Raw genomic sequence first — 120,000 nt, forward strand, 5'->3', positions numbered from 1 at the left:
GATTCGCCATTGGCAGAAATTGCCTGAAGTGCCTTTTACAGTCAGAGAAAGAGAAGCAAAGGAGAGATCCCCCCCAGGGTCACTGAGTGTCCATAGATTCACCTCCAGCACATCCATGCCTCCGCAGCCACACAGAGTCCAGTCCAAACCATTGGGAACCCTGGGTTCCGGATCTGAACCTCCAATACCATTCAGCGCCCTCGGCACCCCCTTGCATCCTGGTTCCTATAACTGATACCCCTTCAGCCAGTTTCGAGCCAGACACCAGCAGTCCGCAGCCTGGTCCGAGTTCCTCGACTGGAGTCTCCAGCAGGCCCCAGCCTCTGTGGGTTCCTCGCCTCGAGTCACAGCAGCCCGCCTGCCTGTGTGGGTCCTTCAGGCGCAGAGCCTCTCACTGGTCCTCTGCCATAGTCACTGTCCCGTGGGCCATCTCCTCTGCTTCTCCTCGGCCAGGTAGGGCGCTCTCCTCATTTGCTGGTGCCCTGTGCCAGTCCTCCACTTCCCCTGGAGCCTGCACATCTCATGGCCGCTGCCAATCAGAGGATTGTAAATAAAACTACCGTCATCTCCTTTAATGGACCGTTTAAAGCCGAAGGCCGTTGAACTGGGCGGTTGGATCCTGCGGGAGCGCTGTGACTCCACTCCCCACTCTCCACGGGTCTGCACCAGTGGCAGCCTTGCTGTGACAACAGCTCCGCAGGGCTGCCGTTTTGCAGGAGAGATAGATTCTGCCTCTCATAATTATATAAACTTCTATCAGGTCTCCTCTCAGCCTCCGACGCTCCATAGAACCACAATCCTAGTTTGTCCTACCTCTCCTTGTGGCTGATACTCTCTAATCCAGGCAACATTTTGGTAACGAAACATTGAAAGGACTAACCGCTCCAACAACAAGCCACCTGACTCCATTCCCTGACGCACGGACAAATAGAGAGACTACCCCGATTTTTACAGCATCGTTATAAAAGTCCATTCCAAATACGTCCAGATGTTTGCCCAAGTTAGTTTATTTTCCACAGAATGCCTAGTTGCAGTGAGAAGGGTTCTTTTCGAACCGACTGGCAGGTTATGTCCAACCTTCGTACACCCATAGAAGGAACACAATTTTCATTATAGAGCTACAATGAAAAGGAAGATCAATTCATACCGAGCACAGGCATCTCAAGGGCACTGTTGTGGCTGTTCAACCAGGGGCCTGATGGCTGCAGGTAGGATCTGGCTTTAAGCCTGTTTTCACACTCTTGAGCTTTCGCCGGATCAAAGCACAATGCATAAAAGTGTTGAAGGAACTCAGCAGGTCCGTGGACAGCAATGCCAATTGATGTTCCGGGCCTGAGCCCTTCTATACAAATTTGACAGCAAAATTGCAGAGTTACGTTTTCACCAACTGCAACTATGGTTATTTATTTATCAATTTATCCTTTTATCTCGTGGCAAATTTAAATTAAAACCCTAACCCTAACCCTAACCCTGCCCACGAGACCCTGCCTCCCAAATACACCAATTAACCGACAAACTCCGTACATTTTGAGGAAACCGGAGCACCCGGCGAAAACTCACACAGACACTGGGAGAACATCCTTCCAGACAGCGCGGATTCAAACCCCAGACACTGGCGTTGGAACAGCGTTACCTCAACTGCTTTGCTAAGTGTGTTGTACTGGTGTATCTTGCGTACAAGATACAGACAGCGCCAGATTTTAACCCAGGTCACTGTAATAGAGTTGCGCTAACCACGACTCTAACCATCTTGTAATATTGTAATAACTTAGTTTATACTATAGTGGTTGGTGTATCTTACGTACCTGTGTGACTGCAGTAAGAATGTCAGTGCGTATGTACGGTGTACTGATGTATATGACAATAAACTGTCATCCACAGCTTTATATTACCTCCAAACCATCAGACCAGTTAACTAAACCTAAAATGGCCCTGCCATTGTGGCCTGCCATACGAAAAGGAGCAAATGTCTCAGAAACTCAATGGGGAAAATAGTAGCGACTGGGTCCTTATTTGTTGCCCAAAGTTTTCTTAATAACTGAGGAGGGAACTGTCCAATTCCAGGAACAACGACGGGCAGCACGGTTGGCGGACCGGTCAGCGCAACACCTTTCCAGTGCCGGCGATCGGGACTGGGGTTCAAATCCCGCGCTGTCTCTAAGGAGTTTGTATGGTCTCCTGTTGTCTGCTTGGTTTTCCTCCGGGGGCTCCAACTGTTCGAAACGTACCAGGGGTGTAGGTTAATGGGGTGAAAATTGGGCGGCACGGAGTCATGGGCCGAAATGGCCTGTTACCGTGCTGTATAACTAAGTTGTAAAAGTCTTTTACTTTATGGGAGTTGGCCCCAGTGGGAATATACAAGAAAACTGACAGAAAGCTATTAAGTACAGTACTTATTCCCAGATCCGGGAAGTATGATCAAAGACGTACACAGATCTCCTTTGTAAAGTGAAGCAAATGATCCATTCTATAACTTTCAGTGTGCAGTCCCACTTACTTTCTGCATGCTTATGTTACATGTAATTTGGCTGAATTGAATGATCAACGGCTCCTTTGGAATGGCTACAGTGTTGGTTGTACATGTTTCAGACAGTCCCAGACCCAATCCTCTGTCCATGGGCTGTAAAGAATGACAGCCATTTCCATTGTACCTTTCACAGCCTGAGAATGCCTGAAGCTAATGAAATCTGTTGTGGGAGATGTACATACGTGCCGTCGCATAGGACGACCCTGTATAGGACAACCCGGAATTTCCACCTAAAATGTTGGTTTTGAGTGGTACCCTTTGTATAAGACAACCACTTCCAACCCCCCCCCAATCTGGCACTTGCCGCTGAGCAGTGGATGCTGTTAAAAGCGAATCACAATAATTTAATAACATTGAAAGGTTTATATTTTATTTGGTTATTTTAAAATAAACCACTGTCAGCCCCTGTGACACACTGTTTAAAGCCTGCAAAGAGCCGACAGCGGTCGGACCGGGTGGATGGACCCAGTGGAGGAGTGCTGAGACTTCACAAATAACTAAGGGGACATGTGCAAGATTGAATCGGCAGGAAGATGGTGGCAGTTTTGAGACTTGGTCATCGAGAATGTTAGACCCCAATTTTTAAAGTAAAATTTTTAAAGTTTCATATCGTCCCACAGAACAGCATATATGGATGGGAGCGAGCTGGAGAGTTATGGAATGGGTGCAGATCAGTGGGACTAGCAGAATGATGTTTTGGCATAGACTAGAAGGGCTGAATGGCCTGTTTTATATATGGTAACAACAAATCTGAATGCATCAGGATTACAAAATTAGCAGTGATAATAATGTTTAACGAGAATTAAGTTTTGCAAAGTTCTCCTCTTCTCCATCAGTGTGCTGACCGGCTGTATCATGGTCTGATGTCGGGGATACCCCTGAGCGTAAAGCCCAGGCAAAACCCTCCCCACCACTGAGATCATCTACAGGGAACGCAGCTGTCAGAAAGCATCAGCAATCATCAAGGATCCACACCACCCAGCACACTCTGCTCTCGCTGCCGCCATCAAGAAAGAGGTCTAAGTACCACAAGACTCGCCCCACCAGGTTCAGGAACAGCTGTTCCCCCTCCACCATCAGACTCCTCAGCCACAAACTCAATCAGGGACTCATTTAAATGCTACACCAGAGGTTCTCAACCAACTTCTTCCCACTAACATCCCACTTTAAGTAATCCCCATGCCATAAATGCTCTGTGATTAGTAAGGGATTGTTTAAGGAGGGATGTGGGTGGGAAGAAAAAGTTTGAAAACCATTGTTTTAATCGTACCACATGGACTCGTTATGTGCACGGTTTCAGAACTCCAAAGGAAATAGGCCAATGACAATTTTTCTCAAGCAACATATTTTAGTAACAATTGGGTCTAGAGCAGTGATCCTCAACCTTCCCTTCCCACTCACATCCCACCTTAAGCAACCCCTTACTGATCACAGAGAATCGATGGCATAGGGATTACTTAAAGTGGGATGTGAGTGAAAAGAAAAAGGTTGACCTAAACTAACTGTGTCAGTCACTATCTATTTTTTGGAATATTTTATTTGTAATTTTCTGAACTTAACAGTAATGTTGATAACTGAGTTTAACTGCATCAATATTGATTACAATTTACAATTATAAATTCTACACAAGATTTTTTGTAGAGATCAAGCTTTTTCTGTCCCCTTCCCTTCACCACCCCCCCCCCCACCCATTCCATATTTAACACTTAACCAACCACAGTTACACACAACATTCAGGACGTTTCCAACAAAGCTACGAAACATATATCAGGGGTTTATGGGTTTGTCTCGTCATGGCGGCCAGTGGTCAGGCTGCTTTCCTTCTCCTGATTTTTCCTGGTTGGAATGGAATGCCAATTGAGGGGCAGACAGGGAAGGTAGGGTGGTGAGGCACAATGGTTCACACTATAACTGCTCCGATGGATATTATTACAAGTACATAGGTGCATTGTATAATTCGCTCCTCATCATCAAATGTCCTCGGGCTTCTGAGGATGTCGAGGCACTGGTACACTTCTTGGTCATTGCCTTGATGTGGATAGATCAGAACAGGTCACCTGAGATGTTGACACCTAGGATCTAAATGCCGTCTACTAGCTCCACCTCACACCGTTGAAGCAGATACGGGAGTCGATCACAGGAGCTTCTGTGTCCAAGTTACTGCTGAATTTCTTGCATTACAACACTGATACTCTTCCACAGTGGATATTGTGTCTTAGGATTACGTGAAGGGTGCTACAAGAACATGAGAAATAGGAGCAGGGGTCTGCCCTCCAGCCCGTCGAGCCGGCTCTGCCATTCAATGTGATCATGGCCGATCTGATGATCGGCTCATCTCCAGCCCCTTGCTTTTTTCCCACATCCCTTAATTCCCTTTCTATGTTAAAAGTCTACCCAACCACATCTTAAATACCTTCACTGAGGTCGCCTCTACTGCTTCAATGAGCAGTGAATTCCATAGTTTCACCACTCTCTGGGAAAAGCAGTTCCTCCTCATCTCTGTCCCAAATCTACTACCTCAAATCCTGAGACCATGTCCTGAATTCCTGTCTCCCCCCACCAATGGAAACAGCCTACCAACCTCTCATAATTTTATATGATTCTATTAGATCCCCTCTCATTCGTCTAAACTCCAGAGAGTACAGTCCCAGATGCCTCAGTCTCTCCTTATAAGCCAAGCCCCTCATCAGAAAGGTGACATTCTTTTATTAAATAGCAATTATACTGATCATTTGTCTATTATGGCTGAATTTCAATGGTGGGATGCAGTGCGGGAAATAAATGGTTCTTACATTAAATGTTGGGCAGTGTATATGGATTTTAGTTAGGCATTTGACAGGTAGACATTCAGGAAGTCATGAGGCATGGGATCCATGGAACCTTAGTTGTGTGGATTCAGAACTGGCTTGCCTGCAGAAAGCAGAGGGTATCCTGCCTGGTGGTCTATGCCTAGTGGAGTTCTGTAGGGATCTGTTCTGGGACCCTTGCTCATTGTGACTTTTATGAATGACCTACACAAAGAAGAGGAAGGATGCATCAGTAAGTTTGCAGACAACACAAAGGTTGGGGGAATTATGGATAGGATAGAATGTTATCGTAGGCTACAAGAGGATATAGACAGGATGCAGAGTTGGGTGGAGAAGTGGCAGATGGAGATCGATCCAGATAAGTGTGGTGATGCATTTAGGAGGGTCAAAATTGAAGGTGGAGTACGTGGTTAATGGCAGGATTCTTCACAGTATGGAAGAACAGTGGAACCTTTGTGTCCAAATCCATCGATCTCTCAAGGTTGCTGTGCTATAGATAAGAAGGCCTGTGGTATGCTGACCTTCATTGGTCAGGGAATTAAGTTCAAAAGCCGTGAGATAATGTTGCAGCTCTATAAAACTCTGGTTAGACCACACTTGGGATATTGAATTCACTTCTGGTCTCCTCCTTACAGGAAAAATGTGGACATTTTAGGGAAGGTGCAGGGTAGATTTACCAGGATGTTGCCTGCATTGGAGAATGTGTCACATGAAGGTAAAGGTTCCATTATTGGAATTTAGAATGTAATATAGATGAAATTCTTTAACTTTTGTCTACTTTAAGGCAGAGAGAGAGTCGCTACTTTGTCCAGCGCCCCTCACAGAAACCTACTGCACCTGGTGTTCCTACGTGGTCTCCCCTCCAAGTACTGATCAGGCCTGAGCCTGCTTAGCTTCCGAGATCAGACCATCTCAGGTGTACACAGGCTGTTAGGCTATGAATCAAGGTTAGGGCTAGGGCTTTTCTATTTGGAGAGAAGAAGGATGAGAGGTGTCTTAATAGAGGTCTATAAATGTTATGCGGGGCATAGGGTGGACACCTAGAACCTTTTTCACAGGGCAACAATAGCAAATACCAGTGCACATCAGTTTAAGGTGTAGGGAAGAAAGTTTAGGGGAGACATCAGGGGTAAGAGACTGGTGGGTGCCTGGAATGCATTGCCCAGGGGTGGTGGTGGAGGCTGGTACAAGAGGGACATTTAAAGACTCTTAGATACTCTTTGGATGCATGGAAAATAGAGGGTTATGGGTGTGAGGTCAGGAAGATTTAGTTTATTGAGTAGATTTATATAGGTTGACACAGCATTGTGGGCCAAAGGGCCTGTACTGTGCCATTATGTTCTATGTTCTAGATCATGGAGTCATTGGGAGATACAGCATGGAAATAGGCCTTTGGCCATTTCAGTATGAGATGATCATAAAGGAATAATTTTTACACTAGTCCGACTAAACCTATTTGATTTTCACACCAGATTCTACTGCTCACCTATACCCCAGGGGCAATTTCCCCCAGTCAATTATCCATCCTATCAGTGAGATGTGGGAGGAAACCAGAACAGTTTTGGTCACCATGCTACAGGAAAGATGTCCTCACTCTGGAGAGGGTGCAGAGAGCGTTTACGAGGATGTTGCCAGGACTCGGGGACCTGAGCTACAAGGAGAGGTTGAGCAGGCCAGGACCTTATTCCTTGGAGAGCAGGAGGGTGAGGGAAGATCTCACAGAGGTGGACAAAGTCATGAGGGGAATAGATCAGATGAACATAGAGAGTCTTTTGCCCAGAGTAGGGGGATCAGTAAGGCAGGAGGGGGGGTGCGGATGGAGTGGGGGGTGGGTGGTGGGGAGAGAGAGATTTAATAGGAACCTGAGGAGACTGTTTTACAGTGTGGTGGGTGTATGTAATGGGCTGCCTGAGGCAGGTACTGTTGCAACCTTTAAGAAACACTTCGACAGATTTATGGATAGGATGGGGTTAAAGGGATGGGGGCCAAAGGTAAGCAGGTGGGACTAGTGTGGATGGCATTTTTTGGTCAGTATGGGCAAATTGGGCCAAAGGGCGTGCTCCCACGCTGGGGGGACTCTATGTCTTACGACAAGACTTTATTACCTGGAGCATAGAAGAATGAGGGGAGACGATAAAGGTTTATAAAGTTATGATGGGTATGAAATAGAGGCTTTTTCCCACCAAGGGGAGGTGAGATACAAACCAGATACATGGGTTAAGGGAGAAAGGGGAGAATTTTAGGGAGAATTATTACAGAGAACTTCTTCACCCAGAGAGGATTGGAACAAGCCAGGATTTCAAGGTCTGAGTTACAGGGAAAGGTTGTGCAGACTGGGGCTTTTTTCTCTGGAGCGTAGAAGATTGAGAGGGGACTTGATAGAGGTGTTTAAGATTTTAAAAGGGACAGACAGAGTAAACGTGGATAGGCTTTTTCAATTAAGAGTGGGGGAGATTCAAACTAGAGGACATGGTTTAAGATTGAAGGGGGAAAATTATAAGGGGAACATGAGGGGAAATTTCTTTACGCAGAGGGTGGTGGGGATGTGGAATGAGCTTCCGGCAGACGTGGTCGAGGCGGGATCATTGGTTACATTTAAGGAAAGACTGGATCGTTACATGGATAGGAGGGGACTAGAGGGGTATGGACCGGGTGCTGGTCAGTGGGACTAGGAGGGTGGGGATTTGCTACGGCATGGACTAGTAGGGCCGAACTGGCCTGTTCTGTGCTGTAAGTGGTCATATGGTTATATGGTTAAGCCACCTGCTGAAGTGGTGAATGCGGGCTCAATTTTAACTTTTAAGAGAAATTTGGTCAGGTACATGGATGGGAGGAGTACGGAGGGATATGGACTGGGTGCAGATCAATGGGACTAGGTAGAATAATAGTTTGGTGGCAACTAGAAGGGCTGAAGGGTCTGCTTTCTGCACTCTAATGTTCTACGGTTCTAGGACCGTGGGGAACATATGGGGTCACTAGGAGGACATGCAGACTCGACACAGACAGTGGCAGTCTCTGGAACTGTGACGCAGAAGCTTTACAAGCTGTGCCCAAATCTGAATACATTCACTGATAAACATTCTGGGTGCTGATGTTGAGTCACGCTGGCATTAGCCTCCACTTAGTGCAGAGTGGGGCATTAATTTGCAGCTCCCTTGTTCTTAAGCCAAGCATCCACTTGCCAAGTGTTCCATTAAATGGAACTGTTCCTATCAGCTTCCGTGGCCATTGTCATGTCGTCATTTGAAAGAGGCAGAACATTCCTCCAATGTGCGTAGAAGCAGATGAAATATAACGCTCTAGAATTTCATGACTCCAGACACCAGGTAAAGTGGCAAGTGCGAAAGCAAAATCTGCACAACGCCAGTACCAGATGATGTCATCTCACACCAGGGATTGACGGCCTCGACCCCCAGTACAATCCCCAGCATCTGCAGATGCCTGTGTTGAGGTCAGGCAAGTGTGAAATGAGCGATTGCATTGCAGGCACTTCCTATTAAAGGTTGAACAGACCAAACACCAGGGAAAAACCCTTGCAAGTGTGAAAGCGTTCAGTGTCCCAGTCAAGTGTGAAAGGCCAAACCCCCATTCCTATCCCGGGACACTGAATGGCCGATTTACTGGGATGCAAGTGTGAAAGGAGCTAAAGATCTCTGTCCAGAACAGGTCATTTCAAGTTCTAGTTCAAGGTTATTGGTTATTGCACAAGTACCACCCGATAAAACAGTGTTTTCTGGTCCTTGTGCAAACACACATCCAGACACAACACATATACATACAAACGATACATACACAGCACATATATACATTTATAACAATAAATAAATATTGTTTCATAAATAATAGTGTCTCGGAGGTTTTGTACGAGCTGTTCATTCAGTCGTCAGCAGCCTCACTGCCTGTGGGAAGAAACTATTTACATAGGAACAGAGGAAGTAGGAACAGGAGTCGGCCAAAAATGGCCCATCGAGCCTGCTCCGCCATTCAATACGATCATGGCTGATCTCATTTATGACCTAACTCCACCTACCTGCCTTCTCCCCATATCCCCTAATTCCTCTATCATGTAAAAATTTATCTAACCGAATTTTAAATATCTTTAATGAGGCAGCCTCAACCACTTCCCTGGTTAGAGAATTCCAAACATTCACTACTCTCTGGGAAAAACTATTTTTCCTCATCTCTGTCCTAAATCTACTCCCCCGAATCTTGAGACTGAGTCCTCTCGTTTTAGTTTCCCCGGCCAGCTCAAAAAACCTTCCTACATCTATCTTATCCATACCCTTCATAATCCTATATGTTTCTATAAGATCTCCTCTCATTCTTCTGAACTCGAGCGAATACAATCCTAGACGATTTAATCTTTCATCATAAGTCGACCCCTTCATCCCAGGGATCAACCTAGTAAACCTCCTCTGGACCGTCTCCAAAGCCAGTGTATCCTTCCTCAAATATGGAGACCAGAACTGGACACAGTACTCCAGGTGCGGTCTCACCAGTACCTTATACAGTTGCAACATGACCTCCCTACTCCTGAATTCAATTCCTCTAGCGATGAAGGCCAACATTCCATTTGCCTTCTTAATAACCTGCTGCACCTGTAACCTAACTTTTTGCGATTCATGCACAAGCCCTCCCAAGTCCCTCTGCACAACAGCATGCTGTAGTTTTTCACCCTTTCAATAATATTCAGCTCTTTTATTTTTCTTGCCAAAGTGGATACCTCACACTGACTAACATTGTACTCCATCTGCCAGCCCTTTGCCCACTCATCCAGCTTAACTCTATCCCTCTGCAGACTCTCCACAACCTCATTACAATTTGCTCTTCCACTCAATTTGGTGTCATCTGCAAACTTGGCGACACCACATTTTGTCCCCTCCTCCAAGTCATCAATGTAAATGATGAACAGTTGTGGGCCTAACACCGACCCCTGCGGCACCCCACTTACCACTCTCTGCCAACCTGAAAAACAACCACTTCTCCCGACTCTCTGCCTCCTGTCAGACAACCAATTTTCAATCCAGGCCAATAGACTTCCCCGGACTCCACGTTCATGTAACTTACTGAGAAGTCTCTTGTGCGGCACCTTATCAAATGCTTTCTGGAAATCCAAATATACAACATCAACCTGTTCCCCTCTATCCACCGCACCCATTATATCCTCAAAGAATCCTAACAACTTTGTCAAACAAGATCTTCCCTTTCTAAAACCTTGCTGCGTCTGCCTGATTGAACCCTTACATTCCAAAAGTTTCACTATTTCATCTTTAATGACGGCTTCAAGCATTTTTCCAACTACAAACGTCAAGCTAATTGGCCGATAATTTCCAGTCTTCTGCCTGCATTCCTTCTTATAAAGTGGCGTGACATTTGCTGTCTTCCAGTCTGCAGGGAGCTGCCCAGAATCCAAGGAATTTTGGTCTATGACCACCAATGCATCAACTATAACTTCTGCCATTTCCTTCAGAACCCTTGGATGTATATCATCAGGACCAGGTGATTTGTCTGGCTTTAGTCCCATTAGTTTCTCCATCACTACTTCCTTTGTAACAACTATTTTATCAAGGCCCTCCGCAACATTCGCATCCTTAACTCTGCACTTGGGCATGCTGGACGTGTCTTCCACCGTGAAGACTGACACAAAATATTTGTTCAATGCCTCGGCCATTTCCTCATTTTTTGCTACCAGTTTTCCTTTCTCATCCTCCAAGGGTCCTATGTTAACTCTGGCCACCCTCTTCCGTTTTATATCTTTATTACATTTTTTGCTTTCTGTTTTTATATTTTGTGCCAATTGACTTTCATAATCCTTTTTCCCATTTCTTATTACCCGCTTTGTCACCCCTTGTTGTCTCTTAAAGTTATCCCAATCTTCCAGTTTCCCACTGCTCTTTGCAGCTTTGTACACCTGCGCCTTCAATTTTATGCTCTCCTTTATTTCCTTTGTTAACCACGGTTGATTTTTCCCTCCCTTGCTGCCCTTTTTCCTGGCCAGAATATATTTTTGTTGAGTATTACAAGATATTTCTTTGAAAATCTTCCACTGTTCCTCAACTGTTTCATCAATGAGCCTGTGCTCCCAGTCCACTCTGTCCAATTCCTCCCTCATCCTCTGGTAGTCACCCCTGTTTAAGCATAATATTTCTGTTTCTCAGCCTGGTGGTTCCAATTTTCCCAGACCTCTTCAAACGATGATCCCAGTAGATCACATCGACGGGGCCTGAGGGAGATCCCAGTGATCCTCTCTGCCACTCTCATGGTCCTGCGGATTGACCTCCCATCCAAAGCTTTCCAGCAACCGTACCACACTGTGAAGCAGCCGGCCAGGACGTGCTCGATAGAGCTCCTGTAGAAAGGTGACAGAATGGTTCAATGTGAGATTCCATTATAAATACTAGCAAGCTCCTAGAGACCCGCTAAAATATTGATGCACTCCCATGATCCTTGTAAATGCAGACTGAGTCATGAAAGTCTGCAGATGCTGTGATTGTAGTAAAAACACACAGAGATGCTGGAGGAACTCAGCCGGTCTCACAGCGTCCATAGAAGGTAAAGACCTATGACCGACGTTTCAGGCCTGAGCCCTTCTTCAAGGTATAAGCAAAGAATGGAAAGGAAGGCATCTATACCATGATAAGAGGAAAGGTGAGAATTGATAAAAGGGAGAGACAGAGAGAGAGAGAGACCTGGGGGAAAGGTGAAGGGTGGGAGCCAGATCAATGAAAACCAGAGAAATTGATGTTAATGCCATCCAGTTGGAGGGTGCCCAGACAGAAGATGGGGTGTTGTTCCTCTACTTTTAGGTGGCCTCAGTCTGGCAGTGCACGAAACCATGGACAGACATGTCAACAAGGGAATGGGACAGGGAATTGAAATGCGTTCCAGTAGGAGAGCCATTGCAATGGACAGAGCAGAGGTGCTCAATGAAGTGATCTCCTAGTCTGTGCCCAGCCTCTCTGATGGAGAGGAGACCACCAGATGCAAATACCACCTGGCTCTTGTGGACCCCATCAAAGACGGACACACTTCCCCTGGTATCTACCAGTGCACCCCTTGGGAGCATTTTGTCCAAACCCTGCAAAATCTATTTCCAGCTGCCTGAATGAAAATTCTTCTTGTAACAGAAAACATTTCTTGGTGACTTATTATAGCAATTTGATACACTGCTCTTTCAATGCAGGTTATTTGGCATCTGAATGGGAGACAGGGTTGAGAGAGCTTCCAGTCCTCTTCCTTACTTTTCAAAAACCCTGATAAGAAACCTTGAGTCTGCTTGAATTAATTATTCTGCTCTCGTGTCTAGGTCAGGCTGTGCTGCTGGGGTCGTTGGTGATAATTTCTAACTGCTGGCGGATGCTTGAGGAGTTAACCTTCGCGTTAAGAGCGCAGACTATTTCCTCATGACCGCCCTTCAAAGGAAGTTATCATCTCAACAGTGAAGTCGGTGTCTGCACTCGGTGGGAGTGATACCACGCTCAGGCTGACAGCCAGCGCACTATAATTAGACCTGTGCCACACCAAAGATTACTAAGGAATTCAAAGCTCACTCATGGTGGATGTGATAACCCTCGAGTGAGTACGGCCTGAATGCCTTATCCTGAGTCTCCTGCGTGTTGCAGCTCACAATGCCTGCTAATGGTCATGTTATCTTTGCACTTATTTTCATCTGGGCACGGGTAGGGAGACATAAGGAGCATTCATTCATCTCGGTTTGGGAAGGGGAAGGGGAAAGGGAAGGGGGGGGGGACAAAGGTGTAGCAGATGCTGATATAGTAAAACACCCATTCTCTGGAATTCAAGCAACCAGCAAAAAAACGGAAAATAAATAGGTTAAAAAAAAAACATTAATTCCAAAGAATTTTCTAAACTGAGCCCAAATTCTCAATCTATTTCTCACCAATTTGGAAAATGAAAATGGTAAAAAGGATCCTAAATTTAACAACATAGAGATTTTTTTAAAGTAAACTGCAATTCCATTTCTACCCAGGAAGGACAATTCACTGATTTATCCCAATGTAATCATAAAAGTAAATTGAGTTCCCTATAGTATAATCTAAAATCTGGGAGCGATAATCCTCCATTTAGTGTGGTCTTTTGAGGATGGGCTTTGTTTATACATGGATATTCCAGCGAGCTGAAAAAAGATTTGAGGATTAAAAATTGGTAACACTTGTAAAATGTAGATCAAATATTCAGTTTAATTGTATTAATACACCCCATCGTTGTAATAGATAAGGGAGACCCACCCAATAATGGTTGTTTAATCCTATCAAACAAACCCAGAAATTCTCTTTCAGTAAGTTTTTTAAATTTTTCGTAATTGTAATTCCTAAATATTGAAACTGTTCCTTCACTACTTTAAACGGAAAATTGGAATAGCCTTTCCAGGGTCAAAGTTCACTCTTATGTAAATTTAACTTATAACCTGAGAACTGACTGAATTTATCAAAAATGATGAATATGTTTGCTATAGAAATTTCAAGATTTGAAATTAAAAGCAATAAATCATTTGCATAAAATGAAACTTTGTGTTCAATTCCTCCTCTAATTATGCCATTAAATTCTCCACTCTGTGGAAGAGCAACAGCTAATGGTTCCAATACTATATGAGAAAGCAAAGGACTTAAAGGACAACCCTGCTGTGTTCCCCTATTGAGATTAAACATAGCCGATTGCTGCTAAATTAGAACAGGCCGATGCTTTGGGGCTTGAATATAACTTAAACCATTTAATAATAATGGACTAAAATTAAATTTACCCAATACAGCAAATAAATGCTCCCATTCAACTCAATCAAACACTTTTTCAGTATCTAATGAAAGGATGTGTTCAATCGATGGAGTAGAAGGCATATATAGAATATTCAGAAATTGATGTATATTATAATAAGAATAATGATTTTTAATAAAATCAGATTGGTCTGAGTCTATAATAGTTGGTAGAATGTTTTCTGATCTATGTGCTAAAATCTTTTTCCCTCCCTAGTCCAATTATAGATAACCATCTTTGTTGGATGCAGGTTTCAAGGAATAGCAATAGAAATGAAATTCAAAGTTTCAAGGATCTTTTTATTCAAAATAATTAAGCCTCTTTCAAACAATTATTAGCAATAATCTTTCCAATAGGCATTTTTTTTAGATATTTACAAATTGGGCATTTTGTTCAGTCCAAACTTTTGATTTTTCCACAAATTTCTAATTCAAAAACTCTTGATCTGTTTTTTAACAAACAATTTTATTTTCATGGTGGATTAATAGCATGTATTTATAATAATTTACTGGATTTAAATCCAATCCCAATGGCTGGGATTAAAAGAGAATAGACCCTTTCATGCCAAGTCTCCTCCTGGAGGCCGGCTGTAAGCATGGAGGGAAAAATATAAACTTACCTTTCATGGATCAGCCCTAAAAGGCTGCTCTTGTGTCGCATTCATGTTGAGCGGTGCCTCATAGCGCCGTCCGGAACTGGTGGGATGACCATTTCCCAGAACAGTTCCAACTGCATGGTAGGGAAGACGGCCATTGCTTGCCACATTTTGAGCCACTGACGAGCGGTCCAGAAAGCTGGAGCGGCCTGGTGAGGTGCCGGAGCGGCTGATGGCCATCAAAGCCCACACTGGCATCCATCCCCTGATGGTCCTCACCTTGTTGGCTCCCGCCGGCCCCGCCTCCGCCCTGACGGCCCCTGACCTGACGGCTCCTGCTGGCCGCCCCTGCTCTGAGGGGATCATGGAGGGGGAGGAGTGATTGGGTGGGGGAGAGGGCTGTCGGCATCATCGTGACATCATCAGCCCATCCCGAGCCAGCTGCTTTCAGCGGCTGTACACTCATGCCAGGAGGTAGAGTGCTGTGCTCTGCCAATGATCCTTCCCCGAGAAGAATTCATAGGGATAAGTCTCCCAACATAAGGGCGGAGAATCTCCGCCTTTACACTCTGGCTTTTTCACTGCATGAAAGGGCCTATTGGGAATGAGATTTGAACATAACATTTTCAGATGAAGATTGGTACTCAACTCTCAGCTTGGAGAATAATTCCTCATTTTGTGCCAGGCATTGCTTCTTACAATTTCAGGTGGTGCACAAAATTCCTATGTGTAATCTTAGAGTATCCCATTTTAATGCAGCAATATAAAATTTTTGAAGCCTCTCTGATTCTTGTATTCCGGGAATGCCCAAATTTAGGGAGGTTTTGCAAAGATTTTTCAAACTCTATCAGCAATTTTCAAGATTAGCCTGGAACTCTGTCCGTTAATTGCTCCGTTTGGTTTTCCTTGCAACTCAGATGGACCTTTATTGGCATCTCAGCAAAAAGTCTTAGCTTTTACGACATAGATGGCCATTTTATTGAAATGGAAAGGAGATTCATCCCCTCCTCTTGGTTATATACGATGTAACATCCTGTTAAGTTTAGAGAGAATCAGATATAATATTAGAGCAGATTTCTCTTGAAACTTGTAAAGTTCTCACAGGACACAGGGATTTTTGATCTTTGTCTGTCATTCTTCCTAAGAGTTTCCCCCCCACCCCAGCAAATCAAATGACAACATGATCTGAAACAATCTGTTTGAAAACAATGGCCTTACATGTAAATGGGACCTAGCACATGATCCAATTGGCATTGGTTTGCTTCTCCTGTCAGCGGCTCTGTGGATATAATGGAGAATACAGGGTGATCGCTGCTGCAGGTACTTTAGGACTCTGATGTGCACGGAAAAATGGGAACCACCACTACTCAGTGGATCGCAACCTTTGTGCCAGGCTTGAAGTCTTGATTTGAAAACGCTCTCGGATAATGGTGGTGCTGGCACATTGGGGTCAAAGGTGAACGTCAACACTGCTCTGAGATACAAGAAGCAGCCTGTTTTCCAAAATCTTGTCATGAACCTTTATTGCTGAGGTAAAAAAAAAGGAGAGAGAAATTTTCAATTTATGAAATTGTGGGGCCCATTCTTAGAAGTTATTGTACAAATCGAAGAATCAATAAGTATTATATTAATTCTTTGTCTGTTCTCCAGGGGTCACATCATTATTGATGGTTTTTTTTTCTTATTTAAAAAAAAAGTCACCTTGATTAGAGGGAGGGGATTCATTTAGTCCTTTAGTTTTCATTTTTTTCTCTTCCGTTTTTAAAATCTTTTATTATTTTAATATAACAGTTTAATAAATGAGTCTGACGTTATCTTTATTACTAGATTGAATTATTATAAGTAACTATTAATGTAGTTTGTCATATTTTATTTATTAGATATTTTCTTTACTAGATATTTTCCCTTCTGTATGTATTACTTGTCTACAATTGAATCTTGATGTAATTGTTGTTTTTTATGAATGCTTATATGTTAAACGCAATAAAAATAATCTTTAAATAAAGAAAATAAACAGGTAAAAAAAGACAAAGTTTAAAATTGGTTCCCCCTCTCTCCCCACCCCACCCCCACCCCAGCAGTTGACCAATCACGCAACCGGAAAATTCACTTATCCGGCATCTATCAATCCCTGTAGGTGCTGGATATCGGGGGTGGGGGGGGGGGGGGTTGGGGTTTACTGCATTTGACTTTCAGAAGTGGAGGAGGAGGTCATTCAACCCCTTAAGCCGGTTCTGCTGCTTGGTACGATCATAGTTGTTCCATAGAACACTACAGCACAGAAGCAGGCCCTTCAGCCCTTCTTGTCTGTGCTGAACTTTTATTCTGCCCAGTCCCACTGACCTACACCTGGACCATATCCCTCCATACCCTTCCTATCCATCCACCTGTCCAAATCTTGCTTAAATGTCAAAATCAAACCAGCATTCACCATTTCAGCTCGTTCCACACTCCCGCCACTCTCTTTAGTCCTCCTAATGTTTCCGTTTAAATATCTGACTTTTCACCCTTAAATCAGGCCCTATCATTCTTATTTGGCTGTGACTTTTCTCCCTGGGGTGTAGGAGATTCTAGTTCTTATCGTTCACAAGACAAAGAACTAGGCCCAATCAGGTCTGTTCCATAAATCTACACAAAGCTACTCTACACGAGTTCCAGTTTCTGGCCTTTTCCCCATATTCCTTGATGCCCTCACTAATGAGATACTTGTCTATTTCTTGTTTAAATACTCCCAGTGATCTGGCTTCCACTGCTGTATGCGGCAGTGAGTTCTACAGATCCATGACCCTCTGGCTAAAGAAGTTCCTCCTAATCTCTGTTTTATATGGATAACCTCTAATTTTCAGACTATGATCCCTTGTCCTCGATTTACCCAGTAAGGGAAACATCTTACCCGCATCCACCCTATCTAAACCTTTCAAAATACGCAAAGCTTCTATGAGATCTCCTCTCATTCTCCTACACTCCAATGAATACAACCCAAGAGCTGCCAAACGCTCCTTGTATGTTAGCCTCATCCATCCTCAGTGGAAAAAGCCTGCTTGCATTCACTCCATCCATACCTTTCATAATTTTGTAGACAAAATGTACCTGTCCCTCACTGTAGTTCAAGCCATCATCCCCCCATTCCCCCCCCCCCCATCCCCACCAGTTCTGTCCACATTTCCCACTGCCTTGGAAAATTAGGGGCTCATCCCACCCAGACCATCCTCTCCTCCCACCCCCCCACCCGCCACCATCGAGCTTGGAAACACGCACCTCCAACTTCAAGCGCAGTTCCCTCCTGCTGTCATCAGACTCTTGATTGGACCTCTCTTTAATTTAATTAGAGATACAGTGTGGGAATAGGCCCCTGTGGCCCATGAGCCTGCACCACCCAAATGCATCACATGACCAGAGGAAACTGCCCACGGATATGGACAGAAAATTCTGTATAGGTACATGAGTGGGAGGGGTATGCAGGTCAACGGGACTCGGCAGAATGATGGTTCAACGCAGACTAGATTGGCCTCCCAGAATCACAGTGTGGCTTTCGCGCAAACAGAGGAACTACTGACATGGTCTTTGCCCTCAGACAGCTCCAAGAAAAGTGCAGAGAACAAAACAAAGGACTCTATATCACCTTTGTTAACCTCACCAAAGCCTTTGACACCGTGAGCAGGAAAGGGCTTTGGCAAATACTAGAGTGCCTCGGATGCCCCCCCAGGTTCCTCAACATGGTTATCCAACTGCACGAAAACCAACAAGGTCAGGTCAGATACAGCAATTAGCTCTCTGAACCCTTCTCCACTGACAACAGCATGAAGCAAAGCTGCGTCCTCGCACCAACCCTCTTTACTATCTTCTTCAGCATGATGCTGAAACAAGCCGTGAAAGACATCCGGTACCGCACGGATGGCAGTCTCTTCAATCTGAGGCGCCTGCAAGCTCACACCAAGACACAAGAGAAACTTGTCCGTGAACTACTCTTTGCAGATGATGCCACTTTAATTGTCCATTCAGAGCCAGTTCTCCAGAGCATGACATCCTGTTTTGCAGAAACTGCCAAAATGTTTGGCCTGGAAGTCAGCCTGAAGAAAACTGAGGTCCTCCATCAGCCAGCTCCCCACCATGACTACCAGCCTCCCCCCCACCGCCACATCTCCATTGGGCACACAGAACTCAAAACGGTCAACCAGTTTACCAACCTCGGCTGCACCATTTCATCTGATGCAAGGATCGACAAAGAGATAGACAGCAGACTCGCCAAGGCAAATAGCGCCTTTGGAAGACTACACAAAAGAGTCTGGAAACACAACCACCTGAAGAAACACACAAAGATCAGCGTGTACAGAGCCATTGTCATACCCACGCTCCTGTTCGGCTCCGAATCATGGGTCCTCTACCGGCATCACCTACGGCTCCTAGAACGCTTCCATCAACGCTGTCTCCGCTCCATCCTCAACATTCATTGGAATGACTTCATCACCAACATCGAAGTACTCGAGCTGGCAGAGTCCGCAAGCATCGAATCCACGCTGCTGAAGACCCAACTGCGTTGGGTGGGTCAAGTCTCCAGAATGGAGGACCATTGCCTTCCCAAGATCGTGTTATATGGCGAGCTCTCCACTGGCCACTGAGACAGAGGTGCACCAAAGAAGAGGTACAAGGATTGTTTAAAGAAATCTCTTGGTGCCTGCCACATTGAACACTGCCAGTGGGCTGATATCACCTCCAACCGTGCATCTTGGCACCTCACAGTTCTGTGGGCAGCAACCTCCTTTGAAGAAGACCACAGAGCCCAGCTCACTGACAAAAGACAAAGGAGGAAAAACCCAACACCCAACCCCAACCAACCAATTTTCCCTTGCAACCGCTGCAACCGTGTCTGCCTGTCCCGCATTGGACTTGTCAGGCACCAACGACCCTGCAGCAGACGTGGACATTACCCCTCCATAAATCTTCGTCCGCGAAGCCAAGCCAAAGAAAGAAAGAAGAAAGAAGAAGATTGGCAGAAGCAACTATTTTTGTGCGGTGGTGTTTTATGATCTATGGTTATAACATGCAAACTCCTTACAGACAGTGCCAGCTTTGAACCCAGGTCACTGGCACCATAATGGCATAGCTAACCGTGCCACTTTTACATTCACCATGCCTACTTCACCTTTTTTTTTAACTTTCTATGTGACTTAACACATTTTAAATGTAGACATACAGCACAGTAACAGGCCCTTCCGGCCCGCGAGCCCATGCCACTCAATGACACCCAATTAACCTACAACTCCCGGAACGCTTTTGGATGGTGGGAGGAAATCAGAGCCCCCGGGGAAAACCCACGCAGATAAGGGGAGAATGTACAAACTCCTTCCAGACAGCCCAGTCCCGATGGCTGGCACTATAACATGCCACCCAAGTATCAACTTCCTCTACTTCCCTCTGACCCCTGACATCAAACCAAATCTGTACCCATAGGCCCATTTCTGTTTTCTGCCCATAGTGAGACATGTCCCCCTACTTCACTTCTAAAGTCATTACCCCTTCATATTTTGAAGAAGGGCCCAGGCCCAAAACATTGTTTATACATCGTTACCTCCTGTGGACGCCAGCCCAACCTGCCAAGTTCCTCAAACACTCTTGTATTTTTACCACATCTCTAATTTTCTTCAAAACACCCATTCTCAGCACGTGAAACCTTGGTCTGAAATCATGAAATATTTGTAATGTTTTTTTTAATGTAGTCGGTAGGAGAGAAGTACAGAAGAAACCAACTGAGCTTGACGGCTTCACAGGGAAGGGGGCCCATAAACTTTGAGCAGAGTCCGAAGGGGGCCCCAGCCAAAATAACATTGAGAATGGCTGATCTAGGAGCTCAGATGAGGCCACATTTAACACCTCATCAAATTTTAATTTAGAAGCAGCCACGCAAACACGGGGAGAGTGTGCAAACTCCTTACAGACAGCGCCAGATTCAAACCTGGGTTGCCGGCGCTGTAATAAGGTTGCGCTGACTGCAGACAACATCTCTGGCAGTAAACAAGAAAATCTGCGGATGGCGAAGGGCATGAAACGCTCATTGCTGCTTACCTCCTATGGATGCTACATGATCTGCTGAATTTTTCTGGCGTGATTGTGCACCACCCTGACCGGACAGCTCGCGTTCAATGTGGCACTGTGAGTTTAGATTCCATGTGACCCTCCCCCCCCCCAATGAACGAAAATGTTCCTATCTAAATCAATCTGGCAAGCTTCAATAAGAGAGGGAGCCCCAACTGATTTTCCCCTTTTCAAAAGCCCATTAGACATACTTATAAAATCATACATTGCTCAAGGAGGAGGGGAGATAAAGCTTTAAGAGAGTGAGAGAGAAGAATTTGTTTTCAATGTTAACACCTTTTCTGGCCTCAGGATATCCCAAAGTGGTTTGCAGCCAATAAAGTATTTTGGTGTGTATTCAGTGCTATATAACCCAGGATATGTGGCAGTCGATTTGTGTACAGCCAGTGTCACTGACAGCCATGTGATAATGGTTTCACAGATTAGTGTAAGTGGCAAATATTGGCCCAGGATACCAGAGAACTCCTTCACTTTTCCCCCAAGATTGTGCTATGGAACCTTTTTCAGACAGAACCTGCTTCAGTATTTTCACCCAAATACAGTGAGACCGCTCAACTGCTAAAACAACTCCCTGAGTTCGACTATTTATTTATATTTATTTTAATATATGACTATTGGTTCTGCGTATATGTCTTTATGTGTGCTATGTCTGTACGCGTGTTTACAGGGCCTTGTACCAAGGACCGGAGATCGCTGTTTCATCGGGTTGTACTGGGGTCAATCAGGTGATAAATGAACTTGATAACGGTGTCTCCAAAGGTGCAGAGAGGAACAACTGAGCAGCAGTGCCCAGACTTTCCCCCCTCCCCCACCAACCCCATCCTGACAACACTTTACAATTGAGAGTGTCCTGTCTGGCTGTGTCATGGGGTGTCATGGGATCCTCAAAGCATCGGGCCGGATGTCAATGCAGAGGATCATCGAAACAACTGAAAGGATCACTGGGGTCTCCCTTTCCTCCATTGACAGCATTCACCTGGAGCGCTGCTTAAATAAGGCTGAAAGAATCAATGAGGTCCCTTTCCATCCAGCGCACGGTATCTTTGACCCACAATCAGGTCCAGGAGGATCCTGCTGGCTGTGAGACTGATGAACGGTATCCTCCAACTGAGTAAGTAATCCCTAAATATTTATATTTGTTTTCAATTATATTTTGAGGGCTCTCTGTATTATGTACTGTGTGTGTATATGGGCATGTACTGTGATCCAGAGAAATGCAGTTTCATTGGGTTGTATATGTACAGTCAGATAATAATAAACTTGAGCTTTACTGGCAATGCCCCGTGTAGGCTGGGACATCTTCAACCATCTTAATGATAGGCTCAAGACCGAAATGATGGTCATGTATCTTTATCTTTGCCCGTTTGACCTGCTGAGTTTCTCCAGCATTGTGATTTTACTTCAACCACGGTGTCCGCAGACCATATAACCATATAACAATTACTGCACAGAAACAGGCCATTTGGGCCCTTCTAGTCTGCACCGAACAAAGTCCTCTCCTCTAGCCCCACCTATCTGCACCCTGCCCATAACCCTCCATTCCCCTCCCATCCATATACCCATTCAATTTTTCCTTCAAGGACAAAATGGACCCTGTCGCCACTACTTCTCCCGAAAGCTCATTCCACGCTCCCACCACTCTCTGAGTGAAGAAGTCCCCCCTCATGTTACTTCTAAACTTTTTCCCCTTAAATCTTAACTCATGACCTCTTGTTTCAATCTCTCCTACCCTCAAGGGAAAAAGCCGATCCACATCACCTCTAACTATACCCCTCATAATCTTAATGCCTCTATCAAATCCCCCTCTCAACCTTCTATGCTCCAGTTGCTTACGATATATATCAACGACTTAGATGTGGGAATAGATAGCAGTATCTCAAAATTTGCAGACGATACGAAGTTGGGTGGTAGGGTTAGCTGTGTGGAGGAAGCTAGGAGAGTGCAGGGTGATTTGGACAAATTAGGCGAGTGGGCCAAGATGTGGCAGATGCTGTTTAATGTGGATAAATGTGAGGTTATCCACTTTGGAGGTAAGAACAGGAAAGAGGATTATTATTTAAATGGTATCTGTTTAGGAAAAGGGGAGATGCAGCGAGACTTGGGTGTTGCTGTGCATCAATCGTTGAAAGTGGGCATGCAGGTGCGGCAGGCGGTGAGGAGGGCGAATGGTATGTTGGCGTTCATGGGGAGAGGATTTGAGTCCAGGAGTAGGGAGATCCTGCTGCAGCTGTACAGGGCCTTGGTGAGACCACATCTGGAGTACTGCGTGCAGTTTTGGGTGCTTTATCTGAGGAATGACATCCTTGCCTTGGAGGGGGTGCAGAGAAGGTGCACTAGGCTGATACAGGGGATGGAGGGACTCGCATATAAGCAAGGTTGGATAGACTAGGCTTGTATTCTCTGGAATTTAGAAGATTGAGGGGGGATCTTATAGAAACATAAAATTCTTAAGGGTTTAGACAGACTAGACACAGGAAGGTTGTTTCCAATGCTGGGAAAAACCAGAACCAGGGGCCAGAGTTTAAGGATAAGGGGGAAGTTTTTTAGGACTGAGATGAGGAAAAATTTCTTCCCTCAGAGAGTGGTAAATGTGTGGAATTCTTTGCCACAGGAAGTAGTTGAGGCCGGTTCCCTGTCAATATTTAAGGGTAGGTTAGATTTGGCCCTGGTTGCCAAGGGGATGAAGGGGTATGGGGAGAAGGCAGGAGCCAGGTACTGATCAGCCATGATCATATTGAATGGTGGTGTAGGCTTGAAGGGCCAAATGGCCTACTCCTGCACCTATTTTCTATGTTTCTATGACCTAATTTGCTCAATCTTTCTTTGTAATCTCGATGCTGAAACCCAGGTCACTCTCTCTACCTTGTTGATAGCCTTCCTATAATTCGGTGACCAGAACTGCACACATTTGGCATCTTCCATATTCAACCCCTGCCATTTTCTGATGAAATTGCCCCCCACCCCATGCCATCAAAACATCTGACAGCTCGAAGCAACAGCAAAATTAAGACAAAAATAAACGAGTTTTAAAAATTATGGTGAGTTGATGCTTGTCGGCAGTGTCAGAGCGGTTACAGCGCCAGCGACCTGGGTTCGAATCCTCCGCTGCCTGCAAGGAGTTTATACGTTCTCCCCATGACTCCAGTTTCCCCCCACCCTCCGAAACGTTCGGGGTTGGTAGGTTAATCGGGGGGGGGGGCGTAATTGGGCGGCATGGGTTTCATGGACTGGAAGAGCCTTTGACCATGCTATATAGTTAAAATAAAATTAAAATTAGAAGTTTAAAGTTAATAATTAGAGTATTAAGTTGAATCACCTTTGTGAGGTACTATCCTTCGATGATTATACCGATGAAGGAGTCAGGTCTTTGCTACCCATGGATGCTGCGTGACCTGCTGAGTTTCTCCAGCACGATTGTGTATTAACTACATGTTCAATGGAGATCAGGGAGAGATCTCAGTTGATGCTTTCTCTTTAACCAGAATCTATCAATCACATAATTGTGTGCTAAATTTCTTGACATAATACTGGTGACCTTTCCCGGGAATGTGAAAGGCGCTATATAAATTCATGCTTTTGTTTTCACATGGTAATTATCATTTTAATGGCTTGTGTACAAGCACAGAAAAGCTGGAGGGACTTAGCAGGTCTCGTTTACTGAGCTCAGCCATAGTGCGTGAGATGGTGCTTTGATGAGTCTAAAGCCCCTTTCACACTTGCACACCGGTAAATCAGGGCATGGCCTTTCACACTAGACAACTCTTCACTGGGACACTGAACCCTTTCTCTCTTGCACCCTGGTAAATCGGCCGTTCAGTGTCCCGGGATAGGAATGGGGGCTTGGCCTTTCACACTAGACAACTCTTAACTGGGACACTGAACCCTTTCACACTTGCACCCCGGTAAATCGGCCATTCAGTGTCCCGGGATAGGAATGGGGGCTTGGCCTTTCTCACTAGACATCACTTAACTGGGACACTGAACCCTTTCACACTTCCACGCCGGTAAATCGGCCGTTCAGTGTCCCGGGATAGGAATGGGGGATTGGCCTTTCACACTAGACAACTCTTAACTGGGACACTGAACCCTTTCACACTTGCAACCTGGTAAATCGGCCGTTCAGTGTCCCGGGATAGGAATGGGGGCTTGGCCTTTCACATTAGACAAGTCTTAACTGGGACACTGAACCCTTTCACACTTCCACCCCGGTAAATCAGTCGTTCAGTGTCCCGGGATAGGAATGGGGGCTTGGCCTTTCACACTAGACAACTCTTCACTGGGACACTGAACCCTTTCACACTTGCACCCCGGTAAATCGGCCGTTCAGTGTCCCGGGATAGGAATGGGGGCTTGGCCTTTCACACTAGACAACTCTTAACTGGGACACTGAATGCTTTCACACTTGCGCCCTGGTAAATCGGCCGTTCAGTGTCCTGGGATAGGAATGGGGGATTGGCCTTTCACACTAGACAATTCTTAACTGGGACACTGAACCCTTTCACACTTCCAGACCCGGTAAATCGGCCGTTCAGTGTCCCGGGATAGGAATGGGGGCTTGGCCTTTCACACTCTTTGGCTTGGCTTCGCGGACGAAGATTTATGGAGGGGGTAAAAAGTCCACGTCAGCTGCAGGCTCGTTTGTGGCTGACAAGTCCGATGCGGGACAGGCAGACACGATTGCAGCGGTTGCAAGGGAAAATTGGTTGGTTGGGGTTGGGTGTTGGGTTTTTCCTCCTTTGCCTTTTGTTCGTGAGGTGGGCTCTGCAGTCTTCTTCAAAGGAGGTTGCTGCCCGCCAAACTGTGAGGCGCCAAGATGCACGGTTTGAGGCGTTATCAGCCCACTGGCGGTGGTCAATGTGGCAGGCACCAAGAGATTTCTTTAGGCAGTCCTTGTACCTTTTCTTTGGTGCACCTCTGTCACGGTGGCCAGTGGAGAGCTCGCCATATAACAGGATCTTGGGAAGGCGATGGTCCTCAATTCTGGAGACGTGACCCATCCAGCGCAGCTGGATCTTCAGCAGCGTGGACTCGATGCTGTCGACCTCTGCCATCTCGAGTACTTCGACGTTAGGGGTGTAAGCGCTCCAATGGATGTTGAGGATGGAGCGGAGACAACGCTGGTGGAAGCGTTCTAGGAGCCGTAGGTGATGCCGGTAGATGACCCATGATTCGGAGCCGAACAGGAGTGTGGGTATGACAACGGCTCTGTATACGCTTATCTTTGTGAGGTTTTTCAGTTGGTTGTTTTTCCAGACTCTTTTGTGTAGTCTTCCAAAGGCGCTATTTGCCTTGGCGAGTCTGTTGTCTATCTCATTGTCGATCCTTGCATCTGATGAAATGGTGCAGCCGAGATAGGTAAACTGGTTGACCGTTTTGAGTTTTGTGTGCCCGATGGAGATGTGGGGGGGCTGGTAGTCATGTCATGGTGGGGAGCTGGCTGATGGAGGACCTCAGTTTTCTTCAGGCTGACTTCCAGGCCAAACATTTTGGCAGTTTCCGCAAAGCAGGACGTCAAGCGCTGAAGAGCTGGCTCTGAATGGGCAACTAAAGCGGCATCATCTGCAAAGAGTAGTTCACGGACAAGTTTCACACTAGACAACTCTTAACTGGGAGACTGAACCCTTTCACACTTGCACCCCGGTAAATCGGCCGTTCTGTGTCCCGGGATAGGAATGGGGGCTTGGCCTTTCACACTAGACAACACTTAACTGGGACACTGAACCCTTTCACACTTGCATTTGGTCTGTTCTACCTTTCATCAGAACTGGAATGTTGCTGCTCATTTCACACTTGCCTGATTTCAACGCAGACACCGGGGATTGTACTAGAGGTCGAGGCCAGAAATCTCCGCCGTGAGATGATGTCTTCTGACACCGGTGTTGAGCAGATTTTTCTTTCACACTTACTACTTTAAAGGTCGATTGGTGTTCTATTCCTGGGATCACTGGCAAGTGTGAAAGGGTCTAGAAATTAGTCTTTATCCCAAAGCAAGGATGAGGTAAAAACAGAGGGCACAGATTTAAGGAGAGGGGAAAGACCTAATGGGAGCTTTTTTTCCACACTGAGGGTCAGAGGTATATGGAACAAGCTGTCAGAGGAAATAGTAGAGGTAGGGGCAGTTGTAATTTTAGGAAATCTTTTAGACAGGGACATGGAAAGAAAAGGTTTAGAGAGATACGGGCCAAACTAATTTGGGTAAACAAGATTCTCTGTAGATGCTGGGGTCAAGTGTAGCACACAAACATGCAGGAGACACTCAGCAGGTCACATAGCAGAGGAAGTAAAAGGTAACCAATGTTTTTGGTCCTGGGCCCTTCGTCAGAAATCAAGAGAAGCATAAAAGGGTGGGGGGGAGCGGAAAGGAGCCATGGACCCAAAGAACACTACGGCACAGAAAACAGGCCATTTAGCCCCTCTAATCTGTGATGTCCATTATTCCACTAGTCCCATTGACCTGCTCCTGTTTCATAACCTTCCAGACTTCTCCCATTCATGTGTCTGTCCAATTTATTCTTAAAGCTTAAGACTGAGCCCTCATTTACCATGTCAGATGGCAGCTCATTCCACACCCCTTCCACTCTCTGTGTGAAGAACTTTCCCCTCATGTTCCCCCTGAACTTTTCCCCTTTCACCCTTAACCCATGTCCTCTGGTTTGTATCTCACCTACCCTCAGTGGAAAAAGCCGGTCTACATTTACTCTGTCAATCCCCCTCATAATTTTAAACACCTCGATCAAATCTCCCCTCATTCTTCTGTGCTCCAGGGAATAAAGCCCTAACCTGTTTAACCTTTCCCTGTAACTCAGGTCCTGAAGTTCGGGCAACTTCCTAGTAAATCTTCTGGATTTTTCCGTCTTATTGATATCTTTCCTATAGTTAGGTGACCAAATCTGCATGCAATCCTCCAAATGTGGCCTCGCCAATGTCTTATACAACTTTACCATAACATCCAAACTCCAATACTTTGATTTTTAAAGACCAATGGGCCCAAAGCTCTCTCTCCAACCTAGAAGGGTAGAAAAGATCAAAGCTGAGAAGGGGAAGAAACATAATGTTTACTATTTTTAGCATTCAACTTCAATCAAATAATCTACGACAGAAATTATGTAAAGAAACTCTGCAGTGGTGGAGACCTTTGGGAACCATAGATCGAAACATGATAAACGTACTGCAGATCATACCCCAAATTCCAAAAGGAGCTCAGAAACTCTCCCATGAAAATCATAGTTGTGGCCATTGGAAGGTTAAGCACCCCTGCCCCATGACACCATTTGCAGAAGCAGTCCTGACCACCACAACTATTTTTAGCTGCCTTGTCAATAACCTCATTTGCATCATAAATGAAGATGATCCCTGATCAGGAAGGGTTGTTACCCCTCCACCATCAGTTTCCTGACCAACAGACTTCCTTCGCAGTGGGGAGCGAGTCACACCCTCCCCCTCCCCCAAGACTTCTCCACCACCTAAAAGGTCCCATCAGGAATGCAATGGGAGTCCCAGTTTCTTTCCAATGGCTCTCAGAACTCTTGAAATTCCCCATCTTACCCTTAGTAAAAACCACAGCAGCAACCACAAAAAAGACAGTCTGAACTATTGTAAAGGCACTCATTTTTCTAAGGAAATTGTTAAGATTTATTTTCCATCTACATTTAAAACAAATTTTGACAGGATGGATATGGAGGGATGTAGTCTGGGTGCAGTTCAGTGGGACTAGACAGAATATCAGTCCAGCACAGACTAGAAGGGCTGAAGGGCCTATTTTGATGCTGCAGTGTTCAATGGTTCAATCTTGTGTATTTATTATCTCTCTCTCTCTCTCCATGTGGTAATTTAATGTATGCTGATATAGGTCTATTTTGCAAGACTACATTCTACCATGCGTATGACAATAAATTAGTTATCACTCCCATTCCCTTATTCACTTCTCTGGCTGGTGGGGAGATGGGGACATTGATGAGACATTTGGACAGGTGCCTGAACAGAGGGATGTGGATCACATGCAGGCAGATCAGGTTAGTTCAAATGGGCACAAAAGGACAGCATCGAAGGGCCTGGTCCTCGGCTTGGCTGTTCTATGTGCTCACCCTCTTACTCCTCACCTTAGCCCTGCGCGCTCCAGTTTTAATCCTGTGCCCTCCATAATGGAAGAGAAAATTCTCAATCTCCACCCTTTGCAAATCTTTGTATGCCCCCAGGATCCTCATCCCAGCTTCCCTCCTCTGCTCTGAGAAGAAATCCAGAAAGGAAAACACTTCCACTTAACTTAATTCCTCACTGACTGCAACACAGAAGGAGGCCACTGGTGTCGTTGGGATGATGTTGGCACCCACAGCAGTAGGCCCATCACTTCTGTGTTTCAGTGTCTACGTTATCCAACCTCCTCAGAGGAAAAAGGAATTTCTTATGTTGTATTCTTACTTAAGCGTTATAAGGAGAGACCATCTGGTTAATGTTGTTTCCTTTGGAAATAGTGGGAAGGTTTAATTGTGGTGGATAAAATTACGCATCGGTTACGCAGGGTAAACAGAAAGGACCAATTTTCACTTGTAACTGGGGGCCACCAATTTAAGTTAATTGGGGGAATGGTTTTCTGTACTGCCTGACTTTACGAGTGGGGAAAGTCTGGAACTCACTGCCTTATGCCACATTTTGAAAGTACATGAATGTAGCTGTAGATGGCCCCATGGATGGCGAGCAAGGTGGTAGACCAGCAGGTGGGGGTGGTTCTGTGGCTGAAGGACGCATACAGGTGGCGCCTTGCGGGTGAGGAACCCGTGCAGGCTGCCGGATGCTGGAGATTGGAGGTCAAAGGACTCACACCAGGCGAGGGCAGCTGGAGACTGGAGGTCAAAGGACTCGCACCAGGCGGCCAGCTGCTGGAGACTGGCTCGTGAGAGTCAGGTATCGGAACCAGGATTTGAGAGGATGCTGAGGGCAAGGAAGGGCTCCTGAAGGGGGCTGAAGGTTTCCTCGTCGTGTCGGAGATTTCGATCTGGAGCTCGGGTTGAACTGAACTAGAGTCGGTGCGGCTGCAGAGGCTGCGGGAGCGCTGGAGGCAAATCCACGGACACAGTGACTCTGGGGGGGTGGGGGGATCTCTCTTTTGCTTCTCTTTCTCTGATTGTAGGGTCACCGGGCGACACTAATGGCAATAGGCGATCTCGTGTAATATTACATTTCTGCTTTATGACTTGACAATAAATAGCATCTGATCTGATCAGAACAAGAGTTCGCTTAACCTTCGTAGGCTGGCGTGGATATGATGGGCCAAACGGCCTCTTGTGCTGCTCATTTCTGTGATCCCGACACTGTGAGAGTAACTTGAACTTTACTCAGAGGTATCTAATTACTCGTGGTAAGAAGACTGGGAATGAGTTTGAGGTGGATTTCTGAGTCCAAGACCCTGTCGGATTCAGAATACGACCAGAGGCTCAAATTCTGAAGCTTGCTTTGATGCGGAATAAAATTGAAAGATAAGTAATGTACATGAACCATCGAAAGAGGCAATTAAATCCTTTGATTTCATAAACATTCTTTGTGGGCCCCGGTACTATTATAGAGGCCAGATTGCTTGGATTGTGAGCTTAAACCATTTAAGGAAATGCAAAGAGAGTGACATTTAAAACTCAATAGCGAGGGCTTTGCTTTTTATTAATACTCCCAGAACTCCTGCTTAAAGCCTTTATAACTACGGTGCCAAAGAGAGTTAGATTAGATCTGGACTACAGTGTTCAGTTCGAGACACTACATCTTACAGAGGAGATATTGGGCTTGCAGGTACTGGGCCGATGGCACTGCCCACCTGGCTCCTTGGTGTAATGTTTTTCAAGTTTCTTACATTCCCATGTCGTAACCAGATCTAATATGACACACCATTGCATTTACTTTCCCGTAAGGCAGACAAAGGTTGATCATGAACAGAGGTTGCCTGCTACCCCAATTTTTGCTGATGGCGTATCACATGCTGAAACCGCGCATTATAGCCGGCTCAAGTTTTATGGTGATGCCCTCCCGCGGTGCCTTTGTGCAGAGCTGAGTCGGACATGCAACCCCTCATGTCCGGCTTCCGCAGCTGAAGGAGGTGGGGCAGGTGGTGTGGTACTGCTGCCCACCACAGTGACCTCAAACACATGCACCAGGAAGGGAATGTGGCCTATACTGGAAAATGGCGGCCAAAGAGCAGGTACAAGCGCGAGTGGAGTCTTGGGACTTGGGCAGATCTCCTGCGCAACGTAATCGCCTCTATTAATCATCTGGGGTTTTTTAAATTCGTGCTTCCAGGTCACGAGCTGACGGCGTCATCAGCCTTCCCTTTTGGAGCTGCTTTCAGCTGCATTCCTTTTACGGAGAAGGTAGAGCCACTTCACTCCACCTCTGAGTCTACACCCCCCAGGTGAATGGAGGATGGAGCGAGTTCAACCAGTAAATCCTCCTTCGGACCTTTTATGGAGGTAAGTGAAGCGATTTAAAGACAGAGAATCTGTCTTTACAATTGCTCTTTTTTCACTATAAAAGGGGTTATTGTCCATCTGAGGGGAGAGTAAATGTAATCTTGTGTAATATTACATCTGGTTATTACATGAGAATACGGTCAGAGAAAGAGAAGCAAAAGAGAGCCCCTTTAAAGTCACTGAATGTCCATGGATTCGCCTCCATCTTCTGCAGCCACACAGACTTCAATCCAAACCATCGGCAACCTGAGCTCCAGATACAAATCTCTGACCCAATCCTCCAGCACCTGAGTCCCTTTGAGAGCCTCTCCCACCATTGGCAACATGGTATCCCTTCAGCCAGTGTCGACACGGTCTCCAGCAGCCCGCAGCCCCGGTGCGAGTCCTTCGACCACAAGTCGCCGGCAGCCCTCAGCCTGCGCGGGTTTGTTGCCAACAGCCCTCTGCTGCTGAGCCCCTCATTGGTCTGTCGCCGTGGTCACCGTCTTGGAGGGTCATCTCCTCTGCCTCTCCTTCTCAAACACGGTTGGGTGGGAGGTGGTGGGGAGGGTCGTTCACTGCTCTGCGCCAGTCCTCTGCTTCCTCGGAGTCCGCAACCCCTCATGTCCGCTGCCAAACACGGGCACCGCCATCCTGGGCCCAGACCCCGCGGCTGCAGTGTTTTAAAATAAAACACTGTTGCCCTGTCAGGCTGTTAACAATCCAATTCACCAGTTACTGGGCATTCTGACCTATTCTGGTGCTTTGTTCAATTCTCGTCCATGTGTTTGACTCATTCTGTGGACACAGCTAACCTTTATCTACAACCTCCTCCCTCTCTACAGCCCAAACATGCCCTGATGTGTCACTGATGGAAACTAGGTGCAGGAGTAGGCCATTTGACCCTTCAAGCCTACACCGCCATTCATTTTGATCATGGCTGATCGTCTACTCAGTCCCCAGTACCTGCCTTCTCCCCACACCCCTGATCCCCTTGTCCACAAGGGCCAAATCTAACTCCCTCTTAAATATAGATAAAGAACTGGCATCAACTACTTCCTGTGGCAAGGAATTCCACTGATTCACCACTTTCTGAGAGAAAAACATTTTCTCATCTCAGTCCTAAAAGACTTCCCCCTTATCCTTAAACTCTAACCCCTGGTTCTGGTTTTCCCTAACATCAGGAACGACTTTCCTGCATCCAGCTTGTCCAGTCCCTTAAGAATTTCATGCGTTTCTATAAGATCCCCCTCAAACTTCTAAATTCCAGTGAGTATAAGCCTAGTCGATCCAGCCTTTCTTCATATGCAAGTCCTGACATCCCTGGTATCAATCTAGTGAACCTTCTCTGCACTCCCTCTATGGCCAGGATGTCTTTCCTCAGATAAGGAGACCAAAACTGTACACCTTTGTTGCCATACAAGTTACAAAGGTGGCTAAGAAGTCATATGGTACATTGGTCTTCATCAATCAGGAGGACTGAGTTCAAGAATCATGAGGTTATGTCATATCTCTATAAAACTCTGGTTAGACCACACCTCATACCAAGAAGGATGTAGATGCTTTGGAGAGGGTGCAGAGGAGATTTATTAGGAAGTTGCCTGGATTGGAGAACGTGTCATGTAAAGAAAAGTTAACAGAGCTAGGGCTTTTCCTTCTGGATTGACGAAGGATGAGAGGTGACTTTTTAGAGGTCTATAACTTTATGAGGGGGTAAGTTGGACAGCCTGGGGTAACCATAGCAAACACCAGAGCACCTCAGTGGAGGAAAGTTTAGGGGAGATGACAGAGGTACATTTTTTACATAGGGAATGGTAGGTGCCTGGGGCTGGTGGTGGAGACTGGTTCAAAAGGGAAATTGGCAATGGATGTAAGGAAAAATAGAAGTTTATGGGTGTGAGGGAGGGAAGGGTTGGATTGTTGTGGTGTACATGGGTCGGCACAACATCGTGGGCTGAAGGGCCTGTACTGTGCTGGAATGTTCTATTGTCTTAACACCAAGCTCTGGAATTCCCTTTTCAAAAGAACCCAAATAAACTCATCCTCAAACTCTGATGGCCAAGGGAGTGCACGAGCAACTCCACTTCCACAGAAACCTGAGGAATGTTATCTGAGCCCCTCAACAACTTCTACAGGGGCACCAATGAAAGCATCCAGTCAGGGGGCACCACTGGGTGGGACAGGAACTGCTCTGCCAACACTCCAAGAAACTGCAGAGGGTTGTGGACGTGGCTCAGACCATTACACATGCGCAACCCCTCACACACACACACACACACACACACACACAAGCACACACACTCACATTTGCACACTCACACACACTTGCACGCACACACACTCGCACACTCACACAAACACACCCACTCACTCACACACACACACAAGCTCACATTCACATACACACTCACCCACACACACACACCCCCTTGAAAAGCAGCCAGCATATTAAAAGATTAATTCCACCCCAGCCACAGTCTATTGACCCCTCTCCTTGTTATTCTGACTCACAGCAGTAAAATGGTACTGCCTTTGCTCTGCTCTAACTGATCTCTCTCTGCATTTTGTTCTACACATTCCTATCCCTGTTTAAATGTTGTACACATTATAATGATCCCACCTCCACCTCTTCCTCTGGCAGCTCACTCCAAACACCCGCACCCCCCCTCCCCCACCCCCAGTATGAAAAAGGTGCCCCTTTTAAATCTTAACACTGAGCCTTCTGACCTCCCTTGGGTCTTGGTCCAGCTAAGGTATGATTCTCAATCCTTATTCATGTGCTCAATCTCACTCCATGCCCAACACCCTACCCTACATCTACAACCTCCCAATGATGGGTACAATTACAACATTCAGAATACATTTAGGCAGGTCCATGGATAAGAAAGGTTTGGAGGGATGTAACCATATTCAGAAAAATGGATCTAGTTTGGATGGACAACCTGGTCAGCATGGAAGAATCGGGCCAAAAAGCCTGTTTCAGTGCTGTACAACTCTATTACTAAATTGATTGAGAAGTGGACTAAGTACTACCCCTGTTGAGAGGTTCTTGATCAGTGAGGGTGTCAAAGCTTCTGGGGAGAATGTGGTCACAAGGAAAACAATGAAAGCCACGATTTGAATGGGGAACAGACTCAATGGGTCAAATGACCTCATTGTGTTCCAAGGTCTTCCGGTCCCGTGATCTTCTGGTCCCAACAGGTTACATGGTTAATTACATTCTTAAAATAACACCTTCAACTGGTTTTATTATATAAGTAGTCAAGACAAAGAGTTGGTGGACTCTCCAGGGAGCACTCCTTCCCTGAGATTCCTCAAGCCCTCTCAATTCAAGATGAAACTTGTCATGACCACTAATTGGACAGAGACTAGGGACTTCCTCCCCTCGGATTCAGAACTGGCTGGTCCAAAGACGGGATTTGGAATTGGCTGAGGCACAGAAGGCAGAGGGTAGTCATGGGAGGATAATATTCTGGCTGGAGGGTTGTGATTGGTGGTGTTCTATAGGGATTAGTGTTGTATGTGGTATAAGACTGTAAGGTTTAGGAGCAGAAGTAGGTCATTTGGCCATTCTGGTCTAACCCACCATTGCAACATGAGCTGATTCATTCCCTCACTTAGACCCACTCCCCTGCCTTCTCCCCATAACCTTTGATACCCTGAATAGTGTTAGGTCTGCTTTGTTCATGAATGAGTGAGACAAACACCAGGCTGAGTCGAAATCAGGGTTCTTTGTTCTTTATTACCGGATTGTAACACTTGCGACCAACCATGTTAGTCGGAGAATGCATTCTGCCGTTATCAGCAAAATGGTGATTTTTTATACCCTTGGATATGTGCTTAGAACATCATCATATCATTACTTGTCCAATGACTAAAACTGTTGCTATCCTTTCCCTGCTAGCTTCCTGCCTCTCAATCCATCAATGTCTCTCTTATCTTGTAAGTACAAGGATGCATTCACATCTTGTTACAGCCCTGTACATTCCCATCTCATGATGTTTTACCTAACAGGAGTACAAGGACACCTCCCCTTCTTGTTACTGCCCTGTACAGGGTAACTCCCTACACATTCCCATCTCATGATGTTTTACCTTACAATAGTCAGATACCTATCAATCTCTGCCTTAAATACATCCAATGACCTGTCACCCACAGACACCTGTGGCAGGAAATTCCAGAGGTTCACCACTCTCTCGCTAACGAAATTCCTCCGCATCTCTGTTTTCAATGGGTGCCTTTCATTCCCAAAGGTGTGCCCTCTGGTCCTTGGCTGCTCTACCACAGGAAACAATTTTACCACATCTACTCTGTCCAGGACTTTCAAGATTCGAAATGTTTGTATGAGGTCTCCTCTCATTTTTCTGCACTCCAAGGAGTCCAGTCCAAGAACCGTTAAACATTCCTCATGTGCTAATCCCTTCATTCCAGGAATCATTCTTGTAAATTTCCTCTGAACCTTTTCCAATGCCAGCTCATCAGAATGTATGAGTGACCTGAATTAAAACAGAGGAGGGTGGGTTAGTAAGTTTGTAGATAACTGGAACAGAGAACAGCATTTGGAGCGGTCAAAGATTACAACAGGCTCAGTTACAAATATGGGCTGAGAAATTTATGTTCCCCTGATATTTGACCAGGAGATCAAATATCCACCTATTAGTGGGAGTCTTAAAAGCATTGATATGTAGTGATATCTGAGGAATCAGGTTCTTAGTTCCTTTACAATGGCCACTCATGTAGATATGGTGGTAAAGAAGGCATATGAAATGCTTGGCTTCATTGGGTGCAGCATTGAGTATAAAAACACAGCAAATACTAAAGGAACTCAGCAGATCTCATGGCATCCATAGGAAGTAGCGATATATAACCAGCGTTTTGGGCCTGAGCCCTAAGTCAAGGTATGAGTTTGTGGAATATTGGGTGCAATTCTGGTCACCGTAACAGGAAGGATGTGGAGGTTTCGGAAAAGGTTTTGAGGGCATGAATTATGGGGGAAGGTGTTCTCTGGAGTGTCAGAGGAAGATAGAAGTTTGTAATATTAGAAGGAGCATTATTGGTAGGGAAGCTGTAGGGGTCATGTGTTGAAGATGAGGGAAGGGGGAGTTTAAAGGAGATGTGTGGGGCAAGGTTTGGACACAAGGAGTGGTGGGTGACTGGAACGGGCTGCCAGGAATAATGATAGAAGCAGATACTATAGTAGCTGGGTGGTGTGGATGGACACATGAATTTGCAGGGAACAATGGGATCTTCTTGCTCAAGAAGAATAGTTTTAGATTAATTTGTTGATTAAACATTATTTCTTACAAATAATTCTGGACAGAAACTGAATGAGTTATAATATAGCAAGCCTTGGTCATAACATTGAGTAATATTTATCTAATGTGATAATAATTAAACCCGTATATAATCGGTGGATCTAAAAGCAGAAAAAAAAGAAAAAAACTAAAATTAAATCTAATCTATCCCCTCCCTCTAATCAACAAATATGGATGGATTTGAATTACATTTTTAATGATATGTGTTATGTATATGATATGATGCTTTCTTGCTATATTAGTAGACTTTGAGTTTAACATATTAATCCTACATGCAATAAAAATATCTTAAAGAGTTTAATTTGAACCTCATGTTCTGACCGGTTGCATCACAGTCTGGTACGGGGATGCCAAAACCCCTGAGTGTCAAGCCTTCCAAAAGATAGTGGACACAGCCCAGGACATTGCAGGCAAAACCCTCCCCACCATCGAGAACATCTATGGGGAACGCTGCCGTCGGAGAGCACCGTCAAGGATCCCCACCACCCAGCACACGCTCTGTTTTTGCTGCTGCCATCAGGAAAGAGGTGTAGGTGTCACCGGACTTGTACCACCAGGTTCAGGAAGAGCTGCTACCCCTCCACCATCAGATTCCTCAACGACAAACTCAATCAGGGACTCTTTTAAGGACTCTTTCTTTTGCACTTTTTTCTCTCTCTGTATTGCACAGTCAGTTTGTTTACATTTCTTTATTTGTTTAGATGTGTACGTTGTGTCATTTAGTTTTTGCAGTGTCAATAAGTGGTAATTCTGCCTCACAGGAAAAAGAATCTCAGGGCAGTATGTGAACTCTGACAATAAATCTGAAATCTGATGTTCGACACAGACACGTTGGCCAAAGACTTTGTTTCTGTGCTACGCTACACTGTGTGGGTCTGATGTTCAATGGCATCCATTGAAATGATGGGCATAAATGATCTGTTTATTCCTGGGATCTTGCTGTGTGCAGTTCTATTGCCTTTCTTCTGCATCAGTGACTAAACTTGCAACATACTGTACTGCGCCGTGACCTTCAACTGTTGTAAAATGAATCGGGTGTTCTGAAAGGCACCAGGCATGTTTTGGGGTCTGGTTTTACTTTAAGAGAGTTGCTAATATAAAAGTCCTATGAGAGTTTCCATGACACGAGCTCTATTTCCAGGGAGAAAGGGGAACAAGGGGGAGAAAAGGAACCAACAGAAATCCATGGGCTCCAGATTGTGGCATCTGCAGTCTGCCGGAGAAACCCAGCATCAGTGAATGGGGACTCCCCACACGCTCAGTCTTGTCAGAAAGTTCAGAGCCAAAATGTTTTTCACTCTTTCTCCTCACAGATGCTGCTCCACCTGCTGAGTTCCTCCAGCAGATTTTGTGTGGTTTCTTTTGCCGGAGGGGAATGAATCTTGCAAAGCGAGCCAGCAAGAAACTGAGAGAGAGAGAGAAGGATGGAAAGAGAAAAGGGCAGAGAGGCGGTGGGGGAAGGGGTGAGAGAGAAAAAGAGATGAAAAAAGATAGGGGAGAGAGGTGGAGGGAAAATGATAGAGAGAGAAAGAAAGAGAAAGGAGAGAGGGGAAGGGAGAGAGGGAGAAGGGGAGAGAAAGAGATGGAGAAGAGAGAGGGTAGAGATGGAGAGAGAGAGAAAATGAGAGATGGAGAGAAAGAACGAGGGAGTGAAAGAGATGTGGAGAGATGGAATGAAAAAAGTTAGAGATGGAGAGAGAGAAAAGGGAGAGAGAGGGGGTGAAAGAGGTGGAGAGTTGGAGAGAGGGATGAGGAAAGAAGGAGGGAGGGGGAGATGGAGAGGTTGCAAGGGAAATAGAGTATGAAGTGGAGAAAGAAAGAGATAGAAACAATGAGGAAGGGAGAGGTAGAGAGAGGGAAAGAGAACGAGATGGAGAGAGGACGGGAGAGAACTGAAGAGATAGAGAGAGGGGGAGGGGGGGAGTGACGGAGACCTTTCAGAATGCGGGAATGGGTCATCCCTGCCCTGACCGAGACATTTCTGAAGATTCCCGCAGCCTTTACCCATCTGAGGAGCAGACCCAGGACTTGGCATCTTTTTAAAAAAGAGAACACAATGTTTTGGAATGAGCTGCTGGGTCCAGTCTGAAGACTGGTGCCCCGTCTCCTACCTGCCCCAGCCCGGGGAAGCGAACTCCACCCAGAGTTTCTGGATGGTGGTTTTTTTTTAATAAAGCAATCAAAAGCGTGGGAGGCTATTCTTTTTAGCGCTAAATCAGGACGGCTTTGTTATGCTAATATGCCCTGACATCATCTAACTTCAAAGGAATTTGTGGAGCCGCTATAACCGGAATCTGGCACTAGAGAGAGAGAGAGAGAGAGAGAATCTGGTGGCAGCGCAGAGAGGGAGACGCAGAGAGCGCCTGTGGATTTTTTTTGCAAGAATCTTCATTTGATGGACCATCAAGGGTTAGACTGAACCCCTGCGCCTTTATGCACTGAGTTTACACTTCTGGAGGACGCCAAAGGTAGGACTGAGAGGAAAGGTTGAAAGTTGGCTGGAGTTTGCAAAGATTGACAGCGTTTAATTTCCTCCCGGGTGACCAAGTCCCCCCCCCCACCCCTTATGGCCCGACACCGACTCTTTCATCGGTCAGGTCTAATCCGGGTTGACAGCCCCTCAGTTTGCCCGAGGCTTCCCACCAGGCTGAAAGTCCACAGGGCGCTCGTCGGGGAACTGCCCGACGTTCTGATGAGAACCTGTCAGTGGAGATATCTCGGGCTCGGCTCCATTAGACTCGGATTAATAAAGGCAAGAGACTGAGACGGAAATGTGACTCGGGACCCTTGCGCGGCAGTTGCGAGCGAAGGGAAGGGGTGGGGGTGGTGCTGGTGGTGGTGGGGGGGGGGATCGCCCCGATGTCGAACGCGCGTCCAGACCTTCTGCGTCGAAGTGAAGTGTGAGGGACAATTATTCGCCCAGGTCCTCCCAGTCGAACGCGAAAGTCTCTGCAGACCCGGTGGTTAAAGTTCAAAACACACACTCAAGGCTGGAGAGACTCAGCGGGTCCGTGTCCTCTTCATAGCGAGTGTTAGAGACTCAGCGGGTCCGTGTCCTCTCCACAGCGAGTGTTAGAGACTCAGCGGGTCCGTGTCCTCTTCATAGCGAGTGTTAGAGACTCAGCGGGTCCGTGTCCTCTCCACAGCGAGTGTTAGAGACTCAGCGGGTCCGTGTCCTCTCCACAGCGAGTGTTAGAGACTCAGCGGGTCCGTGTCCTCTCCACAGCGAGTGTTAGAGACTCAGCGGGTCCGTGTCCTCTCCACAGCGAGTGTTAGAGACTCAGCGGGTCCGTGTCCTCTCCATAGCGAGTGTTAGAGACTCAGCGGGTCCGTGTCCTCTCCATAGCGAGTGTTAGAGACTCAGCGGGTCCGTGTCCTCTCCATAGCGAGTGTTAGAGACTCAGCGGGTCCGTGTCCTCTCCATAGCGAGTGTTAGAGACTCAGCGGGTCCGTGTCCTCTTCATAGCGAGTGTTAGAGACTCAGCGTGTCCGTGTCCTCTTCATAGCGAGTGTTAGAGACTCAGCGGGTCCGTGTCCTCTCCATAGCGAGTGTTAGAGACTCAGCGGGTCCGTGTCCTCTTCATAGCGAGTGTTAGAGACTCAGCGGGTCCGTGTCCTCTCCATAGCGAGTGTTAGAGACTCAGCGTGTCCGTGTCCTCTTCATAGCGAGTGTTAGAGACTCAGCGGGTCCGTGTCCTCTTCATAGCGAGTGTTAGAGACTCAGCGGGTCCGTGTCCTCTCCATAGCGAGTGTTAGAGACTCAGCGGGTCCGTGTCCTCTCCATAGCGAGTGTTAGAGACTCAGCGGGTCCGTGTCCTCTACATAGCGAGTGTTAGAGACTCAGCGGGTCCGTGTCCTCTCCATAGCGAGTGTTAGAGACTCAGCGGGTCCGTGTCCTCTCCACAGCGAGTGTTAGAGACTCAGCGGGTCCGTGTCCTCTCCACAGCGAGTGTTAGAGACTCAGCGGGTCCGTGTCCTCTACATAGCGAGTGTTAGAGACTCAGCGGGTCCGTGTCCTCTACATAGCGAGCGTTAGAGACTCAGCGGGTCCGTGTCCTCTCCACAGCGAGTGTTAGAGACTCAGCGGGTCCGTGTCCTCTACATAGCGAGTGTTAGAGACTCAGCGGGTCCGTGTCCTCTCCACAGCGAGTGTTAGAGACTCAGCGGGTCCGTGTCCTCTCCATAGCGAGTGTTACAGACTCAGCGGGTCCGTGTCCTCTCCACAGCGAGTGTTAGAGACTCAGCGGGTCCGTGTCCTCTACATAGCGAGTGTTAGAGACTCAGCGGGTCCGTGTCCTCTACATAGCGAGTGTTAGAGACTCAGCGGGTCCGTGTCCTCTCCAAAGCGAGTGTTAGAGACTCAGCGGGTCCGTGTCCTCTCCATAGCGAGTGTTACAGACTCAGCGGGTCCGTGTCCTCTCCACAGCGAGTGTTAGAGACTCAGCGGGTCCGTGTCCTCTACATAGCGAGTGTTACAGACTCAGCGGGTCCGTGTCCTCTCCACAGCGAGTGTTAGAGACTCAGCGGGTCCGTGTCCTCTCCATAGCGAGTGTTACAGACTCAGCGGGTCCGTGTCCTCTCCACAGCGAGTGTTAGAGACTCAGCGGGTCCGTGTCCTCTCCACAGCGAGTGTTAGAGACTCAGCGGGTCCGTGTCCTCTCCACAGCGAGTGTTAGAGACTCAGCGGATCCGTGTCCTCTCCACAGCGAGTGTTAGAGACTCAGCGGGTCCGTGTCCTCTCCACAGCGAGTGTTAGAGACTCAGCGGGTCCGTGTCCTCTCCACAGCGAGTGTTAGAGACTCAGCGGATCCGTGTCCTCTACATAGCGAGTTTTAGAGACTCAGCGGGTCCGTGTCCTCTACATAGCGAGTGTTAGAGACTCAGCGGGTCCGTGTCCTCTCCACAGCGAGTGTTAGAGACTCAGCGGGTCCGTGTCCTCTCCACAGCGAGTGTTAGAGACTCAGCGGGTCCGTGTCCTCTCCACAGCGAGTGTTAGAGACTCAGCGGGTCCGTGTCCTCTCCACAGCGAGTGTTAGAGACTCAGCGGGTCCGTGTCCTCTCCACAGCGAGTGTTAGAGACTCAGCGGGTCCGTGTCCTCTCCACAGCGAGTGTTAGAGACTCAGCGGATCCGTGTCCTCTACATAGCGAGTGTTAGAGACTCAGCGGGTCCGTGTCCTCTCCACAGCGAGTGTTAGAGACTCAGCGGATCCGTGTCCTCTACATAGCGAGTTTTAGAGACTCAGCGGGTCCGTGTCCTCTACATAGCGAGTGTTAGAGACTCAGCGGGTCCGTGTCCTCTACATAGCGAGTGTTAGAGACTCAGCGGGTCCGTGTCCTCTCCACAGCGAGTGTTAGAGACTCAGCGGGTCCGTGTCCTCTCCATAGCGAGTGTTAGAGACTCAGCGGGTCCGTGTCCTCTCCATAGCGAGTGTTAGAGACTCAGCGGGTCCGCGTCCTCTCCACAGCGAGTGTTAGAGACTCAGCGGGTCCGTGTCCTCTACATAGCGAGTGTTAGAGACTCAGCGGGTCCGTGTCCTCTACATAGCGAGTGTTAGAGACTCAGCGGGTCCGTGTCCTCTCCACAGCGAGTGTTAGAGACTCAGCGGGTCCGTGTCCTCTCCATAGCGAGTGTTAGAGACTCAGCGGGTCCGTGTCCTCTCCATAGCGAGTGTTAGAGACTCAGCGGGTCCGTGTCCTCTACATAGCGAGTGTTAGAGACTCAGCGGGTCCGTGTCCTCTCCACAGCGAGTGTTAGAGACTCAGCGGGTCCGTGTCCTCTCCACAGCGAGTGTTAGAGACTCAGCGGATCCGTGTCCTCTACATAGCGAGTTTTAGAGACTCAGCGGGTCCGTGTCCTCTCCACAGCGAGTGTTAGAGACTCAGCGGGTCCGTGTCCTCTCCATAGCGAGTGTTAGAGACTCAGCGGGTCCGTGTCCTCTCCACAGCGAGTGTTAGAGACTCAGCGGGTCCGTGTCCTCTCCATAGCGAGTGTTAGAGACTCAGCGGGTCCGTGTCCTCTCCACAGCGAGTGTTAGAGACTCAGCGGGTCCGTGTCCTCTCCATAGCGAGTGTTAGAGACTCAGCGGGTCCGTGTCCTCTCCACAGCGAGTGTTAGAGACTCAGCGGGTCCGTGTCCTCTCCACAGCGAGTGTTAGAGACTCAGCGGGTCCGTGTCCTCTCCACAGCGAGTGTTAGAGACTCAGCGGGTCCGTGTCCTCTACATAGCGAGTGTAAATGTTCCTGATGTCTCTTTATCTGATGGACACTGACTTGGAGCCGCTGACTCTCTCCAGGGCGGTGTTTTCTCTTCTCAAAGTTGCACCAAGTGTAACTAGGGCGGAAAATGTAGCAAGAGGAATATTAGAAGGCGGAGATCACACACTGACAGGACAAGTGGCAACTTTGAAACTGCGTGTCTGGAGCCGAGAGCCAACGCGGTAACTATCCGACGCCGATGTGCGTCCCAAGATAATGAAGGGGTCCCAAATAAGCCTCGTGGTGATGTTTTGTGGGGCCAGTGAATTGTGAGCGAGCAAAAGTTTCTAGGGAGCCGGCGTGGGTGGGGGGGACGGGGGGAGGAAGCAGCTGGAAGCCAGGCTGTTGGGGTAGGCAGGATGGGCTTCTGGTGCGGGGGGAGAGAGAGAGACTATTCCGGCCGGGAGCGGATTCTAAGCTCAGAACCTCTTGCAAATAGGGTTCCGCGCCCTGTCATCTCCAGTCCAGTTTAAGGAACTCCTGCAGATGCGAGGCATCCGAACTGAAACCCAACCGGACATTGCTGGAAGGTCCCGGGACCTTCTCGGCACTTTCTGCCCGAACTTTGCCATCGTTTCCCCCCTCCTGCATTTGAATGCGCCCGCATTGCCATGAAAGTGGAATCCGAATGCACTGTTCGTGGAGCGTGGCCCGAAATTGGTGTCTTGAGGCAGCGTCTCAGGTGCTGGAAAATACGTTTGACATGTCGTGCGAGAAGGTCTTGTTTGCACCGCTGGGTGTTGGTCTTCAGCTTCCTGCACCTCCTTCCTGATGGGAGCCCGTGAAGGAGGTGGTGGAGGGCCCTCCTTGAAACTGTCCAAGAGCCAAATCTGGGCAGGTCGCCTTGTACAGTGGAAGTCCGACTCCCAACTGGGAAGGATTGTATTCCCCTGGAGAATAGGAGGAAGTTCTTTGGGGCATGACAGCCTTATCTGCAGTATAGAGGCACCCAGATGTAGTTCAATGGAAGGTCGGGGCGCAGACGACCGGCTCTTGTAAGTTTTTCGTTTTACTTTAGGCTACCCTGGGTTTCTTTTTGGTTCCTTTAAGGGTCGGTGACTCTGTAGATTTTTGGTTCTTTTTGTTGAATGAATTGAAATAACCTTTTCCTTGTGGTATTAGGGAGGGAAGGGAGAGGGATAATGGACTCCGAGTGTAATATATCATTGTTGAGAGGGTTGTGCCTTGTTTTGGATTTGTGTGCGTCTTGGAAAATAAGAATTAGGGGGACATCAACCTGATTTCCTCTCCTTCTTGCACATTTTTACCCCCTAGGGCCCCAGATTCAACAAGGACAGGATTTCCCTTGTCCTTACCTATCAGCCTCTCAATTTCTGGGACCTACCTTGTGATCCTGCCTCCAGACACACAGGGACCACTCCCTCTGGGACTCCTTTGTGCCTTCCACCTTACCTACCCGTTGACCGGACCAGATGCTCCATTTGCGGCCACATCTCCTCCCTCACCACTATTCAGGGCCCCAAACAGTCCTTCCAAGGGAAGCACCTTATGAATCCGCAGGAATCATCTACTGCACCCGGATGGTGCTCCCTTTGTGGCCTTCTCTACATCGGAGGGATTGGATGCAGAGTGGGAGGTCACTTGGTTGAACACCTTCACTCTGTCTGCTGCAATAACAGGGACCTCCCAGTGGCGGACCATTTTAATTCCACACACAGTTCCCACACCGACATGTCTGTCCATGGTCTCATGCACAGCCAGACCGAGGCCACCTGCAAATTGGACTAACAATAGCTAATAGTCCATCTGGGCACTCTCCCTCCAGTTTCCAGTAAACCCCTCTCCCAAGACTCTCTCTTTCCCTCTTCCTCTGTGACCTTTCCTTTAGCTTCCCATCCCTTTCCCTCCCCACTCAGAGAGCTATCCCATCCCCCTCATCATTTCTCAGTTTTTTCTCTTCTGCCGTCCCACCCATATCCCCTTATGAGCTCTTATCTGTTAGCCTGTTCTCATCTCCTCTCCTGCCCCATCTTTTGACACAGATGCCTGTCTGCTTTTTGCTCACACCTCGACGAAGGGCACCGGACCAAAATGCTGGTTACCCTTTATTTCCTAGAGATGCTGCGTGACCTAGAGCAGGCCCTTCGGCCCTCAATGTTGTGTCGACCCATCTATTCCTTCCAAAAAAAGTACTAAACCCTCCCTACCCCGTAACCCTCTATTTTTCCTTTCATCCACGTGCCTGTTTAAGAACCTCTTAAATGCCCCTAATGCTTCAGCCTCCATCACCAACCCCGGCAAGGCATTCCAGTCACCCACAACTCTCTGTGTAAAAAACTTACCCCTGATGTCTCCCCTAAACTGCCCTCCCTTCACTTTGTACACATGCTCTCTGGGGTTTGCCACTCCTCCCCTGGGAAACAAACACTGGCCGTCCACCCTATCTATGCCTCTCATAATCTTGTAGACCTCTATCAAGTCTCCTCTCATCCTTCTACACTCCAGAGAGAAGTGTCCCAGCTCTGCTAACCTTGCCTCATAAGACTTATTTCCCAATCCAGGCAACATCCTGGTAAATCTCCTCTGCCCCCTCTCCAGAGCTTCCACGTCCTTCCTATAAGGAGGTGACCAGATTTTCCCCAGTACATTTGTGTATGGCGAGTCGAAGAAGGTGTTTGGCATGCTCACTTTCATTAGTACAAATGTTGGGGCCTCATCATTCAAGGTGTTGGTAAGACTCCACTTGGAGTTCTGGTCACCCAGCTATAAGGAAGGACATCAACCAGTTGGAAGAGGTGCAGAGGAGATTCATCAGGACGTTGCCAGGACTGGAATGCTTGAGTTATAGGGAGAGGGTAGATAGGCTGGGGCTTTATTCCCAATAACTGGAGGCTGAGGGAAGACATGAGGGGCAGGAATAAAGTGAATATTCACAGTCTTTTTCTCTGGGTAGACAATTCTGGAAATGGAGCGCTTAGATTATCTTTCTCCCTCTGATGGGCGTTGGATTGCTGAGTCCCTCCAGCGGATGGTTTGGAGCTGTTCCCTCACAATTCCAGGTTCCCGCCCGACCTTGGGTGCTCTCTCAGTGGAGTTTGCATAGTGTCATAGAATTGGACCGCATACGAAGAGTTCAAGTTGATTATCATCAAAGTATAACCCAAGATAATAGCGTTCTCTGGTCCTTGATGCAAAAACATGCAGACTCACATAGAGGCATAATGTACATACAGACAAATGATACATATGCGGGACAAATACACATATATAAAAATAAATGAATATCATTTAATAAATAGAATTTCGGGTGGTTGGGGTGAACAGTTCATTTAGTCATTCAGCATTCTCAATGCCTGTGGGAAGAAACTGTTTCTCAGCCTGGCTCTGACACCCCTGTATCTCTTTCTCAATGTGTGCTGGGTGGAAGAGGTCCTCAATGATTTTGCGCGCCCCTCTTCAGATTCCAGTAGATCTCGTCGATGGGGGTGGAGGTCTCCAGTGATCCTCTCTGCTGCTCTTATGGTCCTGTGGATTGACCTGCAATCCATTTCTCCACAGCAACAGTATCATCTCCCCCTTGAGACCCCGCTCCCCCGCCCTGAGCCGATGCTGACCATCAACTCTATCTACAAAAGTTACACCTGCTTGTGATTGACAGGTTCTTGACTAGTCAGGGTATCAAGGGTTATGGGGAGAAGGCTGGGGAGTGAGGCTGTATGGGAAAAAGGATCAGCTCATGGTAAAATGGCAGAGAAGACTTGATGGGCTGAATGGCCAACTTCTGTTCCCATATCTTGTGATATTGCCGCATCCCTCTAGGCCCTGTTCATTCAAATACCTGCCCAGATGCTTCTTACATGTTATTGCTCCTTCCTGCCTTCACCACCTTCTCTGGTAATTCATTCCAGATTACCACTACTCCAGATGGCTTCCAGATTACCATTACTCCAGATGACTTCCAGACCTCCCCCTTCTCGCCTTAAACATCTGCGCTTCAAATTATTAACATAACATAACATAACAATTACAGCACGGAAACAGGCCATTAGGCCCTTCTAGTCCGCACCGAACCAAACACCCCTTTCTAGTCCCACCTCCCTGCACAATGCCCATAACCCTCCATCTTCTTCTCATCCATATACCTCTCCAACCTTTTCTTAAATAATACAATTGACTCCCCCGCCACTATTTCTCCCGGAAGATCATTCCACACGGCTACCACTCTCTGAGTAAAGAAGTTCCCCCTCATGTTACCTCTAAACCTCTGCCCCTTAATTCTTAACTCATGTCCTCTTGTTTTAATCTTTCCTCCTCTTAACGGAAATAGTCTATCCATATCCATTCTGTCTATCCCTTTCATAATCTTAAATACTTCTATCAAATCCCCTCTCAACCTTCTACGCTCCAAAGAATAAAGACCCAATCTGTCCAATCTCTCCCTATACTCTAGATGCTTAAACCCAGGTAACATTCTGGTAAACCTTCTCTGCACTCTCTCCACTCTGTTTATATCCTTCCTATAATTAGGCGACCAGAACTGCACACAGAACTCCAAATTAGGCCGCACCAACGTCTTATACAATCTCAACATCACCTCCCAACTCCTATATTCCATGCAATGATTGATAAAGGCCAGCATACTAAAAGCCTTCTTCACCACCCTATTCACGTGAGTTTCTACCTTCAGGGAACGATGTACCGTTACTCCTAAATCTTTCTGCTCTTCTGTATTCATCAATGCTCTCCCATTTACCACATATGTCCTATTCTGATTCTTCTTACCAAAATGAAGCACCTCACACTTATCAGCATTAAATTCCATCTGCCATTTTTCAGCCCACTTTTCTAAGCAGCCCAAATCCCTCTGCAATCCTTGAAAACCTTCTTCATTATCCACTATTCCACCTGTCTTAGTATCGTCTGCATATTTACTAATCCAATTCACCACCCCATCATCTAGATCATTAATGTATATAACGAACAACAATGGGCCCAATACAGATCCTTGAGGCACACTACTGGTCACTGCCCTCCAACCTGACAATTTATCCACTACCACTCTCTGGCCTCTCCCTTTCAGCCAATGTTCAATCCATTTGACTATCTTAAAATTTATACCTAAAGACTGCACCTTCCTAACTAACCTTCCATGTGGTACCTTATCGAAGGCCTTACTGAAGTCCATATAGACAACATCCACTGCGCTACCCTCATCCACATTCCTAGTCACCTCTTCAAAAAATTCAATCAGATTGGTCAAACATGACCTTCCTCCCACAAATCCATGTTGAGTGCTCCTGATCAGACCCTGTCTATCCAGATGTTTATAAGTACTATCTCTAAGAATTTTCTCCATTAATTTACCTACCACAGACGTCAAACTTACAGGCCGATAGTTGCCAGGCTTCCTCCTTGAACCCTTTTTAAATAACGGAACCGCATGCGCAATGCGCCAATCCTCCGGCACTATCCCCATATCTAATGACATTTGGAAAATTACCGCCAGAGCCTCTATTTCCTCCTTCACTTCTCTCAATGTCCTGGGGAAGATCCCGTCCGGTCCCGGAGACTTATCCACCTTTATATTCTTCAAAAGCCTTAAAACTACACCTTTTGTAATCTCTATATTCCCCATATTTACCCAATTTGCTTTTTTTATCTCACATCTCCCAATATCCTTCTCCTTAGTGAATACCGAAGAAAAGAAACTGTTCAATATCTCCCCCATTTCTCTAGGCTCCACACACAGTTTTCCGCTCTGATTTTCTAAGGGACCAATTTTGTCTCTAGCTTTCCTCTTACCATTAACATATTTGTAGAACTCTTTTGGATTAGTTTTCACCCTGCTAGCCATAGTTTTCTCGTACCTTCTTTTAGCTTTCCTAATTCCTCTCTTAAGATTCCTCTTACATTCAATGTATCTTTCAAACATCTCCTTAACTCCATGCTTCTTATATCTAATGTACGCCTCCCTTTTTCTTCGAACCAAGTTTCCAATATTCCTTGAAAACCACGGCTCTCTCCAACCTTTTGCCCCTCCTTTTAACCTAACATGAACATAAAGCTTTTGCACTCTCAAAATCTGATCTTTAAAAGACTTCCATCTCTCTACTACATCCTGCCCATAAAACAAATTGTCCCAATGCACACCCTGCAAGTCCTTTCGCATCTCCTCAAATCTAGCTTTTCCCCAATCAAAAACCTCAATCCTTGGCCCTGATTTCTCTCTTTCCATAATGACATTGAAGCTGATGGCATTATGATCACTGGACCCGAAGTGCTCGCCAACACTAACCTCCGTCACTTGACCCATCCCATTTGCCAACAGTAGATCTAACACTGCTCCTTCTCTGGTCGGCACCTCTACATGTTGTTGTAAAAAACTATCTTGCACACATTTCACAAACTCTAACCCATCCAGTCCTTTCACAGAATGTGTTTCCCAATCTATATGTGGAAAATTAAAATCTCCCATAATTACAACCCTGTGCTTATCACAAATATCTACTATCTCCCTACAGATTTGCTCCTCTAGGTCTCGGTCCCCTCCGGGTGGTCTATAATACACCCCTACAAGTGTAACCTCTCCTTTCCTACTCCTCAGTTCCACCCAAATAGCCTCCGTCGATGTGCCCTCTAATCTATCCTTCCTAGGCACCGCTGTAATATTTTCCCTGACAAGCAATGCAACCCCACCTCCTCTTGCCCCTCCGACTCTGTCACACCTAAAACAACGAAACCCAAGGATATTCAGTTGCCAATCACATCCCTCCTGCAACCATGTCTCACTAATCGCTACCACATCATACTTCCAAGTATCAATCCACACCTTCAGCTCATCCACCTTTTTTACAATACTCCTGGCATTAAAATATATGAATTTCAGGGATTTCCCAATTTTTAATCCCTGTTTTCCCTCATCTTTAATAACAACATTATTTACTTTTCCTGCCAATTGCCCTTCATCTTCTTCCAGGGCATTTCCCTTCTCTATCACCTGCCCATCCATATTCAAATACTTACTACAAACTTTCATTGTTTGCATTCTAACCTTCTCCTTACTGCTCTGTACTATTTTGTTCCCTCCCCCCAACCATTCTAGTTTAAAGGATCCTGAGTAGCCCTAGCAAATACCTCTGCCAGGATTCTGGTCCCCCTGGGATTTAAGTGTAACCCGTCCTTACTGTACAGGTCACATCTCCCCCAAAAAAGGTCCCAGTTATCCAGAAACTTAAAACCCTGCCCCTTACTCCACCCCTTCAGCCACGTGTTAATCCTCCACCTCATTCTATTTCTATTCACACTGTCACGTGGCACAGGGAGTAATCAGAGATTACCCCCTTTGCGGTCCTTCTTTTTAACTCCCTACCTAACTGCCTGTACTCACTTTTTAGGACCTCTTCTCTATTTCTCCCTATGTCATTGGTACCTACATGTACCACGACCTCTGGCTCCTGTCCCTCCCACTTTAGGATATCCGGGACACGAGCAGCAACATCCCGGACCCTGGCACCAGGGAGGCAAACCACCATCCGGTTCTCCTTGCTGCGTCCACAGAATCCCCTATCCGTCCTCTTAACTATGGAGACTCCTACCACAATTGCCCTCCTCTTCCTTTCCCTCCCTTTCTGAGCTACAGGGGCCGACCTCGTGCCGGAGGCACAGCCACTGTCACTCCCCCCAACCTTGATGTCCCCCTCAACAGTGCTCAAAGAGGCGTACTTATTGCTGAGGGTTACATTCACAGGGCTCGTCTCTGGCACCTTACGTTCTTTTGTCCCTCTCCTAACAGTTACCCACCTTTCATCCTCCCGTGGCCCTGGCGTGACCTCCTGGCTGTAACTCCTGTCTATGACTACCTCTGTTTCCCTATCCAGCCTGAGGTCATCGAGCTGCAGCTCTAGTTCCCTAACACGGTCCCTGACAATCTGCAGCTCGACACACCTAGTGCAGATATGGACATCCGGGAGTCTGGAAGACTCCAGGACCTCCCACATCCGGCACTCCCGACAACACACAGCCTTAACACTCATCCCTTACCCCAATGAAGTAGTATTGAAGACTATCTTAGCTTTCTCTCCGCCTGCTTTCGCCGAAGCCTGATGAGCCAAAGCCTGGAAGTCCCACTCCTTCACTGAGCCTGATGAGCCAAAGCCTGGAAGTCCCACTCCTTTTTTACTTGGGTAAAAAAAAATTAAATTTAGGCCTACTGCACAGTAACGGACCATTTTGGCCCACGAGCCTGTGCCGTGCAATTACACCCGATTAACCTACTACCCCGGGGGTACATTTTGAACGGTGGAAGGAAACAGGAAAACCCACGCAGACATGGGGAGAACATACAAACACCTTACAGAGTAAGGTTCCGATCACCTGTGCTGTAAAGGCATTACACTAACCACTTCACCAACCGTACCACCCCTTTGGACATCCCCACATCGGGAAACAGATTCTGCTTATCTATCCTGTTTATGTCTCTATCACATCAGCCTCCTTCACTCCAGGGACAGCAATCCTTCTCATAACCCGAGACCACCAATGCAGCTGGTGAGTCTTTTCTGCGCTGGCCCAATCACGCCCCTGCTGCAATGTGGTGGCTGGAATTGCGCATAATGCTCCAAGTGTGGCGTGGTCATTGTGTTGGGCAACTCTTAACACGACATTCCAACTCAAAGCTTTTTGGTATCTCCCGCATCCCAAAGGCCAGCTGGTTGAGTGGTGTCACAACCTCAACCTTGCACTCAACGTCAGCCAAATCAATGAGCTGATTGTGGACCAGGAGGAAATCAGGAGAACATGAACCAGACCTCATCGAGGGGTCAGCAGTAGAGAGGGTCAAGAACTGCAAATTCCTGGGTGTCCACATCACTGAGGATCTGTCCTGCGGTCTGCATGTCGATGCAATCATGAAGAAAGCTCACCAGTGGCTATATTTCATGAGGAGTTTGAGGAGATTTGGAAGGTCACCAAAGACTCTTGCAAATTTCTACGGGTTCACCATGTAGAGCATTCTGGCTGGTTATAACCATATAACCACTTACAACACAGAACAGGCCAGTTCGGCCCTACTAGTCCATGTCGTAACAAATCCCCACCCTCCTAGTCCCACTGACCAGCACCCGGTCCATACCCCTCCAGTCCTCTCCTATCCATGTAACTATCCAGTCTTTCCTTAAATGTAACCAATGATCCCGCCTCGACCACGTGTGCCGGAAGCTCATTCCACATCCCCACCACCCTCTGCGTAAAGAAATTTCCCCTCATGTTCCCCTTACAATTTTCCCCCTTCAATCTTAAACCATGTCCTCTAGTTTGAATCTCCCCCTTTCTTAATTTAAAAAGCCTATCCACATTTACCCTGTCTGTCCCTGTTAAAATCTTAAACACCTCTATCAAGTCCCCCCTCAATCTTCTACGCTCCAGGGAAAAAAGCCCCAGTCTGCACAACCTTTCCCTGTAACTCAGACCCTGACATCCTGTCAACATTCTCGTGAACCTTCTCTGCACTCTCTCTATTTTGTTTCTATCTTTCCTATAATTTGGTGACCAAAACTGCACACAGTACTCCAAATTTGGCCTCACCAATGCCTTGTACAATTTCACATAACCTCCCTACTCTTGAATTCAATACTCCGATTTATGAAGGCCAACATTCCAAATGCCTTCTTCACCACACCATCTACCTGAGTATCAGCCTTGAAGGTACTATTTACCATAACTCCTAAATCCCTTTGTTGCTCTGCACTCCTCAATTGTCTACCATTCAATGTATATGACCTATTTGGATTTGCATCACTATCTGGTATGGAGGTGTCAATGGACAAATCTTCAGAGAGTTGTTAACTCAGCCAGCAACATCACGGGCACCAGGCTTCACTCCATCAAGGACATCTACCAGAGGTGATGTCTTAAGAAAGCAGCCTCTCTCCTCAAGGACCCCCACCACCCAGGCCCTGCCCTCTTCATGCTGCTACCAGCCTGAAGATGAACACCCAGCGGCACAAGGGCAGCTTCTTCCCCTCTGCCATCGGATTCCTGAACAGACAATGAACTTCCTCCTATTTTCCTGCACTATTTATTTATTTTTGAAATGTAATTTATAGCAAAGCAACAAATTTTGTGATGTGTTCATGACAATAAATTCTGATGGAGATTTTGAAGGTGTGTAGGTGTTGAAATTAAATCAGCCACTGTAAATTGTCAATTTTTACATTTAAGAAGAATTTGAACAGGTACGTGGATGGGAAAGGAAGGGAGGGCTATGGCACGGGCACAGGTCAGTGGGACTAGACAAAAAAAAATGGTTCGGCGCAGATTAGAAGGGCCGGAGGTGGAGGTGTGGGGTAGAGACTGGGGGAGTTGGTGGGAATGTGGGTGGGGGGGGGGGGGTGGGGCGAGGTATAAGAAGAGATTAATGTATATGGATGTTTGATGATTGGTGCAGACGCGGTGGTTCGAAGAGGCTCAGCGCAGAAGTCTTTACGACGGCCTGTGTTTCATTGAAATTGACACAGGATACAGTGAGAAGGGTTATTCCTTGAGCAGGTTGGTGCTAACTTTCTGTGCCAAGTCGAGAGCACAATTACAGAGTGTAGAGTTACAATCAATTAGCTCCAAGCAAGGGCAGCGTGATGGCACTATTGTGGGGTTCATTTAGGAGCCCGATGTGTGCGGGGATAAAGCTGCAAGTCCAGTGCCCTTTCACAACTGCACTGGGGTCAGCTATGTCTTCTAAAAGTGTTCTGACTGGAAACATTTAAACGCACAGAGACTGAGCTGGTCTCGCAGAGTCCATAGGAGGTAAAGTCATGTTACGTAATCCTGCTTTTAATCTCGCTCCAATGTGCTTAACGCGACCTTTCATGCTGGAGGCAGGAGGTCAGCTGTTGTACCTGGTGATTCCATTGTGGTCTCCTCTACATCGGACTGGGAGGTCACTTTGTTGAGCGTCTTAGCCACAGTAGCAGGGATCTCCCAGTGGCCACCCATTTCAATTCTCCATCCCACTCCCTTGCAGACATGTCTGTTCACGGTGTCATGTACTGCCAGACTGAGACCTCTCGCATATTGGAGGAACTGCACCTCATCTTCTATCTGGGCAGATGGTATTAACATGGACTTCTCCAGTTTCCATTAAAATCCCCCTCCTTCATCTTTCTCCCCCACCCTGTCTTCTTTTCTCTAGTTTTCTCTCTCTCTCTCTCTCTCTCTCTCTCTCTCTTTCCTTTACCCTCACAGTGCCAAAATCAATTCTCAGCTTTCCTCTTATCAGTTCCAAATAACATCTTTTGTTTATTGGTCTGGATCTCTCCCCTTCCCATTCTTTCCCCTTTCTCTCCCCAGTCTTAATTCAATCGCCTGCCTGCTTTTTGGTCACACTTGAAGAAGGCCTCAGGCCCGAAACGTCGGTCATACACCTTTACCTCTTATGGATGCTGCGAGACCGGCTGAGTTCCTCCAGCATCTCTGTGTATTTATACTATAATCGTGGCATCCGCAGCATACATGTGAAATTGACTGAAACTGGTCAAGATGAACTGCCTGAGATTTCCTTTAAAAATGTCTCCCTGTCTTGATTGTGAATCCAGCATCATTGCCTTGAGGAGCATAAGGCCCTTTCATGCCAGGCCTCTGCGTGGGGGCCGGCTCAGAGCGCGGAGGGAAAAATATAACCATATGACAATTACAGTACGGAAACAGGCCACCTCGGCCCCTTCTAGTCCGCATCCATTTAAGTGAAACTCCTCCAGCCCCACCTACCTGCTCCCTGTCCATAACCCTCCAATCCCTTCACATCCCTGCACTCATCCAACTTTCTCTTAAATGACAAAATTGACCCTGCTGCAACCACCTCTTGCGGAAGGTCATTCCACTCAGCCACCGCTCTCTGAGTGAAGAAGTTTCCCCTCATGTTACTTCTAAACTTTTGACCCCTAACCCTTAACTTATGACCTCTCATTCCAATCTCCCCTACCCTCAAGGGGAAGAGCCTATTCACATCTACTCTATCTATTCCCCTCATAATTTTAAATACCTCTATCAAATCCCCCCCTCAATCTTCTACGCTCCAATGAATAAAGACCCAGTCGACTCAATCATTCTTTGTATTCTAGATACTGCAATCCAGGCAACGTTGTAGTAAATCTTCTCTGCACCCTCTCTACCTTGTTGATATCCTTGCTATAATTTGGGAAGTTACCCTAAAAGGATGCTCCAATGCCGCATTCGTGTTGAGCGGTGCCTCGTGGCGCCCTACGGAACAGTTGGAGGCGGAGCGACTGGTGCCATAGTGCCGCCCGCCGAGTCCCGCTACTGTGTCTCAGGCTGACGACGTCACCGCGACGTCATCAGCCCGACCCAAGCCAGTTGCTTGCAGCGGTATTACATTCACACTAGCCGGGAGAGCACTGCAATCTGCCGCTGCTCCTTTCCCCGAGAGGGATGGCAGTCAGCTCCTTGGAGCCGGCCATGGCACATTCATGGAGGTAGGTGCCCCGGCGTAGTGTCGGCCTTTTTGCCTGCATGAAAGGGCCTATAAAAACATGGGAAATAGGAACAGGAGCCAACCATTTCTGAATCAGAATCAGGTTTATTGACATGAACGTGGGTCATGAAATTTGTTCATTACAGTTGCACAAATTACTATGGAAAATAGAATTTTACAGCACAGTACAGGCCTTTCGACCCTCGATGTTGTGCTGACCTATATATTCCTACAAAAAAAAACCGAAACCCTCCCTACCCTGTAACCCTCAATTTTTCTTTTATCCATGTGCCCGTCTAAGAGCCTCTTAAATATTTCAACTCCCCCGCCACCGCCCCGGCAAGGCATTCCAGGCAGCCACAACTCTGCGTGAAAACAAACATACCCCTGATGTCTCCTCTAAACTTCCCTCCCTTCATATGTCCTCTGCTGTTGCTATTCCTGCCCCGGTTAAAAGGCACTGGCTGTCCTAGGCCTTATCTATGCCTCTCAGAACCTTGCAGCCCTCTATTAAGTCTCCTCTTATTTTTCTCCGCTCCAGAGAGAAAAGTCCCAGCTCTGCTAATCTGGCCTCATGAGATAGTTCCCGATCCAGGCAACATCCTGGTCAATCTCCTCTGCACCCTCTCCATCGCTTCCACCTCCTTCCTATAATGAGGTGACCAGAACTACAAATTACATTTCCTTAAGTACACTTTAACAATAAATAATTAGTACAAAAGAAGAGAAAAAAGTGAGGCCTTCTCCGTTCAGAAATCTGATGGCGGAGGGGAAGGGGCTGTTTTTGTACTGTTGAGTGTGTGTCTTTGGGCTCCTGTACCTCCTTCTTGATGGTAGCAGTGAGAAAGGGGCATGGCCTGGGTGGTGGGGGTCTTTGAGGATAGAGGCTTCTTTCTCGAGAGTCGCTTAAGTATGTCCTTAATGGAGTGGTGAGTAATGGCCATGATGGCGCAGGGTGAGTTCACAACCCTCTGCAGCCTTTTCCTGTTCTATGCATTGGCATCTCCAGTGATCCAACCAGTCCCAATGCTCTCCATTGCACACCTGTATAAATTTGCAAGAGGCTTCAGTCAGTGACTGACTGGTTGAGCCTGCTCCGCCATCCATGGCTGATCTGGCCCTGGACTCAGCTCCATTTACCTGCCAGATCCCCATAACCCTCTGCGTCAAAAATCAATCTGTCTGTGTTGTGAATACATTTAGCGAGGCAGCCTCTACCGCTTCCTTGGGTGGAGCATTCACGGATTCACCTCGGTTTGGCAGAAGCAGTTCTTCCTTGTCTCCCAAACCTTGAGGCTATGTACCCCAGTTTCTAGTCTTACCTTCCTGTAGAAACAACCTCCCCTTTTTCAAATTTATTAATAAAGATTGAAAGACTGCAGAGAAGATTTACAAGGATGTTGCCGGGATTTGAGGAACTGAGTTACAGGGAAAAGTTTTAACAGGCTATTCCCTGGAGCGTAGAAGAATGAGGGGAGATTTGATGGATGTGCCAGCAGGCTTTTTCCATTGAGGTTAGGTGAGGTACAAACCAGAGGATGAGGGTTAAGGGCGAAAGGGAGAAGATTAGGGGAATTCCTTCAACAGAGAGTGGTGGGAGCTGCCAGCTGAATGTGGGCTCAATTTTAACATTTAAGAAGAATTTGGACAGGTGATGTGTATGGAAGGAGAGGGAATGGGTGCAGTGGCAGAATAATAATTTAGCACAGACGAGAAGGGCCTGCTTTCTGTGCTGTAATGCTCTATGGTTCTAGACGCTAGCCCCTAATTTCCAGACTCAGCCAGGTGAACCTTGTCTGCACTCCACTCCGACTGAAGTGAGCTCACAGGCGGCACAGATTCAGAGCTTGTTATAGAAGGGCTTTCAGCTTCCAGATGTGTCATAACAGCCGACTTTGCCACTGATTAATAACTTTGTAGATAATCTTATCAAACAAATGCCAAGTTCAGAATCACATCCGGTTTATTGTCATGGACAAAACTTGTTTTGTGAAAGCAGTTTGGCACAGAACAAGGTGCAAAATTACCGTAAAGACAAGTGCAAAAAAGAGAAAAAAAATGATAGGTTCATTCTCCGTCTAGAGATCCGATGGCAGAGGGGAAGAAGCTGTTTTTGTACCGCTGTGGGTTCATCTTCAGGTTCCTGTACCTCCTTCCCGATGGTAGCAGTAGGCCCTGTCAAATGGGGTTAGCTGGGCAATTTGCCCGGTTACCGCCCCAGTCACGCAGCAGTCAGAAAGGGTCCGACTCGGTCAATCCCGTCGAAACCCAACCGGGTCCCTGACTCACCTCAGAGGTCGTCAGGGAATCCAGTTAAACTTACCAAGGTGGCGCCCGCGGACGATTTGAACAGGAAAATGGCTGACCCGCTTATTCCAGCGACATCAGCACTTGCGTGCATGCATCACCGGGCAGCCAGCACCTGCACATCCGACGGTACTTCCCGTGAGTTCGCGACACGTCGTCGCGGGGGCGGGATCCCCCCCGCCGTTTAAAACCAGCACCTTTGTCCCAGTAATCGCACCCAGGGCCCAGGAGGGCTGTCCAGGTGCTGCAGTTTAAAAGGGGCCAATGAGAAGAGGGCATGGCCTGGGTGGTGAGGGTCCTTGAGGATAGTTTGATGATTCCTTCATTGCGTGGCCATGCATTTATGCTGGATAGAGGTCAGAACTCTGGGCCAAAGGGCCATACTCTACTTTTCCAGGTTCTTCAAAATCATTATCTCCACAGTGTACATGGCCTGAAAACGTCAGTAAAAGCCCAGAGGAACTGAATGTGAGGGACTGTGTAGGCCTCTTTCTGTGCCACACTACTGGTGATGTTAGCAACGCTTCGTACACAATTACATCAGAGTGAAATGTCTCCTTTCAAAGATGCATTATCAAACAAAAACTGGCATTAAGCCACATGGGCAGATCACCAAAACCTCCATCAAAGAGATAAGGAGGAAAGGCATTTTGTTTAAGGCCCATTAACCTCAAGAACTAATTACACGTAATGAATTACATTTGAAAATCATTATAAATAACTGACTTGAGGTAAATTGAATGTTGTTCAGATTAAACCTCCGAGTTAGGTCAGTTGGAGTACATGAGGTTCATCATAATCCTGTGTATTTCTGTATAAAATGGAAACACAGGATTTTACAGACTTAAATATTTACAGTAAAATCTGGAATTCAAGCAACCGGCAAAAAGAAAATCACAGGAAACAAAGAGGGTAAAAAATCCGAATGTTAAAAATCGGCACCCCCCCCCCCCCCACCTAGTGGCCACGTCATCAATCAAGCAACACGCGACCTCAAGCAACCGGCAAATTCACTTCCCCATGCTGTCTTTCTCTAAGCTGTGTGCATGTGGGGGCGCACACACGTTCTGCAGCCAGCTCACAAAGGGAATTAATGTGCGCTCAAAAGGTTAGTTACCTAAAATAACGGAGCAATTCCTAATTATACTTATTGAACATAATATCTTAGCTGGCAGTTTTTTGTGAACTAGTTAGTCGGTTAAACAACTAGTTAATCATACCTGTATGATATTAAAACATGGCAATACAGTTTTATTAGCCGTGAGAGATCGGCTGTACCAGAATGATCTTGAAACGATTTCAAGGCTACATTTGCACAAGCATTCAGTGCACACTGACTTTGGTCACAGAAAAAATAAATTTGTATAAGGTAAGATTTTTGCAGTTACTAAAAATCTCCGGGGGGGGCCAGTTTCAGTGACCATACGTTGCTCTTTTAGAGCAGTCCATTTGACCCTATCGCCCACTCTGCAAATTCTTCTTCAAATGCTGATCAGATTCTCCCTGTGAGTCCTCGGGCCCTCTCTCCCAACCCTCCTGTCCCAAATCACTGCCAGCCCCTGGGTAAGTGCGACTAATAGACCTTCCATTGCGAGTGGCTGAAATCTGCACTGCCTGTGAGCTCACTTCAGTGGGAGTGAGGAGCCAATGCAGCCTGGCAAAATGGCAGCGCTGTCTGGAGCGGAGAGCAAGGGGAGGAGACGCAGCGCTCCTCCGCAGGGTTCCACTGCCCTGATCAACTGCCGATGGCTTCGTGCAGGCTTTCCATGGACTGATAAAGGAGTCAACAGTGATTTCTTTTAAAATCCTGTGAGCTCGGAGGGTTGGGGGTGGGGGGGGGGGGTGTCTGGCATCTGTGATCAGCAGTCCCTGGGGAAGCAGAACAGTGGCCGAGGGCAGCAGAAAACGGGCAGCCCATCCCATATTTGAGAAGTAGCAGAGGATATGATCCAAGGGACGTGTGACTAGGCGGCAGACCAGTGAGGAGTCTGCGGCTGAAAGATGCTCGAGTATAGGAACCGGGATGTGAGAGGGAGCCGAGGGCACTGGAGGAAGTTCAGACCTGGAGCCGGGGCCGCCGACGGTTTGGACTGGAACCTGTGTGGCTGTGGAGGCTGCGGGAGCGCTGGAGATAAATCTGCGGTGTGGATTGTAGTGTGACAGAGCCAGCAATCTGGATTTGAATCGGGCGCTGTCTGTAAGGAGTTTGTACATTCTCCCTGTGTCCTGTGTGGGTTTCCTCCCACCCTCCAAAATGGGGTTAGTCGGTTAATTGGTCACATGGGTGTATTTGGGAAGTGTGGGCTGTAAATTAAAAATGTCAAAAAAATCAATTTCCTCCTATTTTCTTTGTGTTTTTCCCTTCTCAGATATTTATCCCTTTTTCTTTTCCATTTTATAGTTGAATCTTGTTTCACCACCCCTTTACTTTAATTCCTCGAATTCCCGATAGGAATAACTCACTGCTTAAAGGGATGATCATCTCTCCTCCTTCACATCTTGCAGCTGATCACTGTTTTATCCGTGGAAAACCCTCTGCGTTCTGAACGAGCTGTAAGTTAAGCAAGAAAGTCTGCAGATGTTGGGGTCGATCCAGTGCAGGGGAAAACTCAGCCAGTCTCACAACATCCATAGGAAGTAAAGGGTGACCAACGTTTTGAGCCTGGCTGATGGGAGCTATGTCACCCGCTGAGTTCCTCCAGCATGTTTGTGCAAGGCACTTGGCCCCAGCGTCTGCAGATTGTCTTGTTTAACACTCCATTTCACTGCCAAATCTTCTTCGAGGGCTGCCTGCCCTGAGAAGTTCTCCTCCTATCCTCAAAGGGAGTTCTCTCACTGCTCTCGCTCTGTTTTGGTCTCCTTATCTGAGGAAGGACATCCTCGCCATGGAGGGGGTGCAGAGAAGCTTCGCTAGACTGATACCAGGGATGGAAGGACTTGCACATGAAGTAAGGTTGGATAGACTAGACTTGTATTCTCTGGAATTTAGAAGATTGAGGGGGGATCTTATAGAAACATATAAAATTCTTAAAAGACTAGACGCAGGAAGGTTGTTTCCAATGCTGGGAAAAACCAGAACCAGGGGTCACAGTTTAAGGATAAGGGGGAAGTTTTTTAGGACTGAGATGAGGAAAAATTTCTTCTCTCAGAGAGTGGTAAATGTGTGGAATTCTTTGCCACAGGAAGTAGTTGAGGCCGGTTCCTCGTCAATATTTAAGAATAGGTTAGATTTGGCCCTTGTGGCTAAGGGCATCAGGGGGTATGAGGAGAAGGCAGGAACCGGGTAGTGATCAGCCATGATCATATTAAATGACGGTGTAGGCTTGAAGGGCCAAATGGCCTCCTCCTGTATCTATTTTCCTATGCTTCTATGTTACTGCAGTCTCAGAAGTCTGTTATCCCTGGGAGCACGCAGATAAACAAGCAACCTCTGTAAGACGATTATTTTTAATCTGAAAGAGATACAGCACAGAAATGGGCCTCTCGGCCCACAAAGTCTATGTGACTATCCCTTTAGATCTAAGATTTCAGGTTTATTGTCAGAGAACATCCACGATATTACATACAACACTGAGAATCTTTTTCCTGCTGGTGCGGCAGAATTCCCACTGATTGGTAGCGCAAACCAAAACTGTACAGCGAAACATGTAAATAAATAAAGAATGGTAAACAAATGTAAACAAACTGACTGCGCAATACAGAGAGAATAAAAAGAAAATCAATAAAATGCACAAGTAAGAGCCCTTAAATGAGTCTCTGATTGAGTTTGCAGTTGAGGAATCTGACGGTGGAGAGGTAGCGGCTGTTCCTGAACCTGGTGGCACTGACACCTCTTTCCTGATGACAGCAGCAAGGACACAGCTTGTGCTGGGTGGTGTGGGTCTTTGATGATCGCTGTTGTCCTCCGACGGCAGCGCTCCCTGCGGATGTACTCGATAGTAGGGAGGTTTTTGCCCAGGGGTGCAGTGCTCATTTCTCAGCTGCCAGAGCTCACTTAAAGCAAGGAGCGGTCCCACGAGATGCCGGAGCGGTGATCCGGTGACCTCCAGCAGCACTGCACCCCTGGTTCTGCCTGTGATGTCCACTATCTTTTGGAGGGCTTTACACTCAGGGCGTATTGCTGTCAATGGACTTACCTGGAATTGAAGGTGCTGCTCAAGTTTTAACGTGAACTCCTTGCTTTTATCATGGTTGGATGTGAATTAAGGAACCTGTTTCCGTCCTGTTAACAAGCCAATCCTTTCTTTTGCTAGCATTCTCCATTAAAATTCCCTTCCTCCAAGTGGTATGAATTTCTGATGGCAGCGTGACAAAGATCTCCAATAAACAAACCTTGACCTTTTCTCAAAAGGCAGAATACTTAGCACATTGTTAAATAAGGGAACAGTTTGGCTGATTGGACTATCTCCTATTATAAATTGCAGTTCGTTTAAAACTATTTAAATTCACATCAGTTCAACTCTCGCCAGGCAGGAATCGGCCTAATATTTTATCATATTCATCTCCATTACTCTTTAGAACAGCCTTATTTTTTTGGCTATGAAATCCTTAGGACTCTGCTCAAAGTTTATTGCCCCTGTGAAGCAATCAAGTTCAGTTCATTTCTTCAGAACCCACATTTATTGCCATGACGTGTGTCGCGAAAATTGTTTTGTGACAGCATTGCAGGTGCAAACCTGCCCTAAATCACATTTTTAAACATGTAAATTAGTACAAAAGAAGAGTGAGGCCATGCCTGTGGTTCATTGTCCATTCAGGCACCTGATGGCGGAGGGGAAGAAGCTGTCCCTGTGCTGTTGGGTGCCCGTCTTCAGGCTCCTGCTCTTCCTTCCTTTCTGATGGTATGATGGTGGCAGGCCTGGGCGGTGGTGGGTGGGGCAGTTCGTTGAGGATAGAGACAGACTGCTTTCTTGAGACACCACCTCTTGCGGATGTCCTCGATGAAGACTACTGCCTGTGATGGCTCTGGCCGAGTTCACAACCCTTTGCAGCTTTTTCCCCGTCCTGATCATTGATCCCCTCCGTACCAGACAGTGATGCAATTGGTCAGAATATTCTCTGCGCTCCCACCTGTAGAAATTTGCTAGTCTTTCGAGACATGGCAAATCTCCTCTTCCCCCCACCACCATTTTTTCAGGCCCTCCCCCCCCCCATTAGTTTGTTCAGGGGTTTGGGACTGTGCTCCTCCCCCACCACCATTTTGTTTCAGACGCTTGCCCACATTTTTTCCATATCTTGAAGGGCTCAAGCCCGAAACTTCAGTTATGCATCTTTACCTTTGCTACATAAAGGACACTGTTTGACCTGCTGAGTGTCTCCAGTGTTGAGATTTTACAAGCCACTGGACAGCCTTCTTCCTGATGGCATTGACATGAGGCCCTCAGGATAGATTTTATAACCATATATAACCATATAACCGTTTACAGCACGGAAAAGTCCATATCGGCCCTTCGAGCCCGCGCCGGTTCACTTGAACAACTCCAGTAGTTACCCTCCTAGTCTCTGCCCATAACCCTCCAAGCCCCTCAAATCCATGTACACATCCAACCTTCTCTTAAATGACAGAAGGGACCCTGCCGCAACTATCGCCTCTGGAAGATCATTCCATTCTGCCACCACTCTCTGAGTGAAGTAATATTTCTCCTAAAGTTTTGCCCCTTACCCTTAACTTATGCCCTCTTGTTCCAACCTCCCCTGCCCTCAGGGGAAAGAGTATACTCACGTCTAGTCTATCTATTCCCTTCATAATTTTAAATACCTCTATCAAGTCCCCTCTCAACCGTCTATGTTCCAATGAACAAAGTTCCAGTTTCCTTAATCTCTCCCTGTAATCCAGATGCTGTAAACCAGGCAACATCCTTGTAAATCATCTCTGCACCCTCTCCACCTTATCTACATCCTTTCTATCATTTGGAGGCCAGAACTGAACATCTTCAGGGATGTTGGCACCAAGGAATTTGAAGTTCTTCTGTTCTTCTCTCCTATTGACTACATTAAAAAAAAACATTAAACATATTTTATGATTTCAGTCTATGGGCTCCCCACCCCCATATCTGCTTTGGGTCCCAGGGGGTCCTTGCAGCCCCTGTGGAGAATGGTTGCTTTAGAAGAGCCTTCTTCTTCCAGTTGTGTGGCCACGCCTCGCTTCTCCTATCTCTTCTTCCTTACGGACGATATTGCGTCTGATTTGATGAAATGCGGACGCATTGTGTAGGTGGCTACCATTTCCTGCCCTTCAGGAGATTGCATCAGGTAACTTGCGTCTTCCCAGCTCTCCGCAGTCCCACCATTAATCAACTCAACTTGGGTAGCCCCGTCCTCTGGACAACTGGAAAGGGCAACACTGTAACAGCACCAGGTCCCAATTTTCAGATCGTACACTCTTGATCCCTGGTTCTGGAACCCTGAAGCGTTAGGAAGCCGATGGCTCCCGAGGCCTCTCTGAAGGAGGTCCTGCCGTCACACCGGGGTTAGGAAAAGTATCCTGCAGTCTTGCCTATCCAGACCCCTAATAACTTCACATACCTCAGTCCTCTTAGCCCCCTCTGCTGCAGGGAGAACAGACACAGCCTCTTCACATTTTTCCTTACCTTGACAAAGGCCTCAAGCCCGAAACATCGGTGATGTATTTTTTACCTTTGCTACATAAATGACACTGTTTGACCTGCTGAGTTTCTCCAGCGTTGTGTTTTTACTTCAACCACTTCAAAGACTTTTGCGTTTTACAGTCTCTCCTCATAACTGAACTGATTCATCTCCAGCAACGTTGTGAAGAGTCCCCTCTGTACCACGTCCAAGCACGGGTACATCCTCATGGAGAAAGAGCAGGGAATGGGCAAATCACTGAAAAATAGTTTGTTTTTCCATTCTCAGGAGGTTTATATGTGGACATTCAGAACCGTTTCCCCAGAGTCATGCACTACAGGACATGTATTGAAGATGTGGGGGGGGGGGGGGGGGGGGTGGAGTAGGAGGAAATTTAAAGGAGATGTGCAGGGCTGATATTTTACACAAAGAGTGGTGGGAGGGCCCGGAACAGGCTGCCAGGGACAGTGCCGGAAGTGGATATTATAGCAATGTTTAAGAGGCTTCTAGTCAGACACATGAATGTGAAGGGGGCAGAGGGATAGCTCTCAGGTGCAAGCAGTTTGATTCAGACATCATGTTTGGCTCAGACATGTGGGCCCAATGGCCTATCCCTGTGCTGTACCGTTCAGTGATGATAATATTGCCATACACATTATACAACGCACAAATGAAGCGATATGTTTACTTGCTGCAGGTGAACAGGTCCTTTGCAAGAAAAACAAACTACAAAATAACTTACCTGGCAGGGGAGAATCGGTGGTCATGATGGCCGATCTCCCAGGACGAGGCTATCCCATTGCACTTCGGTGTGCTGACGCCTGCGATGTCCCCAAATGCGGGATACTCGACTGCAAAATTTGTGGCAGTGGGGGACTGTGTTCGCGCTAAAGAATGACTTATAAGGAAAGATTGCCCAAATTGGGATTGTACACGCTTGAGTTTAGAAGATTGAGAGGGGATCTCATAGAGACCTATAAAATTCTGGCAGGACTGGACAGAATGGATGCAGATGGGATGTTTCCAATGGTGGGGGAGCCCAGAACCCGGGGCCATGGTTTGAGGATAATAGGCAAACCATTTAGGACCGAGATGAGGAGGAATTTCTATACCCAGAGGGTGGTGAATCTGTGGAATTCATTGCCACAGAGGGCAGTGGAGGCAGGTTCATTAAATCTATTTAAGAGTGAATTAGATCTATTTCTTCAGTCTAAGGGTATTAAAGGTTACGGAGAGAAGGCGGGGACGGGGTAGTGAACTTTAAGATCAGCCATGATCTCTTTGAATGGCGGAGCAGGCTCGAAGGGTCGAATGACCTACTCCTGCTCCTATCTTCTATGTTTCTATGTTTAATTGAAGACAATACACAGAAAGGATAGATCATAAATTGGCACAGTTATCCTAATGCAAAGATAGTGACGTGCTTTTGTAGATACAGAGTGGAAACAGCCCCTTCAGATCAATTTGCCCACTCTCACCAAAATGCCCCACCCACACTGATCCCACCCGCCTGCATTTGGCCCATATCCCTTTAAACCCACCCTATCCACGAAATCGTCCAAATGAATCTTAAATATTACAGTGGTCCCTGCCTCAAATCACCTCTTCCGGCAGCCTATTCCATACATTCACCACTCTCTGTGTTGTAAAAAAAAGTTACCCCTCGGGCTCCTGCTAAATCTCTCTCCCCACCGCCCCTACCCTCACTTTTAACCTCTGGTTACCGATTCCCCTGCTCTGGGTAAAAGACTCTGTCGAGAATTCCCTTTCCATGTAAAAGAGCAGGACTCCCATTCTGCTCTGTTTATGGGTGACCACTATGGAGAATCGACCTGTCTGGTCTTCAAAGCAAAAAGTTTATGTCAGCAAAACCTCTTTGTCTGTGGCCTTCCAAGCATTACTTATACCTTGAGGAGGGAGTCAGGCCTGAAATGTTGATAATATATCTTTACTTCCTGTGGACGCCATGATATCGGCTGAGTTCATCCAGCATGTCCGTGCGATTTTGCTACAATCCCAGTGTCTGCAGACTTCTGAATGGGTCCACGACTCGCATGTTGCAGCTACATTAAACTTTGATTCAACAGCACTTGGAGTAAGTACTGTGCCCAATTCTGGTCCATTACAGGAAGGATGTGAAGGCTCTGAAAAGGGTGCAGAGGAGCTGCACCAGGATGCCGACTGGATTAGAAGTGATGAGCGGTTTGTTGCCTCCGGAGTGTCGAAGGCTGAGGGAACTTTGCCACATTTTGAGAGGCCTGAATTGGGTGTTCAGTCAGAATCTTTTCACCGGGCTAAAAATATCACATAAGTGTGTTTAAGGTGAGAGGAGAAAGCTTAAAGAAGATGTGCGGAGTAAGCGGGTTCCTGGAACAGGCTGACAGGGGTAGTGGTGAAAGCAGATACACTGATAGGGTTTAAGACGTCTCTAGCTTAGCCAATGTCGACCATTTTTTGGCTATGGCCCCCTTGGGATTCTGTTCAAGATTTACAGGCTCCCCTTCCCCGGAAGAGGTGATTTGAGGCAGGGACCGTTGTGATATTTAAGACTCTTTCGGACGATTTCGTAGATAGGGTGGGTTTAGAGGGATATGGGCCAAATGCAGGTGAGTGGGATTAGTGTGGGTGGGGCATTTTGGTGGGAGTGGGCAAATTGATCTGAAGGGGCTGTTTCCACTCTGTAACTACAAAAGCACGTCACTATCTTTGCATTAGGATAACTGTGCCAATTTATGATCTATCCTTTCTGTGTATTGTCTTCGATTAAGAATTTGGTCGTTGTTTTGTAGTTTGTTTTTCTTGCAAAGGACCTGTTCGCCTGCAGCAACGTGAAAGCGCCCTTCTCAGAAATGAGGCCCCAGCGAGGAATGAAGTCACAACCCCTAGTTTACAAGACCAGTGCTCTTACCACTGAGCTATCAGAGCCTCATATCTATACAATTTTAACTGGCTGTAGCCAAACTGACACTTTATATAAAAAATAACTAAAATAGCATTTAAATATATAAAGCTCCTACAGATAATAAATATTAACAGTTACCATTGTGCAAGAAAAAAGGGCAGACAGGCCTTTCGTGGTGTTAGAGGAGTTTAATGTAACAGGGGGAGGTTCAAGAGCCTGATAGCTGTTGAGGAAAAAAAATCTGTTCTTGAACCCAGAAGTGCTGGTCTTCAAGCTTCTGGTCCTTCTACCAGAGTGATGAGGAGCTGGGGTCCTTTATGATGTTGGTCGCCTTCTTAAGGAAGTGAGGTGGGAGAAAGTCGAAAATCCAGGCGCAAATCACTGGGGAATGAATTTTTGAGACCTCAGTGGGTCAGGAGGTAGCATGCATCAGTGGTAGAAAAAGAGTGGTCAACATTTGAATCCAAACCTTTTATCCAAGCCTGCATTTGGAATTTTGCAACAAATAAACTTAAACTTGACCCTCACAAGGAGATTTCTCAGCCATTTAGAGGTGCTATATCAATGCAGGTTTTTGCTGTATTTTTCAAACTCCTGGCATTCATCTCGAGAAATGTCCTAAGGCACTATACAAGCAATGAAACGATCTTGAAGTATGGTGCCATGGTTGGAGCACAGCTAGCTCCCACAAACAACGTTGCAACAATAACCTCGACAATGCTTGTCTGAGGAGAAAAACATGAGAGTCTGCAGACACCGTGGTTGTAATAAAAACACAAAGCTGGAGAAACCCAGCAAGTCAAACAGTGTCCTATATGTAGCAGAGATAAAGATATGTAACCGACCTTTCGGGCTTGAGCCCTTCATCATATATAACCATATAACAATTACAACATGGAAACAGGCCATCTCGACCCTTCTAGTCCGCACCGAACCAAGTCCTCTCCTCCAGCCCCACCTACCTGCACCCTGCCCATAATCCTCCATTCCCCTCCCATCCATATACTCATTCAATTTTTTCCTTAAATGACAAAATGGACCCTGCCGCCACTACTTCTCCTGGAAGCTCATTCCACACTCCCACCACTCTCTGAGTGAAGAAGTTCCCCCTCATGTTACTTCTAAACTTTTGCCCCTTAACTCTTAACTCAGGATCTCTTGTTTCAATCTCTCCTAACCTCAAGGGAAAAAGCCAATCCACATCAACTATCTATCCCCTTCATATATACTTGCCCCTCAGCCTTCTACGCTCCAAGGAATAAAGACCTAATCTGCTCAATCTTTCTTTGCAATCTAGATTCTGAAACCCAGGTCACATTGTAGTAAATCTTCTCTGCACTCTCTCTCTACCTTGTTGATATCCTTCCTATAATTTGGTGACCAGAACTGCACACACTATTCTAAATATGGCCTCATCAATGCCTTGAAGAGTCTCAAAATCACCTCCAAATTCCTGTATTCTTTACCTTGACTTATAAAGGCCAGCATACCAAAAACCTTCTTCACCACCCTAGCCACATGAGACTCTACCTTCAGGGTACGATGAACCGTTATTCCTAGATCTTTCTGCTCCACTGCATTCCTCAATGCCCTCCCATTTATTACCTATTTCCTGTTTTGATTATTCCCTCCAAAATGAAGGACTTTACACTTCTCAGTATTAAACTCCATCTGCCATCTTTCAGCCCACTCCTCTAAGCCGTCCAAATCCCTCTGCAATCTTTGAAAACCACCTTCATTATCAACAATTCTACCAAGGAGCATGCATGTGAGGAGATTGGAGGGTTATGGGTGGGCAGGTGGGATTAGAGGAGGTCACTTAAATTGGTGCAGACTAGAGGGGCCAAGATGGCCTGTTTCTGTACTGTAATTGTTATATGGTTATATTTTAGTATCATCTGCATATTTATTAATCTAATTAACACCCCTTGATCCAGATCATTAATGTATATGACAAACAGTAAGGGACCCAATACAGATCTCTGAGGCACACCTCTTGTCACCAGCCTCCAGCCTCCACTATGATTCTCTGCCTCTCCCTTCCAGCCACTGTTAAAACCATTTGATTATCTCAAAATTAATACTTAACGACTGAACCTGAATAAAATGGGGGAGTGGGGAGTATCAGGGGAGGAGCACGGACCCACAGGTCATAGATGGATACGGGAGGGAGAGCTCAACATCAAACAGGGGGAAGGGGGGGATGGCTCTGTGGAGAGGGAAGGGGGTAGAGAGCTGGAGGAAAGGAGACGGAGGGATGGGGCAGAGACGGAGAATGGGAGGTCGGCTAGCGGAACCGGAGAAGTTGATGTTAATGCCAACTGGTTGGAGAGTGCCCAGATTTGGTGTTGCTGCTCCAATTTATGGCTGGCCTTGGTCGATAGGTAAATATTGGCCAGGATTCCCCCACTTCTCTTCAAACTATGATAAAAGATGGCGGAAAAAGTCCAGATCAAGACACAATTCAATTTGAGCCAGGCAATATGGGAAGGTAGAGTCAGGAACCAATTCTTCATCCTAAGGAGAGCAGAGCGTCCTGGGGTTTCCTTCTCTGGAAAGCTTCTGGGATGGAGGTCATTTGGATTTAAGTGACAGGGGTGAAACACAAAAGTCTGCAGACTTGTAGCAAAACTACAGAAATGCTGGAGGTCTGAGTCCTTCTTCAGACCCGAATCTTCAATTGCCTTTTACGTCCCGTAGGTGCTGCGTGGCATGCTGAGTTTCTCCAGTACATGTGTGTACTGCACTGGACCCCAGCATCTGGAGACTTTCTTATAAACAGGCACTCTCCTACCTTCCAACTTACGAAGTTATGATGGTTTGAATCTGTACTTTCAATTTTGAATTCTGATCTGTTCTTGCGCTTGCGATATGTGGTACATTACTCTCCTATGATGCTGGACGATGGCAGCATCTCGCAAGAGTATTGTACAGCCTGCTTCAAACATTCTTCATGCCCTGGGTGCTTTCAGCTGTGTACGTTAGAGTGGAATAAAGGTATTCCAAATTTAATTATAAAAAATGGTAGGTGCGGTATTCTTTTTTTGACAACGATTTTTTTCGACGTACAATGGGTTTGCCGGAACGTAACCCATTGAGAAGCCGTTGAGAAGCACTTAACCATATAACAAATACAGTACGGAAACAGGCCATCTTGGCCCCTCTAGTCCGCATCGATTTAAGCGACCTCCTCTAATCCCACCTGCCTGCAGCCTACTGTATAATATTTCCATCAGCCTCATATGCTCCAGGGAGAAAGGTTCCAGCCTATTCAGTCCCTCCTTAAACTTTTCAATCCCGGTCACATCCACGTGAATCTGTCAGAGAGGGAAGTCGTGCGCTGAGCAACAGAGGTTTTAAAATTTTTAACGGCCCAGTTAGCGTAGTGGTTAACGGACTGTTAATACCACGCCAGCAACCCAGGTTCGACTCCCGCATTGTCTATAAGGAGTTTGTACGTTCTCCCCATGTCTGAGTGGGTTTCCTCCGGATGCTCCGGTTTCCTCCCACAGACTTTTTTCCGTAGTTTTCAGGTGGGAAAGGAGAAATTTAACAGGAATCTCATGGGAGGAGCAACCTTTTCACTCCGAGGGTGGTCTGTGTCCAAATCAACCTGCCAGAGGAAGCCATGAAAGGGGATTCAAAAGTTATTTAGACACATGTAAGCATAGGAAAGGCTGAGTAGGGTATGGACTGAATACAGGAAGTGGGAGTAACCCAGAAGTTGGTCGGCATGTGAAAGAAGACGAATATGCTTAACAAAGGGTTAATGAGTTGGGTGAGAATATAGTTGCCTTGTAACATGGTGCAAATGTGACTGCCTTCTAACATGACCTTCCCTGTGCTACAGTGAGATAGGAACTAACACCACAAAGACTAAATAAAAGATGAAGTAAGAACATCCTGTTTTTGCCAACTTGTCTGCAGACACCACAGGGAAACATTGTTGTAAAAACAAAAATCGCCAGCTGTGTGAAACTTGTAGGGTCTCATGCAGTCCCCTGCTTGAAGGAATATAAAAATGGGATGATCACACTGTATGCTTTGAGTGGGGCTCAGTGTAGAGAACGAGTTACTGAACTGTTTTGCGTTAACAAGGCTGAATGAAGGAAACTGTTGTACGGTTAATTGGTTCTGCTGTTTATTTTATTACAGTGCAGGCTAACTTTCGCAGGCATGGATGAATTGGGCCAAAGAGCCTGTTCAGAGCTTGGATCAGGGTATCTGTTTGAATTTAGTCAGTGAATGATGGCCATGAGTAACCAGGTTCGGAATAGACTAGAAGAACTGAAGGGCCTGTTTCTGTGCTGTGTTCTATGGGTTTCAGTGTTGGGGAATGCTGGTCTGATTTCAATAGGTTAGTGGGCCTCAACCTTTTTCCACTCACCTCCCACCTTAAGTAATCTCTTACTAACCACAGAGCACTGAAGGTATAGGTGCTCGGTGGTTAATAATGGATTACTTAAGATGGTCCTTGTACCTTTTCTTTGGTGCACCTCTGTCACGGTGGCCAATGGAGAGCTCGCCATATAACACGATCTTGGGAAGGCGATGGTCCTCCATTCTGGAGACGTGACCCATCCAGCGCAGCTGGATCTTCAGCAGCGTGGACTCGATGCTGTCGACCTCTGCCATCTCGAGTACTTCGACGTTAGGGGTGTAAGCGCTCCAATGGATGTTGAGGATGGAGTGGAGACAACGCTGGTGGAAGCGTTCTAGGAGCCGTAGGTGGTGCCGGTAGATGACCCATGATTCGGAGCCGAACAGGAGTGTGGGTATGACAACGGCTCTGTATACGCTTATCTTTGTGAGGTTTTTCAGTTGGTTGTTTTTCCAGACTCTTTTGTGTAGTCTTCCAAAGGCGCTATTTGCCTTGGCGAGTCTGTTGTCTATCTCATTGTCGATCCTTGCATCTGATGAAATGGTGCAGCCGAGATAGGTAAACTGGTTGACCGTTTTGAGTTTTGTGTGCCCGATGGAGATGTGGGGGGGCTGGTAGTCATGTCATGGTGGGGAGCTGGCTGATGGAGGACCTCAGTTTTCTTCAGGCTGACTTCCAGGCCAAACATTTTGGCAGTTTCCGCAAAGCAGGACGTCAAGCGCTGAAGAGCTGGCTCTGAATGGGCAACTAAAGCGGCATCATCTGCAAAGAGTAGTTCACGGACAAGTTTCTCTTGTGTCTTGGTGTGAGCTTGCAGGCGCCTCAGATTGAAGAGACTGCCATCCGTGCGGTACCGGATGTAAACAGCGTCTTCATTGTTGGGGTCTTTCATGGCTTGGTTCAGCATCATGCTGAAGAAGATTGAAAAGAGGGTTGGTGCGAGAACACAGCCTTGCTTCACACCATTGTTAATGGAGAAGGGTTCAGAGAGCTGCCTAAAGAAATCTCTTGGTGCCTGCCACATTGACCACCGCCAGTGGGCTGATAACGCCTCAAACCGTGCATCTTGGCGCCTCACAGTTTGGCGGGCTGCAACCTCCTTTGAAGAAGACCGCAGAGCCCACCTCACTGACAAAAGGCAAAGGAGGAAAAACCCAACACCCAACCCCAACCAACAAATTTTCCCTTGCAACCGCTGCAATCGTGTCTGCCTGTCCCGCATCGGACTTGTCAGCCACAAACGAGCCTGCAGCTGACGTGGACTTTTTACCCCCTCCATAAATCTTCGTCCGCGAAGCCAAGCCAAAGAAGAGAACTTAAGATGGTATGTGAGTGTTTAAAAAAAAAGGTTTGAGATCCACTGACCCACCCATCCTGTGAATTTGGCAGACATGACATTGTCCACATCATTCCAATGATGTTAAAATGGTATGATTTACAGCAGTGGTTCTCAACCTTTTTCTTTCCACTCACATCCCACTTGTAAGTAATCCCTATGCCAGCAGTGCTCTGTGATTAGTAAGGGATTGCTTAAGGTGGGAGGTGAGTGGGAAGGAAAGGTGGAGAATCATTGTTTTAATCATACTTCATTGACTCGTTATGTGCAAGGTTTCAGAACTCCCAAAGGATTGGGCCAATGACCATTTTTCTCAAGCAAACATATTTCAGTAACAATTGGTCCAGAGCAGTGATTCTCAACCTTCCCTTCCCACCCACCTCCCACCTTAAGCAACCCCTTACTAATCACAGAGCACCAATGGCAGAGGGATTACTTACAAGTGGGATGTGAGTGGATAAAACATTAGCCCAGCACATCTCCCTTAAGCTTCCGCCTCCTCTTCTTAAACGCACGTCCTCTTATGCTGCCATACTCAACAGGGGCCACACACCCCTCCCCACCTTCCCAACCCCACCCCCACCTGGGGGGAGCTCTGGACATTTAATGGGAGGGGCCACAGACTGAAACCATAAAACAATTCTTATGTGGTCAGTAGAAGTACGGAAGAAATGAACTAAACTTGGCTGCTTCGCAGGGAAGGGGGCCCCCATAAACTGTCTGAAGGGGGCCAGAGCCAAGGTTGAGAATGGCTGGTCTCGTATGGTCCCTGGGGAAAAATTTCTGACTGTCCACCCTATCTTTGGATAGGTACATGGTTTGGAGGGGTACGGAAGGCTATGGTCGGGGTGCAGGCCAGTGGGGTCTAGTGAGAATAATACAGCGTGATTACGAGGGCCAAAGGTCCCGTTTCTGTGCTGAATTGTTCTAAGGGTCTAAGATTCTATCAATGCCTTGTGATTTTATAAATCTCCATCAGGTCTCCTCTCCAGAGAAAACAACCCTGTTTGTCCAACCTCTGCCCACGACTCCTACCCTCTAAATCAGGTAAAAGCCTAGTAGACCTCTTTTGCACCCTTTCCAAAGACTTCAGATCCTTCCTGTAATGGGCCGACCAGATTTGAAGTGTGCCTTCTCCCTGCTGCAGGTGGCTAACAATCAACTGAAGTAAAACACAAAGGTTTGCAGACACCGTGGAGTGAAAATAAAATCAATGCTGGAGAAACTCAACTGGCCAAGCAGTGAATTTTAGAGAGCAAAGATAAGGATACATAACCAATGTTTCGGGCCTGAGCCCTTAGAAGTATACAGAACAACCATAGAACATTACATTTCATTTAAAATAAAAAATAACCAGGACAACAGGGCCCTTTGGCCCTTCTAGTCTGTGCTGAATCATTTTTTTTTTGCCGAATCCCACTGACCTGCACCAAGTCCATAGCCCTCCATCCCCCTCCCATCCATGGACCTGCCCAAATCCATCAAGATGTTGAATTGGTCTTGCGATCATTTGCAAGGATTTGACTTGGGGCATTCGCTGCTATCTTTAGCACAAGTGTTCACGTTCATTCATGTTTATGCTAATAACAGGCCATTATCGCTTTGCCCTGTGAATGATTATGTTAATCGCTGTGTTAAAAGCCTGTAAACAGGATCTTCTACAAACTGTGAACAGGTTATGGCTAAAAATAGCACAGAGAAAAAATCCACTGTGTCCTTGTGAAGAAGTCTCCAATGAGAATAAATGCAAGTAGGCTTTCCCCACTGAGATACAAGCCAGAGGATGTGGGGGGTTAAGGGTGAAAGGGGAGAAGATTAAGGGTACTTTAGGGGGAATTTCTTTACACAGAGAGTGGAGGGAGCGTGAAACGAGCTGTCAGCTGTGGGCTCGATTTTTACATTTAAGAAAAATTAGGATAGATGCGTGGATGGGTGGGACATGGCGTCGCCGCAGGACAGTGGGACTAGGCCCTTAGAACCATAGAACATTGGGGCAGCACAGTTAGCTTAGCGGTGAGCGCCACAGCGATCAGGACCGGGGTTTGAAACCCACGCTCTCTGTAAGAGTTTGTATGTTCTCCTCATGTCTCCATGAGTTTTCTGCAGAGGCTCCGGTTTCAAAATGTACCTGGGGTCGTAGGTCAATTGGGTGGCACGGACTCCTGGGCCGAAATAACCTGTTTCCGTCTAAATTTTAAAAATAAAGATAGATGGGCTGATGGGTTAGAACCACAGAACAATACGGCACAGAAAGAGGCCTTTGGGCCTACCCCTCCCACATATCTGCCGGCCTGTGCTCCTCCCCCTTACCCTGTGGCCCCTTCCCTCCCATCTCCCCCCTCCCAACTTTTTTATTCAGGGGGGCCTGCCTGACAATCGACATTCCCGTACGAAGGGGCTTTCTTGAAACCTTTGTGGTCTGCGCTGGACTCCGGCGCCAGCAGAACTCAGTGGATCGAGCAGCGTCAGTTGGAGAAAAAGGAATGGTCAACGCCTCAAGCCAAAACTCTTCATCAGGACTTCGTCGAGACCTCAGTCTTCGACCAATTAATATCAACGGTAAATCTTTCCACTTAATCAAATCCATTTTAATCTTTTTTAATAAAAGAACATAATTTAATTTATATAGGGACTGATAATCTGCACTTACTACCACTCCTAAGTATTTAATCTTATCGGACCATTTTAATTTTACAATACTTTCATACTCTAAATAATCCCCGTCCTCAACTGGCAATATTTCACTTTTATCCCAATTTACTTTATATCCAGACAATTCTCCATACTTTAACAATCTCGTAAGTGTTTCAGACTGTTCAGGCTCTGTCAAATAGACCAACACATCATCTGCAAATAAATTAATCTTGTATTTATCATCTGCAATTTTCATTCCTTTAATCTTATCATTCTGTCTTATTGTCTGAGCTAACGATTCAATCGCCAATACGAATAAGGCTGGTGACAGTGGACAACCTTGTCGGGTCAATCGCATTAATTTAAATAATGGGGAAATTTGGCCATTTGTCACTACCCTAGCAACTGGATTTGTATATAAAGCCTTAACCCAGCCAATAATACTCCAGATTTATTCAAGACTTGGTCTGATCTCCTTGGAGGTTTATCAATGAGTTTGAAAGAGTGCAGAGGAGATTTACTCGGATGTTGCCCAGATTTCAGGGACTGAGTTACAGGGAAAGGTTAAACAGGTTAGGACTTTATTCCCTGGAGTGTAGAAGATAGAGGTATTTAAAATTATGAGGGGAGTAGACAGAGTAAATGTAGACCGGCTTTTTCCACTGAGGGTAGGAGAGATATAAACCAGAGGACATGGGTTAAGAGTGAAAGGGGAAAGGTATAGGTTCTTCACAGGGAGAGTGGTGGGGGGTGTGGAACAAGCTGCCAGCTGAAGTGGTGAATGTGGGCTCAATTTTAACATTTAAGAGGAATTTGGACAGGTGCATGGATGGGACAGGTATGGAGGGATATGGACTGGGTGCAGGTCAGTGGGACTAGGCCAAAAAAAAATGGTTTGGTACAGACTAGAAGGGCCGAAGAGGCCTGTTTCTGCGCTGTAATGTTCTGTGGTTCTATGGTTTATGGGAACTTGATTGGGTGATGTACCATCAATAATTCACAACAGGCTGAGTAGTGAACCAATCAGGCTTTCAACAGCTAAAGACTGGAACACCATCAAACAACCATCCACCTCCTTGACTGATCAGAGTAAAAGAAAAGGAATAGGCTGCAAAGAGCTATGGGTAGGATCGGTCTCAGGAGGGATGTCCAGTCGATAGTAGCCAATCATGGTGTAACAGTGGCTTATCACATTGGGCGTACTTAAGACAAAGGTAGGTAGGTTCTTGATTAGGAAGGGAATTAAGGGTCACGGGGAGAAGGCAGGAGAATGGGGTGGAAAAGGAAAGTAAATCAGTCATGATGGAATGGTGGCATAGGCTTTATGGGCCAAATGGCCTAATTCCACTCCTATGTCTCATTGCGATTGCCGAACGACTGATGAACTGTTCATGCAAACCCCTCCGAGACTCTAATATTTATTCATCATTATTTATTTTAAATTAACTTTAGACATACAGCACGGTAAACAGGCCCTTCCAGCCCACGAGCCCATGCCACCCAATTACACCCAAATGACCTACAACCCCAGTACATTTTCGAACGGTGGGAGGAAACCGGAGCCCCTGGAGGAAACACATGCAGACATGGCGAGAACGTACAAACTCCTTACAGACAGCGTGGGATTTGAACCCCTGTCCCGATTGCTGGCGCTGTAACTGCGTTGCACTAACCACTAGGCTAACCGTTTATTTATTTTATTATTTTATTTTTATATATGTATATACATACTGCATATGTATTATTTGTTTTTACGTGTGTTATGTCCGGTTGTATGTCTGCATGTTTTTGCACCGAGGACCGTAGAACACTTTATCATCAGGTTGTACTTGTACAGTCAGATGACAATAAACTTGAAGTTAGAACATTATGAAGAGATATCGATGGGGTCGACCGCCAGAAACATTTCCCCATATCAGAGGTAGTTAAAACAAGAGAGCGTAGATTTAGGCTAGGCGGCAAGAGTATTATGAAATTAATATTTTTCACAATGGAAAGAGAAGGTTCGCACAACACCGTAACAGCGCCAGTGACCTCAGTTCGAATCCACCACTGTCTGTGCTTGGGCCCGAAACACTGACCCCCTATTCTGTTGCTTTTCATGCAATCTGCCGAGGTCCTCTTGTGCATTGCACCAGTTCTCCAACATCTGCAGACTCCTTGTTAATGTCTCTTCTGCTCTCATGAGTCAAGGAAATTTGTTCTCACCCAAGGTGAAGCCGATGGGAGACAGAAACCTTCATGGAAATTGGATAAACACTTGTGGTTGCAGAACCCCTGGACCAAAACTAAGTGTAAGGACGTGGAAACTGGAGGAGATTTAAATTTAACTTTAGACATGCAGCACGGTAACGGGCCATTTTGGCCCACGTGCCCGTGCTGCCAAATTAACATCCAATTAACCTTCACCAACCCCCCCCCCCACCGGTATGTTTTGAAGGGTGGGAGAAAACCGGAGCCCCCGGGGAAAACCCACACAGACATCGGGAGAATGTACAAACTCCTTAGAGTGCGGGAGTCGAACCCCGGTCCCAAACGCTGGCGCTGTAAAGGCATTGCGCTAACTGTTATGCCAACCATGCCGCCCTTTTACCAGACTTACCAGGGCGCTGCCTGGATCAGAGAACGTGTCTTATGAGCGTGGGTTGAGCGAGCTAGGGCTTCTCTTTTTTTTTTGAGCTACGAAGGATGAGTGGTGACTCTATAGACAAGATTATGAGAGGTCAGCCAGCTCCTTTTTCCCAGGCCTGCAATGGGCCAGTACCAGAGGACATCTGTTCAAGTTGACTGAGAAAGGTTTTGGGGGGGGGGACGTCAGAGGTAAGCTTCTCACACAGAGAGTAGTGGGTGTCTGGAATGCATTGCCAAGGCTGGTGATGAAGGCCGGTTCAAGTTTAAGTTCAAATTTATTATCGCCTGGTTCAAGTCAAGTCAAGTCACCTTTATTTATTGTTCATTCCATGCTTGCACGGTAAAGATGAGCTAGCGTTCCACCAGGACCACAGATTTACATAGAATAGAAAAGAAACACAATTAAACATTAAAATATTAAGACGTACACAGTAAAGGTCTGCGGTACACTATGTTCTGGGAATTCAGGACCCTGATGGATGGCTTGGGGGAAGAAACTGTTGCCCAATCTGGACGTAAGTGTCCGAGTGCTACAGTACCTCATACCAGATGGCAGAAGGGGAAACAGTTTACGTGAGGGGTGTGTGGAGTCCTTCACAATGTTTATTGACTTTCGCCTGCATTGAGGGTTGTAGACATCCTTCATGCTAGGAAGAGAGCCCCCCAATAATCTGTATTGAACCCAACAAAACAGCATCTCTCCAAGCCATGGAGCATGCATCATGGTACTTGAACACAATATATAATTAAAATAAATATATATAAATATTTGGGATGATTTATGTGGATACAGGATACTGTTCATCAATCTCACAGCTGCAGGAAGAATCAGTTCCCCAGCCTGGCCGTCCTGATTTTGATGCCCCTGTACCTCCTTGATGGGAGTGGGTCAAGGATGCTGTGTGCTGGATGGAAAGGGTTCTCTATAATTCCTTGAGCCCTAATTAGATGACGCCTCCAGTTAATCTCATCGATAGAGGAAAAGGAGACTCTCAGCTGTTTTAATAGTACTCTGTCCAGACAACAGGAACATCTAGAAGGTGTTTAGACTGGCATGTGGATGAAAAAAAAATCGGGGGGGTGGGAGGTAGTCATGTACTGGGTGGGAGAGAAGGGTTAGTTTGATAGGTTTATATAGGTCAGCATGACATGGTGGGCTGAAGGGCCACTGCTGCGCTGGAATGTTCCATGTCAATGGGCTTTGTCTCACTCCGTCTTTTTCTACTGGCATGGATGCGAAGGGCTGTATGGTTCCTGTGGCATCACCTGTCATGTTTGTCTGATGAAGTACTTCGTGACCTGCCGCCCATCAACCATTGGTGGTCCGTGGTCTGTGACCACACACAGCTGTGGCAAATATTACTGGTGCAATGAACAAGGTTGTAAATTTGATGACAAAATGCAACAGAAAAATCTCAAGGAAAAAAATTCCCACCAGTACAAAGCAAATTTCCCATCTGGGGTCTGGGAACAGACTGCCTGCACCACTGGTGGTCTGTGGGCTTGTTATAGGTGGTCCGTGGTAAGGAAAGGAGCACATAGGGTGGTCTTTGGGCTGAGAACCACTGCTTTAATGTGTTCCACAGTACAATTGGCTGTGCACTTGTGGCAATAAGAGTTACTGCTGAGTTGAACTTTATATAAGCCATTTCCAGTGTCTGGTGGCCCCATGGTCCAAACACACACATTATTTCTCTTCTATTTTTCCCATTCTCCCTCTACGTTTTAATCATGTCCTGAAGGACCCCTGGTTACCACCTCCTCTCACCGCTATCTTCCAGCAGAACCCTGAAGGTTCAAGAATAGCTAACAGGCTCTTGATTTACCCTCCTTCCCTAATCCAAACCATACATAGAGGAGCACGATTAGCACGATGTTACAACAGCAGTGACAAGGGTTTGAATCCAGCGCTGTCTGACCCTAACCCTTCCTTGAGGGGAGCACTTGGAAATCGCGGAACCCCAATCATCAATTATAATTTAAAAGACCTGGTATATACACAAGCATAGTAAGAAAATAAATAAACTCACCATTCTCCACGTTGAAATCATTTATCGCCTCTAATTTACATTTAATGGGATGAATGAAATTGTTTCTTGGCCTCACAGATCTTCTTAATGTTTGTACATCATGTCCCTCTCTATTCCTGAGGTGAATCCCAAGCGAATAACACTTGATATTTCTGATGTTGGCGTAATCGAAGAATCTCCTTGAAGAAAACTTTCTTCAGATGAATTATCCAGTCTCCTAGTTTCTTTTTTAATCCAACGATCCAAGATTCTTAGTATCTTTAAAATATGGCCAGCTTCGCGCCAAAAGAAATTGGATTCTCATTGGTTGAAAATGATGCACAGGCCTGCTGACGTCAGGCGTCATAACGCTATTGGTTGAAAATTATGCGCAGACCTGCTGACGTCAGGCTTCATGACGCCATTTTGTTTTCTTAGGGTGGAGTGCACTGTTTGCTGCCGTCCCGGAAACAAAATTGAATAAAAGACAGAGGTAATAAATGATTTAAGGAGAAACAGGTAGATCACTATTACTCCCTGCCATTTCTTCCGCGGAACCCCCACCCCATGCTTTTCCACGGAACCCCGTTTGGGAAATGCTGCTGTAAGGAGTTTGTACATTCTCCCGTGTCTGCGTGGGTTTCCTCTGGGTGCTCCGGTTTCCTCCCACCCTACAAAAGAATGCGGGGATGTAGGTTAATTGGGCAGCATGGATTTAAATGGCGGGAATCAGCTTCTACAGTGTTAGAAATTTTAAAAAATAAACTACTCTGGGACCACCAAAAGATCGTTCTGGACTGTTGAAGATGACATTTGTTTTTTGCAGTAATTGCAGCTGTGAATATTTATTTATCTGTCCATTTATTTTATTAACGTTTTTTGTCTTATGGCACATTGGTCATTTAATTTATACTCCTTTAGTTGGTGTATCTTACGTACCTGTCTGGCTGCAGCAAGTAAGAATCTCAATGCATCCGTACAGTGTACTGATGTAGGGGGCAATAAACTTGTATCGTATCATGTCTTTCATTTTTAAATTTTATTTACAACACGGTGAAAGCAGATTCCTGCCGTTGATGGCTCATTACACCCAATTTACTGACACCCCTGTATGTTTTGGAGGATGGGAGGAAAATGGAGGACAGGGAGTCCCTGGGTTATGAACGAGATCCATTCCTACGTCTGTCTTTAAATCGAACTTGTAGGTAAGTAGGAACAGGAACACACGGTTCTTATTTAGCGCCAGTTAGTCAAATGTTTGTTGTAGTATTTTTTTTTAAATTAAAGAAAGCTTAGGTAGAAAAAAAGATCATGAATAAAAGTTAACACTTACTCTAGTTCCATCTATGTCTTGCCTATCGGGCGGGGCATGCGTGAGGAAATATTAGGCACATGCATGAATTGGGGGCACAATTTGTTCATAAGTACAAGTTGTCCATAACTCAGACATTTGTAACCTGGGACTCCCTGTGGTCAGAGGAAACCCACGTGGTCATAGGAACATAGGAAGTAGGAACAGGAGTCGGCCAAAAATGGCCCATCGAGCCTGCTCCGCCATTCAATACGATCATGGCTGATCTCATTTATGACCTAACTCCACCTACCTGCCTTCTCCCCATAATCCCCTAATTCCTCTATCATGTAAAAATTTATCTAACCAAATTTTAAATATGTTTAATGAGGCAGCCTCAACCACTTCCCTGGTTAGAGAATTCCAAACATTCACTACTCTCTGGGAAAAACTATTTTTCCTCATCTCTGTCCTAAATCTACTCCCCCAAATCTTGAGACTGTGTCCTCTCGTTTTAGTTTCCCCGGCCAGCTCAAAAAACCTTCCTCATCTATCCTATCCATACCCTTCATAATCCTACATGTTTCTATAAGATCTCCTCTCATTCTTCTGAACTCGAGCGAATACAATCCTAGACGATTTAATCTTTCATCATAAGTCAACCCCTTCATCCCAGGGATCAACCTAGTAAACCTCCTCTGGACCGTCTCCAAAGCCAGTATATCCTTCTTCAAATATGGAGACCAGAACTGGACACAGTACCTTATACAGTTGCAACATGACCTCCCTACTCCTGAATTCAATTCCTCTAGCGATGAAGGCCCACATTCCATTTGCCTTCTTAATAACCTGTTGCACCTGCAACCTAACTTTTTGCGATTCATGCACAAGCACTCCCAAGTCCCTCTGCACAACAGCATGCTGTAGTTTTTCACCCTTTAAATAATATTCAGCTCTTTTATTTTTCTTGCCAAAGTGGATAACCTCACACTGACTAACATTGTACTCCATCTGCCAGACCTTTGCCCACTCATCCAGCTTAACTCTATCCCTCTGCAGTCTCTACACATCCTCATTACAATTTGCTCTTCCACTCAATTTGGTGTCATCTGCAAACTTGGCGACACCACACTTTGTCCCCTCCTCCAAGTCATCAATGTAAATGATGAACAGTTGTGGGCCTAACACCGACCCCTGCGGCACCCCACTTACCACTCTCTACCAACCTGAAAAACTCCCACTTCTCCTGACTCTCTGCCTCCTGTCAGACAACCAATTTTCAATCCAGGCCAATAGACTTCCCTGGACTCCACTTTCCTGTAACTTACTGAGAAGGCTCTTGTGCGGCACCTTATCAAACGCTTTCTGGAAATCCAAATATACAACATCAACCTGTTTCCCTCTATCCACCGCATCCATTATATCCTCAAAGAATCCTAACAAGTTTGTCAAACAAGATCTTCCCTTTCTAAAACCATGCTGCATCTGCCTGATTGAACCCTTATGTTCCAAAAGTTTCACTATTTCATCTTTAATGAGGGCTTCAAGCATTTTTCCAACTACAGACGTCAAGCTAATTGGCCGATAATTTCCAGTCTTCTGCCTACATTCCTTCTTATAAAGTGGCGTGACATTTGCTGTCTTCTAGTCTGCCGGGACCTGCCCAGAATCCAAGGAATTTTGGTTTATGACCACCAATGCATCAACTATAACTTCTGCCATTTCCTTCAGAACCCTTGGATGCATATCATCAGGACCAGGTGATTTGTCTGGCTTTAGTCCCATTAGTTTCTCCATCACTACTTCCTTTGTAACAACTATTTTATCAAGGCCTTCCCAAATATTTGCATCCTTAACTCCGCACTTGGGCATGCTGGACGTGTCTTCCACCATGAAGACTGACACAAAATGTTTGTTTAATGCCTCGGCCATTTCCTCATTTTTTGCTACCAGTTTTCCTTTCTCATTCTCCAAGGGTCCTACGTTAACTCTGGCCACCCTCTTCCATTTTATATATTTATAAAATTTTTTGCTTTTTTAAAATATTTTGTGCCAATTGACTTTCATAATCCCTTTTCCCATTTCTTATAACCCCTTTATAACCCCTTGTTGTCTCTTAGTTTGCCCAATCTTTCAGTTTCCCACTGCTCTTTGCAGCTTTGTACACCTGCGCCTTCAATTTTATATTCTCCTTTATTTCCTTTGTTAACCTCGGTCACAGGGAGAACGTATAAATTCTTCACAGACAGCGCCGGATTCAGATCTGGGTCACTGGTGCTGCAATACCGTGGCACTAACCGTGCCAACTTTTTCCTTAAGGGCAAAATACCATTATCCCCCACTGATTCCTTTGTCACCAATCCAACCCTCACTGCCTTGTGGCCATTTCTCAGCAGCACTTCGAAGCACGATCCAGGAAACCCATCTTGCCATTGGCACAAGCCACACCTCATGCCAATGGCGGAGCTCTTGCATCTGCGTCGGGGAGTCAAGGTTCTCAACTGAAAGAGAAACAGAAAATGCGAGAGAGGCACCATCTGTGGAAAGAGAAACAGACTCAACGGTTCTTTGTTAAAATTTAGACATACAGCACGGTAACAGGCCTTACGGCCCACAAGCCTGTGCCACCCAATTACGCCCGAATGACCTACACCCCTGGTATGTTTTAAAGGGTGGAAGGAAACCAGATCACCCGGAGGAAACCCATGCAGAAATGGGGGGAACATACAAACTCCTTATGGACAGATTCGAACACCAGTCGGTGGAGCTGTAACAGGATTGCACTAACCTCTACGATAACTGTACTTCCTGGTTCTGGTAGATGATTTTCATTGGAACTTGAATTATTAATATGTTCCTGTCGACAGACGCCTAGTATTTCCTGCCTTTTCTGGTTTTAGTTCAGATTTTTAGCATCTGCGCTTTTAAAAAAAAATTATTTCAAAATGGGTTCTCATCTAATCTTGGGAACTCCAGTAGTGGGTTCACCTGTAGATGAAGGGTGGTACCCCAGAGACTCTGTCCATCGGATGGGGATTTAAACCGATGACCTCCTGCTTTCTGGTGTGCTTACACAAGAACACAGTCAACGATCACTGGTTCAGGCCAAGGCCACCAGGAACTGCAGAGTCATGGAAGCAGCTCAGGCCATCACCGTGAATCCTCCCTGTCATCGAACATTCCAGTGAAACTCTGCTGGTGCTCTGTGGAAAGCATTCCAGCCTGGTTTGGAAGCTTGAGTACCGAGGAGCACAGAAGGTGGTTGTCAAGTCATGATGTAGCCAAGTCCAGATGTCCTGTCCATGCGAAGCTCTTGAACCTTCTTGCACTACCCAAACCCTGACCATAAATGGACTCCAGGACCACCAAAAGATCTGTCTGTGCGATTAAAACGTCACTTTTTTTTTGACCTAACCACAACTGTGAATATTTATTTATCCATCTTCCTTTATTTATCATCTAATTTCCTGTCTTGTGGCCTTCTTTGGTAACATATTGTTGATATGTGTCTGCTGCAAGTAAGAATATTGGTGACTGCGCTGTATATGATAGAGACAAGGAAAAGGAGAGGTGAATGGGTAAAGAAATGGGAAGCTAAATATAATGTCGGAAAGTGCATGGTCGTGCACTTTGGTAGGAATAAAAGGGAATATTATTATTTCGATGGGTAGAAAATTCAGGGTGGCATGTAGCGGTTAGCGCAACACCGTTGCAGCGCCAGCAATTGAGACCAGGGTTCGGATCCAGCTCTGTCTGTAAGGTGTTGGTGCATTCTTCCTGTGTCTACGTGGGTTTCTTCTGGGGGGGTTCCGGCTTCCTCCCACTGCTAGCAACGTACCGGGAAGAGGGATGTAGGTTAAGCATGTGTAACCAGGCGGAAAGGGCTCATGTGCCGAAAGGGCTTGTCGCCGTGCTTCATGTCTAAATTTTTTTAAAATTAAAATTCGGAGGTACAAAGGTACTTGGGAGGATACCCTAAACGTTAACCTCCAGGCTGAGTTGGCGGGGAAGAAGGTGAATGCAATGCTGGCATCATATCTGGAGAGATAAGATACGAGAGCAGAGATGTGATGTTGAGCCTTTATAAGGCACTGGTGAGGCCTCACTTGGAGAACGGGGTACAGTTTTGGGTACTTATTTAAGAAAGCATTGTCTAGCATTGGAGAAAGTTCAGAGAAGATTTACAAGAATAATTCTCGGAATAAAGATGTTAGCATTTGAGGATCATTTGACATCCCTTGGACTGTACTCCTTGGAGTACAGAAGAATGAGGGGAAACCTTATAGAAGTATTTCGAATGTTGAAAATCCTGGATAGAGTCGATGTGGCAAAGTTGTTTCCCATGGTAGGGGAGTCTAGGACAAGATGACAATAACATCAGGATTGAAGGGCACCCATTGCAAACAGAGCTGAAGAGAAATTTCTTTAGTCAGAGAGTGGTGAACCCCTGGAATTTGCTACCATAGGCAGATGTAGGGGCTGGGTTGTTGGGGGTATTTAAAGTAGAGGTTGATAGGATTCTGAATAGTCAGGGAATCTAAGGTTATGGGGAGAAGGCAGGGGAGTGAGGCTGAGAGGAAGAATGGATCAGCTCATGACGGAATGGTGGAGCGCATTCGATGGGCTGAATGGCCTACTTCTGCTCCTAAATGTTACGGTCTTATAAGCTCGTAAGGGAGATAAAACTCCCTATGACTCAGTTTATGCTAATGAATGATTGAAAGGACGACATGGATGGCGTAATGGTTAGCACAACGCCTACACGGAGCCAGCGCCGGATGGGACCGAGGTTCAAATCCCACGCTGTCTGTAAGGAGTTTGTACGTTCTCCCCGTGTCTGCGTGGATTTTCCCCGGGGGCTCCGGTTTCCTCCCACAGTTCAAAATGTACCGGGGGAGTAGGTTAATGGCTAAATTGGATGGCACAAACCTGTGGGCTGATGTGGAATGTCTGAAAAAAATAGTTTATTGTCATTTTCAAAAGTATCTAAGGAGCAGAGAGTTCGGGTAGTTGTTAACGTGACCCGGGTTCGAATCTGCCACTTTCTGTAAGGAGTTTGTATGTTCTCCAAGTGTCTGTGTGGGCTTCCTCCGGGTGCTCCGGTTTCCTCCCACCCTCCAAAATGTATGGGTTGTAGGTTAATTTGGGTGCAATTGGGTGGAACGGGATTAAATGACCGGAATTGGCTTCTACCACGCTATGTCCCAGACAAGCATGAGGTGCCACACTTTGGGAAGTCAAATGCTGTTTTTGCCCCGAGGACCGGAGAACACTGTTTCGTTGGGTTGTGTGTACAATCATATGAAAAATTAACTTGAACTCGGTAAGGCAGAGATCCAAGGAGCACTGATGTCCAGAGGGACCTTGGATTGCAAAAAAACACAAGTGGTGGCACAGGTAAAGCTATTGTCACATGGGCTTGTTTTACTAGATGGGCTGGAATGTTTGTCCCTGGAGTGTCTGGGGCTGAGGAAAACTTCATCAAAGTTTTTATAAAATCATGAGGGCCATGGGTAACATGAATGGTGGCAGCCTTTTTCCCAGAGCAGTCCAGCTTGTCAACCCATCCATAGAACAGCAGTTCGAAGCACAGCATAGATGTAGAGTAAATACTGGAGAAATTCAGCAGGTCAAACGGTGTTCCTTATAAGGCAAAGATAAAGATACAGAACCGACGTTTCGAGTCATATCAAGGTATGAACAAAACGGAGGCGGGCGCCCAAACAAATTGTGTTTTTACTTCAGATCACGGTGTCTGCAGAATTTCCTGTTTTACGGATGTAGGGTATGAAGGGTAAGAACAGAGTACAGAGCAAAGGAAGTATTAATTCATGAGTGTGAGGCTCGTTCAGGAGCCTGATAATGTCAGTAAAGGAAGAGTCCTTGAATCTGGTGATCTCACCCTCATGAACCTGATGGGACAGGGTGGCTGCGGCTGGGCGAGTCTATTAATATGTTGGCTGCTTTCCCAAGGCAGTGGGAAGTGCCGATGGCGTTGACGGGGGTCGAGGGTGGGGAGGGTGGGAATGTTGGTGATCTGTGAGATGAGCTGTGTTCACAGAAGGAAATGGGAAAGTCTGCAGGCACAATACACAAATGTGCTGGAGACACTCAGCAGGTCACGCAGCATCCAGAGGAAGTAAAGGGGAAACCAACGCTTTTGGGTTCTTCATCAAGGTATGAGCAAAACGAAGGCAAATTCCTCAATAAAAAGTTGGAGGGAGGAAGCGGCAGGGGAACAAGCACGGGCTAAATATAAGAGGTCCTGGGCGCGAGGATAGAAGAGAAAAATGCTGAGGTGATGAGCGGAAGGGGTAGCTCTCTGAATGGAAAGGGAAGGGAAGAAAGAAGATAGAGGTTTAAGGAAAGAGAAAGACTCAGGGCAGAGATTGAATGGAAAGTTGCGACATCAATGCTAATGCCATCTGGCTGGAGACGGAATATGAGGTGCAGTGCCTCCAATTTGCAGGTGGCCTCATCTTGCCAGTGCATGAGGCCATGGACAGACATGTTCATGCGGGAATGAAGTGGCTGGCCCCTGGGAGGTCCTTGCTGTTGCAGTGGACCAAGCAAAAGTGCTAATGAAGTGATCTCCCAGTCTGCGTCCAGTCTCCCCGATGGGGTCACTGGATGCAGTAGATGATCCCTGCAGATCATTTACAGAGATTTATAAAATTATGAGAGGCATATATAAGATAGGCAGCCAGTTTCCCTCCCCTCTCCCCCGCTCCCTTGGCACCAGTTTAAGTTGAGAGGGGAGAAATGTAAAGGAGACTTGAGGGATATATTTTCCACACAGAGGTCGGTGGTTATCTGCCAGTGGAGGTGATCAAGGAAGATGGAATTGGAATTATATAAAAAGCATTTGGACTGGTAATTAGATGGAAAAAGCATGAAGAGATGGGGTCTAATGCCTGCATATGAGATAGACATCTCATTGACAAGTGAGGTGAAAGAACCGTCTTGGGTGTGTTGCACTATCCTGTGCCTTATTTAGTTTTGGTAGAATCCCAGAAATTAGATTGGAAGTTCCTGATATATTATTCCCATTTTATTAGAGAAAATAACATAAAATGTATGAGAGACGATTCGTTGTGACATTGGACTATGCAAGCTCATGTTGGTCAGGAGAGGTTAGTGTTGCAATGGCAGTTGCCAGTTTTTTCTTCATGTAGGCCGCCATTGTCCACATGTACCCACAAGAGATTGTCCGCACAGGAGATGCCCTCCACTGCCTCAATCAGCAGCTTGTTGGAGATCCCAATGAGTGTTTTCCAGTGAGAGCGGCAAGCATGACCTGCTCCAGAAATTTGCCTTGCCTAGAGAGGATGAATACTGGGAGATGGATTCCGGCCCTGCATCCTGACACCAGGGTGTTCTCTCAGCAATAGCTGATCATGGACACAAGTCTCGCCTGCAGGAGCGTCATCTCCTCACACCTGACACTCAGTCAAGGTAATGATTCATTGTCATAGAACCATGGAACATTGCAGCACAGAGACGGGTCCCTTCGAACCATCTAGTCAGCGGCGAGCCAATTTTTTCTGCCTGGTCACGCTGACCTGCCCCCAGTCCATAGCCCTCCATACCTCTCCCATCCATGTATCTGTCCAAATTCTTCTGAAGTGCCAAAATTCGGCATGCATTCACCACTTCAACTGGCTGCTCATTCCACACTCTACATTAAGAAGTTCCCCCTCATGTTCCCCCTAAAGTTTTCCCTTTCATTCTTAACCCATGTCTTCTGATTTGTATCTCGCCCATGGTTGTGTAGCTGGGCACAATTTTAATGCCATCTACAAATTCGCTGATGGTCATCTACAGAATCGCAGACAGCAATGAGGAAACGTACAAGAGGGAGATAGATCACCTGGTTGAGAGATGTTACAACAATGTTACCAAAACCAAGGCGCTGATGGTGGACTTCAGGAAGAGGAATTCTGGAGAACACAAGCCAGCCCTCATCGATGGGTCAGCAGTGGAAAGAGTTAAGAACCAAGTTCCTGGGTGTCAATATCTCTGAGGATCTATCCTGGGGGCCTCCATGTTGATGCCATCATGAAGCTGGTGGCTCTACTTCATGAGGAGTTTGAGGAGATTTGGTATGCTCTTGCAAATTTCAACAGGTGGACTACGGAGACCATTCTGATTGGTTTGGATGATTGACTGGTGCGAAGGTACCAATGCATAGGATAAGAAAAAATGAAAGAGAGTTGTGAACTTGGCCAGCGCCATCATGGGCACAACCCTTCACTCCATCAAGGACATCTTTGAGAGGCGGTATCTAAAGAAAACAGCCTCTACCCTCAAAGATCTTCACCCACAGGCCATGCCCTCTTTACACTGATACCATCAGGAAGGAGATACAGGAGCCTGAAGTCAAATGCCCAGCCCCACAAGGACAGCTTCTTCCCCTTCGCCATCAGATTTCAGAATGGGAGTGCGGTAGAACAGAGGGACCTGGGAATACAGATACATAATTCCCTGAAAGTGGTGTCATGGGGGCTAGGGTTGTAAAGAGACCTTTTGACATATTGGCCTTGTTATGGAGTCCCGAGGACCCCAAAAACCAGCAGTAATGGATCTGCACCACAACACAGGGTTACTTAAACAAAAGGAGTTTTTAATTATAATTGAACAAGAAAACAGAATTAAACTTTAACTTATTATTTAACCTACTTACTTTACCTGCCTAACCTACTTAATCTCCCCCTCTAATCTAAGCGCAGGTGTGTGTAATGTATTTTTAAGATTAGAAAAGTTCTTTGGATCACAGTCCAATCTCACTGGTTGCAGACCATTCTTGTACTGTGCACAGAAGTTAGCGTTAACAAAGTTCACCAGTCTTCGGTGCTTAACAGGCAAATGGTTACCACTCAGGAAGGTTCTTACTCATTGTCAGAGAGAGATTCCTTTTCCAGGACATCCATAACTGGTTCCTTCTCAATCAGTCTTGCTGACAAAACTTGTCCCCTTCAGGGTTCTCCAGATGATCCTCTTACTTTCAGGTCACCTTTCAGACCACCAGTCTTCTCCTTTGACCAGGCAGCCTTCTAAAGTTTGCCAGCTTTGTCCCTCTGGAACTGATTTCAGTGTCTCTCCTCTCTGTTTTCACTCCCTCCCTCTCTGAGACCAAAGTTGTTCTCCCTCTTCCTGCAAAGATCACATGCTCTCCCAGGCCAGCTGTATTTGCAACTTGGTTGCACTTTCTGCAAAAGTCCTGCAAATATTGTGTTTTAAAATATGTGTGTGCAAGCTGCTCCAGCAATTCCTCCCAAACCACCTCAAAATACTCTGTGGCAGCTTTCTTAAATCAAAGTATTGAGTACAGGAGTTGGGATGTTATGATAAAGTTGTATAAAGACATTGGTGAGGCAAAATTTGGAGTATTGTGTGCATTTTTGACCACCGAACTACAGGAAAGGTATCAAAAAAATAGAAAGAGAAGATTTACTAGGATATTGCCCGGACTCCAGGAACTGAGTTACAGGGAAAGGTTAAATAGGCTAAGACTTTATTCCTTGGAGCATAGAAGAACGAGGGGAAATTTGATAGAGGTGTTTAAAATTATGAGGGGGAGAGACAGATTAAATGTAGATAGGCTTTTTCCATTGAGCGTAGGTGAGATACAAACCCCCTCCATAAATCTTCGTCCGCGAAGCCAAGCCAAAGAGGTGAGATACAAACCAGTGGACATGAGTTAAGAGTGAAAGGGGAATAGTTTAGGGGGAAACATGAGAGGAAAGTTCTTCACACAGAGAGTGGAAGGGGTGTGGAATGAGCTGCCATCTGAAATGGTGAATGCAGGCTCAATTTTAGCAATTAAGAAGAATTTGGACAGGTACATGGATGGGAGATGTAGGGAAGGCAATGGTCAGTGGGTCTAGGCAAAAAAAATGGTTCAGCACAGACTAGAAGGGCCGAAGAGGCCCATTTCCGTGCAGTAATGTCCTATGGGTTCTATTACAATGAGAACCACTAACTTACTTTTTCTTATTTTTATCCTAATTTATTTATTTTTAAATGTAATTTATAGCAACATTTGCTCTGTGATGCTACTGCAGAACAATGAATTTTGTGACATGCTCATGGTAATAAATTCTGATTCTGATTCCTCGAGCAGAAGAGAGCACAGAAAAGCCTTTCGGCCCACCATTCTGTGCCGACCTATTTAAACCTATTCTAGCATCAGTCTAAACCTTCACCTCCTCACACCCATAACTCTTCATTTTCCATACATCCATGTGTCTGTCGACGAGTCTTTTAAACATTTCAATTGTACCAGCCTCCACCACCACCCCTGGAAATGCATTCCAGGCACTTACTACTCTCCGTGTTAAAAAAACTTATCAATGCTCTTATAATCTTGTAGACCTTTATTAAGTAATTTCTCACTATCCTATCCACCTGCCCAACAACCTGACTTCACTGGGCAGAGCTCTTTCCTCTGAACCCAGATGCTTCAATTTCAAGCCCTCATTCAGAGACATGAGCATAAAACCTAGGCCCTCCAGTGAAGCTTTCAGGTTTAAGATTATTCTCTTGGTTACAAGTTCAATAAAGAAAGAGATGGGATTTGTGCCATTCACTTATTGTCATCAAAAATACATTCCAAGAGGTGCTTTCAATTGAAGGTTGAGTGTTGGGTTAGAAGACCAGGGGATATTGGAAGATTTTTGACCTGAAACACTTAGTCTGTTTTTCTCCCCACAGCTGCTGCCTGACCTATTGAGTGTTTACAACACATTATTTCAGACTGTGAGTGTCTGTGAGGTGATGCATTTTGGAAGGACAAACCAGAGGGCCAAGTACGGGGTTAATGGTCAGTTACTTGAGAGTGCGGATGAACAGAGGGACCTTGGGGTGCAAATCCAAAGATCTCTCAAGGTTCCCACGCAGGTTGAGAGGACAGTTAAGAAGGCCTGTGGTAAGCTGGGCTTCATTAATCATGAGGTGATGTTACAGCTCTACAAATCTCTGGTGAGACCACACTTAGAGTATTGTGTTCACCTCATTATAGGAAGGATGAGGAAGCTGTGGAGAAGGGGCAGAGGAGATTTACCAGGACGTTGCCTGGATTTGGAAACAAGTTTTATAAGGCAAGGTTAGCAGAGCTGGGACTTTTCTCTTTGGAGCGTAGAAGGATAGAGGTCTACAAAATTATGAGACGCATAGATAGGGTTGTCGGCCAGCACCTGTTTCCCAGGGCGGGATCTGCAAACACCAGAGGACACATGTACAAAGTGAAAGGAGGGAAGTTTAGGGGAGATATCAGGGGTAAGTTTTTTACATAGAGTTGTGAGTGCATGGAATGCATTGCCAGGGATGGTGGTGGAGGCTGAAACATTGGGGGGATTTAAGAGACTCTTAGGCATGTGGATGAAGGGAAAATAAAGGGTAATGGGGTAGGGAGGGTTTGGTACTTTTTTTTAAAGGAAGGAATATATGGGTCAGCACAACATTGAGGGCCAAAGGGCCTGAACTGTGCTCTATTATGTGTTATATCTGAAGTCTTTGAAAAAAAATTCCTTATTCTTCCAAGAGCAGTGGTGTTTCACACCAAAGATACCAGCTTACCGACCTGAAGTGACAAGATGATACCATAATTTATTCTTATTGTTACAGTAACCTAGAATTACATTGCATTTGTACATTGTACTTATGTATATGACAATAACCTCTCATTTCGTATCTCTAATAACATAGCACTTGCTTGAAATGTACTCCATCCATTGACCTCTTGGTCAGAAGGGAGTGGGTTCCAGCTCCTTTCCAGAGACCTGCACACAACACACTGTCATGGATGAGTGATCACTGCCAACTGCTGGGGCCTCTGGAATGGGAACCTTGGCTGTGCTGCAGAACACAAGAAAATAGCATTTTTTGGAACAGTATATGTTGAATTTTGAAATTTATCAATTTTGTTTCTCTTCACATGAATCAAAATACTGTGTTGGAGGCTGGTTAGCGAGTAGATATCTTGTACATAATGCAACAAGTAAGGATGGTGTGTTAGGGTAGTGGTTAGCGCAACGCTATTGTTGTTGTTGTTGGTCCTTCATAGTCGAAGATGACCATGGCTTCAAAGCGTGGGGTTTGAAGTCATGACTTGCGCTCGACTTGGATTAAAGTGAGGGAGAGTTGTGCAGGTCGTCAGCCTCACTCTCTCGCCCCGGCCTATCTGGCTCTTAGCGCTCCACAACACATTGCTGAGAATCGCCTTTCTGCCCGTTGAACCAGTCATGATTTCTTCCGCACATTACGCCGAACCCAGGCTTCACACATGAGGTAGACGAGCCCTGAGGGATGTGGGTCCACGGCAGTTCTTGCAGCGTGCTCGCAAGCCTCCCCACCCATTGTTGGGCATCCTCATTCGCCTTTGCAGCCGTTGGAAGATGTCTCCTCTTCCGCCTGCTCTGCTGTCGGGATGATCACCTCGTGGTGTGGTAATGACACCACCCCCTCACTTGTTTTCGCCGGCTAGCTGAAGCGGTTTCCAGGGGGTGGCATGAGGAGATTTAGGAGATGAGTGAGGTCCAGTGATGCCTACCATCCCCACCTTAGTGAGGCGCAGCTATCAGCACCAAAGCTACTCCCTCTCAGAGCTCCCTACACTCCAGCGCAATGCTATTAGAGCAGTTAGTACAACACTATTACCCCAGTTAAAATCTGTCACAGTCTGTAAGGAGTTTGTATGTTCTCCCTGTGTCTGTGTGGGTTTCTTCCAGGTGTTCCATTTTCCTCCCACCCTCCAAAACATACGTGCTTTGTTGGTTATTTGGTGTATTTGGGAAGAACGGGCTCATGGGCAGGAAGGGTCTGTAACCGTGCTGTCTGATTAAATTCAACAAGTAATAGAAGAAGATCAGTTGGGACCGAGTAAAGGCAGCATAATTTTAGAGTTCATAGCAGCAGGGAATAAACTATCCTTGAATCTGGTGGTACGTGAATCTTCTTCCTGGAGTAAAATACGAAATTCTGCAGAGACCGTGGTTGAAGGAAAAACTCAACGCTGGAGAAACTCAGCAGGTCAAACAGTGTCCTTTATACAGCAAAGATAAAGATGCATAACCAACATTTTGGGCTTGAGCCCCTTCACCAAAGGCCCTTCCTGAAGGGAGGAGAGATGATACAAGTCTCACAATATGTTGCCTGCCAAGGCAGGGGATCAGTTTTCCTGTCATTTGTCTTTGCTTATTGTCTAATTCCAGGTTCATCGCAGTAGTCTTGGCACAGAAGGGGCGCGGGGTCCGTTCAGAGAGGTGGCGATTTGTCTTCTCTTGCTTGGCTTGGACTTCGTCAGAGGAATGAGGCTGGGTGTTGGCTGTCTTCTCACATCTGTCTGTGCCTTACTGCTCAACTTGAGGGGCTGCCACGCCATTCGATGGCTGTGAGTATTATTGTGTGCCCACGTGTGCGATGCACACGTCATGTGTGAATGTAATGTAGAAATCAACTGCGTGTATTGTATGTGGACATATGTGTGTAGAGCTCATCGAAAGAATCAAAGACTTGTTGATCCAAACCAAGGCTTTTATTAGCAAAAGACAGGAGCTCTTCACAGGTGGCCGACCAGTCCGGAATGATCCGACCTGGCTAGGGACACAACCCTTTAAGGCCCAGACAATAGGCGTGGCTTAGCTCTCAGCCAATCGCTGTAAGCACAGTCTAGATACAGTAACTATATACACTATGTACATTGGTGATAGATCTGTACTATCACAATGTGTATGATATAAGTATGAGTTTTTATTGTCAAACACACAAGTACAATGTACATCTGCATGGAAATTCCTACTTGTTGCAGCCACCCAGGTACATAAAATTCTCTCTCTCGCTCTCTCATTCAAAGAAAACCACATAACCCCCTTAGAACAGCCAACTGCACTCAGACAGACTGTGGCACCGGACCCAATCTTCTGAGTCTGAGTCCAAAACAATAATCCATTACTCCACAGCAGATCCAATTAGCATCTACTTGTGAAGTCTCTATAGGCATCTTCAAAGTCTGTGCAAAGGCACTTGGAGCCTGAACTGTCTGACTTGAGCAGAGCTCTGGCATTTGAAATTGTGAAATTGTGAAATGTTTGTGTTTGTGACTTACACTAAAAAAACCCCACAATTTATCTCCTTTAAAACATATTTATATACAATATAAAATATACATTATGCCTCCCAAAATGCAGCACCTCAAATTTCTCTGATTATGTTGTTCCCTGTTGTATTGATTAATAACAATGACTCCGAGTTTGGAATGAGTAACTACTAAAGATGAACAACTGATGGTTATTACTTCAGACTGAACCGTGTACGTTTTGATTTGCACACAGCGCTTTGGCAAAAACCGGACCTTCAATCCCTTTCAATCAGACCCAGAACTGCAAGCACTTAGAGGGGCTGATCTCTGCCCAGCAGCAGCTGTGTCGAAGCAACCTGGACCTCATGCAGAGCATCGTTCAGGCAGCCCGAGAGGTCCAAAAGACCTGCCGGAAAACCTTCTCCGACATGAGGTGGAACTGCTCTTCCATTGGACTGGCTCCTTACTTCCCACCAGACCTGGAGAGAGGTAAGCATTGTTCCAGGTACATTAAATGGAGGACTTCATGGAGTCTTGTAGAACTGAAGTAGGCCATTCAGCCCTTCTACACCATGTTGCCATTAACATCAATCTTATACTGGTCCTATTTTAGTTAATTCTCCCCTGATTCTACCACTTACCAATAAATTTATAGGAGTTTACAACAGCCAATTAATCCACTGACCCGCATGTCTTGGGATGTAGAAAGAAGCCAGGGCACCCAAGGAGGGAGACCATGGAAACTCATCTCAGGACACATGCGCTGTTTTAGGACATGTTCCCATGGTCACATCTTATTTTTTTTGACCATCTCATGAGAAAGTATTGTATGGAACAGGCTTTGGAGGCAGTGCAGAGAGGTTCACCAGGTTAATGTTGGAAATGACAGGGTTATGTGATGAGGAAAGGTTGAGTATCCTGGGACTATACTTACTGCATTTTACGTCAGTAAGAACACAAAACGCTGGAGAAACTCAGCAGGTCAAACAGTGTCCTTTATAGAGCAAAGGTGAAGATACATCACCAACATTTTGGCCTGGAGCCCTTCAACAAGGTGTGGGGGAATATGAGAGATGTCCATACAACAAGAAAGGGGGAAAAGGGGGAGGTTGCAAAGGCAGGAGATAATAGGTGGAGAAAGGAGGGAGGGGACAGTAGCGATCAGGGGGAGGAGAGATGGCTGGGTTGGTGGAGGGGGAAGGGAGGGGAGAACTGGAAAGACTGGAAAGGGGGAGGGGGGAAAGAAAAGGCGAGCAAGCTTAGCAGAAAGCAGAGAATGCCATCTGATGCCAGATGGAAAATAAGGTGTAGTTCCTCCAATCTGCAGGTGGTCAGAGTGGGATAGTACACAAGGCCATGGGCAGACACATGAGTGCGGGAGTGTGACTCGGAATTGAAATGGTTGGCCACTGGAAGGTTTCTGTGGTGGCAGAGGGAGCGGAGGTGCTGAGCGAAGCGATCTCCCAGTCTGTGACCGGTCCACAAAGGGAGCACCTATCTACGTCAGTGGCGAGCAAACCATTGGAGAGGATCCTTAGGGTTTAGGATTTACAAGCATTTAGAGAGACTCAGCCTTCTCAGAGACAGTCAGCATGGCTTTGTGAGGGGCATTGATAGGGTGGACACCCAGCAACTTTTTCCCAGGAAGACACTAGCAAATACTAGAGGTGGAGGGGAGAAAGGTTTAGGGCTGTTACCGTGCTGTATGTCTAAATTTAAAATAAAACTTTAAAAGTTAAAAATGCCTTGCTGAAGTCCATATATGGAGCATCCATAGCTCTGCCCTCATCAACCATCAGATTTGTGAAACATGAGCTGCCACTTGTAAAACCGTGCTGATTATTCCTGATCAGCCCTTGTCCTTTCAAGTGTATGTACATTTTCTCCCTCAGAATGCTCTCTGGCAGTTATTAAGCTCACTAGCCTACAGTTGCCGGGTAAAACACAGGATTCTGTTGACACCGTAGTTAAGTGAAAATACACACAAATGCTGGAGAAACTCAGCAGGTCAAACAGTGCCTTTATGTAGCAAAGGTGAAGATCCATCACCAACGTTTTGGGCTGGAGCCCTTCATCAAGGTGTGGGGGAACATGAGAGATGTCCAAACAAAAGTGGGGGGAGGTGGTGAGGGTGGGAGATGATAGGTGGGGTAGGGGGAGGACCACAGGAAGTGGGGGAGGAGTCTAGGCTGGGTGGAGATAGAAAGGAAGTAGGAACTGGCATAGTTAAAGGTGGAGGGGAGGGTTTTTTTAACTAGGGGAGGAAAGATGGAGTCACGATAGGGTAAGAGTTCCGTGGGGCAAGAGCAAATAGAGACAATGGGTCTGCCCGGATGGTTAGGTGTATGTATCTTGGGTAGAAGGTAGAAACTGGCAGTGCGAGGATGGGAGGCAATGAGGTTGGTGGCCATGGTGGGGGTGGGGGGGGGGGGAGGTGCCCAGAGTCGATGAAGTGAGAAATGGTGTTGGAAACGGCTTGATGGGTGATGGTGGGGTCCTGTGGGAGGGGTTGATAGGAGGAGGTGTCTGAGAGCTGCCGACTGGCCTCAACAAGGTAGAGGTCAGTGCGCCAGCCTACATCAGCTCTGCCCTTGTCTGAGGGTTTGATAGTGGGGTTAGGGTTGTTGCGGAAAGAGTGGAGGGCAGAGCATTCTGAGGAGGTGAGGTTGGAGTAGGGAGGGGGGGGGTAGTGAAGTTGAGACAGTTGATGTCCTGGCAGCAGTTAAGCATTTCCCTGCAGCTCTTCTTGAGTAGAGGTACGACATTCGCCACCTCCAGTCTTCTGGTACCTCACCTGTACTCGATGGCAACTCTCAGCCAGGGCCCCTGCATTTTAGCTTCACACAGTGTCCTCGGATATATCTGCTCAAGCCCAGATTTGTCCATCTTCATACACACCAGGACCTTCAGCACTTCCTCAACCACAATTAGAGCCAGTATCAGAACAAGTCTAATCGAGGGGGCATTAGGGTGACTGTGGGGGTGAGGGCCCAAACTGACGTCAAGAACTCACTCAGCGGGGGGCGGGGGGAGCAGGTGCCATACCTACCATGAACCTCCTCTGTGCGCCGCCATTACGTTTCCCCCTTCCTTCGATGTAACGGACAAACTTGCAGGCTTATAGTGCTTGGAGACAAACCAACGTAATTTTGGTGACGCTCCCCTCTGATGGCATCACTCAGTGCGGTCCGCAACTCCCTAGTGACACTGGCGGGGGGGGTGGGGGGTGGTGGGAACAATAACTAATTTTGGGGGAGGGGTATGGCCTGCGAATATGCCCTCCTCCCCATGATGCTGAACCTGACCACAATACTGAATGTTCCCAAGACACTACTACTGACTGCCCTGTTCCCCAGACCTCATGCTTTTCTCCATAGTAAAAACAAAATAGATGAGAAGGAGTCATTGAGGACCGTTCCCCATCTCATGTGGCTCCACACAGAGTTGACCGCATTGATTTCCAAGGGGTCCCATTGTTTTCTATGGTTAGCCTTTTACCTTTTATGTACTTGTGCTTACCTTCAATGTTATCTCCAGGAGCTATCTCCTCTCCCCTTTTGCCCTCCTGATTTCCTTATTTAGGTTGCTCCTCAGTTCCTGAAACTCCTCCACATATGCCCTTGATCCCAGCTACTTATACCTGCCTCGTGCTTCCTTCTAGCTCTTGACCAGAACCTGAATTCCAAGTTTCCCTGCGCTTGCAAGTCTAACCCTTCCGACTAGCAGGAACGTGCATGCCCTGGACTCTTGCCAGCAGTTTTTTAAAAAATCTCATTTTCCTAATGTTCCCCTTCCTTAAACAACCTGTTCCAATCAATGTGAGTGAGTTCCTGTCTTGTGCCTTCAAAGTTGGCCTTGCCCCAATTCCAAATTTTAACTTGTCTCCCTCCATAACTATCTTAGACCTAATAAAACAATGATCGCTGGTCCCCAAAGGCTCATCCACACACTTTTCATCCATTTGTCCTTCCCAATTTCCCAAGACTAGATCAAGCATTACCCTCTCCCTTATGGGACCCTCCACATCTTGCTGGAGGAAACTTTCCTGAGTACTTCTGACAAACTTCACCTCGTCTGAACCTTTTGCAATCTGACTTTCCCAGTCAATATTTGGAAAGTTAAAAATCCCTCACAAATGACAGTCATATTTGACTTACAGCTGGGAGCAATCTCCTATATTTGTTCCTCTAATTCCCATTGACTATGACTAATAGTGGGGAATTAAGAGCCATGGGGAACAGGCGGGTTCGTGGAGCTGAGCCAAGGGCCGGATCAGCCATGATCTTATTGAATGGCGGTGCAGGCCCGATGGCACAGATGGCCAACACCTGCTCCTTATAGAACCATAGAACACTACAGCACAGAAGCAGGCCCTTTGGTCCTTCTAGACTGTGCCAAACTATTTTTCTGCCTAGTCTCACTGGCCCGAACCATATCTCTCTTTACCCCTCCCATCAATGTACCTTTCCAAATTTTTCTTAAATGTCCAAAATGAACCTGCTTTTACCAATTCTGCATGAAGAAGCACCCCCATAATATTCCCTTTAAACTTTTTCCCTTTCACCCTGAACCCATGTAATAAACCCATGTTTATTTCATCCAACCTCAGTGGAAAAAGCCTGCTTGCATTTACTCTATCTATGCCCGTATATGTTTTTCATGCAATTGTTGTTGCAATGTTAACTCAGAGCATCAGGTATAAATCTTGTGAATTCAAACTTGGCTTTTAAAATTTAACAATAAAATCCCAGTTTTAAAACTTTGCATTTGGCGATGGAAACACTCATCACCTCTGCACAGGACAAGAGAAAAAAACTAGAGCCATCATGGGCATCAGGTCTCCATGCCATTGAGGACATCTACAAGAGTTTTGGGCCTCCAATCTTAGAAAGGATGTGATGTTGTTGGAGAAGGTGCAGAAGAGATTTACTAGGATGATTCCGGAATGCAAGGATTAACGTAGGGGGAGCGTTTGGCGGCTCTCGGGCAGTATTCATTGGGGTATAGGAGAATGAGAGGAGATCTCATAGAGGCTTTTCGTATTTTGAAAGGTTTAGATAGGGTGGATGCGGGTAAGATGTTTCCCTTGGTGGGTGAATCGAGGACAAGGGGTCATAGTCTGAAAATTGGAGTCTGAATATAAAACAGAGATTAGGAAGAACTTCTTTTGCCAGAGGGTCGTGGATCTGTGGAACTCACTGCTGCAATACAGCAGTGGAAGCCAGATCACTGGGAGTATTTAAACAAGAAATAGACAAGTATCTCATTAGTGAGGGCATCAAGGGATATGGGGAAAAGGCCGGAAACTGGAACTAGTATAGAGTAGCTTAGCGTAGATTTACGGAACTGACTTGATGGGCCGAGTGGCCTGGTTCTGTTCCTTTGCCTTGTGATCTTGTGAAGAGGCGGTGTCTCAAGAAAGCAGCCTCTATCCTCAAAGTCCATCACCACCACCCAGGCTATCCCCCTTCACTCTGCTACTATCAGGAAGGAAGTTCAGGAGCCTGAAGACGAACACCCAGCTTCTTCCCCTCTGCCTTCTGATTCCTGAACGGGCGATGAACCACAGGCACCCCCTCACTTTCTCTTCTTTTTGCACTGATATTTAGTCTTAAATGTAATTTTATAGCAATGTTTGTTCCTGTGATGCTGTTACAGATCAAGGAATTTCATGGCACGTTCATGGCAATACATAGATTCTGCTTCCACATTGTCATTCCAGGTACCAGGGAGTCTGCGTTCGTTCACGCCTTGTCCGCTGCTGCAATCAGCCACACGATAGCCAGAGCCTGTACGTCAGGTGACCTTCCTGGCTGCTCCTGTGGGGCTGTGGTGTCCGAGCCCGCAGGGCCTGGATTCCGATGGGGCGGCTGCAATGATAACCTGAACTATGGAATCCTGCTGGGTTCCAAGTTTTCTGATTCTCCAATGAAAATGAAGAAGTCCAGATCGCAAGCGAACAAACTGATGAATCTGCACAACAGTGAGGTTGGGCGTCAGGTAAATAATGGTGCCGAGAGTTATTGATTGGGGATCAATCCATTCATTGGGATTTGGGATTTACACTAAGACTGAGTGCTCTAACTGGTGTATTTGGGTGGCGCGGGCTCTGAGCTGGAAGGGCCTGTGACCATGCTAAGTTAAACAAGAACATAGAACATTAATGCCATCCGGTTGGAGAGCGGATGGCATCCTTTGGCTCTCGATGTTGGGCTAACCCATGTATACCTATCAAAAAAAACCTAAACGTTCCTGATGGACCACCATTAATTCACAAAAGCCTGAGTAGTGAAACAATCAGGCTTTTAATAGCTAAAGACTGGATCATCATCGAACAGCCGTCCACCTCCTTGACTGATTAGAGCAAAAGGAAAGGGGTAGCCTGCAAGGGACTATGGGTAGGATCGGTCTCGGGAGGTGTGTCCAGTCGATAGCAGCCAATCAAGGTGTAACAGTGACTTACCAACCTCCCTACCTCATAACCCTCTATTCTTCTTCCATCGATGTGCCTGTCTAAGGGTCTCTTAAATACCCCTATTGTTCCAGCCATGGGAACGCATTCCAGGCACCCACCACTCTCTGTAAAGAAACCTTACCCCTGATATCTCCCCCTAAGTTTTCCTCCCCTCACTTTGCACAGATGTCCTCCAGTGTTTGCTCTTCCTGCCCTGGGGAAAAAGAGTTGATTGTCTGTGCCTCTCATAATCTTGTAGACTTCTGTTAAGTCACCCCTCATTCTTCTATGCGCCAAGGAGAAAAGCCCGAGATCTGCTAACCTTGCCTCATACGACACGTTCTCCAATCCAAGCAACATCCTGGTAAATCTCCTCTGCACCCTCTCCATAGCTTCCACATCTTTCTTGTACTGAGGTGACCAAAACCGAACACAATACTCTGAGTGCGGTCTCACCAGAAATTTATAGAGCTACAACATCACCTCATGACTCCTGAACTCAATCTGGCGATTAATGAAGTCCAGCATCCCATAGTCTTTCTTAACCATCCTATCAACCTGTGCGATGACCTCAAGAGATCAATGAATTTGAACCACAAGGTCCCTCTGTCCTTCCACACTGTTAAATATCCGACCATTACCATGTACACCACCTTCAGGTTTGACCTTCAAAAATGCATCAGCTCATACTTATCCAAATTGAACTCCATCTGCCACTTTTCTCCCCAACTCTGCATCCTGTCTACTCCCTGTTATAACGTTTGACACTATCCACAACACCTTCAACCTTCTGGAGGTGCTCTCATCTCCAAACCTACTGGCCCATCTCTTTGTTCGTCATTGATAAAAGTCACAAAGGGAGCCCAGAACAGATCCCTATGGAATTCCCCTCATCACTGACCTCCAAGCAGAATGTTTCACATCGACTACTAAAGGGTAACTAACTGTTTCAGGTCTTTTCTGTTTATGGATGCTGCACGACCCGCAGAGTTTCTCCAGCATGTTTGCGAATGACACTCGAGTTCAGTGGCTTGTTGACTTCATTCAGTTGCTCCACTGCCAACCCTGAAGAGGTTCTCCTCCTCTCTCTGAAGGGAGTTCTGTGAGAGTCTCTCTCAATGCTCCCCCCTATGTTATCCCTTCTGCTCTTTACCACTGACTTCCTACGGATGCTGTGTGACCTGCCTGAGTTTCTCCAGCACATTTGTCCGTTACTGTGCTGTATCTCTGAATTAAATTAAAATTATTTGGGAGGTGAATGGTGCAAGGTTCTGGATTGGAACTCTTATCAAGTCTTGAGGAAGGGTTCTGACCTATAGTCACAGTTGTTTTTGTCTCACGGACTCTGCTCAACCCTCAGAGCACCTCCAGCAGATTGGATGTCACTCTGGAGTCCAGCGTCTGTTGTCTCTTCAGTTTGCACCGACTAGTTGCTCAGTTGAGTCGAAGTCCCCAGCCAGTTTGAGGGAACGATAATGAGTTTATTGTCATACACATTATACAATGTACATATGCACCGACCTACAGCTGAACAGGTGCTTGGCACGCTTGGCAGAGTGGTTAGCGCCATGCCCTTACAGCGCCAGCGATCGGGACCGGGCTTCGAATCTCACGCTGTCTGTAAGGGGTTGGTACATTCTCCTCGTGTCTGTGTGGGCTTTCCTCGGGGGCTCCGGTTTCCTCCCACCGTTCCAAACATACCAGGGGTGTAGGTTAATTGGGTGTAAATTAGGCGGCACGGACTCATGGGCCAAAATGGCCTGTTACCATGCTGTTTGCTTAAATTTTTTTTAAAATTAAAGCTACAAGAATAAACTAATGTAATTAAATTCAAAAGTACACTAAATATATGATAGATAGTATTCATAATTATTCCATTGCAACAGTGCAGACAGTCCTTTTGTGGTGTCAGAGCGGTCCCTGATTAGCGTAACGAGAGCCTGGTAGCTGTTGGAAAGTAACTGTATGAACCTGGTCTGCGGAGTTCCGTGCCTTCTGCCAAAGGGCCTGTGCTGTGTTATACTGTTCTATAGTATGTTCTTGCGGCTAGAAAACAAGGTTCTATCCTGCTGTTGTCAGACTTGTTGGTGAACCTCTCACTGGATTTGGATTTGAACTGTACGATTCTCTATAGCAGCCAATCTTTTTTCAGCTATGACCCCTCCCCCCACCCCGCCCTCAGGACTCTGCTCAAAGGTTATTCTCCCCCCTGCATCTACCTCCTAACATTTTATAACCCACCCCTCCCCGCCCAACGATTTTGCAGGGGAACAACTCTTTGGACTTTCCGCCTGGACGCTCTCCAACCGGATGGCATTAACGTTGACTTCCCTGGTATTCTGCTAGCCCACTCCCCGTTCTCCCTCCCTTCCCTTTCCCTCTATCTTCTTTCCTCCAGCTCTCCGCCCCCCCTTCCCTCTCAGTTCACAGATCCATCCCCTCTCCCCTGCCCCTCCCATTTAGTTCGGGCGCCTGCCTACATTTTGTGACAGAGGTGACTTAAGAGGGGGTATATAAAATTATGAGGGGTTAGAAAGGGTGCACAGCCCAGCACATTTCTTTTCCCCCCCCAGAGGATATCCGATTAAGGTGAGAGGAGATGTCAGAGGTAAGTCTTTTACACAGAGATGGTGGGCGTCTGGAATGCATTGCTGGGGGTGGTGGTGGAGGCTGGTACAATAGGGGCATTTAAAATATTCTTAAACAGGTACATGGATGTAAGAAAAATGGATGTGAGGTAGGGAAGGGTCAGATTGTTGTGGAATGGTCACGTAGATTGTGAGCTGAAGGGCCTGTCCTGTGCTCTATGTTCTCTGCACACCTTGTAGGCTCTGAAGGCATCGGTGGAAGTGAAGTGCAAATGTCATGGAGTGTCGGGCTCGTGCTCGGTGAAGACCTGCTGGAAGGGCTTGCAAGACCTCAGCAGCATTGCTCGGGACCTCAAGCTGAAGTACCTGTCGGCCACCAGGGTGGTGCACCGGCCAGTTGGCACACGAAAGCAACTGGTGCCGAAGGACATCGACATCAGGCCCATCCTGGAGAACGAGCTGGTGTACCTGCAGAGCTCCCCCGACTTCTGCTCGAAGAATGTGAAGCTGGGGTCCAATGGGACTCAAGAGAGGTAAGATACTCATGGGGAACATTGAACAGTGCAACACAGTGCAGGGCCTTCAGCCCACGACATTATGCCGACCTACTCCACCTCAATCTAATCCTTCCTTCCTTGGTCCATAACCCTCCACTTTTCTCTCTAGGCAGCACGGTTAGTGCAGCAATTAGCATGACGCTATTACAGTGCCACCCACCTGTGGGTTTGAATCTGGGGATGGGGGTCTGTAAGGAGTTAGCACGTTCTCCCCATGACCTGCATAGACTTTCTCCGGGTGCTCCAGTTTCCTCCCACATTCCAATGAAGTAGGGGTTGGTAGGTTAATTGGTCACATGGATGTAATTGGGCAGCGTGGGCTCGTGGGCCGAAATGGCCTACTAACCATGCCGTATGTCTAAATATTTTCAAAAATTAAATTTAAAGAGAGTAAAGTTTCCAGTGGGTAACTGAAGTTCAAGTTTATTATCATCTGATTGTGCATTATATAACTTGATGAACAGCGGTGCACACTGGAAAACACGCAATACATCGCACACAAATCAAAATAAATAAATATTTGAGAGGATTTAGTTATAGGATACCGTTCATCACTCTCACAGCCTGTGGAAAGAAGCTATTTCCTAGCCTAGCCGTCCTGATGTTGATGCTCCAGTACTTCCTTCCTGATGGCAGTGGGTCAAAGATCCTGTGTGGTGGATGATAGGGGTCTTCTTTATCTCAGGATTAGCCATGGTCTTAATGCTTGGTGAATCAGGCTCGACGGATATTGTGCATGACCACTGTGGCAATCACCCATGTCCTTAATGACGTGGATATTAATAACTCAGACAAACAACCCCGATGTCTTAAATAAACAGCTGGATCAGAGTGGTGCAATGCCATTACAGCGCCAGTGACCCAGAATCGAATTTGGTGCTGTCTATAAGGAGATCTCTCTGTGTCCATGTGGGTTTCCTCTGGGCGCTCGGGTTTTCTTCCACATTCCAAAGACGTACGGGGTAGAGGTTGTAAATGAAAGGCCTCTTACCATGCTGGATATCGGCGTGGGAACTGGCCATTCAGCCCAACTTGTCTGTGCTAGCCAGTCCTATTCGCCTACAACCAATCTGCTGGAGGATCTCAGTGAGTCCAAAGCAGTATCAGTGGGAATAAAGCGATTGGTCACCTTTCAGGCCAGAGGCCTTCGTCATGACCCTAAACGTCAGCCATTTTTTTCCCTGCCACTGACGCTGTTTGACCTGCTGAGACCCTCTGGCCTCTGCCCGTTACCTGCTGTTCCCGACAAAGGCTACAGCCCAAAACGTTGACTGTCTCCTGCCTTCCACAGATGCTGCCTGACCTGCGGAATCCCTCCAGTGCTTTATGAGTTGCTCCACTCGCCCATCATCTGCAGTCTCTCGTGTTTACCTGAGCTCCTCCAGTAGATTCAGTCGGCCTGCTTTTTATCCAGAACCCTGACCAAGGGCCTACTCCCCAAATGCCGCATGCCTTCTACTTTCTATAGAAGCCGTGTGTCCTCTGAGTTTCTCCTGCACCTTTTCATATTCAAGATTATTTTATTGTCATGTATTAAAACCAAAAAAGTAATATTACATGAAACTTTTTTCAGTCTACTGTAAGGCACTGGGCAGAAATGGCCCCTTACAGTCAGAGAAAGGGAGTCCCCTCCATCAGTAGATCTTCATCTGGTGCAGCACCACCTTGAAGGCAGCTCTCAATAAAAACAAAAGTTGAATGGAGAAGGCCTGTGAGGCGGATCCAGCACTGCTTTCTTACTGAGCAGCGTCAGGAGCCGTCTTCCGGAGGTGAGGGGCGAGTGGGGCAGAGAGAGAGAGAGAGAGAGAGAGAGAGAGAGAGGATTTAACAATTAGTCCTATTAGCAAGTCTTTGACACCAGTAGCAACATCACAATGGGTCTAATGCCTAATTACTCTTTGGAAGTAAAGTATTAATTAGAGCTTTTCATCAGGAAAACCAGAGATTAACAAGAGTCTTCGCCAAGTGTTAATGATATCCTGTTACTTTTGTCAGAGGGAAAAATGTGTGAGAAGCACAAAAGCTGAGGAAGACAAAAGAAATGTTGTAGGAAACTCTCAGATCTTTCACTGCTCCACTAACCTTCACAACAGTTCACTTCATCTTGGAGTCCTACGCAGACTGGAAATAGGCTCTTTGCCCAAACTTGTCCACGTCAACCAAAATGTCCCTCCCGCCCTAGTCCCACCTGCCTGCGTTTGGCCCAACCCCATCCAAACGGTGCAATAATACTGACCTCAACCACCTCGTCCGCCAGGTTCCTGTTAAATTTCTCCCCTTCATCTTAAACCTATGGTCCTCTATTGACCAATTCCCCTACTCTGGGCAAAAGACTGCCATGATTTTGGACCCCTCTAGGAAATTTCCCCTCACCCTCCTGTGCTCCATGGAATAAATCCCCTGCCCACTCAACCTGCCCCTGTAGGTGTAGCTCACCACCCCCACCCCACCCCCACCCCCGCCGCCGCGCCCAACCCGAGTCCTGGAAACATCCTCGTGAATCCTCTCTGCACCCTCTCCTGCTTGACAACAACTTTCCTGCAGGACAGTGACCAAAGCTGAGCATAATGCTCCCAAATGAGGTCTTGTGTGTGAGTGCAGTGGGGAAGCAACCTTCAAGGCCTTCTGGAGCCCAGCCCTTACATAGAGGAACTCGCATCACACTGATTTAAGCATGGACATGTACTTCTGGTCTGTACCGCAGAGAAGGACCCGTGATGCTATCTTTGCCGCAGCTGCTCCACTGACTGTGCGTAACAAGCGGAGCCGGTTGGCCGCTACAAATATGTGTGCCGTCACAGTCTCACGAACCAGATTATCTCTCCCGAGAGTGGTCCCCCTAGGCACTTTTAGACAGCTGCTGAGAAGGAGAACATTTGCGCAGATTTTCTGCTCCACTGGAAGAAGGCCATTTCATGTCAGGCCTCCGCCTGGAGGCTGGCTACAAGCGTGAAGAGAAAACATTAAACCTACCTTTCACAGAGCCACCCTAAAAGGCTGATCCTGCACTGCATTCACACCGAGCGGCGCCTTGTTGCGGCCTCTGGAGCCGTTGGAGGTGGGGCGACTGGTGCCGTAGCACCACCCGTCATAAATACACGGCAGAGCACTGGCTGTCTTCCCTACCCATAATCTCCCAAGCTCTGTGATTCCCAGAGCAATTCCAGATGCGTGAGGGATTATGGGTAAGGAAGATGGCCATTACTCATCCGCATTTTGAGCCGCAGAGAGTGGCCCCGAAGGGCCAGGTGAGGCTGTTACAGCCTGCACCGGTCACCCCCAGACAGCTCCTGCTGGCTCCGACAGCTCCCCGCTGTCCTGATGGCTCCCAATGCCCTGTCAGCTCCCGCTGCCCCACCAGCCTCCACTGATGGCTCCCGCTGCCTCAACGGCCCCCACTAACAGCCCCCACTGCCCCAACGTCTTCCGTCCTCTGCTCCTGCCTTGAGGGGATCATGGAGGGAGAAGGGTGAGGGTGGACATGGACCGCGGGCAGACAGCATCATCAGCTCACCCTTAACCAACACAGTGGCTGTACATTCAGGTCAGGTGGTGGAGCGCAGCACTGCCGATTATCCTTCCCCGAGAAGGGTTGGAATCGGTGCCTCAGAGCCGGCCACGGCGCATTCAGAAAGGTATGTCTTTAGGCGTAAGGACAAAGAATCTCTGCCTTTACAGACGGGTGTTTCCCCTGCTTGAAAGTGCCTAGTGTAAAAATGTCATGACGGAATTTATTTGCTAAATTCCATTCCGTGATTTTTCCCCCAACACATTGTTATGGAGCGGCTGCAGTCTAAATTGACCACAGGCACTCTGTAAGAAACAGGGCTAATGAATACGACGTCCACCCACATTCAGCCTCCGACAAACTCTGCAACACAGGAACGCAGCGTAAAAGTGCTTCCTGTGTAAGCGACCACTCCAGAGGTAAGTATTATAGAATTTTCCTTTATTTCTGTGTAAAAATCATATCTGATATATTTTCAAGCCCCATCATGTATTCTCTCTCCCTTTTCCTGTAACACCCTCCAGCCTTGCGAAGCAATGTGAAAACTGTGTTCTTTCATTTCTGGTCTCTGAAGTCCCCGTCATTGCTCCGTTGGAAGCTGTACCATTAACTTTTGGCTTAAACTACAGAATTCCTTCCCCGAACTCTCCACCTTGCTACCTTCAAAGTCTCAAAAACAGACACTATTGACTGTCATGTAATAAAACAGAAATATATGACACAAAATCGCCTTTAGTCTACCAGAAGGCAAAGATTTTCCATTAGCATTACCCAGCACCCCTTACCGTCAGAGAAAGAGAAGCAAAAGAGAGTCCCCTCCCCCACCACCCCCCCTTACCCATGTCACCAGGTGTCCATGGATTCACCTCCAGCCTCCATTTTAGTTCAAACCATTGGCAACTCGGGCCCAGATCCAAACCTCTGATTTGATATGGAACGGAGGCCCTTCGGGCCCTCAGCACTCTCTCGAATCCCAGTTCCAATACCTGGTTCTCATGAGCCAGTCTGCAGCAGCCGGCAGCCTGGTGTTGGTCCATTGACCTCGAGTCTCCAGCGGCCCACAGTCTGGCGTGTGTCCAGTCTCCAGTGGCCCACAGCCTAATGTGGGTTCCTCGCCTGCAGGCCGCCAACAGCTCACCACCTCTGTGTGTTTTTCAGCCGCAGAGCCCCTCGGTGGTTCTCCACCATGGTTTCCGGCCTTAGGGCCACCTACTCTGCTTTTCCTTCTCAGCTGGGGTGATCCCCCCACCGCCCTGCACCAGTACTCTGCTCTCCTGGAGTCTTCAACCTCTCATGACTATTCAGCCCATCAAGTCAGCCCTACCATTCAACCATGAGCTCAACCCCACAGCCCGGCCATTTTGAATGTTGAAAGGCACGTACAGGGTAGATGTAAAAAGGTTGTTTCCCACGGTGGGGGAGCCTTGGACAAAAGGGGACAACTTCAGAATTGAAAGCTGTTTGCTTAGGACAGAGATGTGGAGGAATTTCTTCAGCCTGAGGGCAGTAAATCTGTGGAATTTGTGGTCACAGGCAGTTGTGGAGGCCAGGTCGTTGGGTGTATTTAAGGCAGAGATTGATAGGCTCTTGATTAGCCAGGGCATCAAAGGATATGGGGAGAAGGGGTGTGGGACTGAATGGAAACATGGATCAACTCATGATTGAATGACGGGGCAGACTCGATGGGCTGAATAGCCTATTTCTGCTCCTTGGTCATGTAATCTGTGTAAACCTGTTTCTGCACCTATGTCTTATGACCACCCACTGATCTTGTGAACTGCACTGCCAGTGAGAGTGTTCAAGTTTATTGTCACATGCACTGAGGTCCAGCTTGTCATCCCATACACAGTGCATCAGTAAAAACACAATACAGAGGGATCAAATAGGACAGAGCAAAGCCAGCACTATATTACTCGTGTAAGGTTCATTCAGGAGCCTGATAACAGCAGAAAGTAAACTGCCCTTGAATCTGGTGGTGGGTGATTTCACACTCGTGAATCTTCTTTCTGATGGGCAGTGAATACAGTGTGGCCTGGGTGAGATGTGTCTTTATGTTGGCAGCTTTTTTAAGGCAATGGGAAGTGTAGCTGGGGCCGATGAAGGGGAATGGGGTTTGGTTGAGGGTCTCAGCCACATTCACAACCCTCTGCAGTTTTAAATTTAGACATGCAGCAGGGTAACCCTTTTAGATCACGAGCCCATGCCACCCAAATATACCCAATTACTTACTTTGGCTTGGCTTCGCGGACGAAGATTTCTTCTTTGGCTTGGCTTCGCGGACGAATATTTATGGAGGGGGTAAATGTCCACGTCAGCTGCAGGCTCGTTTGTGGCTGTCAAGTCCGATGCGGGACAGGCAGACACGGTTGCAGCGGTTGCAAGGGAAAATTGGTGGGTTGGGGTTGGGTGTTGGGTTTTTCCTCCTTTGTCTTTTGTCAGTGAGGTGGGCTCTGCGGTCTTCTTCCAAGGAGGTTGCTGCCCGCCAAACTGTGAGCCGCCAAGATGCACGGTTTGAGGTGATATCAGCCCACTGGCGGTGGTCAATGTGGCAGGCACCAAGAGATTTCTTTAGGCAGTCCTTGTACGTCTTCTTTGGTGCACCTCTGTCTCGGTGGCCAGTGGAGAGCTCGCCATATAACATGATCTTGGGAAGGCAATGGTCCTCCATTCTGGAGATGTGACCTACCCAGCGCAGTTGGATCTTCAGCAGCGTGGATTCGATGCTGTTGGCCTCTGCCATCTCGAGTACTTCGATGTTGGTGATGAAGTCGCTCCAATGAATGTTGAGGATGGAGCGGAGACAACGCTGGTGGAAGCGTTCTAGGAGCCGTAGGTGATGCCGGTAGAAGACCCATGATTCAGAGCCGAACAGGAGTGTGGGTATACGCTAATCTTTGTGAGGTTTTTCAGTTGGTTGTTTTTCCAGACTCTTTTGTGTAATCTTCTAAAGGCGCTATTTGCCTTGGCGAGTCTGTTGTCTATCTCGTTGTCGATCCTTGCATCTGATGAAATGGTGCAGCCGAGATGGGTAAACTGGTTGACCGTTTTGAGTTTTGTGTGCCCGATGGAGATGTGGGGGGGCCAGTAGTCATGGTGGGGAGCTGGCTGATGGAGGACCTCAGTTTTCTTCAGGCTGACTTCCAGGCCAAACATTTTGGCAGTTTCTGCAAAACAGGACGTCAAGCGCTGAAGAGCTGGCTCTGAATGGGCAACTAATGTGACAACTAAAGCGGCATCGTCTGCAAAGAGTAGTAACCAACACCCATATAACCATATAACCATTTACAGAGCGGAAACAGGCCATGTTGGCCGCACCGGTTATGTTTTTGTATGGTGGAAGGAAACTGGAGCCCTCGGGAAGAACGTACAAACTTCTTACAGACGGTGCAGGATTTGTACCCCAGTCCTGGTCGCTGGCGCTGTAACAGCGTTGCGCTGACCACTACGCTAACCGTGCCGTCTTACGGTCTTGGGGAGAGCAGTTCCCGTCCCACACAGAGGTGCACCAAGATAGGATACTTTCAATGGTATCCCCCATAAAAGTTGTTGAGTTGATGCAGGGGATATGTTAGCTTCCTCAGGCTTGGAAGATTACAGCACAGTGCAAGCCCTTCTGCCCTCGATGTTGCATCAACCGCTATATTTCTACCAAAGAAAAGGCACTAAACCCTTCCCACCTTGTAATCCTTTATTTTCCTTTCATCTACATGCCCGTCTAAGAGTCTTGAAAATGCCCCTATTGCTCCAGTCTCCACCACCACCCCTGGCAAGTCATTCCTGGGTTGGTGGTGAAGGCTGCAACAATAGGCGGAGCCTGATGTCTCCCCTCAACTTTCTTACCTTCACTTTGTCAGGATGTCTCCTGATGTTTGCTATTCCCACCACGGGATAAAGGTAAGGGGTTGCTTAAGGTGGGATGTAAGCGGGAAGGGAAGGTTGAGAACCACTGCTCTGGACCCAAATGTTACTGAAATATTTTGCTTGATAAAAATGGTCATTGGCCCATTTCCTTTAAAGTTCTGAAACCGTGCACATAACGAGTCAATGAGGTACGATTATAGTTTTCAAACTTTTTATTTCCACCCACATCCCACCTTACTAATCACAGAGCACTGATGGCAAAGGGATTACTTAAAGTGGGATGTGAATGGAGAGAAAAAGGTTGAGAACCACTGGACTACCTTATCTGTGCTTCTGAGATTAATGCCCCTTTGAAACCAGGGAGGAGGGTTGGGCACTGGGCTAGTGGAAGGTCGGTGTTGAAGATAGGCAGGTCGGGAGGGTGGGGGAGGAGAAAGAAAAGAGAAGGAGGGGGGGTAAGAATTCTGTACCTCTCTATGACCATGCAACTTTTACATCCAGCTGAGAGAGAAAACAGTTTTCTCGGTTTAACTCAACATCTTAGAGCTGAAGGAGTCGAGTCCACCCAAGATCTTTGTCACTTTCTGCGAGGATCTGACCTCGTGAATCATGGCTTCAGCTGAGCTGATTGTTCTCATATCCTCTTCCACAATGACTGGTTGCACTGACCAAAACACACAAAGACCGAAAGATAACCAGACATTTTCAAGTTGTGGAAGGCTATTGGAGTATACACAGAATCTATATCAGTTACAGGCGTGGGAAGAGAAATGGCAGAGAGAATTTTAATTCAGGCAAGTGGGGGAGGAGGAGAGGAGCGAGGGAGCGGGACAGGGGGAGGAGCACAGTAGGTGAGAGGATACAAGTGGGAGAAGCTGAGGTGATTGGGGAAGAGCTTTTGGATAGGAGAAGGAAGGGAAGGGGTTGGGGAGTTGGAAGTAGGGAGACAGAGAGGTATGGAAAGAGATGGACTGAGGAGGAGGTTACAGGACATTGGAGAAGTCATCTAGCTGGAGACTGCCAAGATAGATTGTCGGGTGTTGTTCCTTCAATTTGTTTGGTACATTTGGCTTCATTGGACTGGGCATGGAGTACAAAATTATGGACGTCATGTTGCAGCGATATAAAACTTTGGTGGGGCCAGACTTGGAGCCTTGGGTGCAATTCTGGTCACCCCATTACAGGAGGGATGTGGAGGTTTTGGAAAGGGGACAGAAGAGGTCCATCAGGATGCTGCCTGGTTTAGAGGGTATGAATTATGGGAAGAGGTTGGACCAACCTGGGTTGTTTTCTCTGGAGCGTTGGAGGCCGATGAAAGACCTGATAGGAATCGATAAAATTGTGAGAGGCATCGATAGTCAGAATCTTTTCCCCAGTGTAAAAGCGCCACACGCTAGAGCGATGGTTCTCAACCTTTTTCTTTCCACTCACGTAAGTAATCCCTATGCCATCGGTGCTCAGTAAGGGATTGCTTAAGGTGGGATGTGAGTGGGAAGGGAAGGTTGAGAATCACTGCTCTAGACCCAATTGTTACTGAAATATTTTGCATGAGAAAAATTGTCATTAGTCCATTTCCTTTGGAGGTCTGAAACCGTGCACATAACGAGTCAGAGGGTCGATTAAAACAGGGGTTTGCAAACTTTTTCTTTCCACCCAGATCCCACCTTAAGCAATCCCTTACTAATCACAGAGCACCAATGGCATAGGGATTACTTAAAGTGTATGTGACTGGAAAGAAAAAGGTTGCAAACCATTGCACTAGAGAATGTGGAGGGGGTGGGGCGGTGATTAAAGGACATCTGTCAGACAAATTCTTCTCAAACTGGGGACAGGAATGGGGTATTCAACCCACCAAGGCTGCCCTACCATTTAATATGTGCCTCAGGTCTCATCTCCTGACTTTTCCCCAAATCCCCATCCCTCTCATTCCCCGAGGACATCTGTTTAAGGTGAGGGAAGGAAAGTTTAGGGGAGGCGTCAGGGGTAAAATTTTACACGGAGAGTGGTGGGTGCCTGGAATGCATTGTCGGGGGAAGTGGGGGAGGTTGGAACAACAGGGACATTTTAAAAACTCTTAGACAGGCACATGGATGCAAGAGGGTTATGGGTGGCATGAAGGTAAGGGTGAGATTGTTGTGGAGTAGGTTCACATAGGTCAGCACAACATTGTGGGCCGAAGGGCCGGCAGCATGCTGTGACAATATACGTTTGACCTTTGAAGTATTTTTCCACTTCCCCTTTAAGTATCTCTAGTGGTCTCTCAGGGCCGTGCATCTACCCATTGTGTTGGACTGTTGGGAGTCCTTAACACAGAACTTGCATGTAAAATCTGGCCCCTTTGGTCCCAGTGGTTAAGGATCCTCTTTGACCCCCCACCCCCGAGATGTTTTTGACCGAACAGGATGTGATTCTGCCGAAACAGATGATAGATAATGTCCACACCGGATCCGTGTGACTCCAACAGGTTATAGACCCAACAGAGCCAGATATAAAAAAGTGCATTGAGAATTTACAGGTGATATTTCTAGAAACTAATCCCATCCTGACTCTTACTTTCCAAGAGGGTATTAAGGGAGGACAGGATTGCGAGTCTAGTCTCTGGCACATGCGTTGGAGGTTAAAAGGCTCACACTAGCTGGGAAACCCCTTCCTGAGTTGTACCAAAATTAAAACGAGCTCAGAATTGCCACTGTCAGATTATTACCTGCAGAGTGCCGTTTTTAAGAAGTTTGCACGTTCTCCCCGTGTCTGCGTGGGTTTCTCCGGGGGCTCCGGTTTCATCCCACCATTCAAAATGTTAATTTAATTGGGTTTAAATTGGGCGGCACGGGCTCGTGGGCCAAAAGGGCCTGTTACCGCGCTGTCTGTCTCAATTGAAAATGAACTTAAATCGAAATTCTCTGCATAATTCTATCGATTCTGCACGATTAAAACAGCACGTTTTTGTGCGCCTCTGACACTATGATTATATTGTATTGACGGTTGTTCTTTTCTTGTGTATCTTCTCTCTGGCAGACAGTGCAACAAGACATCCGATGGCAGTGACAGCTGTACCCTGATGTGCTGTGGCCGTGGCTACAACCCTTACATGGAGAAGGTGGTGGAACGCTGCCACTGTAAGTACCATTGGTGCTGCTACGTGACCTGCAAGAAATGTGAGAGGATGGTGGAGAGATACGTCTGCAAGTGAACCCCTTGTGCTGACCTCCCACTTCCTCCCCTCCTCTTCCCCCCCCCCCCCCCCCGCTCCTCACCACCCCCAACACCCATTGACAATCAATGACTTTGGGTGATTTTGGATCATCCGAAGAACACTGTTCATTCCACTCTGACGTCTCACCCCTGCCAATGTGTGTGTGTGTATATGTGTGGAGATCTCTGTGTACCACCAAGGGTGGGTAGCCCTCCTTGGAACATCTCATCCTACTTCCGTCTGGATTTTGAAGAAATGGACGGCGGAAATGGCCGGTGCGATCTTGATAATTCTTTGCGGTGAGTTTCCACTCTCTCTGAGCTTCTACCCACTCGCTTCCGTGAGGAAAATCAAGGCAGCCGATACTCGACGAGCTCTTCCAACTGACCGAAAACCAGCATTCCAAAATCTAAGAGGGTGATGCTTCTTCAGCAGAGCAGGAGCAAGAAATTGTATCATTATCCCTCAAGGCGTGGAAATCTGGGAATGGCGCTTGGGAAGGCAACGAGAGGGGAAGTGGTGGGGGGTGGGATGGGCACCAAATAATGTGCGGCAGAAGCTCGTAGTCAACCACGTGGGTGGTGCGTAGAGGTAGGAAGAGGGAAGAGGGAGTGATGCTCGGCAATATGCCTCAGTTCCACTGAGATCTTTGATTCATGGAGCTTTTTTGGCAATTATGTTGCCTTGGGAATGACCTCTCCCCCGTGATAAATATACTGTATATATATATATATATATATATTTTATACACATATATATATATATATATATATATATGTGTGTGTTTTTGTATTACTGGCTACAAAATAATTTTTCAAAATCTGAAAAAATTACTATTTATGAAACTTTACAATTGTACTTTTTGTGAGACTATAAGTACAGGTTTGTGAAAACAATGTCCTATTTTTTTTCTTCAGACTTTTAAATAAATACATTTTTAAAAACATTCCATGTTAGATTTCAGATTTATTGCCAGAGTACATACATGACATCAGACAACCCTGAGATTCTTTTTCCTGTTGGCATGGCAGAATTACTACTAATTGGGAGTGCAAAAAATAAACTGGTCACAATGTACATACATAAACAGATAAACAAACTGACTGTGCACTACAGAGAGAAGAAAATCAATAAAGTGCACATGTGAGAGTCCTTAAATGAGTCCCTGATTGAGTTTGTCGTTGAGGAGTCTGATGGTGGAGGGGGAGCAGCTGTTCCTGAACCTGGTGATGCCTCGACCTCCTTCCTGACGGCAGCAGCGAGAACAGAGCGGGTGCTGGGTGGTAGGGTCCTTGACGATTGCTGCTGCCCTCCGTCGGCAGCGGTCCCCATAGATGTTCTCGAGGGTGGGGGAAGGGTTTTGCCTGCAATGTCCTGGGCTGTGTCCACTACCTTTTGCAGGGCTTTACACTTAGGGGTATTGGTGTCACATCAGACTGTGATGCAGCCAGTCAGAACACTTTCAAACCACACATCTGCAGAAATTTGCCAGGGTTTCTGGTGCATTACTAAATCTCTACAAATGTCTGAGGAAGTAGAGGTGCTGACGCGCTTTCTTCAAGATGCCATTAGTCTGTTGAGTCCAGGAAAGATCCTCCAAGATAGTGACTCCCAAGAACCTCTCCATCTCTGATCCCCCAATGATCACTGGATCGTCCACCTCTGGCTTTCCCTTCCTGAAGTCAACAATCATCTCCTTGGTGTTATTTATTTCTTATTCTTTCCCTTCAAGTTTATAGGACTGATTACCGCAACAATCTGCTCAAAGTAACCTTACCCCAGTCACTTCCTGCACATCGTACCATATCACTCCCATGGGCCTCTTGAACCACAGAGTCGTCGAGCAGAGAACAGGCCCTTTGGCCCAACACCCATGCCAAACCAGGGGGCATCTTGGTCTAGTCTCTTTCGGCTGCATTTGGTGCACGTCCTTCGTCTCCATAAACCCGTCCAAATTCCATTTGGACATTTTGGACGGCACGGTTAGTGTGATGCTATTGCAGTGCTGTGTTCAAATCCCGTGCTGTCTGTAAGGAGTCCCATGTCTGCATGGGTTTCCTCCCACCATCCAAAACCTAAGGGGGTGTAGGTTAGTTTGTTATTGGTCAGTACAGAACCAGATTTTACTGTGCTGTAAATAAAATGTTAAAAAAATTTAAATTATAATGTACACATTTCCACAGCTTCTAGAAGATCACTCCTCAGTTCCCTCTTAAATCTCTCCTCTCTCAACTTAAACAAATAGCCTCTAGTTTGTGAAACACCTACCCTGGGAGACAACTCCGAGTGTTGTCCATTCTGGGCCTACAGAGTTTGCTGGGATACTTTTCCATGGGAAATGAATTCCAACCAAGCCCAGCTCCAATGATCCAGGTTCAATACTGAGCTTTCGTGCATCTACAGGATGCGGAATGCACTCCGAGTGTTCACAGCTACCTCCTGCATCCCAAGGACATACGGGTTCAACTCTCTGAGTAGGTGGGTGAGTGGTAGAATCCGCAGGGAGTTGACGGGAATGCAGGAGCATTCAAACGGGATGTGTGTGAGTGGAATGCTTGAAGGCTGGCAGAGATGCCATGTTGTCTGGATTGTGGGGGGTCACGTGAGCTCTTCATACCTGGTCGGCATGTGGACCACCAAGGGTCGTGTGACCTCTCTAGCTGGAACCTAGTCGGAAGTCACCTCATCTGCCAATCAAGGCCAATCCCCACCAACAGGTTAGCAGACACCTGATCACTGGCTCCTTTAATTACCCAATTGCTACCTGGGCCAGACTCTCCAGACCATGGCACTATAAAGCCCATCATGTGAAAACCATCTGCCTCTTTCTCTTCTGGAATGAACCCTAGCTCCACTCCAGGTTGGGAACCTTGGACGACACTGGAGAGTTGTTGGTGAAGTGTGTGCAGACAAAGGGCTGGGAGCTGGAATATTATGTGTTCAGATATCACTGTTCCTAGTTTAGTTAAGAGCCGTGCTGCACTGTATCAATGGGTGGCAGGTACCGTAATGTCCACTTGATTGTAAATATATCTCTCCCCACACGCGCGCGCGCGTGTGTCTTTTATTCTTGTTGCGATTTCCCTACACGTGTAAATAAACTTCACAGTTTAACCAAGCAGGAATCCGTCGAACTTGTTTTCTCACACATGACATGCAGAGATGGAAAAGGTCTGATTCCAAACATATGCCAATGTCTCCACAAACAATGTTTCCTTCAGCCTTTCAAGCTTCTGAGATCCAATCCTTCCTTCCCAGGGACGTTACAGGTGTAGGGATGTTGCCTCCTGTTAGTACCCATCTTGTCGGTTCCACAATCCAACTCAGTCCCGGTGGTTCTGCGACCAGTCCTGAGACAGGTGATCTGAAGGCAAGGAACTGAATACAAATAGTTGCCGACCTATGATGGTCCGACTTACAAATTTTCAAATTTACGATGGTTCAAATCCATACTGTACTTTGAATTTTCAGTGTTTCCCGACAGCGCTGTATCTGTCCACATTGACCCCACTGCCCTGCTCTCTCCCCACAGCCCCGAGTCAGTCCCCAGTCTGATCCCACTGCCCTGCTCTCTCCCCACAGCTCTGTATTGGTCCCCACACTGATCCCACTGCCCTGCTCTCTCCCCACAGCCCTGTGTCGGTCCCCATGCTGATCCCACTACCCCGCTCTCTCCCCACAGCCCTGTGTTGGTTCCCACACTGATCCCACTGCTCTTTTTTGACATCTGATGGGAGTGCTGGGAAGTTGAGGACTACCTGTAGTTATTTGCCAGCTTAGTATGATCATTCTGCCTCAATTTCACCCTCCCAACCTAATCTCTCAATTCAAATTTGTTGAAAAATGCCTTTCTATGTTTTAATTAAAGTGGTATAGATCCAGGAGTACAGCTACAAACTACAGTAAAAACCCCTGTTATCCAGAATTCAAGCAACCGTCAAAAAAAATCACAGAAAATAAATAGGAAAAAAAAACGGACATTTAAAACAGGAGTTCCTCTCTGATAGTCACCAATCACATCACACACAATCTCAAGCAACCGGAAAATTCACTTATCCGACATTTATCAATCCCTACATATGCCGGATACCGGGGATTTTACTGCACCTTGAAAGTGGTGCCACAAATGGATAGGGTGGTCAAGTTCAAGTTCAACTGAATTGTCATCTGATACAACCCAACAGAACAGCAGATCTCTGGACCAAGTGCACACTCACAGACACACTGTACACCCCACTCACAAATGGCATATTACTTGATAAAAAAATCATTTATGGGTTTCATGGAGCTGGGTTTTGGCAATTGGCCTTCATCAGTCAAAGTCATGTTGCAGTTGAATAGGACATTGGTGAGGCCCCATTTGGAATACTATGCTCAAGTTGGGTCTCCAAACTACAGGGAAGATGTTCTCAAATTGGAGAGGGTGTAGGGACGATTTAACGAGGA

The 120,000-nt window shown here is 46.7% G+C and overlaps 1 protein-coding gene and 1 non-coding gene across 4 annotated transcripts; both read left to right on the plus strand.

Annotated features, from left to right (window-relative positions):
* The first annotated feature begins 38,857 nt into the window (after window positions 1–38,857).
* LOC138740161 (protein Wnt-11-like) lies at window positions 38,858–116,465 on the plus strand. Of its 3 annotated transcripts, none has more exons than XM_069892557.1 (7): window positions 38,858–39,007; window positions 75,111–75,310; window positions 94,528–94,706; window positions 95,647–95,882; window positions 101,116–101,393; window positions 104,676–104,968; window positions 115,377–116,465. In XM_069892557.1, exons 3-7 carry the CDS (start codon window positions 94,624–94,626, stop codon window positions 115,549–115,551), a joined length of 1,065 nt encoding a protein of 354 aa, XP_069748658.1. In that variant the 5' UTR covers window positions 38,858–39,007; window positions 75,111–75,310; window positions 94,528–94,623; the 3' UTR covers window positions 115,552–116,465. The 3 variants fall into 3 exon arrangements, with proteins under 3 accessions (XP_069748658.1, XP_069748659.1, XP_069748657.1); XM_069892558.1 differs by lacking the exon at window positions 75,111–75,310 and adding an exon at window positions 80,464–80,518; XM_069892556.1 differs by lacking the exon at window positions 75,111–75,310.
* On the plus strand, window positions 64,867–65,024 carry LOC138740174 (U1 spliceosomal RNA). The gene has a single exon (XR_011342721.1). It is a non-coding gene; the product is annotated as a U1 spliceosomal RNA (small nuclear RNA).
* Window positions 116,466–120,000: the final 3,535 nt, after the last annotated feature.

Source organism: Narcine bancroftii, chromosome 7 (assembly GCF_036971445.1).
Source record: "Narcine bancroftii isolate sNarBan1 chromosome 7, sNarBan1.hap1, whole genome shotgun sequence".
In the NCBI taxonomy this organism is placed as follows: Eukaryota; Metazoa; Chordata; class Chondrichthyes; order Torpediniformes; family Narcinidae; genus Narcine; species Narcine bancroftii.

Bases quoted from the DNA above. Each gene is read 5' to 3' on its own strand.
- LOC138740161 (XM_069892557.1), top strand. From the start codon at position 94,624: ATGAGGCTGGGTGTTGGCTGTCTTCTCACATCTGTCTGTGCCTTACTG. The intron at 95,883-101,115 runs GTAAGCATTGTT...TTGTCATTCCAG, and splicing joins CCCACCAGACCTGGAGAGAG to GTACCAGGGAGTCTGCGTTC. The intron at 101,394-104,675 runs GTAAATAATGGT...CACACCTTGTAG, and splicing joins ACAGTGAGGTTGGGCGTCAG to GCTCTGAAGGCATCGGTGGA.